The following is a 144,179-nucleotide window of genomic DNA, read 5'->3' on the forward strand; positions in this document are numbered from 1 at the left end:
TATATAAATACACAGAATATGGAAATTACAAATGTATGTAATTAAAAAAACAGTAGTAGTAGTAGTGGTAATAATAATAATAATAATAATAATAATAATAATAAATGTTTAAATAACTGCCCCCCCTGAGAAAAATCCTGAGTGCGCCCTTGCATGAAACCGTAAGTATTTGACCGTAATAAACTCACTGGAGTAATGGCCAAATTATATAATTAAATATGAACGAAATGAAAGTAAAAGGCATACGCATTGTAGCAGGGGGTATACAGAAGGTATATGGTGTATATCCCCGTATGCCCTCGTCTACATCCATGTATATTGCCACATTGTGTCCTTCCCACATGTAGCACCATATCACTGCTGTCCAGCCTCGTTTCGTGCGTGCTGCTCTGTTTTGGTTATTTTATCTCATTTTTCACTAAATAAATGATAGCGATAATTGTACAATAGTGCGGCAGGTGGCAGTGTGGTCAGAATCAAAATATACAATTCCACTTTAAAAGTATGAAATTCTTCTTTTTCGTTCAAATTTTCCTCTTATTAAAAAAAATTAAGTCGCGATCGAAAAACCTTATCAACTATTATTATTAGCTACAATAGTGGAATAATAACTATTATTACACTGACTCATTTAAATATTAAGATTTATTAATGAAATATTAAAGATCATTGATGGCAAATTGTACGCTATGAAATCAATTTGCGGGTCTTGGTACGTTGTTGTAAGATTAGATTTATTTAGTGAATCATGAGTTCATGACAATAATTAAAAAATATTAATGTGAGAATGGAAATATATTAATATTCCAAAGCCTCAAAATTGAAATATTTAATTCTCAAATTTTGTTCTAGATCCAATTTATGCACGGATTGTCAAAAGGGACTGGGCCTACAGTGTAAAATGGGATCCGAATCACTATGTGTATCCATCGTGAACCGAACCCAGGACTTATTGATTACGATGAGACAGTGTAACCAATACGCTATCGGGAGGGGAAAAAATTTCGTTATAAAATCTCAACAAAAAGAAAGGAATAAGAAAATATGCCGCTCCCAAAGGCTCGCAGCACAGAGTGGCGCCCGACTGTAGTCAACCGGCAACTACACCGGAAGGCGCAGATCTCGCCGGGGACACAATGCACTCCCCGAGCACATTATAGTCCCAGGTTTGATCTTTTGCCTAATCCTAACACTGAGAGTCAAATCCAGTTTTTTAGGCTGGATGTTGCCCCTTTGGGAAGCCCCCCATTCCACGCAGGCATGCACTAGTTGGCTATCTACCTACAAGGACATCGGATATGGTTCTGACCTGATTTAAATCTTACCAAAGGTTTCTACCAGGGATTGAAATTAGATAGAAAATGAAGAAACTACAAGTAAACAAAAAAGAGAAGGGAAGCTTGGCGAGGGTAAAATTCTGCGAGCAGACAAAACCTCGGCTGCGTCTTGAATTAGCTAGCTTTATCTAGGATACCGGTGTGTGTAAAACCTCCACGTTAAGGGGGGAGGATAAACCACACACCATAATGGTGCCTATCCTTACGGGCGCAGATGGATCGGGATTTAAGGTAGGAATAGGAAAAGCCCGAAGGCTATCTGCAATGATATGTATTGTTGGAACCTACTCATTCCGACTGACAACCTTGTTTGAATACAAATCGAAAATAAATTTTTCAAGTCTGGCCGAAAGAAAAGCCGCATCGGAATTACCACCAATAAAATCTAAACAGGGACGTGGAACTCCAGTGTGAAGTTTGGGCTGTGTCCTACGTTTGTGATTGCCTTTCACAAATTTCGTCTTAACACACCTTTCATCCTTATCTATGTGATTACTCAAAAGTGGAAGAAAAGCGAAGTAAAATAAATAAATCAATTGGTCATTGTGTCCCTGTGTTTTTCAATATTTCTTCCTGAACGAAAATTAATGTTTCACCGATGTAATGCATGAATATAGTCATGTGAATTATTATTTTCCGTCATCATAGTGTGTTTAATCATTCCTTACTTTAACGCTGTTGTCCTTAGTGTAAACGATCTTAACTGTGTGGAAGTTTTTATGTAGGCCAAAAAATGGTTAAGAGTAAATCCCAATTGATTGTTAGAAATTTAAAATATTATAACTCTGACGTGACGCATATTAACTGTTCTTAATTCGCTGTCAAGGAACGATTTCTCCTAACTAAAAAGGATTCCGGCCTCCGTGGTAGAGTGGTTAACACAGCTTGCTTAAACACCGCCTTGGCATTGTGTTCGTTCGGTGTTCATTGTGACCAGGGGCGCCGACTTGTCAAAATTATTGGGGGGGAGCCTCTGATCACTGAAATAAATAAATGAATGACTCTCTCCCTCCCTTTTTTAAAAATAAAAATTACGCCTTCGTATAGCAGTTTTAAGCAGCTATTATGTTCCTCATGCAAATGAAATGTAACATGAAAAACGTTTAGAAAACGTTTCAAAGTCTCTTTATGTCTCTTGTGTCTGATCATTTTTTTTAGATAACAATTAACATTTTTATTGAAAAGTATGTATTTACATTAAGAGACCAACCTAACAGTTTTATGCCGGCCTCTGTAGCCGAGCGTGTTGGGTGGTCGACTCAACTCGCTTTGATCCAGGGGTCTCGGGTTCGAGTCCCGGCGAGTGCATGGGTGTGTTTTAATATCCGCAACAGACATGTGATGGGTTGCAAATAACCCATAAAATAACGAATATTTAACAGTTTTATTTAATTATTTACATAAATGCTAACACAAATCGCAGGAAAATAGTTTTACTTTTTTGTTCTTGCTATAATATTTTACTTTTTAAATTTAATTTTGCAATAATAAAAAAAATCATGTACACTAAGATATAAAGTGACATACACAACAAAAACATATGAACATGATTTAAAAATAAAGCAAAATTTGCTCTACGCAGTGGGTTATTTTTTTATGAACTCATTAACGAGCGGTCTCAGGTCCAAATTATCAAGCACAGTTTGATGTATGTGGAGTACCGCTAAGCTGCTTAGTCTCTTCTGCCTCATTGTAGATCTCAAATATGTCTTTAGTCGGCTAATAACACTGAATGACCTTTCGGCTGTGGCTGTCGTCACTGGCACAGTGCGGAGGACCATCATGAATTTGGCTCCTTGAGGGTGCTGTCTTCCAAGAGAAACTTCCTTATGTCACGCATGGTAGTTAGAACCACTTTCTTCTGTTTGGCTATATCACCAAGCATGGACATGTGTAAGGAGAGCCTATCGGCATCCAAATCTTGGCGAAAGAATTCCCGCGTTTGCTGAAAGTTTGTTGTGCAAATGTTCACAGCTGAGATGCATTCTTTCTCTACGGCTGTTACTTTTTGTAGTCCTGTAGATTCATGTCCTTGTTTAACACATGATTTTGCTGTGTCACACACGTCAGTGTATATTGATCTATGATGCTATTTTGGAGTGTAGAACTTGTGAGTTTTGGCAGCATCAGAATTTTCAAGCCTGTTAGGAACGTGACGTTGCCGGGGCAATTCTGGCTCATCAACAAGGCTCGGTTTGTCCTCTGTACATTTCAGCCAGAACTGTTCAAAACACATTCGCTTTTCTTGAAAGATGCCAGTCAAGTATTTTAGTTTTGATTCCACTTCTGTGGCACCAATGCGTGGAGACAATCCTACAGTTTGCCTCTTGTATTGGACCCATCACATGGCAGTAGAGGGAGAGAAAGAAAAATGTCTTGAAGTGAAGCATTGTCTTCAGGTATCCAGCACATTTTAATGCTGTGTCAGTAGAACCTTCTTCAGAAAATTTCTCAAGAAAATTGAGAAGGTTTTCATAGTTCCTTAAGATCTGTTGCATACTGGAGGCTCTCAACGTCCACCGACGAGGGCAAAGTGGTCCCATTCTAGTATGACCAGCCTTCTCATTCACATCAATAATATTCCTAAATATTTGCATTCTTTTAGTCTTTAACAAGTCGTTGGATAAAATCATTATGTCTCTGATTAATATATGTATAATAGTAAATAATAATTATATACTTAGTATATAGTAATAAGTCATGTGTTTTGCTGTCTCCGATTATAGCCCCCCCCAAAGTTGATGGTTCAGCGGTCTCACCCCCCCCCCCCAAAGTTGTTATCTAAAACATTTCAATGTGTATTTAAAGTTAAGTTCATGTGGCACAGAGTAAACTTTACAAGAGAAGAAAAATAATACATTAGATCCTCTTAAGCAAAATTATTTTGGGGGGCTCTGCCCCCACATCATTAACATTAGGGGGGGCTCGAGCCCCCCTAAGCCCCATGGAGTCGGCGCCTATGATTGTGACTGTCCCTTCATCAATTTCATCATTTCATCGCTCATCCTCACGTCGCGTTTAGCCAAAAGTGGCAGAAAAGCGAAGTAAAATAAACCAAACATAAATAAGAATCTGAAGGGAAAAATATTCCATTACCAAAAGTAAAATATATAAATACACAGTAATTACTTTGTTGACACTGCAGTTTTTTTGGCTCTGTGTAGCTGTCTTAGGGTCGTATGTCCGAATTAGCTGATCTCAAAATATCCGAAGAGTGAACGATTAATGGAAATGGGGATGCACATTTCTATTACTTTAGTAAGCGTTCAGTCGTAAATCATGTGGACACAGTGTGATTTTCATGCAAGGAACATCAACTAGGTCGACGTTTACTTATAACATTACGAGGGTATGGATTTCTATCAACAAGTGCAACAAATGTTTATAGTCATGGAAATTATTTATACAATTTGTTTGAGTAACGTCGTTTTCTACCTCTTGAAATTAATGGTGACTGGAGATGAAAAGACACACGTGGCAGATTGTAACGTGCTTTGAAGACAGAGGTCTTAAGTTGGAACCATGATTAAGGCATGTTTGCCCAATCACATCCATGTTATCAATTGGTCAATCATTCTCATCGCCACGGATTAACCAAGAGACAAAAAGGCAACGTAATATATCCTAAATAGAAAAAAATACAGAAAAGGGGGCAAGGAAATGCACATATCGCGCCGAGTCGAGGTTGTGTGTTGCAAGACGGAAATGTGTAACTATTATCGCAAGAGCACGTTCAGTTATATTAGGGCAGAACCATATATCACACAATAGAGGTGAAATTGTTGTAGGTTGACGTGAATTGTTAATCTGCCTAAACTCTTAAAATACTCTAATATCAGTTTTCTTGTTCCACTTATTATTTCAATTTTGAGGATCTTCATGACAGAGTGCTTTGCATACTGCTCTATGAAACCAGAGACCCTATGTTCGATTGATTGATTTGCTTTATTTTATTTCGCTTCTTGTGCCACTTTTGGCTAAGTTGCAAATATGGGGGAGGCCTCCTCGATGGCGCAGTGGTAGTATCGTCGCCTTGTGAACAAGGGTTCCCGGGTTTGATACCCCGTGGAGGCACATAATGGTTCGGATCCCACTCTAAACTGTAGGTCCAGTCCCGATTAGCCTTACTGTGCATAAAGTGGACTTCAAACACAAATTCAATCAAATATGGGGATTAGTGACGATATGATGAAATTGATGAATGGACACTCACAATCCATGCCCAGGCTAGGATTCGAATGCGGGACGCCTGGCGTCGTAGCGTGATGTGGTTACCACTCTGCCACTGGGGCCGGAATCTATTTTCGAAGCGTGGGTAATATTTAAGAGCTTATTGTGTTCGTTCATTTTTTCTGGTCACTCCAACATTCGTCCTTAGCGTTGAAAGTAAACAAGAGGGATATAATATCATAGATAATATGGTCGTAAAAATAGCGAAGTTATCAGATGCCTGTTACGTGCCGAAAGAAACGACCTTCTTTGCTCGTTTTCTTTTTATATTTGTTTAAGAGCTAATGACAGAAGAGAGAAAAGAAACGAAAAAATAAACAACCTATTTTCATTCATGAAGGAAATAAATCACCAGCTCAGAACCTGATTTCTTGAAAGCTCAAAATGGACAAGCAATATTTCTTCCGAGGCCGAATGACCACAGAAAGAAACGCTGTGCTAATTCCTTGATGACTCATGGTTAACATTGCTCTTCTGTGTGGTGTTCACGACTGACAACTGTGCAGCCCTTCGTTATCATGCGTAGAGTTTCGGCATTGACGCTGTAGTGTTTCCAATTCAATATCGGTTTTTGTTTGTTGCTTCCAATCTAACTGAGAGGAGGGAGACCTGTTTTTAAAGTTCGCCAGTGTACACACTGATTCATGTAATAGATAATATACTGTATACAACCTTCAAATATCTGTTTGTACGTGCCATAAGTTGATCTTTTCTTGAAAAGCTACGTGCAATGTATTTTTGTGGTTTGGATTTTAAGGTTTTTTAACTTTTTATTTCAGTATTGGATTCAGAAAGAATTGCATTTGAACCACACCATACTCCAGGTACATCTAGTTGGGCTACAACTCTACAAAGAAGTCTTTGGAAGATAATTTCTTTATCATGTTTTATGATTGGTTGTAGGAATTTTTTTGAATTGTAATAAATGTTAATGTTTCTTGAATGATGGGATGCATTTGATTATTCTTCAGAGGAGAATGACATGGATGAGTGTAGACCTGGAATCCCTAAGGAAATATATGCATGAGTTAAGAGAGACCTTTTGTGTTCCATATAAAGTGGTCCTGGCCGCCGTGCCATGGCTCTACCCTCAGAAAAAGAAATAGCACTTGCTTTGCCAAAATATAGTTAAATTAATACATTTACGAACGAGGAGATTCGAATCTCGAAAGCGTTCCAGCTTACGGCCGCCTCAATTCCTTCGCCGTATCCCCAGCTGTTCTCTCTGCAGTGGCGTGCGGTGACATTTAGACCAGGGTACGCAACATGGTCGCACTGAAGGGAGGGGTTAGAGGGGTCAGACCCCCCCAGTCCATCGTGTTATACAGAAAATTACTTTTTTCGAAATTTTGTAATGGAAAATTTATCATCCTTGCATAATTTTCAAATAACAGGAATAACTTTTTGGAACGGCATAGCAGCATTTATCACTCCTTGCACCCTTTTGTAAGACCTTGATTCATCCCGCACAAAAGTTGTTGCTTGAGAATAAAGAATCACACCATATTTTAATTATTTTTTTTACGAGGAACATGTCCTGAAGATTAAGGGGAGCAGAAGCTAGTTTAATAAAATAGGATGTCAATTATTGAAGCATTAACGAGAAAACTAAGGAATCTCTGATATAATCTTAAACGCTACCAGAGAGATCCAAATGTAACGAGGTAAGATATATGTATGATCTTTTATATTTATATTCGCAAATACGTATATTCTCATGTAGCTACGTACAGTCCACCAATTGACTTCGATTAATTCCTACATGCAGCGCAATTAACATTGAACGCGAACGAACTGACATAATGATTTTTCGTGCTTTCGTATAGCATGTGATAAATTTGATAAATGTCAGTATCCTCCGTATCCTCTACTATTTGACACACCTTTCTCAGAGGAAACCAACGAACAAGGCCAACAAATAAAGTTTCCGCTTTTTCTACTGCCAGTCAATTGTATAGTTCTATTTTTTTAAATTCATTTTTCTGAAAATGCGTAACATACTGCTTACCATCATTCATAACTCCTGCTTGAAACAAGTCCTGAAAATCAGGAACACACACACACCTACCATTTCGGATCGTTTGCACTTTTATTATTATTATGCCGAAAATCCCATCTCCAGAATGTCATCAATAACTCTCGAATCCCCCCCCCCCTCCCCATTCACTAAACCGAAAAACAAGCAAATAATATAAACGAAACACTTGCTGCAAATTTCACACCACAGAAGAAAGTAAAAGTCAACCTCCCACGGTAACAAACAAGTGTCTGTCGCCCCGAAAACAGCGCGTTCTTGTGGATGAATGGCTCGGAGTTGCCGGTCTATGAAATATTTTGTAGAAAAATGATAATAACGCTCACGAGAAAAATGCGTCAGCATACAAAGGTATTCATCCCAGCACAGTTCAAGAGCTAAAAGAGAAATGTTGGGCACAATATACCATCCATATACATTACATTTTTAAATGTCTTGGAGGGGGGAGGGGAGTGGCTCATTATCGAATCCCATAGTAGCATTGTGTTTACTTATGTTTTTCGTTTTTCTATTCATTCATATTGTCGGGTCAACAGTCAACTCAACACCCATCCTCATCAACTTATAGGCTGAAATGCAAATGAACTTAAATAAAATGTTGATCTCTGGAATGGGATAAACAGATACTCTCATACTCTGAGTAATGTGTAAATTTGCAAATTGTTCACATAATTTCCCCCTGAGACAATGACGCCGCCAAAAAGGGGTTCACGCGCAAAAGTTAATACTCAGTCGGTCAGTCCATTCTGCTATCCTCGTTTCCCTAACGCAAAAACCTTGCTAGTGTAATTTTAACCTCGCATAAATATTTTACATCTTATAGTTTACGCGAATATTCTACCACAAAATATCCTTGCCCTCCTCTTAGCAATCTTTTTTTTTTATTGCAATCGAGCACAGTGATCTATCTATCTACGCGTGACTGCTAAATGTGAGTAAGCTAAACATTCCAGAAAGAAATATATGTTGACTACTGCCAACACTGCAAACGCTGCCCAAATCCTTGGTACCCTGGCTTCCCAGACCTCTGTGCTTTGAACAGGGAAACGCAGGATGAGGCGAGAGCGGGCAGACCCAAACATATGGTCGGGGCTGATCTGAGCCAATGGGGCTGCCTTCCGAATTTCTAGGGTACTCAAGAGGAGCGGCTGCGTTTGCTCGTGGAAATCGGCAGAAACGCGGATCGGGTGGTTCGCGGAAGGCACATCGGGATCGTTCGGGACTGCGTCCAGGAAGGCCAGATGGTGCAGACGACACAAGGCAGTCCGTAGCGTGTTCCTGCGGAAATCTGAATTTCTTGCAGTGGAAGTTCGGAACGATAATTTTCATGTTCAGGGAAGGCGAATAAAATATTTATTATTTTCTTATTGTGTTGTGGGTACGCATTGCGTACTTTGCGTATCCAGAATGCACGCCGCTGCTCTCTGGCATAGTCTGGCCTGCACACAGAGGTATGCCACCTGACGACAAAATTTGTATATCATGCTCATGAGATTCAGGTGTTTGGTTGGGGTGAGCAGAGAAGAGTAGGGGACGTGGTCCACGTTTGCATACTCTCTTTCGATCGACAACATGCTTTTTTTGGCGAGAGTGTCCGAGAAGGACGCTTTGAGGCACGCGTAATTGACAGAATTGAGCCATTTTTGCTTCTGGACCAGGTTCACAAACTTTTGCACCTCCAGCACCGGCTCGCCGCCCAAGAAGGTGATTTTGTCCGACAGAAAGTGTGGAGTCTCTGTGCGCTCCAGCTTATCGTCAAACGTGAACTTGGTGGGGCTGTCGGTTCGAAAGTCGGCCGTGTTAAAGTAGGGGAGCAAATTTCGAACATTGTTGTTGTTTGAACAACAACCTCGTTACCAGAAGGTGTAGGTGGGTACGAGCTGGGCACTATTTTTTTTTCTACATCTCCGTATGAGGGGGGCTGAGTGGTGCTGGCAGTAACGGGTGGACCAACTGTGGTGGTATTTTGGTTATTTGGCAGAGTGCTGGTAGCTGGAGGAGGTAGCGTGGGAACGTGAGGCGGTGGCGTGTGATTCTCTCCCGCGTTATTGTTCCCGTCCGAAGGTCTTCCCGGCGCAGTTCCGGTGGGTCTTTGTGCGGGTGGCCTTGTTGGTATTGCGTCCATCCCGCCGCCCGGCACGCCAGGTGCGCTCGGGTATTGATTGACATCCGGCGAGGCGGGGACGTAATGCACGCCAGGGCTTTTGTCCGCTTTTGCGCTATTCTTCTCGTTAGATTTTTTGTAATACGCCAGAGAGACCCATATTATGACGACGACAATGCAGAAAATTCCAAAGGCAGCGATCCAAATCATCACGAAGAGGGCTGTGTTGTTCTCTGTTATTATTTATCGTTAAAGGCTACACACGTGTGGCTCAACACCAACCTTGAAACTTTAGCTACAAATAAGTCGAGTTTCTAACAGAAACCACACTTGATTCGATTGTATTAGTCGCAACCAAGCGTACGTACCTGCATCCACGTCTTATTGCCAGTAAGCACTACGCAGTGTGTGTTGGTTTAGTTACAGCGTGCAAGGTGAGTACCACAGTATGTTTGTCTATTGCATAAATTGTGTGAGTCAAACCTCTGCGGGTTATTGCGTCGCATATGTGACTAACTAGATACACAAATTGCCGCGTGAGCAGCTATCAAAACACTCTGACGAGCTACACACCAGCTTGCTCTAATTTGCACACAATCAAGTTAATGCGCACCTCCGCACTTGTTGAGAAATAATTACGTGTGTGCGCGATTTGGAGTAAAATCATAGTATGCACAACACTGTCGTATAGATACTAACAAATTTTTGCCCATTTTTCGTTTCAGGTTAGTTAAGCTAGCGCAAGTAAGTACAGTTGAAACTTTTTATGCTGTTGAATGTATGCGTATGCATGCAGGTGCTTAATAAAAAATTTATATGCTGAAATTCATTATTTTTTATTGCGAACAAGTATGTGTGTAATAGTTAACAAAGTAGGTGGGTAAATAGTTTGTGTGTGTGTGTTTGGTTTGTCGGCCCAGCTTTGCTGGTAGCGAAACTGTACAGGTTTGTCGGCCCAGCTTTGCTGGTAGCGAAACTGTACTAATTTGTCGGCCCAGCTTTGCTGGTAGCGAAACTGTACTAATTTGTCGGCTCAGCTTTGCTGGTAGCGAAACTGTACTAATTTGTCGGCCCAGCTCTGCTGGTAGCGAAACTGTACAAGTTTGTCGGCCCAGCTCTGCTGGTAGCGAGACGTCCTACCGGTGAGGCAGCACAGGTTTGTCGGCCTAAGCTTTGCTGGTAGCGAAACTGTACAGGTTTGTCGGCCCAGCTCTGCTGGTAGCGAAACTGTACAAGTTTGTCGGCCCAGCTCTGCTGGTAGCGAGCCGCCCCACCGGCGAGGCAGCACAGGTTTGTCAGCCCAAGCTTTGCTGGTAGCGAGATGCAAATTCTTGTAAAGTGTGGGTGTAATAAAATTTTCTTTATTTGAAAGTGTAGCTATAGTCAGTAGTCGTTCGCATATCAATATGTTTGCACAAAATTCTAGTAGTAGTCGGAAATGTGGTAGATTTTTACTGCTGTGGGATAACATTTGATTATTTTTATGCAGCTCACCGTCCACGTGAATTCGTCCAGGTTTACGTTGTAGAATGAGACCAATCAAGAGATCTTCTAACCAGAGTACAAGTGCCAGCGCAAAAAACAAGATTCGTAAACGTAAGTAAAATAGGAGTGTCTGTACACACAATTTGCAGCACGAGGCGTCACCTCGGAGCATCTGTACACACAATTTGCACCACGAGGCGTCACCTCGGAGCATCTGTACACACAATTTGCGGCACCTTGCGCCACCCAAAGTATTAGTGTGTGCGTACAAAACTTGCGCTGCGAGGCGTCACCTCGGAGCATCTGTACACACAATTTGCACCACGAGGCGTCACCTCGGAGCATCTGTACACACAATTTGCGGTGCCTTGCGCCACCGTGTGTGTACAACTTGCACGCGTCTTGCTATGCTAAAAAAAGTTGTGTTATCGTTTGCAGAAACATCCGAATCCGAGATGGAACCTATCCCCATGATTTGCGAGGCGGGTGGTTCAAATTCTGACGCGCCGGAATTGCCTGAACCGGAGAAGAACAGAGATGATAGTAGTGACGACGAGGGAGACGATGAAGCCGTCCCCAGGAACACACCGGTCAAAATAATCAATTACAGAGCTGCGTCCAACACGTCCAAGACGAGCAAGCTGCTGCACAAGGATGGAATACAAATTGGTGGGTTGGTGTATTCGTAATAGTTTACTCGGTGTCAATTATTATGAGTACCGTCCAGCACAGCACCAACTTTTTTCTGTTGAAACTTTTTTCGTACTTTCAGTGGAGACCAACGATCCATACACCATTCGTCGAAACGAGAAAGAGGAGGAGAAGCTGATCCCAGAAATACAAAATTTGATTTTGCACGGCACCACGAGAGAATTTTCCAGCGAGGAAACCGACAGCGAGGGCGAGCTAACCGACGAGACGACCAAAGGTGAGAGCACTTGACTAATTTGTTTCGAGTACAAACTCTGCATGTCGAGTTGCATGCTTTAACTGCATGTCTAGTTGCACGCTGCGGCTGCTTGCCGAAAAATTTACAACAACACATGTGTTTAGTGCAGTGGTCTAACTTGTGGTGTGTTTTTCAGCGGACGAAAAATCCCCCCAGTATAGTGGTCTCACCGCCGACGAGGAGTTGCTGGTGGAGCGGGAGAAGACTCCCCGCATAGTGGTCGCTGCGCATAAAAAGTTGAACAAAATGTCTGGAGGAGACAATGTGCAACCCAGCCCGAGCGGAGCATCGTCGTCGTCGTCGTTGGGTGGCCACAAACCGGTGGCTCGAGCCTACGATTACATGTTGCTTTTTTACTTTCCCAACGGGTTCAATTTCGTTTGTCCCGTGCTGAGATTGCAGCTTAAACTTTGCCTCTTTTTATCCGCAAACAAAGTCAACATGTATGAGTTGGTTTACGGTCACCTGGGAACCATCACGAAAATTCTTCTCCACTGCCAGCATCACAATTTGAATTCTGCCGGGGGCGAACTCTCAGAGTTGCAAGATTTGAACGAGAAGAAAATGCTGGCGCATGTACGGCACGTGTGCCAGCAAACTAAAAATTTGAAGGCCCCCTTCATGTTTTTTCCAAGTTCCGTAATAAAAAAAATAGAGGTGCCGGTTCACGGCGAGTCTATTAAAGTGGACTTGGAAAGGTGGTACGAGTACGAGGCGAGGGACGTGCTGGGTAAACTCAATTACTTGTGGTTCACTCACACTCGCAAAAATTTGTTCCCCATGATGTTCTGGTGGGTGATGGATCGTGTCAAAAAAGTTTTGATGTGGGAGACGCACAGCATCCAATGCCGCAAGTTTGAATATCGTGTGGTGTCTAGGAGAAAATTTGAAGCGAACCTTGCCACCCCCAAAAAACTGTTGAGAAAATTTATGGTTGTAGATGATTTGGAGTGCCGTCGGCAGACTCCGGAGGAGGAGGCCGAGGCACAGAGAGAAGCGTGTGGGTCCGATTAGGCATGTTGGATGTAGGGGTTGCACACACGTTCAACACAAGTGGTGAGCAGGTGGCGACGCCGCGTGGTGCATTGGTGGTGGTGAGGCGATCGACATATTGTATCGTTCAATTTCCATTTTCAGATTTAATTTCGTGGGAGGTGTTTGTCGTTGGTTTGTTCGAGAGGCTTCCCCAAAGTCACGGAAGCATGAAAAAGTCTCCGTAGTCAACAAGCGAGGAGGTGGGGTGGTAGCCCAGTGGTAGCCATGAGACAATCAACTGAGCCAGGTCGCGTCGTGGCACGACGCGAGAGCTTTCGCATTGTGTTGACATAGTTGCAAACTTCACAGAGAAGTGACTAATCCTGACTGATTTGTAATACTCGTTGGAGAAGTAATTCGCGAGAAAGATACTTTCCTGCATACTTGGCAAGAACGAATGTAATATCTTCCCCAAATTTATATAACCATTTAGATAGATGCGTCTAAAGAGCCATCCATACTTTTTTGTTATCAATTTCTTCCTTAAGAAAAGATATATCCCTTGCTCTCACACATACAGACACTCATGTGTTGCAACTGACGTTGACAACATTGAAGACATTTACTGTAAGTACAAAAGAATTGCCTAAATATCAAAGGGAATTCGCATCACCAGGGGATTTTTTATTTTTATATTTGTAAAAAATCACACGGAAAATCTATCAGTATAAGAATTTCACTTTGAGATATAATTCAATTTCTTGCATTGAATTCTAAAAATTGTAGATCTACAGTTCATTTAGCAGATAATCATATTTCAGTGTACCGTCTGCCGTGCTGGGGTTGCAAATTATAAACAAAGCAAGGCGAGAATACCGATCGACTCAGTGTCTCTAATTGTCCAGTGTTTTTCTTTTTAGTGAAGTGAAAGTGTCCGATGGTGTGTGAAAAGAAGGGTAGTTAGTAAAGATGAGTCAGATTAGAGCACTATTACATACACAGTTTTTCAAGGAACTATACGATATTAAATTAAAAGTTAAAAAACTTGGCTGTCCCACGCTAGATTTAAACACAATTCTATTTAAAAATATCAAAAAAATGGTAAAGGTGTCAGGTGTCGAAATTTTAATAGTCGCATTTATTGCTTAGAAACTCTGGCCGACCTCCGCACAGCATGCTTCGACGCCAGGGATTGCGGGTTCGAATCTCGGCCTGGCCATCGGTGTTCTTTGTAAGTGTTCACTCATCCTTACCTTCGCGATTAGCCAAAAGTAGTACAAATGCGAAGTAAAATAAACCAATCTTAGGAACTCTGAATTTTTGTCTGCAATTTTATATATTTACATATATACAATAACAAATATGTAACCAATAACTGACGACATCTATTGCATTGTACAATGTCTAACGATGAATAAATATATTGTATTGTATTGTATTGTTAACAAAGTTCCATTAAAATTACCTCTTTCATTATATTTCTGACATATGCTAGCGAAAATTTTTCGATATCTTGATCACGTTGGCACTACCCATCATACTAGCTGCCAGCCGCCAATGGGTCCTTGTGTTAATATTACTATTTCATCTACAGGTGGCTGGCTATCAGAGCCCAAGGAAACATTTTCTGGATAAGAAATAATTGATTACAGTGTGTTGCAATGTACCTGTTTCTGGAATATTCAAATTCCTGAATACATCGTTACATACAAGGGCTGCATATTACAAAATTCACGACTATTCCAGAATGAATTGGAGCAATTTTTCATGTGTATGGCATGAAACTGACCAGTGGCGTGCCCAGGATTTTCAAAAGGGAGGGATTATGTATACTTTTTCTTGGTAGTTAGCCCTCATTTTGTCATATTTTCCTAACTTTGACGTTCTTTTTTAGGAATACTGGGCCAAAGGGGGGGGGGGTTATAACTCCCCCCTTGGTCACGCCACTGAAACTGACATATCTTTTAAAGAGTTGCTAAATGCCCTAACTTTTTCTAACTTTATGTATTATTAATTATGCATAACAAAAAATAATAATAGTTTGATTATGGCTATGAAACATGAAATAAATTTTAAATTAGTCACCAACTGCTGCATCGAATAAATGTCTTCGGGCAATGTCTAATGAATACTTAGTCACAGGAGCAGCTTGATATGAGGTACACTCAAGTCTTACATGTAAGAACTTAATTAATATTTTTTTAATAATGACAAATGCACATAGTTTAAACTAACTTCACAATTACATACTGTTTCATTCACAAGTTCACTACACATTATTAAGAATGAATGACAGCACAGTAGATTATAATTTATGCAAAAGGGAAAAGATGATGTGCACTTATTTTTACAAAATTTCAATTATAAACAACATCATTAAATTTTCTCACATATAAGAATATAATTTCCAAGAATCCTTGGTGAGAGGGGGTTTCACTGTATAGTTTAAAGTAATTTACATTTAGTGTGCTATTTCCTCAAGCAGATCTATGTTTGTGTTTGGCTGCCTTGGTGCCCTAATAGATTGGGTTGTCGACTGATCATCTTGTCACTGAACGTTCGCAACATGGCACCAGAGAATTGAAGCCATGAATTAGTAACACACTGCTACTTTCACCAGCTAGAGGGCTGGAAGGATGAGTTCTCACCCAGGGATTGCGTTAAAACGAATCTCAATCCTCTAGAAGTGAAATAGGGAGGCAGACACCTACTGACAGAATAAAAATTATAGATACTAGAGTTTGGACTCCAATTAGAAATTAACCAGTAGACATTTAGGTTGCAGCAAAATTTAGCTTATTCGATTCTGCGTTATTCTATGCTAACAGGTTGTTGTTTTTTTGGTTTTTTTTGTTGTTTTTTTTTTTTTTGCAGATGATTGCTGTATTGTATGTAGGTCTACTGGATCATTTTTAAATGGAGTACAAACTGGAGTATCTATAATTTTTAGTTCGACAGTAATTGTACACCAATTAAATTAATTTAAAATGTCCAAAAATTTAATATTGGTTCACACACATTACATACGAATTTCACGAAATGAAAATCATATTGTTGGGTCTTGCTCACTCCTGGCAGTGATAAGTAAAACATGTCATGACAATATGTGCACTGCCTTTACTTTAATGAGTCAGATTGGCTTATATGGTGGTTGTAACAGATTCTTGCTTCGAATCTTGGCCAAGGTTTTTTACATGATTAGCCAACAGTGTTGAAAAGCAATACAAAATATGCTACATTTAAGTTGTTTTTTTTATTATTTGGAAGCTGCTCATTTTAATAAATATTATAATGGTTGTTACAAATGTTTGAAGGAAGACGATCTTTAAAAATATTCATTACTCAATAAAATAATGACGGAATTTCTTGTAAAGATGGAAAGTACATTTTAATGAGAAATCTATTTAATTGTGCCATACCAGCAACAGGAATGGTAGGAAAGGGTTATGAACTGAAATTATGTATTATTTTCCCATACAACAACCATGCAGTGCGAAATATAAGCAGCAAATATGTATTGCTGCCACAACAGTTTGTTGCTGAAGTGGTCTGAAGGAAGCCACTCTTTGTAAATATTCGTTATTCTACAAATTGATGACATAATTCCTTGAGAAAATCCATTTAGAAGCAGAAATTATGTTTAAATAAAATATTTTCTTCATGTGGCATGCATTTAGTTTTGAAAGATGTGAAACGGATAGGGTATTGCTGCCACAACACTTCATTGTAGGAGCGGGTTGAAGAAAGACGTTTTAAAAATTAAATTATATCCGACAAAAAAAAAATAAAAGAAATGACGGAAATCATTGAAAAGTGTAGATATGAAATTTAAACCAGATATTTCAAGACATATGGCATGTATGTTGTGGAAAGATAAGAAACGAGTATACATTGCTGCCACAACACTCTGGGTTGAAGGGAGACGCTCTTTAAAAATTAACCATTATTTCACAAAATAATGGCAGAACTACTTGAAAATATGTAGAAATAAAGTTTAAAATGTAATATTTGTCCACATGTGGCAAGCATTTAGTGGGAAAGATACGAAACGGATATGTATTGCTGCCACAACACTTCGTTGCAGGAGAGGCTTGAATGTATTGCTGCCACAACACTTTGTTGCTCAATGTGTTGATTAATCTGTCACCTAAGAATTCTGATACAATTTTAAAATGTACCGAATTTGAGGCAATATTTAGTTTTAAATTAATTATTTCCAATTTTATTGTGCCTATTTTTGAGGGCAGTCTTTCACAATAAATGACTTCTTTCTTCGTTCAAGTTTTTAAGTAATGATGTTGCTACGCCGCCATTTAAAACAAGAGCTCCAGAATCGCAAAGAGAATAAGCAGAATCGTGTTGTTTGACCCTGAAGATTCAAGTTCCACATTTAAGTTCAAGTCTGACGTCATTGTTATGACGTTGCACTAGCACGTGTGCATGCCTACCTTTTACGCTACGTATTAGAAGAAGACGAGGAAAAAGTGTTGTGGTACTAATTCCAACCGTCGAGGAAAGCCAGTAGCAATTAAAACATGTCCTATTCCTCCAAAGCAGTCAAGCAGCCAGCCAGGCAGCCATCACATCCGGACAGGTAGCTAGTTCAGCGCCAACTAACTGGATATCCAGTTCCGTGTGATTCGGCCTTTACTTACTACCAACTAATTTCAAATAACACATTCGAAATTATTCTTCGTTATATACTGCAATGACACATGATCTTACCTCTACATTTCGAGATATAAAATATACAGAAGTAATATCACACTAACTTCTTTCATGGTTACCTACCTCTCTTGTCTTTGTGTTCATCAGACATTTCCTGCTGTATTTATACTTTCCTAAATGTGTGTAATTTCTCCATTTCATAAAGTTGTAAACTAAATGGTATATTTATCTTCATATGTTCTCTCTCCTAGTTATTTTCTGATATTCTTCATAAAAGTTGTGATAACATTTTTCCTTTAAATCTTTACTGCAACTCAATAAAAGAAGACTATAAATATAAACCTGTTTGATCCCAAGGTTTCTTCGGTCATAAATCTGAGATTTTTTTTATTTGTTTTGATATTATTATAAACCATCTAAGTTCTATCACTACAACATAGCCTTGAACCTCGGACTGCCTCGGACATACACATTACAATCTATATTTAGGTTTAGTGCAAAATTACTTAGTTGAATAATATTTCTTAAAAAATGAATGGTTTTTCAATTGTTCCCAAATGGAAACAGTTGCCCCAAAATGGGTCAAAATGGGCCCTAACATCCTCGAGTGACTTATTAAATTTGAACCTCTTTTTTGTAAAATAATTTTAACATTGACTGTTCATTTTCATTGAGCTATATCAGATTGATTCATTGAGTTGGTGTTTTGAGTCCACTTTATGCACAGTAAGGCTATTCGGGACTGGACGTACAGTTTAAAGCGAGATCCGAACCACTATGTGACTCCATCGGGTGAGCATTATCAGAATTTACTTTCCCAAATATGTATACTTTTATGTGACAGGGGGAATTTAATATTACCTAGGTATATTTCGCTTCCAATTACTTTCCTCTTTGTAATTTCCTGATTTTCCATACAAAAAATGTACGTAATATTATATTTTCACTGGAGGCATATGACCTTGTGCTATCTAAAATGAATTTCTGAATATTAGCATTTTTGAAATCGAGTTGAATATAATGATTCAAATTGTTAAATTTGAGAGACGTTCAGACAGCGATAGGTTCCTAGAAATGCGTAAGGTGAAGATAAATAGTTTTCATTTAGGTTATGAAAGGAACTGGTGTATTGTTGCATCTGAGCGAAACTGATGAAAGCATATGAAGATGGCAGAAGAAGAGCACACTATTTCCATGTGTTGTTCTCTTTTCAAACTTTGGAAATTACGTAGGGTGAACTGAAGTTTTGTGAAAGCTATATATTCGAAAATACAGGAAAACATGCATAGGATTAAGCAAGAAAATCCTTCCAAGAATAGCCGTAGCTAGAGATTATTGCACTCTAGGTGAAAGTACTATTGTTTATGTTTAGTAAAGTGGGCCTTCATGACATCATCGTAAGCATATGAAGGGCCAGGGGGAAAAACGATGAATGTTCATTCGAGACAATTTGCCAGGAAGTGAAAAACAAAGTATTTCTTTCCATAAGAACGTTAATATATGCCAAAATAATAATGCGTTTTTCAGGCACTTCTCATCGTTTCCCAACCAAGGCCGTTCTCATTCTTATAGTACAGCTTCTGAACTATCAGATGGCGTTGTGATCTCAAAATGGGCGAAAAATCGACATTCATCGTTTTTCCCCCTGGCCCTTCATATGTGAAACAACTATTCATTGAAAACAAATAATAATGTGACTGAACCCATCAATGAATGATATCATTGTAGGCGAAGGGTTTAAGAACATTTTTACATATTTTTCTTTCCAGTGTCCTGTGGCAACAATAATAATTAATATGACATGTATACTTTCAGAGGGCACCAAATTATTTTTTTCTCCTCTTGGTCCTTCGCATACTTCTTGCACATACTATTTTCTTTTAAATATTGTCTCTTTACAAAGTATTATTTTCTTTCAAGTCGATATCCTTTGCTTATGAAAGTTCCACCACCCAAAGCCATTCGAAATCCAGGCGTGCCTAAGATTTAGTACATTACACAGGAAGATATATGTACGATTGATTGATTGATTGAGTTGGTGCTTTAACCCTTAACCAGGTGCACCTCTTTCATCACCTAAAGTAGGCGTGTGGGGTAAATTTGACCCCCCAATATATGATATTATATGTAATCAAGTAAGATTCACATGCACCAAAGAAAACTTTTATGTGATTAAATTGACTATTTTCAAGAACTTAAAGCAATTTTTAAATATGGAAGGGGTTGCAGTTAATTTTTAAAAAATAATATAGACAGACATTACATTTTCATCATTACAAAATCTTCCCTTGCAATAGTTAAATCAAATGATGATAATAAGAAAAGTATGGAATAAGAAATACAAAAATTATGTTATTGTTGGGTATACACTTCAAATAATTGTGTTAAGTAAGCAATTTCAAGAGAACATCCATGGAGTGAAAGCACAGACAGTCTCCTGTGACGAAGTAGTTCAAGACGGATCGATCAGCTGGGAAGGTCTTGTGACCGTTTTCTGGGAAGCTAAGGGCATTCTGCTTATGGACTTTTTGGAACGAGGAAAAACAATTAATGCTGACCGTTATTGTCAAACACTGGATAAACTGAAAAATGCAATTCGCGTCTCCTGTCAGCTGGTGCCATTCTTCTAGACGATAACGCTCGCTCCCACTCAGCAGTGAAAACACAACACAAAATTGAAGAATTGGGGTGGGAACAGCTGCCCCACCCTCCACACAGCCAGAGTGATTTCCATCTTTTTCCGGTGTTAAAGTCTGAATTGCAAGGTTACCGTTTCGAAACAGATGAAGAAGTGAAGCGGAATGTGAGAATAGTGCTCAATAACCAGAGCCCTGATTTTCTTGCAAAGGGTATGGACAAATTGGTGCAAGGGTGGGATAAATGCCTGAATCTCTATTGGAATTATGTGGAGAAGTGAGGAAGGATCCTCCTACACATGTATGTATAGATTTCTAATGTATCTTAAAAATATTTTTTTACAGCATACGGAAACTTATATATTGAACGACCCACGTAATATAGTTAGGTATGCATTAAATTACATGCATTAGCATTATTAATACTACAATAAAGGATTCTAAATGTGAGCCATGCGGACTATGGTTAACCAAAGAAGAAAGGGAGAGAAATAGTTTTCACCTGGTAGCCAGTAGTGGCGATGGGGTGCCAAAAGTGTGGCGGCCAAAGACAATTTACTTTCTCTTAGCAGACAAATTTGAGTTTTAGTTTTAGGCCCACTTTTATGCAGAGATAGACTAATCGGGTCTGAACCTAGAGTTTAAAGTGGGATCCGAACCACAATCTGCCTCCACTGGGTCTGGGTAGACAAAGCTTAGCACTAATATGCCATAGTGCAGAAGCAAAAGTGGAAATAGTAGGGGGAACTGCCCCTTACGCTCCTCCAATCGCCGCAACTGCTAGTAGCCTTGCATCAGTGGTCATAAAACTAAAAGTGCCCAATATTGCAGGCTTCAGACTTCTGGAGCCTGCCTGTATACACAACAAACACATTCATTTATGCAAGGACAAAATTGAAATATTTAGAAGTTTGAGAAATCATCGATTTTATTTTCGTAGCTTTTTATAGGTTCACATTTAAAAATTTCATGCCTCGAGGGTGGGCATAGCATGCATGGCCCCTCCCCTGGGTACGGGCCTGGCCAGCATATTGGCCGCCCGCTGTAAGAAGAAACAGCAGCATCTTTCATAAAGATGCGTTTCCACAGGCCAAAGGGAAAATGGCCTCCCCCTAGAACCATGAAATGCCATAATGTAAACCAATAAAAACTTACGAAAACGACACTGACATTTTTTTTAGATTTTGCAAGAATTTCTGTTTTCTCATTGCATAAATGATTTTGTTTCTGGAGAGAGGCACGCTCCACAAGTCCGACGCTGCAATATTTAATCATTTTACATTTATAACCATTGATATACTATATTTTTTAGTCCCCTTCCCGATTATTTTCAACTCCATACACATCATACAATTTATAAACATGTTTTTTTCTAAACATAGAAATATCATGGCTGTTCACGAACAGCTGTCTGTCTTACTGTTTTCAGTAGATCAATAGGTGTTTTCAAACATCTACTGTTTTCAGTAGATGAACTATATTGCTAATGTTTTCTACTGTTTTTGGTAGTCCAACTACTTCTCCTATCTTAAGTAGTGGAACTGTACTCTTAATGTTTTCAGTAATATAATTGTAGAACTAACATCCTTTATTGTGCTCAGTATATTGCTGTCTGGAAACGGTACTCTTGTCAGTAATGAAAATTTTCTTATCTATACAACTGAAAATGCAATGGAAAAATCGTATAAACAACTAAAATAAATGTATGGTAAAGCATGTTTCGCCAACCACCGTGATGGAGTGGTTATCACAGCACGCTAAGACATCATGGGTTCCGGTTTTGAATTCCTAGCTGGGCATAGGTGTTCTTTATGAGTGTTCCTTTATCAATTTCATCATATCATCACTCATCCTCATCGTCGCGATTAAGCAAAAATGTCACAAAATCGACGTAAAATAACCTAACTCAATCAATCCAACAGCATTTTGGATCATCCCTTTGTCGGACACCCCCCCCCCCCCCCTTTCAATCCAGGGAATGGGCCTGCTGTAAAAGGAAGGAAACAACACAAGAATTTAAATGCCTCACACTTGCTTCGTGCAGTTGGAGGTGCTGTAGTTAACTTATTAAAATCGGGAGGTCAAGGTCAACAAGAGAAAGAAGAAAATACAAGACAAAGTGCATTTTATTCAAGAAAAGATTAAATCGGTAAAAACGTCCAAGCAGATTATCGTGATTTTTTGCGTAAATTTTTCACATGAGAAATACAGCGATAATTTAAACTTTTCTTGGGCCCCTTAGGTTTAGGGCTCATCTGCGTGAATGTTATGCCCCTGATTTGACGTATTCATTCAAATTCTATGGTTTAACTAGAATTGAAGACTAGATAAAAACAGAATGTTTTACTTTTATTGCCCACAAAAATTAACCTTTTCCATATTTTTTTTCACTTCTTTATTACATTTTTCCTTTCAACCCCATGGGACGGGAAGCTCCTTTAGGCACGAGGTCCTGGGTGGTCGCCCAATTTGCCCACTCCTTGCTCTGCCTCTGGTCACGTTTATTATGCCCTTACATTTACATACAAGTTCTGCTTTTAGATCTCACACAATGCCTTCTTCATAAAAATGGCCAATCCTGCATTTTTTATATGAATGTTGTCTTTTCCTTTCCTTACTTCTTCCTCTTCATAGTAATTCATCTGCCCTTTGTTACTTTTGCTCCACAAACACGTCAGTGCATATAGTGGAAATTTTACAGCTATATTCAAGTGATTACTATAGTACTAGGCATATTGCAGTACATTTATTTCAGAAGGAAAAATATGACTGAAGAAATACAGAGAACTATGCATGAACGCACAATTATACACAGTATTTCTCAATATCTATTTTAATGAACTTTGCATCAACAATGATTATTGTTTGAGTCACTGTAAAAATATAAAACAAAAAAGTTAAGAAGATGCAAACCTCTTTCTTGGAAAATAGCACTCAAAATCACATGCAATTAATTATACAATTGTACGAGTTTTAAAGCACAACCTCAATTTTGACCCTGGTCTCTTCTGGAAAATTTTCTGAATATTTTAATATAATTTAAATGGTAAACTCGTTGCTGTTCTTTCTGTAAAGACACTATTTGAATTCACTGCTATTAGATTAACCATATCATTTTTTTAAAGGACAGGAACTGCATATGTATTGATCCCCTGATATTATTAGAAAACAAAAATCCAGACAACTTCAGTTGGCGAGGCTTGTAACACTCGTGGGAACTATTAGAAAAGTTTACTGGGTTATTATTGGTTAGCCTGATGGCAGGCGCGGCTCGTGCATTATTTACCCGGGGGTTCACTGAAGTCATGTGACATATATTCAGTTTCCGCAAAATAAACTTCCTTCGCCTAACAAAAGGATGGGGGGGGGGGGCGGGCTTAAAAGATTTGTCCAGAATTTTTTTTATATGGGAGTATAAGGTTTTGTATTAGGGGTGTGCGAATAAATTTAGGGCTGAAACTACAATAAATTGTGCCTTTATGAAAAAAGTTGAGTTTTGTTGGAATGGACGTCCTCAAGTAGGGGCAAGTAATATATTTTTTCCTCAGGAGGAGCAAAAAACACTCCTTCAGTCTGAAGTTACTGCAACGCTTTTATAATAATTACCAAAAATTACTGTGACTGAAATTAAATTATATGCGTGTAATATATAATTTTTGGTTTACATTCAATTTCCATGGGGGGCTGCCCCCTTTTCCCCTTCCAGACGTCCATGCCGACTAATCAGAACTGGTCCTACATTTATTAAAGGGAAATGGCAACTAATGGCATGTGCATACTAGAAATCGAACCTGAGACCCTTTCATTGATACAAGATAGAGAAATTGTTCAAATTTGGGGCTGGTCGACCAGCACATGCTTTTTTTCAGTGGACAAGGAAGTTCGTTTACGTTAATTACGTGCATTTCTATCGGTCATTTCTTACCTGCGCGGACTGCAACGCCTACACTGCATCATGTGACATAACCTAGGTAAAGTCCATCTCTCGCTTCACTCGCAGCATCACTTAATACTTTCCAACAAGTATCCAAGCACTTCAAAAACTAACAAACTTGAGACGATTGACACCGGGCGACAGCGAGTCACGTCTTCGCGCCATTCTTTCTCTTTCGCGAACCCGAAGTGTTTCCACCTTTAAGGAAAAACCTGAATGCATGCACGAGCTATTTTGGTAATGTATCTCCTTTATTTTAATTCATCGCATCTAATTCCAGCTTTTATTTGTTTCCACTCATCCATCTCTGCCACAATTTTGCATTTATTCCAAGAAGTTCAGTACAAAAATGATACAAAGAGAATATTGAATATGTAATGTGTGCGCTTCAAACTTCAACCGCACACAGCAACACTGGAAGGGAGGAAGCAACGAGATCGGAGCCTTGTCCCGCGCCTTCTGCGAGAGAACGAACTGCGCATGACCGTTGGGTTGAACATAGGTTCTGCAAATCTCATCTCCCATGTATTTTGTCCTATACCCTCCTCGCGCTTCTGCTCCCGCACGAAGCTTTCACAATGGCACGAGCTGTCCTGTGGGGGTTCAACTGAGGGTCTGTATCAGGGCGGCCGAATCGCGGTTTCTTCTTCTCAGCAAGAGAGTTCGCCGTGTTACGGGCACAAATACATGACTTATTGTGTAGAATTTTTAGCGAAATAATGTGAAAATGTAAAGACATTGTTTATTGTTCATTCTCGAGGTGATTATCGTATATTACTGGGGGTTCACTGATCCTGTGCGCTATAGGGCCAACCGCGCCTGCCTGATGGTAATATACCTGTAAGAAAGCAATGGAGTGACTATTCAGATGAGCCTCAAAGGAATTCCTATGGAATATCAAGAGTGGGTTGATTTTACCGAGGGTAGAGACAGGTTACCGCGGGAGTAAACTTTCAGGTTTTAGAATGCCAGAGAGCTTGTTAGTTGGTTATACAGGGTGGACACAAAAAAAAGTAAACGAAACATGGAAATCAGAGGAAGTTGGTGATTTATGTTATTTATGTTAGAACAGTACATTATTATTTTTATTTGGTAGTGGATGTAATATTTTCAAGCAAGATGGAGCCACCCCACACATAGCCCTGGGGAACAGGGCACTGTTAGAGGAACTGGTTCCAGAATGCCTTGAGTTCAGAGGGACTGCTTCTCTTTTCTTCTCAAGAAAGAGAGCGGAAAATCATTTAGTCAGCAACATGGCTGTCTTCATGGTGAGACATTAATAGAAATAACACCTGAAATTATTGGATATGGTAGAAACACACCACTTGGGCCAAAAAACTAGTTTCGCCAAAAATTTAGGTTGTCATGTTGTTCCACCAAGCCCAACTCCTGATACTGACTCTGAGAAATTCGCACCACAATTATCACCATTAGCATACTCAATACCAACTAAATACCAGGAACTAACGCATTATAGATGCTGTGCGTCACATTATGATAAATTATAAGCAACAAAATCTAAAAGTTCTAAAATTTAATACAGGAAAATTTGCTGATGAAAGAATTAAGAAAGATTACCAAATTAAACTGTCAAATAGATTTGATGTTTTGCAGGATTTAAATGATGATGAAAATATAAATGAAACAGACGTAAATAAGAATTGGGAGCACATACGTAATGCAATAGAATCAGCAGCTAAAGAAAGTATAGGATATCATAAACCAAGAAAAAGTAAGCCATGAATGTCATAATCTAATATAAATAAGAAATCAGGCTAGACTTATGTGGTTAAATAACTCTGATGATACAAATCTAAGCAATTATAATAGAATAAAGCGAGAAGTTAACCGCATGTTTAGAAGTAAAAAAAGAGATTACTTGAAAAGCAAAATTAACGAAATTTAAACAAACAGCAAAAATAAAAATATCAGATATTTATATAAAGGTGTAAATGAATTTAGAAAGGGGTGGCAACCTAAAGTAAACCTGATAAAAGATAAAGACGGTGATTTTCTAGCTGACCCAAGCGATATTCTAAATAGATGGAAGAACTACTTTAATGACCTTCTAAATGTCCATGTAGGAGATAAATCAGAAGTAAATGAAGTACACATAGCAGAACCTTTAGTTCCAGAACCTAACTTGACTGAAGTTAAAGATGCTATTAAAAGGCTAAAGAATAACAAAGCACCTGGCATAGATTTAATACCAGCTGAGTTAATTAAATATGGTGGAAATTCGTTAATATGTCAAATTCATAAATTAATTTGTTTAATATGGAATAAAGAAGAAATCCCTCAACAGTGGAAAGAATCCATAATTGTTCCTGTGTTTAAAAAAGGTGATAAAATGAACTGCAATAATTACAGTGGAATTTCTCTACTCTCAACAACATATAAAATATTATCTAACATTCTTTTAACATGACTAACACCATATGCTAATGAAATTATAGGTGATTATCAATGTGGATTTAAACGTAACAGAACAATTACATTAGACAAACAACAAACACTTGAATAAAAGTGGGAATATAATCAAAATGTCCATCTGCTATTTATTGATTTCAAAAAAGCATATGATTCAGTCAAAAGAGAAAAATTATATAATATATTAGTCGAGTTTGGAATACCTAAGAAGCTTGGTAGTATGATAAAAGTATGCACCAGTGAAACAGAAAGTAAAATTCGTGTGGGTATTAATGTGTCTGACAAATTTACAATTCATGATGGGTTAAAACAAGGAGATTCATTATCTCCATTGCTCTTTAATTTTGGCTTAGAATATGCTGTTAGGAAGGTAAAAGAAACTAAAGGAGGACTAAAATTAAATGGTGTGACACAGTTGTTAGCATATGCAGATGATGTAGACTTATTAGGGGATGATATAAATACAATTAAGAAAAATGCTAAAATATTTTTCAAAACTGCAAGAGATAGGTTTGGAAGTCAACAAAGAGAAAACTAAATATATGCTTACAGGCTGAAACCAAGTGTTAGGTAATAATCAAAATCTAATTATTGATAACAACTCGTTTGAACCAGTTTCCAATTTCAAATACTTAGGAGTAATATTAACAAGTGAAAATGATATTAAAGAGGAAATAAAAAGTAGGCTTAATTCAGGAAATGCATGTTACTTCTCTCTCCATAAACATTGGTCTTCTAGTTTAATATCTAAGAAACTAAAAGTTAAAATATACAAAACAGTAATTTTGCCTGTAGTATTATATGGGTGTGAAACTTTGTCCCTTACATTGAAAGAGGAACATAAATTTAGAGTATTTGAAAATAAGATCCTTAGGAAAATATTTGGACCTAAAAGGGATGAGGAGACAGATGAGTGGAGAAGGTTACATAATTTAGAACTACATAATTTGTATTCATGTCCAGATATTATTAGAATAATTAAATCAAGAAGACTTAGGTGGGCAGGCCATGTGGCACGAATGGGAGAGGAAAGAGGAGTTCACAGGATTCTTGTTGGGAAACCAGATGGTAAGAGACCTGTAGGAAGGCCAAGACGAAGATGGAGGGACAACGTTGAGATGGACCTAAAGGAAATCGGTAGGGATAGAAAAGAGTATATAGATCTTGCTCAAGATAGGGACAGATGGAAGGCCTGTGTTGCTGCAGCCATGAACCTTCAGGTTTAAGAAGGCTAGAAAGTTAGTTAGTTAGTGCGTCACATTGGAAAACAACAATCTACGAGTATATTACACAACATATCAATATGCTGCAAAACATAATGATATGATATATCACCTCTTTCAGTTCTGCTAGTGTATTCTCGAGTAGCATAATCAGATCACACAACTTTATATTTTCATCTGAAATTTATAAGGAATTGCATAGAATGCATTAATGGGAACACACTACGTACAAATATTTTGGATAAGCACGAAAAATACAATACACTCACCTCACAACACCACATTTGTCATGAAGTCTAAACAACTATTCTGGATGGACCCCAGAATATTTATCAAAAAAATGGATAACCAAGAACTAAAATATCAGTAAATCAAAATAGATGTGTAATTACAAAACAATCTATAGACACTCATCTTTATTATACTCTCGATATAAGTTATTCAACTTGCGCACAAGACCTGTTCTGGGCACCAGAATAGGTCTACACTTTGTACTGCTTCTATCATCTTCATTTTTATGTATTATTGTTTTGTTTGTATATTGTAAATAATAAATAAATATGAAAAGAAATAAAAAAGCGGGGGAATCAATTAAATTCAGAGCAACTGATGTCCTGGTTTATTTAAAGATATCAGGACGAAGTGCACACCCGGGAATGTATGCGGGCTGACTTCAAAGTCCCCCCCCGACTCCTTTTTTGTGCAGGCATTTTTGTTCATTTATTTTAAGTTGTGTAATGTGGGTATGCTAACTTTTAAACTAATCATTATCATGAGGCCATGGTCGTGCGGTCTAAGGCGTCAAGTTTTGGACTCCGGCTGAGGGACGTGCGCAGGTTCGAGTCTCCTTGGGGAAGTGTAACAACTTTTCTCTCGAGATTTCAGCCTATGTATGGAACCGGTGGCCACCCACCATCGTGAGGAAATTGAGAAACTATGAATGAGTAGCGCAGCCTGGTCATAAAAACTTACAATAACAACAGGGGGTTCATCGTGCTGACCACACGTCACCCCGTAACTGGTTGAATGATCTCCCACCTCAGGTTAGAGTGAGTAGAATCACGTGGAAGTGAGACTGGCAGATGGTAGGTGGGCTCCGGCCCTCAATGGGCTGTTGCGCCACGGGTTATTATTACTATCATGAGAATGAGTTTTGGTCAGATGAGAGACATGCCTGGTTACGACTCAAACCCAAATTATACAAAGACAAGATCACCAAATTCAGATATTAATATGCCCAGGATTGTTAAATCACATATACCATTCAACAGTGATGAGTGTTTTTCACCCTTCCCCCATAAGAAAGCAAAATGTTTAATAAACGAGAGGGGATGAACAACTCATAGCAGAGATAAAGTTTCAAAAAATCCTAAAAAAGAGGCGAGAAAGATTTATTCGATATTAGTTTAAGGTTTTTGTAGAAAAGATTTGACTAAATTTTCATTCGTTGCAAATCTGTTTCAAAGGTAAAAACCTAAACTGATATATCATACAATAGTACACAGATACTGCAAAAATAGTGACAGTTCATCAAAAGTAAACAGGCTCCTTCCATTCACTTGTATAGATACATAATTTAATTATACAGGATTGCATACTATCTAAAAATATAACTTGTCAATGAGCAAACTTAAAGAATTCTTAAGTCCCACAATATGCTGGAATTGAAATTGTTTTATTTAATCTGATTTTACAACAATGTGTCGATAAATACAGAAATAATTGTTAAATCTGAAGAGCAGAATTTAACGTTACAATCACAGAAACATCACAAACAGATATGACAAAACATCAAAGAAAAGTCTTGAGAACAATTACCAAAGAACAATATAGACGAATCTAACATGAAAACAATTTCCATCTACAGAAAATTCAGAAGACACTGAAGGTGGGGTTTTAAAGAAGACTGCTACTGCTTGTGAAGAGTTTCCTCTTCTTGATGACAGGGAACATCACCCTGGGGGGCAGAAGGGGGCGCTGTTGGCCCTCGGAACCTTCACCGGAGCTCAAAGTTTGCAGGTTGGTGGTGGAGGAGCTGGAAGTGGCCTTGAGCTGGTGCTCGCTGTCGGAGTTGGTGGATGCTCTGTCCCCAGCTTCATCTTGAGCAGAAGAGCTCTCTTGTTCTTGGGTGATGCTAGTAAGGGAACGGCTGGCTGCGGTGGCGGTGGTTGTAGTGGAGGAGGATTTGCTAGTGTAGTCCCCTTCGTACTTCTCGCGGTGGAATGGAGGGGAGGTGTGAAGCAAGGGGAAAGAGTGGCGGCTGCTGTAGACACTGTTCTTCAGCTTCTCAAGCTCTGACGTGTACTGCCTCTCGATGTCAACCAGCTTCTGTTGAAAGATCAAAAGTACACTGTAATTACAGATTGAATTTTTTGGTATTATTTTTCAATAACTGCTATTATTTCTATTTCTTTTCAAGAATTAAACCGAACAATGTTATAGCCAACAGTTTCACCGACAGACATATTAAAGTGGAGAAAAGTTTGCTTTTGGCTTCTAGAATATAGAGGTGACACCGTTTATGAACATACGGAAGAGTTTTCTGCTCCTTGGAACTTCCTGTTTGAGGAAAAATGTGAGAAAGAAACATGGCTGATTGTTTTGATTGTTTTGCTGTTTCTGCAGCATTTGTTTTTTATTGGATACAACGTTGTTTGTGTGACCAATTCAGTTTTGTTCCTCTATCTTTCAAAAAATTATCTTTTCTTCCATTTTTTTCAAAAATCTATATTCATTTTTTACAAAATCAGTGTTCTTTTCTCGTAATAAGCAAATTAACATTGTTAGTTGTTGATTTATTTTACTCCGGTTCTCTGCCACATTTGTCGAATCACAAAGATCACGATGATTAGTGATACAATGAAATTGATGAAAGGACAATCACAAATGCAAATGGACAGCACACAACATAGGCAATGATTATACTAACCGTCTGTCAAGTCACCAGAGCCTCATTAGTCTGCAAAATGCAGACCAGGGGACTTTGCTACTAATGACGAATTAGAAACTTTACATTTTATAAGTGGAACAAATTCAAGAGTTCACAAAAATGTGGTCAATAATAGCTGTTTACTATATCCACGTCTGCTTCAGTAATCTGCACAAAGAAAAGTAAACAAAAAGCAAACAAAATTAAAGCAAGAAGTGCAGAAAATCTGTGCAAAAAGATAAGGTTTTAAACACATCTGATGTATCGTGAATGTCACCAATTAGCTTAGCGACTCTGAAAACTATGGATTTGAAGCTAATATAGGTCATTTTTGAAATTTTATTTTTCACCCCCTCTCATTCCCCATGCCAATAGGTGATGAACTAGGAGTTGAACGGCATTCATAGTATCACTATTCACCTTAGCGAACCCAAAAACTATGGATTTCAAATTAATATCTGTTGTTTTCGATTATTTTTACATGTCACCCCGTTCCCACCCCTAGGGGTGCCAGGAATTTGAAAGGCATTCACAGTGTCACTATTCATCTTAGCCACCCCGAAAATTATGTATTCCACACTAACATCGCTCGTTTTCGATATTTTTGCATGTCACCCCCTTCCCACCCCTGCCCCTACGGGTACCAGGGGTGTATTACCCCCACAGTATTTCTTTCCAGATTGCAAGTGATATGTGTACCAAGTTTGGTTGAAATTGCTCCAGGCATTCGAGAGTTATGCCGGAACAAACATACACATACAGTTGGGAGCTGAGAAGACTGCGAGGCTGAGGAATGCGAAACTGACCTGCCTGTTGTCGCCATGTGCAGCCAGCTCGTCTTCCTTTCAGGGTGGCAGCGGCATAAATAAAAAAGGCATGGTACGAAAACGCATTGCAAATGAATGGAACATATTACATAGTAACAAGTGAAAGCAATACTAAGAATGGAGTAAAACTTCACAAATCACAAATCAACGTGACTAAGAAAGTAAGGGTGTGTGCACCCTTTTTGTGTATTTCCTAGCATCTTGTTAATGCTTCTTTCCTGGACATGGATCAATTAATTTTAACTTATGCAGAGTAGTACATTTTCTCTCTTGTTTGTATTTACATTTTGGTATGTAGCATCGTATTTTTGCAACTTTCGGATTATGGAACATGAAGTTGTATTGTCTCAGCCCCAGTGATTTATCCACCAACTACGCCCTAACACCCCACACAATTTTTATAAAAGGACAAATTTATGGTCATTTTGACTCTAAGTCTAAGCATACCTTTTCACACCCATAAACACAAACTTACGCCCCTCAAATAAAAAATTCTGAATAAACCTTTGCTCAACCCCCCCGCCGGCTTTCTCGCTTTTCGTTGCATGTTAATTCTATTGATAGTTAACCTTCACCGAAACAGTTTACTATAGTCTGCTCTATACATATACATTTACTTATACACACACGCCAGAACATTCATTTTTAAAACAAATTTATTTCCGAAAACACGGAAGAAGTGTGAATTCCTATGCCGTTGCTGGTCTTTGGGATGTCCCATGGCTGGAGGTTCACGAATGGTCCCGAACTTTTCCGAACGCCAGACTGCACCTCACACTGTAAGTCCCGATTCCATTATCAGATTCTCACCCTTTCCTACAGGGACTTCTGCATGTCTGGCAACACTGAAAAATTGAACACCAAGTCGAAGCTACCCTTCCCACACTTCCTCCCCATTCACCCCAAACCTCACCCCGCACTCGCAGTTTTCTCAGCTCCCAACTGTACATACATCCATTTTTATATATTAGAAGATTACTATGGTATTACTTGACAACAATGCATGAAGTATTTTATAACTTTCTTCCAAGCAAAATTAACCATTTTGATATTTAAAGAAAAGAAAACCAGTACATCATTAAAGAAAAATGCAGGGAATAATGTTATATTTTGTATAGTGTATTAAATATCAGTCATTTACATCTTTCTACGCATTCTACAAGAATGATATTACGAAGAATAGGAGAAAATGCCAGTAGTACCATTTAATGATGCAACAGGGTATTTACAATTTCGTAAAAATAAAATTCCTTGACTTTTGCAGGTTTTGCAGGCCATTTACAAAAATTTTCCAGACCAAGTAATTGAGACAACAATTCATGTATTTAAACATGTGTGTACGGTGTCATTGAAGACTAAAATCACACTTAACCAAGATTTTAGAATATTCACTTCAAGTCTTAAAAGTAATTACCAGAAGGGAAAGTGGACAGACATTGGCTGTTGGATATTACTTGCCACATATTGACTGAAGGTTATAAATTTTTTTTCTTTTGTAAAAAATCGTAACAAATATAGTATAAATTATAGTAAAATTTAGTAGCATATGTACATATTAATTCTAATATCAACCAAACACAACCAGAATATTGCGACAAGATAGTGGTAAATGCTACTAGCCACTTCCTATAGTAAATTTCTACTTGAAAATAGTTCAAAATATGACACATTTTTCTTGAGTAATATGCAATTTCTGCTGTAACTACCAGTAATATTCAGCATACAAAAACTGAAGTTTATCTACAACAAATTAAACATTTCTAGCTTCTCTCTTCTTTCTTTATTCAAAAACCAACTTTTACTACACTACTACAAAAATGTTGGGTTTTTCCAGAAACACAAAAAATTTCCCTAAGATTTCCACGACATATGCAGAAAAAAATATTTTTTTGACTTTTTCAGGTATTCCAGGCTGGTAGACAGCCCCATACAACAAAATGGAAAAATGCAAGAAAATATATTAAAGTTTGATTCATATACAAAAAGAAACATTGAATTGTGTCCCTTGACATCTCTCAACGCAATAGGAATGCATCGTATCAGAAGTTTCGACCATGCACAACTGCATCAATTGATATAATTGTTACTAAAGTTCAAATCACAAACCCTGAGACCTTCTGTAAACAAAACCACCTGCATGCAGAAAGCATTGCAAACTCATAGAAGTAAAATAATCCACACGAAAATCCAGCCTTGTTACAGGATTCATTACGTAAGGTAAAACAATGGCCAATTTGTAGTATGGGATACGCTGCCGCTAGTGAAGTCTCACTTTAAACCCAATGCTCTTTCTTTTTTAACTTATTGCTTCACCTTTATGGTTAACTCTTTGCACCAGTAATCATTTCCCATAAATTTGGCTTCTTTCTTGCATGTGAATTGAATATATTTTACTTGCATTTTTTTAGACAAAATGATATAACATGGTAATGTATATTTCTAAGGATGATATAGATAGGAGTGTATTTGAAATTTGTTTGTAGATTTTATGTAAATTGTATCTTATGTAAATATAATATATAATGGGCATAACAGCCATATGCAATGCTGCAAGTCCAATAAATATATTGATGATGATGATCAAAACAAGACAAAAAGTTCGTAAATTTATTGCGGTTGGGAACTTTGACAAGCATCCTAATAACGATTTTGTTCCACCAAATATAGTGCACTTCGTAAAATAACTTGGTGACATGGCAAGGCAAGATAAGTGTGAACATTTTGCACTAATATGCATTGTAACTTTCAATGAGCTTAGAGATTTGTGTACATAATGATATTTTATACGTATATTATTTTCTAAAAATAATCATGTGAACAGCAAGGAAGTAGTGCAACTTAGTAATATTGCCTGACTTATCCTTAGACAAATAACATGCCGAGTTCTATGCGTGCGGGAAGGTCTCCGTGTTCTCCGAGCTTGTTTTCAAAACACCAGCAAGGACAGCCTTTGAAAAGAGGTGAGAAACAGATTCTACTCAATATTTATGTAACGTTCTGTCAGTGGTATCCTGAGAAACCAGTAAATGAAGTGGTTAAGTTCGTATCCCAGTGCAGTGGTGTGTCAGTGTCTGCAGTTTTAAGGGTTATGAAAGAGAGAATGACCGGGAAAGTAACAATGTATGCGGCTGCATATTCGTCTGATGTTTTGAGAGCGGGTTCTCACATTCAGAGGCTCTTATATAAAATGGATAGGTGCGGCGAACTATGAGTGTAACAGCAGATGATTGCGGTCATGAATCAGCTGACGCGGAGTTATACATCGAATCGGTGAGACCGTTTGTTTACAGAAGGTCTCAGGGTTTGTGATTTAGACTTTAGTAATTATGTTCACTTTACCTGTAATAGTGATGGATGGAACACTTATGTTGCTATGGCAATAAACCTTCGGGTTCAAGACTATCAGAGCTTTTTGCCCAACTTAATTCCATCCAAAATACAAGTGAATACAAAGGAAAGCATATGACTCAAGGCTGGCCTTAGTGGCAGAGTGGTTACTACTCACTATGACACCAGAATTCCCGGGTTTAAATCCAGGCCTGAGCATGGGTGTTATTTGTGAGTGTTCCTTCATCAACTTCATCACATAATTACATCAGTCATAAATCAAATCACACAGATTGACTCAAAGATAGTAATCAAAGCAGGCCAAGAATCGTCTTCGGTTTGAAACACCATGTCAGGAGCACCATAAAATTAACTTAGTTTCATGAAATGCTGTGTGAAATTAAATGCATTAAAATAAGAATGGATAAGTGGCCAGACAAACGACATACCTTCCTGTAGATGGCCATGTTAGCATCCGCTCTCTTCCGGATGTGCTGGTTCTCCATCCTCGTGGAAGACAACTCGTCCTGGCACTTCTGGAGCTTTGACTCATACTGGAGAGAAATGATTGCAAACAGGAGAATTACTTTTTGGCAGACCACGAAGGAGATAATTAAATAAATGGAATAATGCCTGAACTTAAATGCATTCTAAATAAATATAAATTTATCTGTAACATATTGTCGTTATAATTCTATATAAAAATAATGCTACACTATGTATTATTATTATTAAATACGTATGTGATCGAATGCATTCAATTGTTGACTTACGATCTTTCCACTGAAGGTTCCAGGTTCAAATCCCCGGATGGGATGAGTGTCCTTTCACCATGTTTCTCCAATGGCATAGTGGTAACACTACTGGTGTTTATAATCAACGAAACCTGGGTTCAATCCCTGTTGGAGGCACATTGCAGAATGGTTCGGTTCCCACTTTAAGCTGTGTGTCCAATAACCGATTAGTGAGCCTATATGGGCATAGAGTGGACTTTAAAAAAAAAAACTTTGACTCTGGTTGTCCTTTCATGAGTTCAACTTACTCATTATTCATTGTGATCATTTTGTCTAGTCATAATTGACAGAAAAACAATGTAAAATAGGAGAAATTATTAAATGGTCTTAAATATAATTCTGTAATTTGTTCAGAAAATAATTGGATTAACATAAATATAGTGATGTAAGTAATAAGCCACAAAGTGTTACATATTTGACCTCTGTGGTGGAGTAGTTAGATTGAAGATTTGTCTTATTTTACTTTGTTTTTGAGGCCACTTTTGGCTAATTTGCAAAGATGGGGATGAGTGATGACATGATGAAATTGATGAATGGACCCTCACAAACATCCATGCCTAGGCCGGGATTCGAACCCAGGAGTGTAGTTAGAGCTATGCGCTATGGCACCAGGTGTTCCAGGTTCAAATGTTATGGATGTTATTTGTGAGTGTCTCTTCAATTACATCAGATCATCACCAACAGTCATCTTTACGATTAGTTAAATCTCGGTAGAACCAAAGTGGTACAATTAAGAACATCATCTTTATATTTAACCTAACAAATTTCTAATTGTGTCTCAATATTCACATTTGAAATAGAAAGCATCTATTCGGCAGTAGTCAAAAATTAATTTAAATTTGTATAATGGAAATTGACATTGAAAGAGCTACACAAAGGAGGGTATCGATATAAAATGTGTACTTTGCAGAGGCATTGTTATCGGGTGACTCAAGGTTGGTGGACTGTAGCCCCTACGAGTTAAAGAGTCAGCCCATAGGTACAATAACTGGCAATGAAAATGAAACACAATTATCCTGAAATACTTCACTTCCGTGTAATGCATTATTTGGGTTGCGTAACACTGCAGCGATGAGTGAACTTTCCATTGAAGATTTACTATTAAGGTTCGCTCATCGCCATACAGTTAGGTAACACTCATAACGCCATAGGAAAGTAATTCAGGATCCAAGAGTCCCATTTTTTTTTGCCGGTGACTGTACTATAAATGATAGTGGAAAAGAGAAAGAGACGGAGTAAGAAACAAGGGACTATGAAAAGATGAAACCAGAGAACAGGAAGAAGAAATGATTGCCAAATACAAAGAATTTTATTTCCTAAACAGTATACAATATATGGTTACATAGAACAATTATTTTTTTTTTTTTATGTATACGGATAAAAGTAGTCAAGCTACTTTCGGAGGTATGTGCTTATGCCCTGGTACCTGAAAATTAACCCAGGGCGTCAGTTCCGTGAATTTTTTACGGATTCCCCCGCTTTTCTTTGATTCATCCTTGATTTCCATTATTTTTTTAATTACAATAATTCACTGTGACATTGGCAAGAACGTCCCAGTGTGAAGAACCAAATTTGTTCGGTTTTCCTGAACAAAGTTGGTTTCACATCATTCTACAAGGTAAGAAGATTAAGATAAAGGTTAGAAATAGTAGGAAGTAAATAAGTGTTAGTGTTTAACATTAATATTATTTATGATCACAGATACGAAATTACATAAGTGTGTAATTGGGTGGGTAATGTTTTCTTAGGATAAGTTTTATTGTGTGTCGTGTGCATTAGTGTTGATGGATGAGATGAGGAATGGACATTAACACGATTCTATGAATGTTAAGCAGGGTCTATGTTCTAGTATGTTATGTTTGAGATAGTGAGAGTATTATTGGCTTTGAGATGTACGTATTAATAGTAGGAAGAGATATGAAAGAACGAGTGGTACCTGATGCAAGGAGACTTGCGGGAGACCAGCAAGAGTTGGTTGGACTGGGATGAACATCGGTACGACGGTTGGTACCCGGGACATCATCAGGAAGGGAAGAAGTAGGGAGGGATTTCCTGGGAAGTATCGGGTACATTAGTACGTTCGGTAGTGGAAATATAGAGAATTGTCAAGAATCAGTGAGAGAAGTTTGCAGTGTGTTTAGTAACGAGAATAAAGAAGGGGGTGTAAGATTACAATTTAAGAAAGAAACGAAAAAGAAGAATCTTGGTTAAATTCGGTTGGTTCCTAGGTCGAGTCCTTGCAGTGTTATCCTTTGCCTTTCTCCGGGGAGACGTAACCTTTTTTCGTTTTGGCGTATCACTGTCTTCTGTATTAGTGTCTCCTTCTTGATGTTCCTGTGGGAAGTTCTGCTTCATTATCCTCTTGGTGATCTTAGTCCTAAGGAGGGATGTCCTGTTGTTGAGTTTGTCGAAGGTGGATTCTTTGTGATCTTCTGGGGGGTATATTACATTCCGGAGGTAGGGGTTGAATGGGGAGGTGAGTGATGCCGGATTTGAAGAGGGAATGTTCCTCTTTCGACACCAGGTTTGTTAAGTTGTTTAGTGACGTAAAGTGCTCGGGATTTCTTATTAACTGGTACGTGTTGAAGTTTGGTAGCTTTTGTCTTAAATCTTCGATTTGTTTGTTTGATGTCTGGCAAAAGAAGGCTTTATGTTCCGGTGTGTCCGTCTCGGTTTTACATTTCAGGCATTTATCAGTCTGTCTGAGGTTGTGCTTATTTAGGTGTTGACCGTAGGGACCGTGTCCCGTTAGGAAATGTATGAGACCTCTCGTGGGATGGAAATGGTCCATCGAAAGTCGTTCTTTTATGTTTGGAAGGAAGCTGTGAAGTCTCCTTCCTTGCGTGGCTTGTGTCCATTCCTGTTGCCAGACGCTAAACAAGTGGTTGTAAATTTCTGGTACCGTGGCAGGGCGTATTCCAATTAGTTTATAGATTTCGTCCTCTTGTCCATTTCTAAAGTAATACTTTGATGCTCTAGTTTTAATAACGATTTCAATAGGCTGTAGGCCCGCAATCATGAGAAGAGCCAGGGTTGAGGTTGTTCTGAATGCACCCGTTAGGCGAAGTATCACTTTGCGTTGTGAAGATCTCAATCTGTTTTTAATGTACTGTTTACTGGTTTCCATGGCCCACAGGGGCGAGCCATAGGAAATAATAGAATTATATATGGTAATGAGATATGTTTTTATGTGTGATAGTGGAAGGTTGTAGTTTGCTGAACTCAATGTGGCTAGACTGTTTATAGTTGTTTCGGCCTGGGTTGTTGCCAGGGCTATGTGTCTGTTAAAAAACATCTTCTCTTGAAGAGTAATGCCAAGGTATTTAGCTTCTCTTACTCTTTTTAAATTTCTTTCTCTGAGTTTGATTTGAGGGTTTCTTTGTAACTTCCCCTTAAGGATAATATAATGAGTCTTTTCCGAAGCTATTTTGAGTTTAGCATGATCACACCAATTGGATAACATATTGATTGCAGTGGATGCTTTATCTTCGATTTCCCTTCTTGAGTTACCGGAAGTGAGCATGATAATGTCATCCGCATAAGCTATGATCTGGTCTATGTCTGGATGGTCTTGTAGTTTCATAAGCGCAGGCTCCAAGTTAGTATTCCAAAGCTCGGGTCCCAGAATGGAACCCTGAGGACAACCTTTTGACGTGATCTTACTCATTTGTAGATCCGGATATTTGATGCTAATTTTTCTGTTAGAGAAATAACTTTTCAGAAGTAGGAAGAGTGTACCTGGGCAGTTCATATTTTTAAGTGTTTGAAAAAGGCTGGGCCACCACAAGTTGTCAAATGCCCCGGCGATGTCCACCATGATTCCAACCATGTACTTGTTTGGAGTGTTTTGTGTTGTAGACGATAGAAGGCGTAATGCATCGTCAGTGCATTTACCTTTCGTGAACCCAAATTGTATCCCTGATATGGGTTTGAGCAGGCGAAATTCTTTGAGTCTTTTTAGGATAAGTTTCTCGAAGAGTTTTCCCAAAACGTTGAGAAGGCATATTGGTCTGTATGAATTGACCCTGGTTTCATCTTTATTTGGATGTTTCTTGATGATTATTAAGTTTGCTTCCTTCCAGGTTTCTGGGAATATCTTCTGAACAAGGCACTCATTAAATAGTTGAGTAATGTAAGGCGTAAGTACTGGGGTGATTTCTTGTATTATTTCCACAGGAATTCCGTCTGGTCCCGGGGACTTCTTCATTTTCATGCTGCTTATTTCGTTTTCTACTTCCTGGGTAGTGAAAGGTAATATTGGTGATTCTGGATATGGCTGGTGATAGATTTTTCTTGTATCCTTATTTTCCTCGCTGTCGTTTTCAGGTTTGTCGTCTGGTATGAGATTCTTCATTAAGAAGTTGATGGTTTCTTCCAAGTCCTTTGTCATATTCGTGTTGTTCTCGTCATTAATTAAGGTGGAAATGGTTTGCGGTTTTTTTATTTTGCCGGTAGCGATTTTATACGGGGTGCCCCATTTATTTAATTCCAGACGTTTTTCGATGAAGATATTCCATTGTTGTGTCTTATAATTTAGTAGCTCGGTTTCGTATTGCTTTTTTTTGGCACGGTAAATCTGGAGGTTGGCATTTCTGTATTGTGCGATGATGGATTTTTGATATAGTTTCCTGGCTTTTTGCATTTGTTTCTTAAGGTTGGTTAATTTCTTTGGCCATGGCTTCCTCTTCATTTTCCTTTGGTTATTTCTGGGTGATGAATTTTCAATTGCTTGTCTGATGTTTGCAGAGAGTTCCTCTGCGAGCGTGTTGAGTGATTTTTGTTGGTCCAATTGTTCAGGGATAATGAGCTTTTCTAGGAATTTTTGATGATCGATTTTTCTCCAGTTCAATATGTTCTCCTGGTTTGTCTGTTCAAGCTGATGTTGCCTGTAGATTAAGTCGAATAGTATTAAGTTGTGGTCGCTTGTTGTGGCGAGATCTATAACTTTCCAGTTTTGGACATCGCCCAAGGCCCTTGCATTCGTGAGTGTTAGATCAATGTTGCTTGAGGCGCCCGCCCTTCCCCTGTAGGTGGGGGGATTATCTGGCTGATTTTCGACTTGTAGGTTGTGCTCAGAAATGAATTCCTCCATGGCTACCCACTTGGTGTCGGTTTCTTGGCTGTACCACCACGGAGAGGAGGAGTTCGTGTCAGCTGTGATTATGATCTTGTAGTTTTTGTACGCATTGCAGATCAGATCGATTTTTTCCAAATATGGGTCTATGTCATGGCTGAATTGAAAATAACTATTTATTAGGATCCAAGAACCATGCTCGGAAGATATTTGAGCGCAGTTTATGTGTGTGTCACAAAATTGTGCTATTTTGGTGATTGTTAGATTTCTGTTTAGGTTAATTATTGCTGCCATGGTTTGATTGCGGTCCTGAATTGTGTGAACGTTGAGTGGAATGTAGGGAATTTTGTTTTTGGATGTGTATGGTTCTTGCATGAGAATTATGTCAATGTATTGCTCTTTGCAGTAATTGATTGTTTCAAGTGTTGCAAGCTTGCTTCTTCTGGTGTTGATCTGTGCAACGCGTATCTTGTCGTTATCTATGAGTGCCGTACTAATTGGTGGCATCGGGGCCATTCGTTTGTAGCTATGAACTCCATTCTCCCGTGTGCCCTTACAAAGTCCGCGTAAACATCGTCAAGTACCAGGGACTCTCCGCGACGTCCGAAAGCTGTCTCGGTTAGCCAGAGCAGCTCCTCTGTGTCGGTAGGAAGGTTGTAAGTTTTTAACGTTATCCTGTCCACTGCTTCTGGTATGGGGAAGGTAATAGTGTTGCCCTTGCTATGCTTCTTCCTGACTAGTAGTCTCAGTGCAGTAATGAGAATATCTCTCTCTTCTAGGCGTGAAAGTTTCAAGTTGTGTTCGAAGTTTCTATATATTAGGTACGGATCCGAGGGATGGGATGAGTGTTCTGGCGAGGGTGATGGAGGTTCCGAGTCAGTATCGAGATCGGTGTCCTATAAGTCAAGTGTGTCTTCTGCAGTGAGTTCAATTTTCTTGAATGTGAGAGGGGTGTGAGATGATGTGTCAGATGTAGGTGTTCGTGTCAGAGTGGGTTTTATTACCTCAATTGGGGCAGAAGGTGTTGGAAAAGGGTCGTTGAGGATGGAATGGGTGTTTGTAGTGAATTTTATATTCTCCGATAGGTTGGACGGTTCAGTAGAGAGGTCGAGAAGGGTTGGGGGATTGAAGTATGTGCTATATGGGTACATGAAGGGGGGAGCTTCTGGGTTTAGCGTGGAAGAGTTTACTAAATCGATTGCTTTTTTTAGTCGGTATGCTGCCGCTCTTTTAGCGTTTCTTTTTCTTCTACTTGGTGGATTTCTTTTCCGTTTTGTTTTAGGGGTGTTCTCCATAGTCTGTCTTGTCCACTAGTCTTTGCCACATGAGGGTGTATGTTGGGCAGTCTTTGTTGTCTTTACTATTGCATGTTTTGTTCCTGTTTTTACATGGAATGCATGTTTTCGGTTGGTTTTTTTTATCACAGTGTTGGCGTTCATGATTCTCATTTCCACAATGGGTGCACAAGGGTTTGTTTTTGCAGTATTTTACTACGTGGCCCAGATCTCCACATTTCAGGCAACGTGCAACCACGATATAATCTTTGATGAAAAGAGATAGGAACGGTAAATATACGTTTTCTGTGCGAAGAAGGATTTTTCTAATTTTACTTGTGGTTTGTACAACTAGATGTACTGTGTTGCTGTTACGGGGTCCTGTTTTAAATCTCACATTGAAATCATTTGTGTATTCTTCATATGGAATTGATTCTTGGAGATTAAGGCTGTAAAATTCTGTGTAAAATTCCTCTGGGTCTTTATTGGCCGGAACGTCATATATGATCAGAAGTGGATCCTTTTTTCGAGGGTTTTCTACTTTGATGTTGTGTTTAGGAAGATCTTTATTATTAATTAATTTCTCGGCTCCTTCTCTGGAAGCTGTTTCCACTATCACCATTTGATTTGTGGTTCTTATGCTTTTGATTTTGATATTTTCCCTCACTGGATTTACTGTGGTGGTCAAGATTTCCTGTATCTTCTTAGCATTCATTTTCCTGTCTTTGTCGGACATAAAGACAGTGTGCTTTACGGTAGATGTGGCTTTCTGTATTTGTTGTTGTTTGTCAGTTTTTTTTGTTGATACAACCTGGGAGTATAATACGTCTTCTCTAGGGGTTGCAGATTGGACATGGTGATTTCTATCTTGAAGGATTTTATTTACGGCGTTGAGTGATTTGTTCTCCGACACTGTTTCTTCATGTAGTTGTTCTAATTTGCTCATCAGTTCTAAGAGGATGGATTTTCTTTCTTCTGATATGTTTTTATCTTTAGCGACGAGGGTAGTAATTTCTAATACCAGTTTTCTGTGCATCTCTAGCTTGATAGTCTGAGAAACGGGAACACTGTCTATTGAAGATACGCCAGTCGCATTGGAGTTTGATGTCTGAACGTTGGTGCCTGGTGTCTGGGAGGAAGGGGTGGCTGAGGGGCTGAAGGGGTTTGCAGGTGACGGGTTGAATGACTTTTTCCAGTGGTCCTGGGGCTGTTGTAGGGGCGAATCAGGCTTCCTTTTTGTCAGAGGTGAAGGTGGGGGGGAATGACGGACAGGGCCACCCTGTTCGAAACCAAAGTGAGTGTTTTGCTTGGGGGTAGAATTTTTGTTTTTGGGTGTGGCGCCACCGGTAGGAGCCATGAGGAACACCAACAGTAGTCCAAGTTGTGCGCACTGATGAAATCTGGATTAAAGAAGCCAATAGACGGAGAGCGGCCGTTAACTGCAATCGCACGGTCGCAAACACAGGTTGCCCGGTGCTACGAGAACTCACGCGTATTGTATAGTATTGGAATGGACTTCATACTCTCGAGTGACGTCACGCTATGTGAATGTCCTTTGTAACAGCTGAGTGAGTGAGAATGACGTCGTGAGTGAGAATCTCGGTAGAACCAAAGTGGTACAATTAAGAACATCATCTTTATATTTAACCTAACAAATTTCTAATTGTGTCTCAATATTCACATTTGAAATAGAAAGCATCTATTCGGCAGTAGTCAAAAATTAATTTAAATTTGTATAATGGAAATTGACATTGAAAGAGCTACACAAAGGAGGGTATCGATATAAAATGTGTACTTTGCAGAGGCATTGTTATCGGGTGACTCAAGGTTGGTGGACTGTAGCCTCTACGAGTTAAAGAGTCAGCCCATAGGTACAATAACTGGCAATGAAAATGAAACACAATTATCCTGAAATACTTCACTTCCGTGTAATGCATTATTTGGGTTGCGTAACACTGCAGCGATGAGTGAACTTTCCATTGAAGATTTACTATTAAGGTTCGCTCATCGCCATACAGTTAGGTAACACTCATAACGCCATAGGAAAGTAATTCAGGATCCAAGAGTCCCATTTTTTTTTGCCGGTGACTGTACTATAAATGATAGTGGAAAAGAGAAAGAGACGGAGTAAGAAACAAGGGACTATGAAAAGATGAAACCAGAGAACAGGAAGAAGAAATGATTGCCAAATGTCCTTTCATTGAGTAACGTGTGTCAGCACATTGTATTGTTCTCACGATGCTTGGCCAACGCCTAAACTTTTTGCCGGGGATCAAGCCACGCACCACTTACATTAGGAGCGAGAGCAGTAACTGTTGGACCACGTTCGAGCTCCATGTGTGTGAGCGTGAGTGTGTGTGTTGTGCCAAAGTACTGAAATAATAGTATTAATATTGTGTTTATATATTATATAAGGAATCAAGGGGTCCCTATATTAAAATATTTTTATATATTAATAAAAATATAAAAATGTACAAAAACCTGAATTACTTATGACAAGTGAGTACCATCCGTCGATAAATGCAACGTTTCGGGGGTCTTACCGCCCCCTTCTTCAGGCTTTCCTTAGGCACGTATCACCACATTGCCACGTCAAGTTGTATCAGACAAGGAAAAGGGTGTGGGTTGAAGTGGTAAAACATACTTGGATAAAACATGTCCTCGCCAAATACAAATTGATCGTATCCCTTACCATCTTACTATAAAGAACCCCCACAAAAATGAATATAAACGGTTATAACTATAAAATTCCAATCCTTCACATGGCCGTGTAGGCTACCAGCTGTTACTTCCTTATAGAATGCAGGAACCTGCCACAGACTATTTCCCTCCCAGTTAGCTCACACTCTCCACTCCATTATGTCATTTCCGAGTTAAAATCACTTATGTCCTGGTCCACGCGAATCACCACCGGCGTAACTTGTAAACCTATTTTGTTTTCTTTTTACCAATTTCCCATCCATTAAACATACTAATCCAAATGTCATCTAGATTTCAGTCTTCCCTGTTAAGTTTCTTATTTCTTTCCTTACAAATGTTGGCAGACTCGTATACCTTTCTATTAATAAGGAAATAAGGGATTTTGACCCAGAAATGATGTAATGGAGTGGAGAGTATAAGCTAACTGGGAGGGAAATAGTCTGTGGCAGGTTCCTGCATTCTATAAGGAAGTAACTGCTGGTGACCACACGGCCGTGTGAGGGATTGGAATTTTATAGTTGTAACCGTTTTTATTTGTTTGTGTGGGGGTTCTGTATCGTAACATGGTAAGGGATACGATCAATTTATTTTTGACGAGGACAAGTTTAATCCAATTATGTTTTACCACTTCAACCCACACCCTTTTCCTTGTTTGATACAACTTGACGTGGCAATGTGGTGATACGTGCCTAAGGAAAGCCTGAAGAAGGGGGCGGTAAGACCCCCGAAACGTTGCATTTATCGACGGATGGTACTCACTTGTCATAAGTAATTCAGGTTTTTGTACATTTTTATATTTTTATTAATACATAAAAATATTTTAATATTTGCTAAAAGTGAGTAATTTGCACAACACAAAATATGAATATCAAGGGGTCCCAGGTTCGATACCCAGTGGAAGCACATGGCACGGTGATTCTGATCACACTTTAAATCGAACAAGGACACACATCGTTTATGATGATTATGATCCTAACAAACTCCCATGGCAGAGTAGTTAGCACGATGCCAGGGGTCCCTGGTTCGAATCCTAGCCAGGGCATGGGTGTTCCTTGTGAGTGTCTTTTCACCAACATTATCATATCATCACTCATTCTCATTTTCATGATTAGCTAGAAGTGGCAGAAGAGCGAAGTATAATAAACAAAATCAATCAATCAAATCGAACCTAAGGAACTCCCCTTCCCAAAATATTTCGCTCGGCAAGGCCCCAATATAGCATAACTAAACATTGAAATGCAATTGAAACATCACAACTGTTTGAAAAGAAATGAAACCCGACCACGTGGTGTGGTGGTTAGGGAAACACGATGCGACAGCAGGGCTCTTGGTATCTAATTCCAGATAAGACAAGAATAATTTCATTGGGTTCGTTTTAGCATGCACACTGTCTGACTAGTCTAGAGAAACAGACAAGAGGCATAGAATAATTCTAAATAACACTACCGTGGCTACCAGTTCGTCAATGTTGTCCCTTTTCTCTTGTTCCAAATTATGCAGCTTCTGGTTGATCTCGTTCAGCCTCTTCTCGGCATCTGCTTTCAGAGTTGCAAGCTCAGCCTTAGTTTCAGTAACTGAAATGATATTCATGCATCAGAAATTGACATTACAAAAAAATATGGAGCTACACAATACTAGAAATATCTAGAAGCAAATTAAACTTAAGGAAATTTGCAATCCACAAATTATACATAGTTCAGGACAAATTTTAAGAAATTGAACCTTATCATCTTCACAATTTTCAAAAGGCATGAAGAGCAGTGTGGTCACCATATAATCACTTGGGTGTCCTTACAAGAAGTGATTGAAGTGACATGTGGTGGTCATCCGTCCCTTTCTGTATCATCATCACTGTGAGGGAGATAAGGTCCAAGTATCTTTAAGTTTGTTCGGAAGAGTATAATTGTAGTGTTAGGCTGGACAAAGCACCTTCTGCTCTGTGCTCAGCAGCTCGAGGGCAACATATTAAACACATAAAATATATACACATCTCATGGTTTTTGGAGGTAGTTGTTGAAACATCTTGTATTGATAGCTTTTGCACCACACCACAGCAAATCTGACTGCAGAAAACATTTTCTGAGAAAAGCCTAGCCTGATTTGAAATATCATTATGACCTCCCCTCCCCCTTTGAAAAACCTGAATCCAAGATGGCAAAGTTCAATATCGTGGCCATGTTGCAGTTATCAAGGTAGGCCCCCACTCCTTGTTTGCTGAAGTACCCAGACATTTGATTTTCAATTCCATTTCTGAAATAAAATGGTGTCCAGTAATTTTTTACTCACCCTGTGTGTGTACTGTTGTCACTTTTTAAAACAATTTAACTGTGCACTAGTGCCTTGCAATAACAAATTGGTATTTGACTGAATTATGTATTGTGTGCAACTTGGGTTGGATATCACCTGTCCCTATTGTGCTACAACACCATTTTCTGATTTTTGAATTTCTTTGTATTTTCAGTGACATGCAACATGAATTGGGTGATAGATTAGGAAGCAACATCATGTGTGTTTCCTGAGCCCACATCAGGATTACTACAACAATTAATGCCACATTCGTGGGCAGATTACAGTTACATTATCAGCCACACAAAATATGCATATTTTGACATGTAAGGCGTATTTTGGATTTATTACTTGCTAATGTAAACAATCTGTGGGTATTTTGTAGCTTGTGTTCCTTGCGTGCAGTCTTGTTTGGTGTTTAAACACCATCAGACTGTGATCAATAGTTTCAAAGTTATGGTGTCCTGAAGTTGGCTCCAATGCTCATTTCTCAGATTTGGGCCACATTTTCTCCCACAGGCTATATATAACTCCAGAACTATTTCTCAGGGGAAGCTAAATTTTGGAATACGAACCTTCCAGACATGGCTGAACCATTATGCCTAATTTCATCCATGACCATGGCCATGAAGATCGTAACCTGGTGCGTCTGGTTGAACTGATAGGAACATGGCCTTATAAAAATGTTGAGGTGGAATTTACATGAATTTATACTAGACCATTCGTGGGGGAATATACCACTAATTTTTCTTGCTACGGAAGAGAGACTCATTTGAGAGTTTCATTTGATTGCGATATCAACGAGGTCTCAAGCAAACCTTTATAGAAGGGATTCTATATGCTGAATACACTGGCGTACACAGAGGGGCGGTGGCTGATGGGGATACAGCCCCTCTGAAAGTTTGAGAGAATCAACATTTTCAAATAAGAGTATAGAAGAACTCTCGAAAAAGCAGTGATAAATGCAACCCCTCTTAAAATGACCCCCCGACTGCTATTTTTTGAGAGTGGAAAGTTCTAAAAATACGAAATACCTTATTATGTATGCAGAACCCAAGATAATAGCTATGTACTATACACCTTTACAATTCCACCCTTCCCTCCCAAAGAAAAATCCGTTGTATGCCCGTCGTTGAATATGATTTATTTATGGAAAATTCGTCACACTTTTGAAAACCAACATTTAAAAATTCATGTATCTTAAATAAAAAATTCAGGGCCAGCTATAGGTGGGTGCAGGGCCTGGGGCCTACAATGTACGCGGAGCATATAATGAAAATTTGAGATATTTTTGTTCTGAAGACCATGTATCTTACATCACAAAAGAAACATTGTTACAAATAATAACTTTTAGTATTATTACCTAAGAGTAAATAAACATAACATGTTGACTGTTAAAAATATGAATTATGGGAGGTAAACAAAAGTTCCAAAGTTAGTGTTCATTTTCATTCCGATATGTGTCGGGGTGTGACATTCATTATATTTAATTACAAAACTGGTCATGTTCAATATCAAACTATTATTTTACCTATCAAAGTGGAAATTTTTAATCATTTCCAATAATTCAGTAATTTTTGATATTTTAAGTATGTCAAAACAATCCATGAAGTCAGGAAATAGATTAGTTTCTTAATTGGAATGACCAGCAAGCTCGTAATAAACTGCACAAAAATAATTATTTTTACCTGGCACAGGGCCCTAGGGGCAGCTCTGGTAACTGTGTTACGAAACTATTCGTTTGAGGGGGGCCTACCCTATGCCTTTATTGCCGCCTCTGCATCATATGCAGACAAAGGTGAACGAGCATTCCATATACCGAGCAGTAGCATGAGCTACCCTTGCCTAGGGAGTGGGTGGTCAGCTGGTATTGAATATTTTAAACAAAACACCGTGTGTGAAAAGACAGATAAAATTCATATATGTCATTTAGATTCTGCGTGTTTGTTTCATCATCAGGAAGAAACGTTTTAAGTGAGAGAAACAAAAAAAAAAGGTAAAGCGTTCCCCTGTGCTTAGCACCATGCCATGAAGGCGTATAGGGGGTGTGGGGGTAACGCCCCACACTTTCTTGATCCGGTCGAGAGTGGGGGTGATGTGATCAGCATCATGCCCCTGACCACCTTTACCCCCCAGGGTTTCCCCCAGGTACCCATGTTACTCGACGCTGGGTGGGCGCCGGGGCTGCTTCCATCGTTAGATAAGTTCCCGGATTTGAACCGGTCGGGGATCGAACCCGGGACCTTTAGCATGGTAGTCAGACGCGTTACCGACTGAGCCACCGAATAGAAATGAGAAAGAAATAAACAAAAAGGAAAAAAAAACGACCAGATACTGAGACAGAGAGAAAAAGAAGAGCAAGAAAAAAAAAGAATTGTGCTAGAGAAAGCGAGAGAACAGAAAGAGGGGGAGAAATAGATAAAGAATGAATTAAGAAAAAATTAATTGATTGATTGATTTTAAGTCACTTTATGCACAGTAAGGCTAATTGGGACTGGACCTACAGTTTAAAGTGGGATCCGAACCACTATGTGCCTCCACCAGGTATCGAACCCGGGACCCCTTGATTACAGGGTGACGACGCTAACACTGCGCCATTGGGGAGGCCTAAATAAAAAAAAGACAGAAAAACAAAGAATACAGAAAAAGGTAGGAGATGGGCACAAAGAAAGAGGCTCTAAAAAGCAGATACAAGAAAAACATAAAAGAGTTACATAAGAATGTTACGTAACATTTCGTTGTTCTTGGAGGCTCTGCGAGTTCCCATGATGGCAACATACCCGAACGCAATAAAAATATACACATAGCAGATTTATCTACTTTCTTTTTGTTTGTTAGTTCTGAACACTGAGACTTTGCACCCCACCAAACCGGATATTCTCAGATCTTACCGGTTAATATAGCACGTTCAAAGCACATGTTAAATTAAAGAAAATGATTATCGGAAGTGACGTATACCATACAAACCTTCGTGCTCCGAATCCTTCCTCAGCTGGGTGACCACCTTGTTGTGTAGCTCATTGCTCATCTTTATCTGCTTCTGCCAGTTCTCCTTCTCCTTCACAAAGCTCTGCAACAATGGAATGCGATTGTTGAAACTCTATGAGCAAACATGTTAACGAACAGTCACCATTCCTTCGAAGTAACAAGTTACTTGCAACTCACAGTGACACTTACCGTTTTAAGTTAACAGTAGCTAATATCTTTTTTCAAATTAGTAGCAGTGTCTCAGTTACTTTCGAGCAGGGTGGATAAAAAATCATGATTTGAAGACTAAAATTGATAAATGCTGTAAGTGCCACAATAATTCAAACACCGTTTTCCAAGTTAAACTGTGAAATGTGCCATGCTTTATAATGTGGTAAACCTGAAAGTGGCTGGTAGCCCTCTAAGTAGCTCTAAGGGTGTGTAAAGAGGTCACTGGTGTGCACGTTTTTACACGCTGATGTGGGGAACGATGCGATTTCCCAACATTTTTGCTTTTGGCACTTAGAACATTTACCACTTTTAGTCCTCATTTTTATTTAAATCGAATTTCTTGATTTTTTAAAAAAAACTTGCTTAAAATTGATTGTATTGGTTTTGGTACCATACATATAGATTATGTTTTTTTATAGAAAGCCTTTTTCTAGTAAACGGCTCTATAAAATATTTGAACAGCTTGATTAAAGCAAATAAAAAAAATATATGTAAATATACATTGTTTACATCTGTTACTGATACTGTATATATGAACCTACTATGGAAATGTTTGTTGAGTGTGTTAATGAAACCATAATAATTTCAGTAACTTTTCTTCCTGTGAAAATAAAACATTCTGCATGTGCTCCATAATTGTACCTTGAAATATTTTTTTAGTCTTTGTAGCTGAATTTTGGCAACTTTTTAAATGACAGTTTACAAAATATCAGCTGCAATGTTTATTTGCAGTTTAATGGTAATGACACTATCTACAGTTTAACGTGATTGGCATTTTGTATATTTTTCTACACAATATATTTGAGTTTTGCCCATACAAATTATTGAATTTTAAATCAGGAGAAATGTAAGTGTGTTTATAGTTTACATATTACATTTCGTTCACACCATCAGTACATATATTTTGTTTCCTTCCTTTTTCTTTCTTAGAACCTAATAAACAACACTAAATGAATTCAAGATTAATGTACTTTCACAAAGTATTTACAACATCCATATGTACATTATTCTATAAATTATTTATCTAAATTGTGATAAATAAACCTGATTTGAAACAATCCACCTTGCTTTCAAGTAACAAAATTAAGAGTTAATTTTCAGTCACTTTACCAACCATGGTGAATAGCTTCATTGTTCTTTCACTTCACCCTTTGTAAAAAGCTTATCATCAAAAAGGTATTAGAGCCAAATATTCTCATTAACACCATGAGAAGATTGTCTCCTCATTCTCTCAACCGAGAGATAACAATTCATATTATCTATACTGAAATAAAGCCTACGCATCAGACTTCCTACTGAACCTACACCTTATCATTCTACCTACTTGCAAATTGTAGTTGTACTTGTCAATTTTTTTAATATAACTTCGTTTGTAATCACTCTCAAATGAAAGAAAATCTTTTTCATCAATAGTTTTGCATTACCTTAACCAAGTACTCACCTCAAAGAATGAACAAGTTGAATATTATCACATTTGTCAGCACAAAATAATTATTTTATCACTCAAGTTACCATTACGTGTAACAACCTACAACATTCCCGGAAATTCCATATGTAGCTACTTGGTTCAAGATTAATAAACAAAATTACGTTTCCAAAAATAATTTATGTTTTAAGTCCACTTTATGCACAGATAGGCTAATCAGGACTGGATTCGAACCACAGTGCAATGTGCCTCCACCAGGTATCGAACCTGGGAAATTTGCTTGTAAAAAGAAGTTGACAATTTACAAGTAGGTATATGAGTTATCGATCGATTGATTGAATTAAAAATTGTGGCTGCGTCATCGCTTAGGCTATTTTGCACCCATCACATTATACAGGCCCCAGCTCCTTATCATAACTAAAATAAAAACCATGGCTGAGGACTAAAATATTTCAACCTGGGTAAAAAGCTGAGGCTGTAAAGGAGCACTCAGCACATCTAAGGACAAAAACAGGACAACCCACACATAGTCCTACAGAGGTTATAATGGTCGTAGGTCCAGATGCCAGAGCCTTGTTGGCCTGCAGAAATCAGTTACTGGGGAGTACTGTGTGGAAGTGAGGTTGACATTTGGATGTTTTGCAAGATGGTTACAACCTAAATGAGTTATCTTTGATTTTCTATTACATACGTAGTTTTATAGTTACAAATATTTATTATAAATTAATGTACTTTTTATGTCATCACTGAAAATAAGTTAAACCCAACGTAGAGTAAGTCTAAAAGTTACTGATTTACTACATTAAAAACTAACGGCAACACACATCTACTTCTCAAAACCAAATGTCTATGTTAGCCTTAAATATGAACTTTAACTCACTCTTATGTTGCAAATGTATGCGCTTATGCTCCCTCTTTCTCTCTCTCTGTGTGTGTGTTTACTGGAAGGATTTCTTTTCTCTCTCTTTCTGTATTAATATATGTGTATGTGCACCCTCCTCGCTCTCTCTCACTAACACCCACACTCCATATCTCCCCCCCTTTTCCTCTCTCAGTATTCAGAATATTGTACAGTGGAACCTTGATAACTCGAACTTGAGGGGAAAAAGAAAAAAATCGAGGTATCAAGGATTTCGACTTACCAAGGTTCGAGTTATTGAGGGCCAAAATTGCCGACTTCGTGTTATAGAGGCCTAAACACATTAACAATGATGGTTACATACAAGGCAGGGTGGGGGAGTTTAAGTCCAACGACATGATTGTTGATCACCTGACATTGTACGTACGCACCCTACACTTTGACTTATTGAGGTCCATGCGACTAAAACTTCGACTTATAGAGGTGATTAGAATTTAACTTCGACTCATAGAGGTTTTCCATAGTCTACCCTCGAGTTATTGAGGTGGAACGGCATCCCATAAACTGTACAAAAATTCGTCTTATCAAGGTTTTATTCGAGTTGTTGTGGTAAAATTAGTATTGAGTGTTATGGACAATTCAAGGGGATTACAAAAAGTTCGACTTATCAAGAAATTTGAGATGTTGAGGTTCGAGATATCGAAGTTCCACTGTATTTTAAAGCGAAGCCTTGATTTTGACCCTCATCTCCCCCCGGAAAATTTTCTGTAGATTTTAACAAATGTAACTTAAATAGTATACTCGTTGCTGTTGTTCTTGTAAAGACACTATTTGATTTCACTGCTATGAGATTAACCATATCATTTTTCAAAAGGATCAAAACAAGAGTTAAATTCCATAACCTCTATTGATCACCTGATATGTATTAGAATATCTAAATCAAGACAACTTCAGTTGGCAGGGCATGTAGCATTCATGGGAAACATTACAAAAGTCTACTGGGTTATTATTGGGCAACCTGATGGTAAGAGACCTGTGGGAAGGGCAGGGAATGATAATATTAAGACGAATCTGAAAGAATTGATGTGGAATGTCGAGAGTGGATCTATCTTACCAAAGATAGAGAGATGGGAGATACACGTTACCACGGTAGTAAACTTTAAGGTTTTGGAATGCCAGAGAGCTGGTTACTTGGTTACGTAAAGTTTTAACATGGTAATTTCTTAATTTTGCATACATCAAGATTGTCTTCATTGCAAGCTTTTGAGGAGTTTCAACATTGCCAAAACCAAACAGCAGGAAACCGTAGTGGTAGTTGAACAATTTAAAGGGCTTCGTGCAACAATGTAACAAGCCACATCTGGCACATTTTTTTAGTAGAATATTTACCTTTGAAAATTATCATACTTTTTATTATCCCTTTAATATTCATCAAGCCTCACTATAGCTCAAAGCAGAAGTATATTTTAAGTGTTACTTTACTCAAATTTCATTATTTTCTAAAATAATACATGGTTTTGTCATGTTGTATATCTCATACTATAAACCAACTTAAAGTCTCACAACACCAATATGATGTACCTTCTATAAATCATCTTAATAAATATCACATTAAGGTTTTTAGGTGTATGACAAGGGTCGGGTATCCTATTCTACACCCTCGAATTTTGAATATTTTTTTTTCATTATGAAGATTATGTGATCCTATTTGTGAATTAAAAAAAAATTGGAGCACGGAAAGAAGTATTTACGACTGTACAGCCGTTTAAAGTTGCGATTTTGTCGTTTGAAATTGTTGAGTCCAAATTTCCCACCAGTTCCGGGCTCCGCCCCTGGGGCAATTGACTTACCGCCCCCTACTGCTACTGCGGCCCTGCCTTTATCTATAGAGTCCCTTTTAAAGGCACGTTAGAAATTGGCCAAAGTCACCTGCCCCCAACACTATTTCTCACTGTTTTCCGCATTGACACATGAAGATACAAAAAATGAAGGCTAAAATTAAACCAAAGAAGGTAACTTACCTCTTTTTACCAATGCCAGGTATTGAATTGTGGGTCGAAATTCAATTTGTAATTCCAAAAATGAAGTAACTTCTACATTGAAAGTCCTTGTTGTCCTTTTCCACAGAATACCAACCTCCACTCCCATCCCACAAGTCATTTAGAAAAAACAACCCTCCCCTTTACGGCATGCAGTTGCAGAAAAAAAATATTATTTCCAATTTCTGAAGTCGCATAAATGAAATCCAATGTCTGAAATGTCCAATCCGCCAATATATCACACAAATATCATATTGCAATCGCAAATGTTCCTATTGCACAAGTCAATCATTAGAAGAAAAAGAAGAAAATTAGACGTGCACCTGTGACATAAATACATCATTCGCCATCATAAAGTTCTGAAAAACCTTTTTGACGTAAAAAAAAGGTAAAGTGCTCCCCTGTGCTTAGCACCACGCCATGAAGGTGTATAGGTGGTGTGGGGGTAACACCCCACCCTTTCTTGATCCGGTCATGAGTGGGGGTGATGTGATCAGCATCACGCCCCTGACCACCTTTACCCCCCACGGTTTCCCCCAGGTACTCATGTCATTCGACGCTGGGTGGGCGCCGGGACCGCTTCCATCGTTAGAAAAGTTCCCGGATTTGAACCGGCCGGGGATCGAACCCGGGACCTTGAGCATGGTAGTCAGACGCATTACAGACTGAGCCACATTATGCAAGGAATTTTAATTTCACAAAAAACGTAAGTTTCGTAGCACGTAGATCTAAAAAATTACTTTCCGCGCTATTTAGAAACATCGTTTATTATGAAGAACTAATTTTTGTAACGAGAATATTTGAAATGTGCGAAAAATCGAGGGTGTATAGAAGGGTACCGGAGTCTATGACAAATTAGATTTGTTAATCTACAAAGACGCCGGATGAAGTTCAGATTAAAAAGACATATATTTGATGCCGTAAATATATATTTTTTATTAAATATTTGCACAAATTATTTTATTGCTTGGTTACTTGATTTGAGGGTTATGAATTATCACCTGATGGTTGATACTCAATATCCTTATCACTATCGTCTACAAGGTAACAGGAGTCATCACGAAATTAGCAACAAAGTATCAGCCTTAAACAAGAAGAGGGATAACCATTTGGGCTAAAACATGACAGTCTTCATGGTGCAGCTATCTCTTTGAAATTTATAGAAGCCCTTCAATTATGTTTGTTGATATTGACATCTAAGAAATTTGCATCATTGTTATCAGTGTTAGCGTACTGAATACCAACTAAATGCCATGCGCTTGCTGTGTCACATGCTGGAAAACAACAATCTATAATACACAACATATCGATATATTATAATACTCACCTCTTTCAATTCTGCTAGTGTATTCTCCAGTAGCTTAATGCGATCACACAACTTTATATTTTCATCTGAAATTAATAAAGAATTGCATAGAATACATTAATGGTAACACAGTACATATAAATATTTTGAATAATTGCAAAAATGTAGCTTAAAGATGTACATATTGTTGTCATACTGTACACTACGCAATGCACTGAAAACAATATGAGGGGAAGTGGAGGTAGGACTCCAAACATTCTCAACCTCAACCTCTACCTACACTTAATCCAGCACCACTTTATGCTGAAATATGGCAGAAATTTTTCAGCTGAAATCACCCACCATGATAATGAAATGCGGGTATACCGTGCTGCAGCCAGACAATCAACGGACTGGTCCACAATACATAAGCACAAATGGTTATTAACTGAAAAGCTTGGCTAGAGCATGAACCCTAAGTAGTGGGATTGTGAGTGGAACACTCAAAGTCCGTGCCTGCCCATATTATCACCCAGGCAATCAATAACATCTCCACTTAACCATACTTCTTTGTATGAGGCACAATCGCTTACCAGGGGTTGTATTGGTCGATGCCTCTGCTAGAGATTTAACCTTGTCGCTGCTAGTAGCTTCGTCCCCCATATTCATCGGAATTACAAAATACTCCCAAGCCACGATTTTATCACAGAGTTTCAACAAGATGGCCTTAATAATAATTAACCAGCAACCATGTATATTGTTAAGTATCTCTGTTGAAAAACTGCAACAATGACCTAATTTTGGCAATAGATAACTCCCGATTTTATATTTTAGTCAAACTAATACTGAACCAACACCAATAGACATTTGAAACCTGTGCACCCAATCACAACACCACCATAATCAGGTTTTCTACACAGTAGCGAACGACTTCTTTTTAATAACTTGTCTTTCCTATGTTGGCTCAAGTCAAATTTGAAATTTCCTCGAAGGACTGAACCATTCAGGGATGTGGAAGCACAGTATTAACAACTATATTATTATCAGTATAGGTTGTGGCATAATTTATACTTTACAGTCTCGTATCTTCTCGTGTAGAACATTTAAACACCAAAGCTAACAACTTAGTCAATAAAATATGATTGTACATCAAAAAGAGCTAGGCTAAATATTAAATGCACAGTAAAAGAGAAATGCACTTCTAGTAACGGAATTTATTGAAGATAAACTTTTAACTTCGAGTTCCTACTTAAAAATTAAAGATTTATTTCAAAATAATGTTTAAAAAAACTGCAGATATATCACACTTCATTGTCTGATAGCAGAAGAACAGCCTTTATAGATTCTACCAAGTCAGTAACTCTGGTTGCAATTAAGAATATAGCATATTTTGTGCTTGTTCTGCAGGCATTTCATCAATCAGTAGTTAACGCGGTGTCAACTGAGATAGAAACATACAAAAACAGGGTGGCCACTCTAGGACCATTATAAAATTAAAGTATAATTCCAGGTTTTCAATCTGAACTTTCTAAAAATTCAAGGATGCAAACAAATGTTTTTTTTTTCAATTTCAACCTCTCACCACACACACACAAATATATTAACAATAATAAGCGTCTGTGTGATTGCAATGTATCCAAAAAAATTAATTCAATTCAATGAAATGGTATATACATTTTAAATATTTAATTTAAGGCACAGAGTTCACATACGCCATTTCACACACTCTGACTTGAAGTGCATCTACAAGCAAAAGTCACAAATGTTACGCAATATACTACCAAAACAATTGGTTATCATATATGAATTTCTAACTCAAATTTACCTAATCAACTTCAAGATATCTTATCTTGTAATCATCTTTCACTGTCTGTTCTGCAAAAGACACTATAGGTCTCGCGTGACAACTTGAATTCTGGGGAAAGTAGAAATCCGAGAAGGCCATATGGGTTTCATCAAAACAAAAAAAAAAAAAAAAAGGCAGGCTGGTGGAGCAAAAGTCCAATGTTGCCATCTACAGATGTAAACAATTAACTTGTCACTCAGTTTAGATGTAGATTTGCATAATTCGGAAAAAGAGGGTCTACATTGCGAAGCCAGGCAAGAAATGTGGGAGAAGCCTGGTTTCCCAAGATACTCGCCGATATCCATGGCGGAGTTGTTAGCACAGCGTGCTACGAAGCAAGAAGCCCCAGGTTTGAATTCCGGCCTGTAGATGGTAGTGTTTTTGTGAGTGTCCATACATCAATATCGTCATTCCTTGTCATCTTCACGATTAGCCAAAAGTGGCAGGAAAGCCAAGTAAAATAAACCAAATCAATTAATCCAATTTGGATAAAGGGGGTTATTAATTCATCGATGGATTTTATTTATTTTATTTCACTTTCCTGTCACTTTTGGCTAATCGCGAAGATCAGGATGACTTATGATAAGACAAAACTGATCAAGGGACAATTACAAAAAACACCCAAGCTGGTACCTACACCTATCAAAGCGAGGAAAAATCAATTTTCGAATTGGAGTCGCATTATGGAAATGTTTACTTGATCTTTGTTTTCCTTATTAAAGAACTGACTCCAAAGGAGGTTTTGATGGAAAAACCAGATATTATTATTATTATATATATATATATATAACCAATTTCCTTAGAGATATTCATGACTGCCCAAACACTGGAAGAGCCGTGTACTATTTAGACGAAACATACATAAATGAACATCATACTGTGCCTAAACGTGGCAGTGTGACAAAGACGTTGTACGCAGGGACCTGTAACGTACCCCAACTTGTAACGCTGTCAAGTTACGAACGGAACTATCGATATGCGTTACAATAGCATTGGCGTTCCAGACAGTACAGGACAGATTGGACCTACCAACAACCTGGGGAAATTAGGCATAACGTTACTCAACGACCCATTCGCTTCAGGTACTGAGTGGAACGGGTCTTGGATGGAATGGGTACGATCGTACCCATACATACTGTACCGGAATGGTGGCTACCGGGTACGAAATGGAACCACAGGTTTGTAACCAGTACTAAATAACTATGATCAGCGCTTGTTCTTAAAATACCGGAACATGGATAGAAATGGATGAAGCGGGTAATATTTGTAACAGGAAGTTACGGTACGTATCAAAACACATACTGAGCGTATCCAAATTAATTTACTGTCAATCAAAATTCCATAGCAGCAAATGGAATACCGATAAAATTACACTTCTTTGTTTAAAAACTACTTATAATAACTTTAGAAAAAAGTAATTCGTGTTTTTTCTGAATAATTATTTATCAGAAAAATATGTATAAATACTATCTAGTTTATCTTCTATTAATTTGTTAATAATGGTCAGCTAAGCAAAAATAGAAACAATTAGATTTAACAAGACCATGTATAATATACTAATTACAATGACCTGCGCAGAAAGTCGATATTCGTCCTTCAGGCAACCAGCATGTGCAGTACGCACCATTAGGTTTAAAATAGATAGAGAAGTGAAATTCAGTTTGATGGTAGATTATGCTATTAAGAGCATGGGAAATCAACATGATTGAGGCAAACCGGAAGTTGCTAGACGCCATATTGCAAAAATGTTACTTCTTAACATAGAGAAGTAAAATTCGGTTTCGAGGTAGCTTATGCTAATTAGAGCATGGCAAATCAACATGATTGTGGAAAACCGGAAGCTGATGGACGCCATATTGGAAAATACTACTTTTTAAGATAGAGAAGTGAAATTTGGTTTGATGGTAGCTTATGTCAATTAGAGAATGCCAAATGAACACAATTGTGGAAAACCGGAAGTTGATGGACGCCATATTGAAAATTGCTACTTCTTAAGATGGAGAAGTGAAATTGGGTTTCAAGGTAGCTTATGCTAATTAGAGCGTGGCAAATCAACATGATTGTGGAAAACCAGAAGCTGATGGACGCCATATTGAAAAATACTACTTCTTAAGATAGAGAAGTGAAATTCGGTTTGAAGGTAGCTTATGCCTATTAGAGCATGGAAAAATCAACATGATTTTGGGAAACCGGAAGCTGATGGACGCCATATGGAAAAATACCACTTTTTAAGATAGAGAAGTAAAATTCGGTATCATGGAAGCTTATGTCAATTAGAGCAAGGCAAAATCAACATGATTGTGGAAAACTGGACGTTGATGGACGCCATACTGAAAATTGTTACTTCTTAAGATAGAGAAGTGAAATTCGGTTTGATGGTAGCTTATCCTAATTAGAGCATGAGAAATCAACATGATTGTGAAAAACCTAAAGTTGATGGATGCAATATTGAAAAATGTTATTTCTTAAGATAGAGAAGTCGAATTTGGTATAATGGTAGCCAACGCTAATTAGAGCATGGCAAATCAACATGATTGTGGAAAACCGAAAGCTGATGGACGCCATACTGGAAACTACTACTTTTTAAGATAGAGAAATTAAATTCGGTTTAATGGTAGCTTATGCTAATTAGAGCATGACAAATCAATGAAGTTGTGGAAATCCGGAAGTAGATGGACGCTATATTGAAGAATATTGGTTCTTAAGATAGAGAGGTGAAATTTGGTTTGGTGGTAGCTTCCGATAATTACGTAGAGACCTGTAAACTAGATCCATTGCGCCCTGCGACCCGCCCGGCATAATGGTAAGCCATACCCGCCCACTCCCGCCCTGAGTAGCTGTTGTCTTGAATCAGTCCGACCGAACTGCATAGAAGAGAGAGTTTACGCGCCCATCAGTACCTGGCCTTGTTCAAGAATGGGTGGGCTGCCGATGACACAATACAATTCTTTACGAGAGGTGCGATTAGAGGAAATAAAGTTTTTATGATGACGCTATTGATTATTTTGTTCAGTCTTATCGCCTGTGAATGATCCGAGCCGTAGCTGCCGCGAAAGGGAATGCAGAGGTGTTGGGAAGGGTCCGTAAGATTGACTATGGGTTCTTGAAATATAGAACTTACGAAATTCAACAGGTAGTTGTATGAATGATTGAAACACCCTCCCTTGCCCGGGAAAAACAAATGCTACCACTACCTAAATAGAGGCGGCAAAATCTCCCTCGGACAAGCGAAATACCGTTACGGTCCAGGTTAAGTTCGTGTGTAGGAACCGGTGACCAACAGTGCATAGTGATACGCCATATCGAATAAAAACAAAGACATATGTACTTTCAAATTACCACCTCTTTACCTGTAGCCGGGAAGCGGCTAGCTGCATACATGAAAATCACGGGTAGCGACATGCATACGAAAATGATATAGCCCAAAATTAACATGAAAATAACAAGTATATTCTATTCATAACCAACAAAAATGGAATCATTACAGGTCCCCACACTTGCACTCTCACATTCTCTCTCAGATTCAATCCTGATGGGGTCATCGACACAAGAAATTATACATGACATGCACAGGTTTTATGACGACAAGCCCTAATTATTGCATTCTCAAATTAATTTTATCTTACTTTTTGCCTAATCAGGTCATTTGTGATTTTGCTCCAGTGCTACTTAAATCCTAGCCAGCCCTTACTTAAGTTCACCTCTTGTTTTTTAAAAAAGAAACTAGTCGGCGCGGTGACAATACATTACTTGACCAGTATAAACAAAGGCGTCTCAACGGCAATTACATTCACGTGGGCGGACGTTTTCCTTTTACAAGACCTCACGTGGTTCCAAACATAACAAATAACCTCCGTTGAGCGGCTCAAACAATATACTCTCTAGCAGGCGGGACTTAAACACTTCGCCGCGACGAGCAATCCACATTACCAGGCAAATACTTTAACAAATAATCACATATGCGACCGGACATAGCCAGCAGCGACACAGCGCTGACACATAAAAATGAACAAACCTCAAGTAGAATATGCAATTAAGCGGGCGGCGCTTTACTATAATAGTACGCACTTTAAACAAATACAAAGGAGCACAAAAACAATGAATTTAAGATAATAAAAAATATCACAAGGAATAAGAAAAATTGACCTGAGACGAATAGATTACAAATGACAAGCGCGACGGGAGTTCGATATAAAATTTCGAGTTGAGTGGGCGTTTTCAAAATGTCGACGAATTTCAAGGGCGTTCTCTAAATCAATCGGGCCGTCACGTGTTAAGGTTCACACAGAAGAATACTTTACCATCTCTCAGCTTCCGGGGTGCATCCAGGCGTCTTTATGGGCGATTGAAAACACATAGTATCCACGCGAAAGGTTCCTTTGGTCGCGACGATGAAGATGCGAAAAGGATTCAAACACCTAGTTCCCCGGCTCCTCTTCCTCTCGGGATCGGTGTATCTCCGTGGTATGGCGCGGTTCGGACGTCGCATCTGAGCGGTCGTTGTAGGCGTCGTCGGCGTCGTCGGGGCGTCAACATCTCTCTCTACGTCTCTCTGTCGCGGCTGGTGGGCGTCGTCGAGGCGTCAACGTGGCGGATGGTAGGCGTCGTCGGCGTCGTCGGGGCATCAACATCTCTCTCTACGTCTCTCTGTCGCGGCTGGTAGGCGTCGTCGGCGTATCAATAGGGCGGCGTTCGACGTTCTCTCTCTCTCCATGGCGGCGGATAGGCATCGTCGGCGTAACTTCTTCTGACATCAGGCGAATCGACGTAATGCCCTCATCTCTCTTCTCCCTCTAGCCCGCCATAGTTTCCGGTGTTCCTCGTTTCTCAAAAATTATAAATGGCGTAAGGTAATCACGGAAACAGTTTCGCTTCAACTTCCCCCAGCGGTTGAGGTAGGCGCACTCGTGTAGACTTACTGCCTATCACACACACTGGTGTTCGCACAACACAACAAAGTCCACTGTACACGAAAGGTAGCACGAAGGTGCTCTCGTTCCAAGAATCGCGGCAAAACTGTATATGGAGAGGTAGCACGGAGCTGCTCTCACTACAAGGATCGCGGTAAGACTGTGTATGGAGAGAGTTAGCACGGAGCTGCTCTCACTACAAGGATCGCGGTAAGACTGTGTATGGAGAGGTAGCACGGAGCTGCTCTCCCTACAAGGATCGCGGTAAGACTGTGTATGGAGAGGTAGCACGGAGCTGCTCTCCCTACAAGGATCGCGGTAAGACTGTGTATCGAAAAACCATGTCCTTAGTTTTATTTACATTTTGAAAAACGACGCTAGGCGATCGTTGAAGCGACGCTTCCGAAGGGTCAGTCCACTTTGCTCTATTGTCTCCAAACTAGGACGTACCGTGTCCGAAGTTGACTTGTGCGGATTAAGCTTCCGCCTGGCTGTCGCCCATAGCTCAATTGCAATCGCTGTCCACAAACTGATCAATTAGAACCGATTTGATCTGGCGTCCGTAATTGTCGCTTGATCGTGACGAAACTCCACACATCCGTCCTTGCACACATGCCGCTGCGCTGGTATAAGTTTCACATGAATCGGACCGTTGGAAACCGAGATATTTAAATGTTTGTCATTACGGTCGAATTTCCTAAGCTTTAGACGCATAGCGTGACCCTTCAGGTGCTCACCCTTAACACAAGCGAATGTCTCGTTCCTCCCGTCGGCTTGGCAAAAATCAAATATGTAATCTTACAAATTAAAACACTCAACACTTTGAATCAACACGTCTTTTTACCGCTACATACATGAATAATAATGATAATAATAAAAAAAGTAAAAAAAAAAGTAAAGTGTTCCCCTGTGCATAGCACCACGCCATGAAGGCGTATAGGGGGTGTGGGGGTAACGCCAAATAATAATGACGGTAAATCTGACTGTCACATAGTGTTGGATATATAAACATTTAGAATTGAGATGTGTTATTATTTATAGTAAGGTTACACGTAAGGAGTACGTTAAAAAACAATTATTAGTGTAAAAGTCCGTTACTACGTTTAATTTGTCTATGTTCTGGGGAGAAGAAGCTGACTACCATGTGTGTACACCCCTTCCTCATATAGTGACGTTGCAGCTTATTTACGTTACTGTAATCCAGTGTTTGGAAAGTTAGTTTTATTCTTAAAGTATTGACTTACACATATTGCGCTAAACAATAATTGAATTATATTTACAGTTACTCATATGAGAAATTTGTCATGCTTAAATTAGCACAAGCTACCATCAAACCGAATGTCATTTCTCTATCTTAAAAATAAACATTTTTCACTATCGCGCTCATTAACTTCCGGGTTAAACAATCAAGTTGATTTGCCATGCTTTAATTACCATAAGTTACCATCAAACCAAATTTTACTTCTCTATATTAGAAACTAGTATTTTTCAATATTCGTCCATCAGCTTCCGGATTTCCACAATCATGTTGATTTGCCATCCTTTAATTACCATAAGTTACTTTGAAACCGAATTTCACTTCTCTATCTTAGAAATAAACATTCTTCAATATGGTGTCCATCAACTTCCGGTTTTCCACAATCATGTTGATTTGCAATGCTCTAATTGGCCTAAGCTACCTACAAACCGAATTTCACTTCTCTATCTAAAAATGTAGTATTTTTCAATATGGCGTCCATCAGCTTCCGGTTTTCCACAATCATGTTGATTTGCCATGCTCTAATAAGCATAAGCTACCTTGAAACCGAATTTCACTTCTCTATCTTACGAAGTAACATCTTTCAATATGGCGTCCATCAACTTCCGGTTTTCCACAATCGTGTTGACTTGCCATGCTGTAATTGACATAAGCTACCATCAAACCAAATTTCACTTCCCTATCTTAAAATGTAGTATTTTTCAATATGGCGTCAATCACCTTCCGGTTTTCCACAATCATGTTGATTTGCCATGCTCTAATAAGCATCAGATACCTTGAAACCGAATTTCACTTCTCTATCTTACGAAGTAACATCTTTCAATATGGCGTCCATCAACTTCCGGTTTTCCACAATCATGTTGACTTGCTATCTTGTAATTGACATAAGCTACCATCAAACCAAATTTCACTTCTCTATCTTAAAAAGTAGTATTTTTCAATATGGCGTCCATCAGCTTCTGGTTTTCCACAATCATGTTGATTTGCCACGCTCTAATTAGCATAAGCTACCTTGAAACCCAATTTCACTTCTCTATCTTAAGAAGTAACAATTTTCAGTATGGCGTCTAATTTCCAGTTTTACCAAAATCATGTTGATTGGCAATGCCCTAATTAGTATAAGTCAAATCGAATTTAATATCTGTTATTTAGTAGGTAACATTTCTCAATATGACGTACATTAACTTCCCCTTTTTCCAGATGTATTAATTGGTAATATTCTAATTACTATAAACTATCATCATGTCGAACTTTCAATATCTTGCTTGAAAAGAATTATTTTTCAATATGTTGGCATCACCTTGCACCCTATAATTACATGTAGGCTATTGGTTATATAAAAGTAACATTATTAATAACAAATCTCAGGATTCCATATTTTTATATATATATTGCCTACAACCTCCAATAATAGCCGATTGTTCAAGAATTTGACAATTAAAGTTTTAAAATGAAGAGTTACATGACTCATATATTTTCTGATCCATTCAATACCCATTTGATTAGTTGAAAATAAGTTTTGTTACAATTGTACCCGATCCCAAAGTTTCAGGTATACCCATCATGATTTTGTACCGGTATGATTCTAAGGAGAGTACGTACCATAACGGAACCGGCATTCAGAGAAGAAATGAGTTCCACGCTTTCTGGTACGGGTATAATAACGTTCCACTCTGTGTACCCGAAGCTCTATCGGGTACGAACGGAACGGTACAGCAGAAGCGTTACTGTTCGCCTTACCAAGTGGTTCTGGTATTTTCTTTGGAACGGTCCACGACATTTGGGCCGGTACCCGGTATGGAAATAACGCGGAACGATGACAAATACCAATGAATTGCATTACGATACAAGTCCCTGGTTGTAAGGCCTTTACCACCAAGTGGAAAAGGAAGGAGAGGCTTCTAATGGTAAGCATCGGCGCAGCACAGTTTGCAAGTAAAATATTTGGGGCCCTTAGTGAATACATATATCGAGAAGAGACGTATATACACACTGATGATGTGAGAGTGGTGGACACACGTCTTAACCCAAGAACTTCCATTATGAAAAGGAGAGAAAAGGGGGGAAGAAGAACTTGCAGCATTGTGTACAAAGCAAATATGGCTGTAATAGGTTAGAAGGTCGATATACTTCTTTTTTCTTTTTCAATTAAAAGAACATTGGGTACATACAGCCTTGATAAGAGATCTTCTTGGTTATCACAGGCATTCTGGTAACATATATTGAGTTAGTGTGGTTGTAAACACTGCTTTTGAAGGGTGGAGAACTCATTATGAGGGTTATCACAGCCTGCGCGGTCAACTGGAATACTTTCTCCCCAGAGCTCAAGTTATGGCACGAGACCTATAACAAAGTAAACGGATTGAGAGAATTCTGTTTTACAATCCAAGAAGCTTTCCTTTCCTTCCTTGATAAAAATCAAACTGTGAAAAACTTGCCTCAAGGAATTTATAAATATGTATAAATTCAATGTGATTTGGAATAATAAAAGTTGCAATTTTTCTCATCTACAGAGAGAAATGCACGCAGAAATCACACATAATTCCTGGAATTCAAGCAATCCCTGGTGAGTAGCCACCATGAAAAACGACGCTAAGTAATCAAAATAACAAAAAAAGTGTCATAAACTATATCTAAAAAAAAATGTAAAAAATAATAATTGTACAACTGTCTAAAATCACTATACATTTGACATTCCTGAATCAAAAAAAAATGTATCACTACAAGAACTGTGTAGTTGAAACCTAATAGATTGAGAGATATGCCATTTTGTGACTTGCTACAGGAAATTCCATCAACGGGAAAGCAACTTCTTATATATATTTGCAGGTTAGGTTTGGTAGCCTTAGCTTAGGTTACGTTAGGTGGTTTCCTTTGGTGCCGGAATATACCTTTGACACCCAGGAGCTTCGAGATGACATCCTGCTGATGCAGCAGAACCCCTCGACTGTTGGTGAGCTTGTAGCGCTCGGTCTTCTCCGCATCCTGGGCGATCCTCAGCTCTTCCCTCAGAACCTGTGTCACATGGTGCAGCTCGTCATTCTCCTTCTGGGTGTTCGTGTACAACTAGGAATTAGAAGACATGCTCTCATGAAATAGGCCTGAATGGAAACAATATTTACTAATATCTCAAATTAAACTTGACTACTACACTGTTAAAAATATTCCAGCTCTCCAACACCAAAAGGTGAGTAAAGTTACAGAACTCCTTACCTGGTGCTTTATAACACCCATATTTATTTTCCACAACACCAAGATCGGTGTTATATAACACCAATTCCTGAATTTCAACACCAGTCTAGGTGTTTTAACACTTTAGCTGCCATGGGCATTTTAGCAAATTGTCTATAGCACACACAATTGTACCACCGGCTGTTCAAGTGTGTGTATTCCCAAGAGGCCAATTGACCAGCTGGCAGTCAAGTGGCCGCTAAATTTTAATTTGTCATGTTCTGTAAGGCTCTGTGGGCAGATAATTATAATTGTAGATTCAATGTGGTCTGCTGGGAGTAATATTTTCGTTCTACAAGCACAATATTTATATCATTACTTCTATTTATTTAGTTTTCATGATTATTGATTGTTTCCTCTAGTACTAGATAAAATATTTTTGCATAAAAAAAAAATAGTTCTGTCTATTCTTTTCTTACAGGAGAGCCGGTGTTGTCTAGTCGATCCGTGGTGGAGTGGTTAGCATAGCATGCTACAATGCCAGGGGTCTAGGTTCGAATTACTGTTCAGACATGGATATTTGTGCTTGTCCCAATGAGAATCAGAGAATTTAGAGAAAATTGATATGTGTGAAACTTTGAGAAAAACGTGGAAAGAGGAGATACTAGCACTTAGGAGTAATCCTTTTACCCAAAAAAAGTCAGTAAGGCATCTGACAGCCATGCAAGAGACCCGGGTTCAATTCCAGAGGTGGTTGATCTATGCTTGGAATTTTTCAGACCTTGTCCCCGCATAAAGCAGTTCCTAGGCTCAACAAGCCTCAAATCAATGGGTAACTAGGGGCAGTAAAGACAGCTACACGTTTAGGCTAATAACATCACCTCCAAAATGGCAGATTGAGAATATATGGGGGCCTAACCTCATATGCTCTAAATGTGCTCTCATGGCATTTTGATATATTCATTGGGAGCTTTACCCTTTTAACGTACCTATTTTTTTCTTATATTAGTTTGCATATTTACATACCTATTATTTATCACATGTTTATGAAACATTATTCTCATTTATTTAGAATACATTACAAAGTAGTACATTACAGCATAAACGTATTACACACTAAATACTTTTCATTGGGCTCTCTTCCACATTTTATCGCAATTAATATGAATTGTGCAATGAAATGCTTCTAATAATAATACAATACTATATGCTAATACATTTTTATGTATATACTTCTATTTATCGATACAATGTTGTAAATAAAATGACAGAAAAAAATAGCACAATATTTTGATAGGCTTCATTCAGTTTTTGAATCAAACTCTGCACCTTGAACAAACGAGCACCATCATTGTGTTCTTCATTTGCAAACTGCCAAAAGCGGAGTAACAAAAATATACAGGAAAATAATTAAAGGAGCAAGTGATAACAACAATGACACTTATCAAATCAAAGCAATTGTAATAATACTAACTAACTAACTAACTAACTCTCTAGCCTTCTTAAACCCGAAGGTTCATGGCTGCAGCAACACAGGCCTTCCATCTGTCCCTATCTTGAGCAAGATCTATATACTCTTTTCCATCCCTACCGATTTCCCTTAGGTCCATCTCCACGTTGTCCCTCCATCTTCGTCTTGGCCTTCCTACTGGTCTCTTACCATCAGGTTTCCCAACAAGAATCCTGAAAACTCCTCTTTCCTCTCCCATTCGTGCCACATGGCCTGCCCACCTAAGTCTTCTTGATTTAATTATTCTAATAATGTCTGGACATGAATACAAATTATGTAGTTCTAAATTATGTAACCTTCTCCACTCACCTGTCTCCTCATCCCTTTTAGGTCCAAATATTTTCCTAAGGATCCTATTTTCAAATACTCTCAATTTATGTTCCTCTTTCAATGTAAGGGACCAAGTTTCACACCCATATAATACTACAGGCAAAATTACGGTTTTGTATATTTTAACTTTTAGATTCTTAGATATTAAACGAGAAGACAAAAGTTTATGAACAGAGAAGTAACATGCATTTCCTGAATTAAGCCTACTTTTTATTTCCTCTTTAATATCATTTTCATTTGTCAATATTACTCCTAAGTATTTGAATTTGGAAACTGTTTCAAACGAGTTGTTATCAATAATTAGATTTTGATTATTACCTAACACTTGGTTTCGGCCTGTAAGCATATATTTAGTTTTCTCTTTGTTAACTTCCAAACCTATCTCTTTAGCAGTTTTGAAAAATATTTTAGCATTATTCTTAATTGTATTCACATCATCCCCCAGTAAGTCTACATCATCTGCATATGCTAACAACTGAGTCACACCATTTAATTTTAGTCCTTCTTTAGTTTCGTTTACCTTCCTAACAGCATATTCTAAGGCAAAATTAAAGAGCAATGGAGATAATGCATCTCCTTGTTTTAACCCATCATGAATTGTAAATTTTTCAGACATATTAATACCCACACGAATTTTACTTTCTGTTTCATTGGTGCATATTTTTATCATACTAACAAGCTTCTTAAGTATTCCAAACTCTACTAATATATTATATAATTTATCTCTTTTGACCGCATCATATGCTTTTTTGAAATCAATGAATAGCTGATGGACATTTTGATTATATTCCCACTTTTTTTCAAGTGTCTGTCTGATGTGAAAAATTTGATCTGTAGTTGATCTGTTGCGTTTAAAACCACATTGATAATCACCTATAATTTCATTAGCATATGGAGTTAGTCTTGTTAAAAGAATGTTAGATAATATTTTATATGTTGTTGAGAGTAGAGAAATTCCACGGTAATTATTGCAGTTCATTTTATCACCTTTTTTAAACACAGGAACAATTATGGATTCTTTCCACTGTTGAGGGATTTCTTCTTTATTCCATATTAAACAAATTAATTTATGAATTTGACAAATTAATGAATTTCCACCATATTTAATTAACTCAGCTGGTATTAAATCAATGCCAGGTGCTTTGTTATTCTTTAGCCTTTTAATAGCATCTTTAACTTCAGTGAAGTTAGGTTCTGGGACTAAAGGTTCTGCTGTGTGTACTTCATTCACTTCTGATTTATCTCCTACATGGACATTTAAAAGGTCATTAAAGTAGTTCTTCCATCTATTTAGAATATCGCTTGGGTCAGCTAGAAAATCACCCTCTTTATCTTTCATCAAGTTTACTTTAGGTTGCCATCCCTTTCTAAACTCATTTACACCTTTATATAAATCTCTGATATTTTTATTTTTGATGTTTGTTTCAATTTCGTTAATTTTGCTTTTCAAGTAATCTCTTTTTTTAGTTCTAAACGTGCGGTTAACTTCTCACTTTATTCTATTATAATTGTTTAGATTTGTATCATCAGAGTTATTTAACCACCTAAGTCTAGCCTGATTTCTTATTTCTATTAGATTATGACATTCATTATCAAACCATGGCTTACTTTTTCTCGGTTTATGGTATCCTATACTTTCTTTAGCTGCTGATTCTATTGCATTACGTATGTGCTCCCAATTCTTATTTACGTCTGTTTCATTTATATTTTCATCATCATTTAAATCCTGCAAAACATCAAATCTATTTGACAGTTTAATTTGGTAATCTTTCTTAATTCTTTCATCAGTAAACTTTCCTGAATCAAATTTTATAACTTTTAGATTTTGTTGCTTATGATTTATCACTGAGAGTCTTTCTCTTAATTTAGCAATTACTAAATAATGGTCACTGGCACAGTCAGCACCTCTATGTGTACGAACGTCAATTATACTAGTATGCCTTCTCTTATCAATGAGAATATGATCTATCTGATTATGAGTTTTACCATCTGGAGAAGACCAGGTATATTTATGGATATCTTTATGTTTAAAAGTGGTACTTTTCACAATTAAATTCTTTGAGGTTGCAAAAGTAATCAATCTTATACAATTATCATTACTTAATTCATGAAGACTTTCTTTACCAATCGTGGGTTTAAATGTCTCTTCTTTCCCAATCTGTGCATTACAGTCACCTAACAGAATTTTCATATCATACTGAGAAAATTTATCAAAGACCTGTTCTAACTCTGTATAAAAATCATCTTTAGTATTATCATCTTTATCTTCCGTTGGTGCATGTATGTTTATTAAAATAATTTTACACCACCTACCCTGTAAAACTGCATATGATATCCTATCATTAATAAATTCTATTGTTTTAAGAGCCGAGATAATTCTATTATTTATGAAAAAGCCTGTTCCAAAATTATGATTTTCAGCACCACCATAGAAAAAAGTATAATTTTTAGTTTTACAATTCCCTTCTCCTGGCCACCTAACTTCCTGGACAGCTACTACATCTAATTTATACTTGACTATCTCATTAACTGTACACTGAAATGCCCCAGGCCGGTAAAGGCTCAGAACATTCCAGGTGCCTAATTTAATATTTTTCTTATTCCTAACGTAGATCTTATCCTTAGTCCAGGGACCTCCCAAAGTAGTCCCCACCCGGAGATCCGAACGGGGGACTATTTTACCTCCGGAATATTTTACCTTGGGAACATCCATGGCCTTATATTGCTGATTCTTGACATGGCTTTTTACAGTGCAGAGTTGTCAGCTCTACGCCTAACCCCCAATATGAATGGAGGAACTACTACACAAGACAAACATTGTAATAATACTAATGTAGATAAATCTACTCTGTGAATGTTCGAGCACATGAAACATTTCAACAATGATAAGCAGGTTTCAATCCCTTGAACTGCCGATTGTCATGTTGGCCTCACATGCATCAATTAATGGTAAATCACAAAGATTCCAACAACGGAAAAATACAATTATCCGACATATTATTGTTCCGGAAAGACTTAAGATGACCGGAAACCTCTTCGATTTTCTTCATATTTGGCACACTCACTAACTGAGGCCTCCTAATCACGAATCTGAAGTTAAAAGGGTAAAAATTTACTATAATTCGAACACCTCTAATTTTTTCGTTTCTTCAATTTTTGACATTCGTACTTACGTATCTGCTTCGCGGAACATTCCTGAAGGTGTATTAACAATGTTTTGATGAAATTAATTGCAATTTTTCACATTACCAGTACGTCTTTCTGGTAGGTCTTTTCGCTTGCCTGAGACACAATATGGCGAGTACACCTTCCTACATAATTGCCCGTCGTGCTTGTCTTTTGTCAAATTTTTGACATTCGTACTTATGTATCTGCTTCGTGGATCATTCCTGAAGGTGTATTGACGTTGTTTTGATGAAAGTAAGAGTAATTTTTCACATTACCAGTACTTCTTTCTCCTAGCCTTTCCACTTGCCTCACACACAATATGGCACGTACACCTTCCTACATAATGACGCGTCAGGCTAGTCTTTTCTCGATTTTCATTTGTTATGCAGTGTTTCAACCTTCAGAACCCAAGAAATGCCCGTGAACAAACTTCATCAAATCTACTTCTTTTTCAATTTTTTTTTCGCGTTGTTTTATGAAGAAAATTGTAATCTTTCGTGGCGCTATCCGTGAATGGTTTTTGGGGCTATCCGTCCTGGAATAAGTGGGAAACATCTAGAAATTGCAAAATAAGCTAAAATAAGGTGTTAGTTTTCGGAATGGAAACTGTCGATTTTCGCGAATTTTTTTGTTTCACAACCAAATATATATATTCCTGATACTACCACGACACCAAATTTTAACTATGTTTGCCTAACCTAACCAACCTACTAACCACATGCCAATGGTTCGTGGGGCTAGCGCCAATGGTTCGTAGGGCTAGCGTCAATGGTTAGCAATTATTTCCAATTTCTAGATCCTGATACTAACACGACACCAAATTTTAACTATGTTTGCCTAACCTAACCACATGCCAATGGTTCGTGGGGCTAGCGTCAATGGTTCGCAATTATTTCCAATTTCTAGATCCTGATACTAACACGACACCAAATTTTAACTATGTTTGCCTAACCTAACCACGTGCCAATGGTTCGTGGGGCTAGCGACAATGGTTCGCAATTATTTCCAATTTCTAGATCCTGATACTAACACGACACCAAATTTTAACTATGTTTGCCTAACCTAACCACGTGCCAATGGTTCGTTGGGTTAGCGTCAATGGTTCGCAATTATTTCCAATTTCTAGATCCTGATACTAACACGACACCAAATTTTAACTATGTTTGCCTAACCTAACCACGTGCCAATGGTTCGTTGGGCTAGCGTCAATGGTTCGCAATTACAGTAGAGCGTCGATTATCCGAACGTCGGTCAACCGAACGACCGCTTAACCGAACTGTGTACTCGCTCACTTTCAGATATCTGTAATGAAAAAAGTACGTGACTTAGCTGCTCGTAAGCGTGTAGGCTTGCTTAGACAGACCAAAATAAAGGATTTTTTTAAACGTTAATTTTGTGTACTGTGTGTATTGTTCATGCAAAATGCGTATGTAATATGTACATATTTTTGTTTAATAAACTGTACCACACACTATATATTCCTACTAAAGTTGCCTTTGTACGTTACTTTGTAATACATACTTAAAGAGATGCCTGTTTTTATGAATAAATTTACTGTACAGTACTTCTTTTTGGCAAATAAACATGTACAGTTCGATTATCCGAACAAACCAGTTTTCCGAACACCCATGTCCCCCAATTACTTCGGATAATCGACGCTCTACTGTATTTCCAATTTCTAGATCCTGATACTAACACAACACCAAATTTTAACTGTTTGCCTAACCTAACCGAACTAACCTAACCACGCGCCAATGGTTCGTGTGGCTAGCAACACACCATCCTTCTTAACTCTCGTTGCAAACGCAGACAGTTCGAAACACTGGATACCCAATGAACATGAACAAAACACAATCACGACGCGTCATGACACAGTCACGACGCGTGATGTTGTATGAAGGTGTACGCGCCAAACGCTATTCTCCGTCGGAGAATTAATTTTCAACGAACAACATGAATTTCAGCTATAAAACATTCCCACATAACACAAAACACCTTCGGGTCATTCCACGTCCAATCATCCAGGCCATGTCACCCACCATCTCCGATTTTGACGAAATTCGGTATACTTATAGAACTTTTGATGCTAATTACAAAAATGACAATTTTTTTAGATTGGTCTAGGGGTTCAGAAATTACGCGATTTTAAAAATCTCCCTGTACGCCACATGCGGGTCCACTTTGAATGACACGCATTAGGTTATAAATTATAGTATCTTCTCTCAGGTTTGCCGTAGAAACTTCAAGTTTGATTTCTTTTGCTCAGGATAGTGTAAGCTTTCATTTAAGTAAGGTTTCTGATCAGTGTATCAATAATCATGTATTTTATGTATAGTTTCATGTATTTTTTTAGAAAAATAAATGACTAACTTCAAGAGCGAATTTCGTGCAATGCCCCCCCTTCAATTTCACCCAAATTTTATATACAGGTAGCTGAGAGTGGGTACTAATGCTTGATGGAAAAATTGGGATGGGCGGTTCAGAGACAGGGTGATAAAAAAATCATTTGCATTAAAAGTTAATCTTATTAAAAATACTTATGTATTTAGCACAAAGTCTGAAGTACAATATGTTTTGAGGTATAATATTCAAAATTTCTGTTCACCATGTGTGAAGGTAAGCATAGGCGTAACCTGGTGGGGGCAAAGGGAATCATTTTCCCTATCCAAAATTTATAGATTAATTAAAACCTACAAGTTAAATATATTTTGTGAAGCTCCTGGCACTTGAGGAACAAACAAAAAAAGAATAATTATTGTGATTTTTCAAATGTATTTAGCAAATAATCTTTGACACTATTTTTATGGGACTGAAAACTTTGATTCTCTCAACCAAAGATAGTTCCCAAGTTCCCAAGTTACGCCCATGAAGATACTACCGAAAAATACTTACTAGATTGTATTCTATGCATTGCCAAAATTGCATGCACTATAAATTGTGCCGTTCACATTTTCTTTTCCCAACTGTAAAAAAAATATATCTGTACCTTCTCTGGATGCTACGTAAAAGGATTTTCTTGGAATTGCTGGCCTGGAAAGGAAGCTATGCTTTGTTGCATGCTAACTTCAATTCATATCTACTTGTATGTGAAAACTTAAGTGTTTTAGGTGGACTGTCGAGCTAGGAAACAGTCATCGTTGGAGGAGTGGATCTTTGGATTTTGTTGAACTTGGAATGGAGGAGAAAGAAATAGGTGCAAGTGGAATAAATGACACAATATTCAAAATATCGTGGTCAGCATTCAAATGATTTCTTAATTAAAATCGTTCAAGCATTTATTTGCAGTAGTAATGTAGATTTATGAAGACATACGGATTATGTACTAGAAACACAATTTGTAATTTTTACACAAATCAATGATCATTAACTGTAAGTTTCTTTCACAGTAACTGTAAAGTAACTCAGTTACTTTCAAAGTACCAGTAACTGTAACAGAGTTACTTTTTAAATGAGTAACTGAAACTCTGTTACTTTTAAAAATAACTTACCGAACACTGTAAATAACCTGTAGCCTAAGTTCAAAGCAGTGCATTCTTAATCTTCCTGGTGCTGTTGTATAGTACCTTGCAATCACTGACACATTGTACTGCGGGTTGTTATCATTTCACCTTACGTGATTAATAAGAAATTTATGCCTCTAATACTATTTGTATGGAATTGGTACTTCATTGCTGAACTTGTTACTTGATACCGTTGACTTCTATACAAGTCTTCTAAGTGTTCCAACCACCCCATCACAAGGAGATTTTCTCAGGTATGTGGCAAGAAAAGCTCCATTTGGAAAAACTTCAATCAGCACAAATGTGTATTATTAATTCTTACTTTATATTACGTATCTCCGTGAAGAGTATAAAAAAAATTCCATATTGAGATAAAATGCACAAAAAGAAGAATGTTCTCGAAGAAAATTTGCTAAGTTTGGGAATGCTAATGACTATGATTATAATATTTTTTTAAAAAAATTGAAGACAGTTGAAACTAACTTAGATAGAGTGGAACTTCGATTTTACGTTGTTCAGGGGACCAAGCTGAAAGAACTTAGAATGAGAGAAAATATAAAACCGAGGAAAATTTGCTATGTTGGGACCACCAATATTGAATGTAAAATGCAGGGAAATGTAAAATCGAGGAACTTGAAATCGGGGTTCCACTGCAATTATTATTTGTAGGTTTGAATTAATGTATAAATTTTGGATAGGGAAAATGATTCCCTTTGCCCCACCAGGTTACGCCTATGCTTACCTTCACACATAGTGAACAGAAATTTTGAATATTATACCTCAAAACATATTGTACTTCAGACTTTGTGCTAAATACATAAGTATTTTTAAGAAGATTAACTTTTAATGCAAATGATTTTTTTTATCACCCTGTCTCTGAACCGCCCATCCCATTTTTTCCATCAAGCATTAGTACCCAATCTCAGCTACCTGTATATAAAATTTGGGTGAAATTGAAGGGGGGGCATTGCACGAAATTCGCTCTTGAAGTTAGTCATTTATTTTTCTAAAAAAATACATGAAACTATACATAAAATACATGATTATTGATACACTGATCAGAAACCTTATTTAAATGAAAGCTTACACTATCCTGAGCAAAAGAAATCAAACTTGAAGTTTCTACGGCAAACCTGAGAGAAGATACTATAATTTATAGCCTAATGCGTGTCATTCAAAGTGGACCCGCATGTGGCGTACAGGGAGATTTTTAAAATCGCGTAATTTCTGAACCACTTGACCAATCTCAAAAAAGTTTTCATTTTTGTAATCAGCATGAAAAGTTCTATAAGTATACTGAATTTCATCAAAATCGGAGATGGTGGGTGAGATTTTCACAAAATTCTGGATGATTTGACATGGAATGACCCCTTCCCGATGTTAGACAACACTACAGGAACTTATTACGGCAAGTAGTTCTTCTGTAGAAATGACGAAATTTGTCCGAAGGATAGTAAACTAGTACCTAGCCATTAGTAACATCACTGTCGCCGATGAGTGTATTGAACAGTGCATTAAAACAGTAAATATTACAAAAATAAATACATACAATTAATAGTTAATGACAGAACTTACATTGAAAATTATTCGCTACGTTTGGTTCGGTATTCATATTTTTTCTTTCACTTCACATCAGCGTTGCCAGGTCAGATTTTCAAAAATCGGGAGATCGTGCCCTGAAAAATCAGGAGATCTGCTTAAAAAATCAGAAGAACTAATAATAGCGGGTTATCAACGTTCTGGGGGGGGTACAATGGGAAAAGCTTTCCACTATCATTATTGAACGTTAATTATTAATTTTAGATGTCAAAAGATAAATTTATTACTGTTATCTCTATGCTGTTATGTCAATAAAAATTTTATTATGAATTTGCACTTCAAAGGGTACGATCTGTGGGTATGATAACCCCACCCACTTAATTGACCTAAGGTAAAGGTACAGTTTCCCCCAACCAGTGGCGACGATCGGGTGCCAAAACTGAGGTGTGGTGCAAGGATTGCCCCCCCCCCCCCCCTAATCGCCGGCATTGCCCCAACACTTTGCAAAAAGCTGTTTCATTACTGGAAAAAATCCGACCTCCATTTTCTGTTCATTTCTCAGAAATATTCGAAAATAAATGGTTTTGACTCTGCGTGGATTTATGTACTTGACGTTTAAAACTTTATGGAAACATTTCGTGATTTTTGTGTTAACTAAGATTTAGAGCTTCAGCCACTACGCATTCGGGGATACATATTTTCAAATACTCTACCTGATAACTCCTTAGATTGCTTATATTTAAAACTAGCCAAAGTTACAAGATGTAATTTTTTTAACAACACATTCAAAGCATACTCACATTAATGGTAATGGAGGAGGGCTATCATGCCTGAACCCCCGAAATATCCTCGAATTAAAACTTTTATTTCAATCACGGAAGGTAACCAACCAGTATTGGACAGATTGGTTAATTGATTTGGTTCTATTTTACTTCGAATCTGCCACTTTCGTCTAATCGTAAAGATGTGAAATCGATGAAGGGACACTTGCAAAGAGCTCCCATGCCCAGTCCGGGATTCGAACCCGTGTCCCAGTATTAGACAAGTCGCAGGTTTTTCTTCAACTTTTTCCCCAGTTACTCCAGACAATGTAAATTTTAATTAAATCAGCTTTTTGCATTCGAGGATTAGGCTAGTATAAAATCGGGAAAGAGAATTTCTACCGTCACAATATTGATTGTGTATAAAGGGACATAAGAGCAATTGTAGTGGTAGTTACGCTCAGAAATAGCTTAAAAAAACAACGCTCTAAAAACATGAACTATTATTTCTAAGTTAAGAGATTAAGAAGAAATAAAACTGCGACGTATAAGTTTGCAACAGCAGTTTACTAAGCCGACCTCCGTGGCTGAGTGGTTAGCACAATGCTATGACATCAGGGATCCCGTCTCGGGATCGAATCTCGGCCTGGGCATGGTTGTCCCTTCATTAATTTCATCTTATCATCAGTCATCCTTGTCTTCGCGATTAGCCAAAAGTGGAAGAAATGCGCAGAAAAATAAACCAAATCAATCAATCGACAGTTTACTAAGAGCTCTTATAACCATAAACTTTGGCTGCATTTGTAATGTGGACTTCCTTTTTTATCAGAGTTAAAAACCTGAACCTGTATCTAGCATTTGCTTCAATAAACACTACTATAAAACTGAATACTTGTTCGTATGTGTGGGTGGCAACATTGGCATTTAGTTGTAACCAGTTTTCAGTTGCCTCCCCTTTGACAAAAACCGCACCAGGGAGAAAGTTTGGACACCGTCTTCTTGGACTCCCAATGCACGAAGCCGTGCGTCTTTCCCAATATCATCAAGCCTGGTATGACCCTCCTGCCCAACCTCTCTTCCTCTCTCTCTCTCTCTCTCTCTCTCTCTCTCTCTCTCTCTCTCTCTGCGGAATATTCATGGGTCTTTGCATTCCACCAGCTGAATATGTAAATTTTTAATCAACTTTCGATTTTTTTAAATAATTGTTCATTATAAATATTTAAGAAAGCAAAAAATCAGGAGATTTCCACATTTTCTTGAAACTTGTCAGGAGATCAGTAGATCCTGCTGAAAATCAGGAATTCTCCTGCGAAATCAGTAGACCTGGCAACACTGCTTCACATGTCACTCTGACGTTATCACGGCTGTTCGTAAACTCCAGCCAACTCAGCGCAGATCTTAAGAGTGGATTACGCAGACGTCACACGAAACGTCATGTCGACGTCATTAGCCAAGCTGTTCCACGCTGCAGTTTACGAACAGCATGGATATGGCGTGGTGGATCGTCTCGTCTGCTTGACTCTTGAGCATGTTTAAAAGCAGTTGACTTTCTTTGAAGTAGTATTGGGTGTAAATGGCACTAAAACTCACTTCTATATAAAGCTCGGCTACATTAATATAAATTAATAGAATATTTTGACAAGATTTAGCAATTGACACAAAAAATAACCGAAAAAAATGATCATACGTATGCCTACACATCAAAAATAATTATTTTGTAGTATTTTATTGGTTGGTGAATTTAGTTTAGGATACCGTGTGTTAACACCAACTAATAACGCTGAATTATGGTAAATGAAATGGTTTCAAAAATATTTATTTCATTACAGTTCAGTTCAAAAACAACTATTCATTGTTTTATACTTTTTTCTCTTCGGATACCAGTTTTTGCATATTTTCCCCATATATATACATCTACGGAAAGAATGATAAGATAATATTAACTACATCTTTTCCTTCAGCTGCCTTTCTGACTTACGAAGGCATCAAATAAATGATTGCCGGCCATTGAAAGCTGTCGCGTTGTGCTTTCTGCTAGTTTTCGTCTGCAGTCAGCCAACTCAGTCGCATCGAGAACGGCTTACAAATCTTACGAGCCAAGTAAGCCGGATACGTCACCGTGACGTCACGGAACCGGAAGTGGGCGGAGCTAGCCGTACTTGGATTGAGTTTAAGAACAGATGTAGCCAGCTTCGGCTGACTTGGCTGGAGTTTACGAACAGCCGTGTTGTAAACACAAAACAAAAGAAACACGCACACCGAAAATAGAGAACGCTGAATGTAGTAGTCTGTGTGTCCGTACGATGTCATAGGTCATAAGGGTGTAAGGGATCCCGAAAAGTCGGGACCAGGATCGGGAAAAAGAAATTTTGTCGGGAAATTGCGAATTTTTCCCGTCCCGACCAAAAATATTCTGTCCCGCACACCCCTACCGTGACCAAAAACTTACCGTGTAAATTGAGAAATGTTATGGCATATTTCATGACATTTCTCAAGGATAGAACCATAGAATAGTTAGGGTATAGAAGCTTACCCTACATTTAAAGCTCGCTGCGCTTGGAAATTGCATTTCCGTCGGTGGCCAATAGATGGCGCGGCCGTCTTCTTTTGCTGTTTCCAGCACAAATTGGGGGAAGAGCTCTTTCGGTGACAGTCACGTGGGTTTCAAACGTCCTTATTGGTCAGATCTCTTGTATCCCAGCAAGGCTGTTACCAATGGCTGTTTCCCTGGTTCCCTTCCAAGCACCGCTGTTAGGGGTGGGGTGAATAGATGGGATGGGTGATGCCTGCGTTTCCGCCACCGCAAAGTTATTCTATGATAGAACCAGCTCTATCATAACCAATTAGAAGCGACCTCATGGTCACGAGTTGAAATGTAATGGCGGTCGTGTGAGATGTAAACAACGTATCACTCACACTTTTAAACAATAACTATTCGGCCGAGAGGAATATCGCTTCGCATTACATGGTTTTAGGTAGAGAAGAATGGCGCTGATTAAATAGTACATACTTTACAACGTTTAATGTACACTTATGGAAGAATATTTTAACTTTTTCATGTAAACGCCGTGCACACAGCATTGACAATGTAACTCAACATTCCTTTCGTGCTGTATGTATTGTACATTGTAATTGAAACAGCTAACCGAAATGCTCCATAAATTAATTTCATGTAAAGTACTCGTAGTGGGATCCATGAGTATTACCGTGCAAATTGTCCATGACCATTTTCATTAATTTTTCTCTTACACCCTATGTGTTTTTAAGCGATGGATTTTTGTGTGTCCTGGTGCAGAACTTGTCAACAGCTTGTTTTGAGTTTTCTTTTAATTCTTGAAGCTCTTATTGGGTCAAATAAAGTGCACGAACATGGTGATGGACAATTTGCAAGGTAATACTCATGGATCCCACTGTACAGTACTATCTGTTATAAGATTTTTGGAAGCATTAATGCTAGCAAAAATGATAAAGGAAATGCTTTCGTCTAAAGCCGGCTTAATATTCAGTGTTATTACACTACACTTTTTACAGTGTACGTAATTCACTACAGAGGATCTCTATTAATCTTCACTCTTCATTGCATAGAATCAATGGCGGCGATTAGGAGGTGGGGGCAGTTCCCCTACTTTTTCCCACATTTGCCACCGGACTGTGATAAACCTTATGTATCAAGGGAAAATAAACTGTCCTTACCCCCTTCTCCCCGCTTTGGAACCCAAATCCTCATTTTCATATTACTTCGCTTTTCTTCCACTTGTGGTTAATAGTAACGATGAGTATGAACGGTTGGGGTGTAAAGGGTGATCACTTAGTACACCCAATTGTCAATCTCACTTCCACGTAGTACACCCTAGAATGTATTTTGCAGATGAGACGAACGAGGCTCTGGCGACCACGATGGCCAGTATAATTTTGTGTATGTTGTCCTGTTTTCTGTGCGTGCTGAGTGCCCCTTTACAGCCTCAGCTTTTAACCAATGTCAGAATGTTTTAGTAACACGACATTGCAATTATGTTATTTTAGTTCTGGTAAGTGGCTGGACATCGTATAAAGTGACGGGTGCAAAATAATCTAAGTGCTGACGCACCCAAAATTTCTAAATTGAAATTCAATTGAAATTGAATATGAACGGTGTTCAGGTGAAAGTGGTAAGTAACACCACAGACAAAGAACACTATTTAGCCTTGTTTCCATGTTTAACAAAACACTGAAAATACTGACAAAGGCAGTATTTATCATATAATAACTCACTATAAACGTAACGATCCCACCCTTTAACATGGTTTTCTTTAGACGAAGATTCAAACTAAAATACTTGTCCCCCCCCCCTCGGTACGAAACGTGTAGCATGTTGGATTATTGCAAGTTCAGAAACCAAAATCGCCATATCAAAACAACGACCACTTGCTTTGTAAGGACATGACCATTCCATCCACAGACTGTTCCGTCATACAGGGTGGAACAGAACTCTACCGACAAACTTTCACAAGTTTTGTCAGGGTGTTATGATATGAGAAACTCAATGTCCCCGGTACTAGAGAGTAATCGCATTTTTTCGTTTGTTCAAACTCTACTTTCTACCTTTCTGTATGTTTACACGGAATTTGTCTCGTTTCTCGAGCTAAACTACCTTTGCGTATGTCCTCTTCTGGGGTCATGTGAAGAACTTAGTGTACGGCACTCCAATGGACCTGGTTGCTAGGATTATCGCAGCCGATGAAGATGTGTGTCAATCTCCTGGGCTTCTAGAACGTGTAAGACATTGTGCAGTTTGCTGCGACGCTGTACAGTTTGTCGTGATCATGCTGGTCGACATTTTAAAGAATACGCAGTTTACTGTACTGTACATAGGGGAAGGAAGGGTAAAGTGGCCACTCTAAGGTTTCATGAATTCTTATCATACCTTTTTAATCAGCAAAGTTATAGAAACATAGACCAATAGTAAGTATAATAACTTTACTTCCAATTTCTATTTTACTATTTTTAATTCTTGTTGTTTAGAAATGTACTCGTTACTTTTTTTAAAAAAAGTACGAAGTGGCCGCTTTGCCCGCCTAGGTTGGGTAAAGTGGCCAGCCCCTTCCCATTATACCTGCATAAGTAAATGAACAAATCACATTGATTCAGAGTGGGTATTTAATCAACACAAGCTGAAGTAATACACATTAAGAATAAGTATTACGTTTTTTAAGTATTATCTTAAGTATGAAATCTTTACAAGATAAAGTAAATAGTAATTCGTAATCAATAGTCTATCAATAAAGGATTAGGCGTAGGCCTATTTACAAAATTCGCACTTAATCTCGTCACAACCGGCGCACTCTTCATGTGCCCACTTCTTACATTTTAAACATCTAATCATCCTTCATTGCCTTTCGAGTCTGTCTGTTTTGTGGCCACTTTGCCCGGAATGACGCCATTACAAAAAGTGGGGTCTAACGTCTAACCTACATGACTTAGCGTTTTCAAGCACACATCATTTAAAAGGTTATTTCACGCTGATCAAACAGCACAAGAGCATATAATAATAACACTTGCTATTATTTAGCTATAATCAACAATTTGTACCACTTAGCTAAAATCAGACTTGCGAAAAAACAATAAAATGAGTTCACATCTACAAAAGTGCAGCCTCCCGTTTCAAAGTCACAGACAACACTGACAGCATCCGTGGCGACTGTTTCGCCTGGCTCCCGCGTGGCGGAAGCGCTATACAGCGAAGAAAACACACATGGCCACTTTTGCCCGCACTGGCCACTTTACCCTTCCTTTAAGAAACAAGCACGCGTTTTGTCCTAGCAGGGGTGCCCATCCCCCCAAGGCGAATGGCGCAATCCCCCCCCAATCATGTCATGCGTCCCCCCAAATTATATTCTTCGCGCACTCAAACCATATAGAATCTCCACAAAGTAAAGCTTAGGGCGATAATATGATACTGTTCCTCTTTTAAAGAACTCACCCCCACCCGTTTTCTTGGGGTAAATTTGTAATTATATTAGTAACCCATAACAATAATTATGTGGATTTTTTCTTCACTGCAAATTTAACTTGTTAAAGTAAAATTTTCCTGTGACAAGAAGTTAGAAATACGGATTCGATATATTTTTGTTCCAAATTATGCACCTGCTTTAAATTGAGCAGTATACCAACACTAAGCATTAAGTGATGTTATGAATGAATATCGAGAATATCGCTTAATATGTCTTGTAATGCACCTATTGTATAAAACGTCACATTCACCTCAGTAATGCGCCATACAAACACGCATTCTTACAACACATAAATGCGAACGAAGCGAGCAAGAAAATTTTTATATCCATCTCTTTGCAGACTTTCAAGAATATTAATTTAATTGGGTGTCAAGACTTTCTTTGGATCCCGAGATAATTAGTCTTTTCCAGCTTCTCTTTTGGCACGTTCGGAGTCTAAACATCGCTAAATACAGTCTCCAAAATGTAATCCTCGAACTCCCTCTCCACTACAGAAATCCCTACCGAACCTAAGATTTAACACTTTTTCAAAAGCTTCCTATCTCCCCCTTTAAATTTAATACTCAATCCTACGACCATAATTTCCAAGCCAATTTTAGACTTACTGTTGATATTGAAAAGTGGATATTGCCTCCTCCAAAAAAATAATTCTCAGTCTCCATACAAGAATTTGGTAATAGTCTAAGATAATAGTAATACACAAGAATTGGATACCCCCTCAATTTAATGCTCAGTCCCCTTCTAACTAAAATACCCGCCATAATCTAAGACCTAGAGTTGGATACTCTCCCCCCAACGTTTGATTCAGACCCCCCCCCAGAACCCACGTGTAAAATATGGCCTAATATTATGGAGGTGGATATTTCTCCCACCTCTCTCCCTTCGATAATACCTTCAAACACTTTCTTTTCTTCATCTAATGGATTAAATATAGTGCATTTAAGGTGTAAACGTTTTACATATACCCTATGTGATCAAAAGTATCCGGACACACCGAAAAACGTGTGTTTATCATAGAGGGCGACACAGTACTGCCATCTAGCGCGTGCAACACATAGTCAGCGAACTCAGTAGTCTGCAGACAGTGTGAGATAGCAGTATGAGATGGTCTGAGGAACTCACAGACTTTCAACGTCGTCAGCTGGTTGGGTGCCACTTGTGTAGGAAGTCTGTGTGTGAGATTTCCGCCCTCCTAAACATCCCTCTGTCCACTGTTTCCAATGTTATAGTGAAGGGATGTGTACAACCCAAAAGCGTGCAGGCCAACCTCCCATGTTGACCTCCAGAGATCATCGAGTGTTGAAGAGGGGCGTACAGCATTATCAATCATCCATCGCCACCATCACACAGGAATTCCAAACTGCATCAGGATCTACTCCAAGCAAGGTGTGGTGCAAGGTGCGGCAACTTGGTTTCCATGGCCGAGCAGCTGCCCATAAGTCAAACATCACACAGACAAATGCCAAACGCCGCCTCGTGTGGTGCAAGGAGCGTCGAAACTAGACCGTAGAGCAGTGGAAAACCTTTGTGTGGAGTGAAGAATCACAGTACACAATGTGGCGATCCGATGGTAGGGTGTGGGTGTGGCGAATGCCTGGTGAACGACATCTAACAACCTGTATAGTGCCGACAGTGAAATTCGGAGGTGGCGGGGTTACAGTGTGGTCATGTTTCTCCTGGAGAGGGCTTGGCCCCCTTGTTGCTTTACATGGCAATGTCACGGCACAAGTTTACGTTGACATTTTAACAGCTTTCATACTGCCTACCGTCGAAGACCAGATCAGGGATGACCATTGTGTCTTTCAACACGACCGAGCACCCGTTCATACTGCAGGGCTTGTGGGGGAGTGGTTTGAGGACAACAACGTCCCACTAATGGACTGGCCTGCGCAGAGTCCTGATTTGAAACCCATAGAACATCTCTGGGATGTTTTGGAATGCCGACTTCGTGCTAGACCACACCGATCCCCATCAATACCTCTTCTCATTTTGGCGCTCTGCGAGGAATGGGCTGCCATTCCTCAGGAAACCTTCCGGCACCTGATTGAAAGTATGCCTGTGAGAGTGAACGCTGTTATCAAGGCTAAGGGTGGGCCAACACTGTATTGACTGCCAGTGTTCCCGATGGAGGGTTGCCCAAACTTGTACTTTATTTTCAGGTTGGTGTCCGGATACTTCTGATCACATAGAGTATTTTGGAATAATATATAAATGTTGAATTTTATGTTATTTGAAGGGAAAAAATCCCCCCAAAAAATCTCGATGGCTCAGCCTGCGCCATAATCCCCCCTGTGGGCACCCCTGTGTCCTAGGTTTCTTTCTTTACTCATGTATTTTTTTTAAAAAAAATGTATTGCTATTTATGATATTACAGAAGGCGATGAGTAGTTGATTAATTTTGCTTTGCAATCCAGCAGAACTCACTTATCACAGTCCAAATAACATAATACAAGTATAACACATCAACATCACATTACTCTGTAATAAATTTGGCAGTAGTTCCGATCCACTCTGTACAAAAATTCTACTACATGGTTCGTAGAAAAACAATATATCGGCAGTTTCGGCATACTGAGTGGTGGTGCGTCTAGAAGAGAGAGGGATACGTAACAATGGTTACTTGCTGATTCTTAGATACTGTAAGAGAGATTTTCCGGCATTCATCTATTAAAGAGTGACGAATCTTAAAACACAGAGAATGTAAGGGAAAATGAACAAGAAAAGGACTATTTACCTTGTAATGTAGCTATATCGACCGGACAGACACTAGCTAAAGTGCTTCGTTATTAGTCACTGAAGATGTGTCTCTTCTCCAACTTATTTTCCTGTTCGTGTGTGTGTGTGTGTATATATATATATATATTGTATACGTGTGTGTGTCGGGGGGGGGGGGCTGTCTGTATGTATATGTATGTATATTCTCAAGACAGTGGCAGATCAACGTGTATTTTGTTTTCCATTCTGTTCGATAAAACAACTGAAATGTACTCTGGAAACTCCTTGTATATACGAGCCAGGATGGTATCCCTCATGTGATTTTTGCAAACCCCGCAGGCATCGCAATTTTTGGCTCCTTGAGATGAACTGCATGTAATTTACATACTATCCCGATGTTTTAAAGGTAATTCTCCACGGAAAAGTTTCCAAACACTACACGGTTTGTTTAAAACACACTTTTGCTCCCGACTGTACGTACATAAAAAAAACAACGAAAATTTGCTTACCTCTCTCCATTTCACGAAATCACCAACAATATTTCGCAGATCTTCATCCATGTCCATCCTCTTCTCCATCTCTTATAAATTATGTTCTCTGATTCTTATGAAATGCCTGAAAAATAATCATAATCAGTCAGTTAGAAACAGGGGTTACAGAAGTACATTATACCTCCAAATTTTGTGGAAGAGGTAAAGTGCCGCCCTTTTAAATAATTTAATCCGGACTGTACTCTTGTACACTACCCTCACTTAGTAATACCGCAATTCGCTTCTTTACACATAATTTTTGTTCAAGGTGCAACTCGACGACACTGAACAATAATAGAAGCGAACTGCAGCATTACTAAGTGAGGCAAGTGTACCTCCCCCTCTCCCTCTGAAACAACTGACAGACGCAAGATGCTGCAGTTAATAAAATAATGCCGCTTTTATAATAATAAAGGCTCAATATGTGTAAATATGTTTACATATTGCAATAGTCAAACTGAATATCCATATACACGATTGCCTGAAACACGATTTTACTACTGAAAGTTATGTGTTTTAGTCCATCGGTGTTTCTTTGTGTATGTATGTATTTCATATAATTATCATCTATCCGAATCGTTGCTATTAGTTTACAGATGCAGTAAAGCAACGTAAAATTATATATGCATGCATAATGGGATAATTAAGAAAAGACGGTACAGAGTGGTATCGGTTTGTTGAAAACATTACCGACTCATATGTTATTCTTGTGTAGACGTAGAATCACACACATACCTAATACTCATCATCAAGAATACATGTAATTCGTTTATAACGTTATTATTTGAAAATATTTTAGCAAGTAATGGCTTGATTTCGTGCATTCAATCGTGACATTTTTTATTCTGCAGCACTGCCACACAGAATCCCGATTTCCATATAAGTATATACCTCTGTTCGTAATTACGTCATCAGAACAAATGAGGCTGGATTGTCCCAATCTTCGTAGTTCTAATCTTGGTTTTACCTAGTTCTCTTGTCAAATCTTAGAGCCAACTTACGTAATGTGAAAAATGAAAGCACCACAAAAAGCCGACCTTCGTGGCGGAGGGGTTATCACATCGCGCTACTACGTCAGGGCTCCCGGGTTCAAATCTAGCCTGGTCATTCATGTTCTTTGTGAGTGTCCCTTCATCAACTTCATAACATTATCATTCATCCTCATCTTCGCGATTAGCCAAAAGTGGCAAAAAAGAGAAGTAAAAATAATTATAAGGCAAGTCAAATGCTATACTAACAATAGCTGAAATAATCCAACAATTTTTCTCCAAATAATGTAAAATATTTGCTTATTTTACAATGAACAGTTTTCATCTTGGATATTAGTTCCGAAATTGTGTGGAATATCACATAATTCAAAACTAATGTAACATTTTACAAACTATAAATGCGATTCATCTGTATAACGATATTTTTATCTCAGATTTTGAGCATTTTATGTTCATAATTCGATCAACAGTGGGGGGCGATTAGATGGGCGTGGGAGAACAGTTGCTCACTCCCACCTTTTGCTTCTGCACTATGGCCTCTAAATGCTAAGCCTTGTCTACCAAGAAAAAGTAAAGTGTCCTTGCTCCTCCCCCCCCAGTTTTTTTGGCACCCAATCCCCGATACTGATTACGAACTTTTCGCAGTAAGGAAGTAATAATACGTACATGTTATTTCATTGCATGTATTGTGAAAGGTGATACCCTCTTTTCCCGGTAAGTTTACAGATATTGTAGTCCCCTTACATTGTGTACAAGGAAAAATGTTTCATTAGGTTTGAGCATCAGTAAATGCATTGTTTTGCACTCTAAAAGAGTTCTCATCGTATATTACTACCCAATTATAACTTTAAGTTTAAGATTACGATTTACAGCAAGAATTTATGTTAGTTATTGCTTTCGAGACATGTAATTAAGATAACTGGTGAAGGCACAGAAATGTGAAATAGGCTAATCATGATTATTTGAGAGCATAATAACTAATTGAACATTTGACAAGATGTCAACAAAACATGTTTCCATAACAATATATTGAATGTTCATTATGAGATACAAGCAATACAAGTATTTCATTCACATTGTATATACGATCGGATTTATTTTGCTTAGACTGCATATTTTACGTGGAAAATTCCATTTCATTGATCATTGTACATTGAGCATTGTAGCTCATTCGTTTTTGTGTTGTTTAGTAAAGGAAAAGTACTGAATTATCTTTTATTTACATGTAATATCCGAAGCTTGGTTGAATAAACATAAGTAAAATATTATAAATACATAGGAGATGCAATATAGATAAAAACTTACAAGTGTTCTGTAAGCAAATTGTATTTTTATGTGGGAGAAAATTGTTAGAAGCTGACCTATACCTAAAACTATTACTACAAGACATTCAGTGATAGAAATCATCAAGATTCTCAAATAGTATTTGCGATTGCCGCAATGGCGCTAGCTATGGTCTCAAATCTGCAGCGCGTTTAGTAAGTACAGTGGCACATGTGCCTACGTTGCGAGAAATTTGATTACGAAGCAAAAGTTTAAAATATTAAGCTACAAGTGGAAAAATGAAGAAACAAAAGATCACATTAAAACAACATTTCTGTACAGAAAATAAGAAAAATTTCAACTCTATAAGAGTAACTGAAAATATGCCGTAGCTATAACGAAACGAAAACCGTTAACGAAACGCTAGGGTTTACACTACATAAATATTTCATGTTTTGTGTGCAATGTTTTCTTATAATAAACACTAAAATAATATTTTCTAACACATGGATATAATTTATCTAGTTGCATCTAAATACATGTTTGTAAAATGATTGTATTTCTTTTCCTTCACAAAAATAAATTTTGACTTTTATTGAGAAAAAAAATCTTGCAAGTTCCAACAAAGTTGCTAATCCATCTTGAAGAAAATAATAAAGTTCTTAATTGGCAATTGAATTTTACTTTCAAAGAATTCTAGATTAATTCTGATATTATGATACATTATACCATAATTATAAAGCAATAAATATTCTGAATATTATTGCTATGTACGAGGGGCGCACATTAGGTTCGTTCCCTGGCCTAATTTCGGTAGTGGTATCGTGAAATTTCTTCCATCACTTTTCGACAGTGCCAGACACTTACGCCATCGTTTTTCTAACTCTGTAATTGTAGTAGAATAAAATGTTGTCTTGCTCCTGTAACCAGCCCTCCACAGCCTCTATGACAAGAATCATTGTGAAATTTCTTATCACACAACTCTTTTTTTTAGTTTAGTAAACAAGTAGGTAGTCCCACGGGGTTAGATCTGGGAAATAACGTGGACGTCGCAATCATTGGAAGTCACTGGATTGGATACCTGCTGTGGTTACACCTGTCATGGTTTTGAACATCTGTCAACATTCGAGACGCCCAAAGACAACTTACTCTTTTTAATCCAAAATGATAGGTTAAAATGGTATGAATGCTACCGTTTGATATTCCAACAATGTCAGCAAGTGTCCTAGTGCTGAATTTCCTATCAGTATTGATTAATTGTTGCCATTCCTGGGTAATGGCTGTTGATTGTCTTCCTGTACGTTGTTCATCTTCACATGACTCACGACCACAGCTGAATTCCCCATACAACTTCTTTACCATGGAATATGAAGGTGCTTTATCCCCCAATGTCTGCACCACATCATTGTGGATTTCTTGAGGTGATAGACCTTTCAACCGAAGATACTTCATCACAGCTCGCAGCTCTGAAGGCTCCATTTTCCATAATAGCCTCACCTTCTATTATGTTTACACCTCTAACACAAAAGGTTTATTAGATACATGCTTGAGCTGGGCCCCGTGGCGGAGTGGTTAGCACATGGCGCTGCGACGCCAGGGTCCCGGGTTCAAATCCTGGCTTGGGCATGGACGTTTGTGATGTCTATTCATCAATTTAATCATATCATCACTCATCCCCATCTTCGTAAATTAGCCAAAAGTGACACAAGAAGCGAAGCAAAATAAATCAAATCAAATCAAAATTAAAAGATACATGCTCGAAACTTTCAACACATACAACGAAAGGATACATGAGTATAATGCTACATAATTTGGTTCATGAAATACAACCGAAAGTAAGTTAGGGCCATAGGTGTGCCCTCGGGGGGGAGGAGGGGACAGGCTATTCATGGACGTCCGTAGATTTTTTCAACGGAGGGACAAGCAAGGTATTTTTCCATGGGGTATATTACCCCGATAATAGCGTTACCCCCTCAAAAAACAACAATCGAATTTGAAATTATTGCATTAATGTAAATTACTATGACTGAAATCAAATTATACGTGTGAAATATATACTTTTAGCTTGACATTCGATTTCTAAGGGGGAGATGTGGCCATCTTGCTCCCCCTTCCAGACGTCCATGTCCCTACATTATTATGCTTTCACCTAGAAATTTAGTGTAGACGAATCTTATCACTGTTTTTCAGTTTGGATCTAACAATTTTGTTGCTCGCTTCGCTCGCAATTTTCTTCTTTACTGTGATGCATTGTAAATTATCAGGGAGAGACGTTATAACTACTAAGTACTTCAAACTCTTGCTGCTAAACAGTTTTGTCTTAAATGCATGAACGTAATTATTTCGAGGAAAAGAAGGGCGGCATATTTCAATGCAATGAAACTAAAACTGTGAGATAAAATGGGGTGTTTCTTTCCCGACTGAAATTTAATCAAGGATTTTGCACCCCTAATCAGAGGGTCTGCCCACGCCTATAGTCAGAGCACGAACTTATTGTAAATGCCAACACACATCTCTCTGCCGCTGCGCAGATCCCATTTTTCGTTTCGTCTTCCTCTCTCTCTGAGCATCACGTGTTCTACCATCAATGTATACATTGGTCTATGGTTCTACCCTGCTCGCCAACCTTCATCATTGTTGCCAATTGTCATTCCATTCCTGGACACACTCGCGCAAACATCATTGAAAACAATTGAATAGCGCTCCAGCTCGCGGTTCACACCGTTCGACAGGGACGGTAATGTGGCAATATAGCATGACGTAGTGGTTGCTTCTTTTATGCAGTACATGTTCATTGGCTAGCTAGTATTGCCAACTGTAAATATGAAGAACTCTTTCTGTCACGGAAGGAGTTTTGTTAGATTGGAAGCTCCATATTTTTATTTTGATTATGTGACCTGTTTGACGTTTCGTGTGCGTATGTGAAAGTGCATGTGTTTCGTTAGTGAAGTTTAATTCCATAATGGCTCCGTACTATTGTTCATATTTCATCACTTAAGAATTGCTCAAAAGAAATAAATTATGTGGATGCATGAGCATTTCAACTCTCGGTTCCGGTACGTGTTCTTGTAGGAATTGTATAAAGGGAGCTGTTATTTTTACTGCTTAATGCGATGTATGTTTTCTTTTTTGTTAAAATTGGCATGCTTTGATGGGTGACAAGTTCATAACAAAAGAAAAAGCCGCGCGGCTTATAGTCTGGTGGCAATATATGTACTTCTCATTCTTGTTATTGTTGAGGAAGCCGGCATCGTTTGTAAATGTACAACAAAGGCAGCCGACTGTCTGCCTTCACAGAGAGGCAATAATACTGCTTAAGGAGGAGTGTTCGTGGACCAACTGTCGAGGTTTAACACGTTCGCAAGTTACACTGTTCTATAATACAAATTGCCTCGAAGTACACAATGCAAATTATTTCTATTCTTTGGAGAGAGAAATGGGAAATTGTGAACACGTGGTTGGAACTTGCAAGAAAGAAAGAAATAGCAGAGGAATATTCCTGTTTTTATTACTTTAATCGCATCCGCCTGCATGTGGAAATGCTATTTTGTGAGATTTGTAAGGGTAATTTGATCAAAGATCTGGTGTCTGAGGTAAAATGTATAATATACTTCTATCGAGTTTCTGTTCTACACTATCATTGGGAAAAAATATTATCTTTGCCACGGAAAATCTACTGTATGTCTTCTTCTTGCCGTACATCCTGCCACCCTTCGATAAAATGTGGAATTCATGTCAACATTTTATTTGATCATGTACGACTGCAATTTCAGACTTTTCAACATTTCCAATAAGAACATTGTTCAACGAATTTAAAATGCTGAATTTGTTGGATCATAAATACTGTGTTTCAATGACAGACTTTATCGTGTTCGGACAGCTTTACTTTTTAATTTATTCCCTACGCTCGAGGAAAGTGCAGTGATGTCGTCAGACTCTCTCTCCCTCTCCCTCTCTCTCTCTGTGTTTGTTGTGTGTGTGTGTGTGTGTGATATGGTGAGTGGGGGGTGTAAGGGGTGTCCCTTACTGAAGACACCTGAAAGTCAACCTCCCTTCGTCGTAGTACACCCTGGTCTGCATTTTGCAGACTAGCGAGGCTCTGGCGACTGGACCCATGGCCACTATAATCCTCTGTGGGACTTTGTTGTTTATTGTCTATACCAGCCCTGGTCCAAAACCATGGTAACGGTTGAAGTTTTTGCATGCGATGACGTGTGACCGGCCAAGTGAATGCATCACTTCAATGTGAAGTCACGTGAAATGACAAAACGACAGTGTTGCAGTATGCAGATATTAAACACCAGAACAAGACCAATGTCTAGATGAGGATATGGAAAAGGAGATGCGATAACCACTAACGCCGTCAAACGGTTGGGCGGGAACTTTACGTCACATACCATGAAGAAATAATAGGATCTGAGCTGATTATGTCCTTTGCAATAAGTTCACTCAGAATTAGTTAACTTCATCAAATGATTTACTAAATCTCATCAATTTACATTGTCGAATTCATTATTTGAGTTTTTTTTTTGGTTTAGGTTCAACATCTTCACCGAAAAGAAATTATTCTCATTTCTTTGTTTTCTTTGACCCTGTACATCCAGGTGTGTTATATACAGTGTACGTACAACTATACATTGAATTGTATATGATTGTATCTTCTCCAAATATGATGTATAAAGAAACAAACTGCCGGAGAACTAACTGAGGTGAGTGTACAATTTTATATTACTATTATAGTGGAACCACAAGCAAAGAAACCTGCGCAGACTCGCGACTCCTGTGCACCGTACTCCAGTGTGGAGGGGAGGGGGAGAGTGGAGCATGCTGACTTATAGTCCGAGTTGAACAGAAGATGAGGAAGGTTCTTTTTCTTGTGGTCGCTCTTGTAAGTAAGGGGAACTGTGATTTTCCATTCATCTATTTTATCACTTCTTCATCATCTCAATTGACTTAAAGGCCGGAAGAGCAAAGTAAATTTATCAAATATAAATACAAACACGTACCGTTTAATAAATAACCAAAATGGAATGAAAAGTTAGCAGTTTGTATTTTTATTGCTTTTTGTGAATATGTAGGGAAAAAGCGAGAGAGAATTGTACACCAATGGCAAAGAAATGGTAGGCGAAGTATTTACCAGGATTATACTCCCTACATTCCTACTCATAATAAGGAGTCGAAGGCATCTTGCTTAAGGATCTTTCTTCGATGTAAACCTAAAAGTTGACTTTTCAGATTACGTACATAATCTTCTGGGCAGAAATGCGCACTGCAGATTCTAGCATTAGCATGATTCACCTTAGCGTTCCCACACGAATCCAAAGCTCGGTGACCGAAGAATCCTTTTGGAAAACATATATAACGTATATATTATGTTCAACGTACTTGGAAGATGTATCTTGTGCTGAACTAAAATAAATAATAACAACAAGTGGTGTGCGGTATCTAGAAAAGTCGGGACGGGTTCGGAAAGAAAAATTCCGTCCCGATCCCGACTTCAGCAAATGACTTCCCTACTTTTCTGGATCCCGAGCAGTCGGGAAATACCGAATGGTAATTTTAAAACGGTATTAATTCTTGACGTTTTCTGCATTACAAGTGTCTGGAACTTATCGGAAATTGTTAGTTTTCATTCCAGAAATGCAAAGAAAATCACTTAAGGTGAAAATGAGAATTTGAGATTTCCCGACTAGTCGAGAAATTGCGAATATTTCCCGTCCCGAATGTCGGGATTTTAAAAAAATTCCCGTTCCGATCAATAATATTCTGTCCCGCATAACAATAAATAACTATCTATATTTATTTTCAATTTGTCTGAAGCTACAAAATGTAAATGGGTGGAAATGCTCATTTGTGTACTCGATTTCGTGTGTTCAGTTTCTGGCATGGTTTCCTATCTGCATAGTGCAACACTAACGCATGAATTTGGAATTCATTTCATGGATAAATTCACCTCTTACCGTCGTTTCGTCATCACGAGTAAACAACGGATTGGCCCAACCTATACTTCTAATAACCTTGGTCTATACCTATGTGTTCGTTGTAGTGCTGCCTCCTAGAGGAAGAAGAAACAAGCTACTGTTGCTAGACAAGAGTCTGTGCAAACAGGACCTGGAATGGTGAACGTAGTTTCGTTATAATGTAAAGTGTTACGTTGTTTGTGAGTTTGTGTAATAAATGCAGTTAATCTTGTTAACATATGTGTTTCCATCGCACAACATTATGGCGCAGTCGGTATAAAAGAACTTTACTCTTCATGGATTGCAGGATTTGCAAGAACCTTACATTTCCGTAAGTTTATTCTGTTCGGACTGACTGTCCTCATTCGTAGAACAAACTGTTGGAACAATCATATATGTGTCGGTTTGACGCAATTTGTCATAACACGGTAAGGATTACCGTCCACATTGTTTAAGTCTTACAAAAATAGTGTGATGTAAATATATATATCAAGATTCCTTCTAACGTAGAACCAAGTTATAATCATGAAACGTACAAAGGCTTTGTCACGTTCATAGATACATTCTGATCCGATGCAGATCAAGTATAATTATAAGTGAAAACTCACTTTTCATAGTTGTTAGGTTAAACGTTTGGATTTACAGTCATAAATATGTACACAAACATGACATTTAACGCTTTCGACGAAGATTCAGAGGACATTGAAGATTATCTCTTACGTTTCGAACAGTTGTGTATCATTCAAAAGTTCAGTGATGATCAGAGAGTTCCTATACTCATCGCCTTTATAGGTGCAAAGGCATTTAAAGTCTTGAAAAATGTAGTCGCACCAGACCTTGTACAGAATCTGTCGTATTCTCGTCTAAAGGATAGTCTTTTGTCACACTACAAACCTGTAACTAATAAGTTTGTTGAACGATATAAGTTTCGACGTTGTGTGCAAGAGGCAGGTGAAACCGTTTCTGCTTATTTCATAAGGCTGAAGCAACAAGCCATTAAATGTAACTACGGCAATTATCTGGACGAAGCTATAGTTGAACAGATAGTATTGGGCATACGATCTGAAGTTACTAGAAGAAAGTTACTTTCAGTACAGTCACTAACCTTTCAGCGATGTCAGGAACTGACATTACAAAATGAAATGTTAGAGAAAGAAACCCGATTGTTAATACGATCAGAAAGTGTAAAGCAAGAGTCAGCAGTTTCACGCACCTCAACCCAATTTGCAAAAAGAACAGTGCAAGGGGACAAACATACAAAAGAACATACTTATAGTTCATCTAATCCAACGATTCACGGAATGAAATATACTGATTACAGCTGTCCTAACTGTACATACAAACATGATTCTAAAGACAACTGTCCAGCCAAGGATTCTGTTTGTTCATTCTGTAGGAAACGTGGTCACTGGCAAAAGCGGTGTAGGAAGAGAGAGAAGCTTAAACAGAAGCCCAATAGTAATAATAACGTAGGACAAACTATTGAAATCGAAAATTTGAAGATGTCAACTTCTCATACTTCACCTGGCGAGCAAACAACATGGTTACCTAGTGTCATCTCATACAGTTGTGACTCATACATCATCGGGTCACCTACGTCCAATTATTCTTTATCAAAGAATCCAATGTTAAAAGATTTACTTATTAACGGCAAGTTTATTCAATGTGAGCTCGATACAGGCTCTGCCGTAACTCTGTTCCAAGCGGATTCATTCAGGAAATGGTTTCCAATGACTGATATTAACCATTCCTCTATGAAAATATATGGCGTAGGGAAACATGCTCTTTCAGTGCAAGGACAGGTTGAACTGGAACTTACCCACTCAGGATCGACTTACTCACTTCCTGTTATTTTGTGCAAGGAACATCTAAATTATCCACTCATAGGTCGTACCTGGTTAGATATCGTTACTCCGGATTGGAGAACGCTACTGTTACGCTCAGAGTCGGCAAGTTCTATGTTAGGGATATCTACAGAGATTGAGCAATTTCAACACTCGCAGTCGAATTCAGATCCAGTCATTTCTTGTAACACTGGTGTAGTCGTAATGAAGCCGATATCGAACACCATACACGTGCCGTTAAGTGAAGATGCTGCACATTCATCGAATAGCGGATTGTCTTCTATCAAGAAAAGATCAGTTGAAGAGGAAACTTGTCAATCCTCAAGTCCGAAAGTCAAGAAAGATTCAGGTAATAGGTGGCCAGAAGCTAGATCCGTAGGACAAAGACTCCACGTAGACTATTTCTTCTTGGCTGGGAGGAAGTTTCTGTTGCTTGTGGATGCTTACAGTCACTGGATAGATGTCTGGCCAGTATCGTCGTTAGATACACCAGAGACCATACGCTGGATTCTTCAGTCATGCTCGACTCTCGGAATTCCACAGACAATAGTTTCCGACAATGGTCCAACTTTCAGCAACATCACGTTCCGTTCTTTTTGCCAGCAGTTCGGGATCGAACACATCACAATACCGCCGTACCACAGTCCTGGCAACGAGCTTGCAGAGAGGTACGTACGCACGGTGAAGACTGGCATGTTTAAGGTGTTGCATGAACACCCACATCTGACTTCTTTACAGTTCGATGCAAAGTTAGCAGAGTACCTGCTGTTTTTGAGGAATTCCCGGTTGGGAGAGGAACGTAGTCTTCCTGCAGCCTCAGTCCTCACCTTCATTCCAAGAACATGGTGGAACTGTATACGTGGTGATCATAATAGAGATGCCGAGAGGAAAGAAGCTCCTCCTTTCTTGAAACCTAGAATCAACCACAACAAACCATACAGGACATTTTCACCTACTGAAACTGTATGGATTCAATCACCGAAGCACTTGTCACCTAACTTCAAGGAGGGAGATATTGTAGAAAGGTTGGGTGGAACTCACCTATACAAAGTGCGCTTTGCCGATGGAACTCAAAGAGTGGTACATTCACGTTGGATTCGTCACAGGACACACAGTCAACAGAACCATCCAGAAACCTGTGATGATGATAGTCACCCGGACCAGAAGGCGCGCCGGAGAATCGAAATTCAGATTCCAAAATTACCCCACCTCAACCCCACGTTGATGACCATCAACCCCAAGACGCTGACGCTGCTCCACGACCAATATCCACTCCTCATGTGCCTAGAAGATCGACCAGGATTAAGGTACCCCCTGACAGATACGGGTACCCTTGTTAATTTTTCTTTTTTGTAACTCTGGGAGGAATGTAGTGCTGCCTCCTAGAGGAAGAAGAAACAAGCTACTGTTGCTAGACAAGAGTCTGTGCAAACAGGACCTGGAATGGTGAACGTAGTTTCGTTATAATGTAAAGTGTTACGTTGTTTGTGAGTTTGTGTAATAAATGCAGTTAATCTTGTTAACATATGTGTTTCCATCGCACAACATTCGTGATTGACCCTACATCTGTTTCACCATTCATCCTCATCTTCGCAATTAGCCCGAAGTGTCAGAAACGCTTAGTGAAATAAATCAAATCATTCATTCATGTTATGGTGAGTGTGTATGGTGTGTGTGTGTGATTCTTGGGTTACTATAAATATGATCCTGAAATTGTCTTATATAGGTATTTGGGTGAGCTTAGAATAGTTTAAGGTGGACTAGAAGCAGTGACGACACAAGAAAAGTGAAGAGGAAGTATAGATGACGTACTATTTTATAAAGTACAGTCACTTTTAACATACCCTAAATACAATGTCAAAAATGCATATTTGGGCTACAAGATGATTTGTTTTTCTATGTATACTTTTATACTTTATTATACGTTATTATACTTTGCTGGAGGCCAGCTGTTATCGATGAAAAGGCGATTCCCCTCTTACCCTCCTCTGGCACCGTCACTGGCTAGAGATGGCGGGGACGCCTCTAGGATGGCCCTATCATCACTTATGATAATCTGGCAACACTAGTTTCATTTAAAAATTCACAATTACAATCATAACATTACGTTAAAACGCAAATAAGATCAAAACGCTTATCTATGGTTAAAGTAACAACACAAGCATATAAGTAGTGAAATGTGATTATTTTTATTTGGCGTGCCATTATGCTAACAAGTATAAATAGTTGCGTCGTAGTTGTGGTTTGTTTGTAGCAACGTAAGGCCTCGTCTGTAACTAGGTGTCGAAGCTATAAATAGAACGGCGTGGAGTTAAGGCAATAGCAGAGTGACGACCCGTAGTAATCTTAATGAATGCAGTTGTGATTATCTGAGATACGAGCTCCAGTAGACGGCGCTGAAGATGATGAAGCAGATGGGGAAGATGATGAGGGATGAGAGGTCGATGCAGCCAGGGGCGTCCTTCGCGTGCAGCAACCTCAGGAAGCGTCCCAGGCGACCCCCACACTTCCTGGACAGGAGCTTCAGTCTCGACTGCAAGAGAGTCAAACGAAAAATAATTTTCCACGATTTAAGCTAGTGATTCATACACGGTTTGAAATTAACAAAATACAGAGGACAGTGTTGCCATAAGAAGGGAAATTTCCATGGGCGCTGGCAACATTTAGGTGAAACGGGAAATGAGGAACCAATTCAAAAATATATTTCTGTAATATCTAATTAAAATTGTATTTAAGTTATATTTATAAAAAACTGAAGACCACTTAGTATCTCTGACCCTACAAGATCACATTTTCATCATTCTTGTAGCCGATTCCCTGCTTCGTGTCCTTCAACAATTTCATCTAATCATGACTCATTCTCGTCGTTATGATTAGCCTAAAGTAGCAGAAAAGCGAAACAAAATACATTAAACATAAACCTCATGACTGATATTTCCCCTAACTTTCAAAGTTTTAGTACACTGATGCACGCCCGTACTCAGGATTTTTTTGAGGAAGGGGTAGAAATATTTCGTTTCGAACATTTTGATGCTATATAATCGTCTGTATTTATGGACAATATTAATATACTCTTATCACAATTTTCTCATTTTGATGCTACGAATCATCGAAGAAAGGAAATTTCTAACCTCTATGTATGATCATATGCCAGAAGTTCAAGGTTAACATTGGCATTTTTAGTTATTGTTAGTCAGAGAGCCAAAATAACTGTTGCATGATACGGATAAACTATAGCAATCTGTGCAGTGTAGACATCTCTTACAAAACTTACCAGAGTAAAAATAAATACCAGTGGCAATCAAGAAGATATCGAATGGGGGTGCATATATATACGATGAAAAATGTCATCTTCAACTTCTCGTTGCATCGAAACGAGGTCTTAGCAACGAGCAAAATATTAAAAAGAAATTTTCTTTGCCTTGATGTCGTCTACACACTGTGGAAGCTGTCGACGTTATACGGTTACGCCCCTATGTCCATGACAGAAACAAATAGAAAAGAAGAAAAGTTGCTGTAAAAAATTCTGATTAACAGAATCTCTCAAATAATATTGTACGGGTACTTAATTTTCTGAATGTTTAAAAGTTTAGAAATTTAGGAAATTCAGGCAACTCTTCTGCTGTAAAGTCGATTCTCATATTTACATTGTATTCATTAATCGTAAGCCATTCTTCGGTTGGCAGAATGGACGTCTATTGCACAAAAAACCTGATGTTGAAGATTGTCTACTAAGTTCTTATCCTCCTGGTCAGTGGTGGCAAAAAGGGGCCACAGACTTTGCGGTGCGATACAGAGCTAAATTGTTGCACAATGTAAAGGGTAGCTATACAAAATTCCTCTCTATGAAAATTAATTTGAAACATTGACACTGTAAGCGAAGAAACCACTCAATAGTTAAGGGGTTCCAAATGGTTTGTTCAATGCCAAACAACTGTTTTTAACTCATAAAAAAATTCAAAACAAATTTAACATTATACACAGTAGTGTACATAAACAGTATAATGTCTAGAGTGGTGGAAAAGTTTCCCTTTATAGCAAGTACTGTACAAGACGAAATACGTTGGGACGTGGATTGAAAGTAATGGGCTGTCTTGACTAAACCGGGATGCCTTGTAACGTCGAAAATATTACACATTGCAGACTTCTGGAACCTGTCTCCCTCCATAACAAACTCATTCGTTTATCCAATGACGAAATAGGAATTCTTGCAATTTCTTTTTAAAATGTGGGTGTTATTTGCATATGTATTTATGGCTTCACATTAAAATACTTCACAGCTCGAGGGAGGGACATGGCCCCCATGGCTCCTCCCCTGGGTACGGGCCTACATTGATGTGGTTATACCTATACATATGAGTGAATACATTGTTTGAAATAAGAAATAATTTAAAAAGAAGAACTATTATATAAATAAATATATATATATATACACAGGGTGATTCAGAATTCCTATTACACACTTCTAGGAGTTGTAGAGGGGACTTAGTAGATCAAGTTTTGAAAAAGAGCCCATGTCCGGAAACGTACCGTTTTGGTACTACACAGATGACATAATTTCACATCTCCCGCTTCACGGTAGGCAACCCCATTGACGGAGGGCGAAGTCTTCAATCACCTGATGTCATGTGTGCTGCTTCCAACGTCCTCTGTTTCAATCCGGTGTGCTTCGACCTCCACGTCAGTTGCTATTCAGTCGTTGCGGAAGACAGTACAGTATGGTTGAATACACGTTTGCCGAGAACACCGACATGTTAATTTACGGCGAAGCTGGGCGTAATGATAGAGCTGCGCAACGTCTGTACGCAGAGCGTTTTCCGCATCGTGTCACTCCATCACATACCATTTTTGCCCGATTAGATGATGATGGAGATGTGAAATTATGTGATCTTGTCATCTGTGTAGTACCAAAACTATACGTTTCCGGACATACATAGGTTCCTTATCAATTGATGAACGGGCGGGCACTCGGATAGATCACATATGTCCAGCCTCTAACTCGAACCAGGGATTTTTTGTTCGGATATATAAATTCGACCATGTACAGTCACCAGCAATAAAAATGAGACACCTAGATCCTAAAATACTCGCTTCCCTGCCAGGTGTCATGTGTGTTTCCTAACTCTATGATGGTGGTAGAAGTTGATATTGAAAATTTGCTATAAAATCGACTCGTCGCAGTAGAGTTAGATAAGACAACACGTTACAGGAAAACGACCATTTCAGCATTTAGGTGTTCCATTTTATTGCCGGTGACTGTACATCAAGAAGTAAAATCCTGCACTGATATCATAATTTATTAGTTCATAATAATATTTATGTTAATTATTATTATTATATTGTTATGTATAATAACAACAATATATTATTTATATATGCATACCTCTTTAAAAATTTCCGGCTTCGGCAGAGCACACTAGTTCCAAGCAGCAGATCCCAGTGGCTGAATGGTTAGGTTTATTCTTATAAACGTTAATATTAAAAAAAAAAATTATTAAAAACATAAATCCATACGCAGAGGCGGTTACATCACATTGGGGGGTGGGTAAGATTGACAACAATATTTGTTTGCGTATAATGTACGTATATATATCTTGAGGATTTGGGGGGGGGCAGAAGGTGACTTGCCCCACCCAAGCCGGCATCTATGACCACAAGTATAAAAACAACTAGATATAATACCTTCTGTAGTAGTTGTGCAATTCCATGGATCCAGGATTCGAATCCTGACCTGGGCATTGATTTCATCACACACCATCATTGATTCTCATCGTTGCGAACAAGTAAAAGTGGCAGAAAAGCGACGCTATTAACGATTTTTTAGAAAATCAACTGCTCTCAAATCATGAGCAATGACTGAAGAGTGGATACCTATGGAAGTGAACTCACCTTCCTCCTGTTGCGAAGGTCCGAGGACTCTGTGTCCGCCGCGTCGTCTCCGTGTTTGTCCGGCAGAGGTCTCCACAGGCTCTCCTGCCACGCCTTCTCGAAGCGCGTGTAGAGCAGCAGAACGGCGTACTCCACCATGGCCAGCGACACGAAGAAGATGCACGCCACCAGCCACACTTCCACGGGCTTTATGCGGGTCGAACCAGGGGAAGTATTCCTGAAAGGGTACAGGAAAACTTTGCTTTAAAAGTGCAGTCGTAATTGCTGTTTTATTCTCTTGCTCTATCTGTCTATTCATCATTTCCTCTTCTCTTTTGGAACTTTCACAAGCGACAAGAGACACGGAGGTTTCACACGATATGTAAAATTATTACATGATATCACCGAGTCATAACTTGAAGTTTTGTGACCGTCATGTTCATCTGTGATTTAAGCTACGGGCAAGACTTAATGGATTCAGGAATAGTGATTTCATCTGAAAAGTGAAAAAATTATATATTAATGGTTAGCAACACTAGCAGCCGAGACGTAGGCAACATATACTCAAGTGCTAACTACACAATTACAAGAAATATCGTGAATTATAATTTTGCCCTAATCCGATATGTTTTAAAGGATTCGTACTTGCACGTGGTTACTCTGTTTGAACTATCAGCAGAGAAATATAATATAAGCAGTGTTGCTAGGAACAAAGGACAAGAGAACGAAACATAACCATCGAAGGAAGCAGCGCTCACCTTGGGCGGTGGTTCTGGGGTAAAGGCGGCCGGAGCATGGTGCTGATCACGTCACTTCCACAATAGCCTAGGTCTTGAATGTGTGGAGCCACATCCCCTATGTGCCTTCATGACATGTTGCAATGTGCAAGGGAAGGCATTTAACATTTTTGTTATTTACCTTTACCTTAAACCAAACGAATGGAATTTCCCGATGATTAGGCTTACCATACGTCCGGGATTAGCCCGGACAGTCCTAGTTTTTTAGTGCTGTCCGGGGTGATGCCCGGGATTGAAAAATGTCCGGAGTTTTGAGAATCTGAACATGAAAATAGCTACCGGTATTGAATATTCACGACCAGAATTTAAAACAAACAAGCCATTTCTGAAAAAAAAGTCATGTCTAGTGAAAAATGCAACTGAGTCAACTAACAGATAATGCTACCTAGAACAGAGAGGCTTCCTAAACATCAGAAAATGTATTATTCAATTAAACATTTGCAAATTAATTGATTGATTTTAGAAAATAATGTTAATATTTTTCTTGTACAATTTATAGTTTAATGTTCCAATAAAATATTAAGGCTTTTAAGTAATTTCAATTTATTTTTGTAAAAAAATGAAATTCAGCAGTAACGAGTTGATCGCCAATATGTCCTGGGTTGGACCCAAAAAAATTTGGTAAGCCTACGATGACATCACTGGTTCTGGAGCCTTTACCAGGATAATCCAATGAAGACTTAGGCGTGCCGAGTGTCCATGTACGTACACCATAAGTCAATAACAAAGGCATCCGATTTTAAGTCTCTGTGGATAAGTTTTCCTTTGTTCTTCATGGAATTATTCATTCAGCTCTTTTGACTTTGATGAACAAAGGGGCATCATCATTAGTAACTCCACTATCATAAATTTCCGAGACAAAAAAAGTAATTAGAAATATAAAGTCCACATTAAAACTGCCTATAATGATTGATTTTTTGTTTAACTCCAACAATGAGCATTCGGAGAAAATATTTCATTGGGAAGTGAAGAATTGTGTCCTTAAGTGGGATATATTGACTTCATGTTTTCGTGGCGTCATAAGAAGAGAACGTGGAGAGGAAAAAGAAAGGATGTGAAGCATACACACATGCGATAGAGAATGGGAGAAAGAAAAGGAAAGAGAATACAGAAGCGAGAGTCAGAGAAAGAAAGAAACGAGTCAGAGAGAGATAGAAAGATATTGTGAAAGGGAATATATAAGAGAGAAAGTGAAGAGAAATATACGAATTCATGTGTGTGTGTGTGAGAGAGAGAGAGAGAGAGAGAGAGAGAGAGGAAGGAAGAAAGGAAGGACCAGAGAGAGAAAGGAATATAAATAAAGAAACGAGAGAGAGATTAAGAGGGAAAGGGAAGAAGCGAGAGTCAGAGAAACAGAAGGAAAAATAAAGAGTAAGATAAGAAAATAGGATAAAGACACGACAACAAGAGAGTAAGAGACAGAGAGAGATAGAGAGAAATATACATAACTGAAGATCGGGAGAGAGTTGGAGAGAGAGAGAGAAAATATAGAAGAAAATGAGACAGAAAACGAAAAGAAACTTAGAAAAATCTATACATGAAGAATACTAAAACTTAGTAAAGAAGATCAGAAACCATAAAGAGTAAAGCGAAGGCATCCCCCCCCCCAAAAGAACTCAATGGATTCCTTGACAATCATTACCTGACTGGGGATGTAAGGGGCGGCCTTCTTCTAAGGCGCCCAAAAGTCAACCTCACTTCCACGTAGTGCACCCTGGACTAAAGACTAACGAGGCTCTGGCGACTGGCATTATGACCAGTATAATTTTGTGTGTGTTGTCCTGTTTTTTGTCCTTGTGTGTGCTGAGTGCCCGTTTACAGCCTCAGCTTTTAACAGAAGTCAGAAGATTTTAAGATTTTTAGTGATACAACGCTAGAGTTGTTATTTGTAATGATATGGGGCTGGCCCCCATATAATGTGACGGGAGCAAAATAGCCTAAGTGCTGATGCTCCCAAAATTTTAAATTCAAATTCAAATTCAAAAATTCAAAATTACCTGACTGAGCTGAACATGGTGAGCAGCGACAGGAGGTTGGTCACCAGCAGCACCATCCTCCCTGGAACCACTTCCGGCTTCACGAGGAAGCTGCCCCACGAAATTATGACCAGCAGATGTCCCGGCATGTAGGTGACCAGCAGGTGCCTCGTGAACTCTCGTCTTAAGTGGGCGGTGAGGGTGAGTGTCCGGAAGCTAACTAAGGAATGAAAAGAAGCATTGAAGGTTGCAGGAAACAGGGAAATTTAGTTTGATTTTCTAGAATTTTAGGGATGATCGGAGAAAAACAATATAAAGCCTGTAAATTCCAGTAGCTATTTATTAGACGAATAAACACGGACTCACGTGAAAGGACACTTCATACACCACTACTCAATATAGTCCCTCCCCGGTTCAGGCATTTCTCCCATAGCTACACGAGGTTCATGATGCCTGCCTCATAGAACTCGGGATCCTGTTGTAGGAGCCAAGCCCTTACTTCGTGCTTGACAACATCATCCAAGAGAAACCGGCGTCCTCTGAGATGCTTCTTCAAAGGAGCGAAGATATGGTAATCGCTCGGAGCAAGCTCCGGAAAGTATGCTAGATTATGGAGCGCATGCCACCCGAAACCCGCCCGGCCAGAACGAATGGGTTTTCCTCCGACAACAGGACCCAGAGTCACGTGAGTCCGTTTGTATTATTCTAATAAAGAGCTACTGGAATTTACAGGCTTTGTATTATTTTTCTCCGATCATCCCTCGTACAGTCACCGGCAATAAAAATGGGACAACCTATAACCTGAAGCTTTCCTGCAAGGCGTTATGTGTGTTGCATAATTCGACGGCGGAGGTAGAAGTTTCCATTGAGAACGTGCTATTAAAATCCACTTATCGCCGTAGAGTTAGGCAACACACATAACGCCTTCCAGAGAAAGAGTATTTCAGGATCTGTGTACCATTTTTTGCCGGTGATTGTACAACAAATATGTGTTAGCGTTCGCGAGCATATTAAGAGCAATAGAAATTCAAGAAGTCCCTAAAATAGAGAAGAGGGTAAGCGTGAAAAGGGTGTTTTGTCACATACTAACGGTTCATATCGAGGGGGGGGGGCTAATAACCGACCTTAGGTGACTCTGGGTCATAAAACCAAATTTTTTCAGAGGTCTAAAAGATTAAGAGGTTATTATTCTTCAGTCTGAAGTAGTGAGAGTGACCAATTTACATATTATTACAGTAAGAACATGTTGAAGATTAAAACCAAGAATTATGGGAGGCCAAGAAGAGCTTCTAACTTAGTGTTTATTTTCATTACCAATGTGCCACTGGTGTACGTTCATTATATTTAATTACAAAACAACTGGGTATGTTCAATATCAACCTATTATTTCATCTATCAAACCTGCAATTTTTAATCATATCCAATGACATTATCATAATTCTCTTTGGTTTACCTTTCAATGAATTTTAACGTTGAATTGGCATTGTTTCATATGAAATTACATTCCCATTTCATGATTCCATTCTATAAAAGTATAGTGTATGTCAATTATAGTGCAAATTAACGTTGTCGTGGTCAAGGACTCGAATTGAAAGCGTTATTAAAACACAAGACTAATCCCTTGAAACCTCTTTAATAGATAAATCGAATTTATATTGCTGAGTGTATTGTTCTTGACGTTTGAGAACATACATGTAAACCTGTTACTGTGGCTTTGATGATCCTTGTACTTCCATACACTCACATACCTCACGTGCCAACTGTACCTGTCTCTATCCATCTCTGCAAATCTTTTTATACAAGTACTATCGAACAGGAAACTTTTCCTAGCCAGAGCTAGAATATGGATTTCCTGGCTAGCAGTCAGTGGCGGACCTGATTCGTTTATGACTATGCACAACTATCTTAGTCAATTTCATAGGCCAGTAACGGCCACCTACCGCGTGCCGTTGCAAGCGTCCACTTGGCCAGTCCAAAAGACACAGTCAATTCAGAAAATCGCTAGCAAGAAAAAACAAGTTGATACTTTCCAAACAAGTTATCTCAGTAATTTTATTTTGTCCAGGATATTTTCGAGGAAGGGGATAGAACTCAACATTCCTCCTTTAAAAATGTCACAGAAAGTAGTGAAATCGCGTATTTCTATGAATGCAAACCTCGAGCAAAAACAGTGCCAAAATCCTCTCATTTGGAATATTACACTAGGTAACAGTTAATTCTAATGCTGAATATTAAAATTACACGGAATTAATGTTAGTTTTTACATGGAATTAAATATGCTGCTAAGAATAATCGAATAACATGGGTACCTGGGGGAAACCCTGGGGGGTAAAGGCGGTCAGGGGCGTGATGCTGATCACATCACCCCCACTCACGACCGGATCAAGAAAGTGTGGGGCGTTACCCCCACACCCCCTATACGCCTTCATGGCGTGGTGCTAAGCACAGGGGAACACTTTACCTTTTTTTTTTTACCTTTACCTGCTAAGAATAATCCTGTTAAAATCTGAACAGATAAACATATTCATTACTATTAGGAATAAGATATGTAGATTTTGTTTACACTACATAACATTTAAACATAAAAATATTGCATTTTTCTTAGCGAGGCTTCATGTGATTGCGTGGGTGGTTTCAATAAAATGTCTGCATACCTGGAGACTAATTTCCGGTAGATTGCTCGAGCAGAAAATCGCACACGCAGAACTAACATGCATTAGACAGGGAGTTTTACATCAATATTTAATCAATGATATAATCAGTGTTGTAGACCAAAAAATGTCAGAGGGTATGCTGATATTTGTGAATTGTTAAGTGCAGACCATGTTTCCATTTACTTTGGATTATATTTCCCTGAAATATACGAATGAAATCATTTAACTTCTACAAAAATATGTCATTGGTGGTAGAATTGGCAGAATTTATAGAATGCCTATGATATTAAATCCATAATTGGCATTAAAGAGGCATATTGCGATAGATAATAAAGTTTTAAAGTTAAAATAAATATGGAACGCGTATTTTAATTGCAGTATTTAAACGTAAAGGCTACAGTAGTAATTTATAGAATACAGGACAGAATATTATTGCATTTAAGTTTCTTGTTCATACTGCATTTGTGAATTCTCAAACTTTAATAATACTGCTAAAAACACTAAAAATGAAAAACTTGCAAAAAAAATACTTTGAAGACCACACTACTTTCATTAAGCTATAAAGTTGTTTTTCTGCAGCTGTTTCTGCCTGTCTGCTCGAAGACACTCCAGAGTGCCTCTTTTGATACGTCACCAGATTTGTCAGTAGCACATTTTTCACAAACTCTTGAATTAGTGTAATTTGCAGCACGTTAGTTTTCCAGCCATATCTTCACATATATCTGAGGCTGAAACTCATCAACTGGTGGTCCTTTGCAACATTATGTTCCTGATCATGTGAAATCTTATGTATGTGTCCAAATTGCATAATTACATTAATATATAAATATAAAGAAACGAAAGTATGTACAAGGTATACGCATTGTAGCAGAAAGCATACTATAATGAGTAACGTTAACCAGAGAGTATACGATGTATATCGCAGTATACACCAGACTACAACCCTGGGTGTAATGTTTACCAATTATAAAATACGCATACCTCCTTGTTCTAGCATGTCAGTGTAGCTTGTATTCAGCTGAACTCGAAAAGGGTAAAGCGACTTCAGTGTGCTCTCCTCACCAGCAATTCCATCGTCATTCCAAATCAAGTTCATTTCTTTGGACGAGACAAAATCTGAAAGAACACACAAATCGGAACAGATTGTAAATTTCATATTTTCAAATTGTAAATTTCAATTTCCGGCCATATTCAACACAATCACAGTATTCCATGCTCGTTGAAAAACATGATACGTGCAATATTTTCCAATTGCGCACACACAAAAAAATTTTGAAATTAAATTAATTGATGCTTCTAATGCTAGGATAGTAGTGCTAGTGTTACAACATTATAAAATAAGCATCAGATTTAAATAAATCTAAAGAAAGACCCACGCCTCCTAGGGCTGAAGTGGGGCGAAATTCTTCGTCTAAAAAAGGCGAGCGTTCATTGAAAATACAGTAGACTCGCGATTATCCGAGCTAATTGGAACACAGACTACCTCGGATACAGAAACACTCCGATAATACGGATATAATGTGCTAATAGGTCTTAAATGACGAAACAACACTTAAAACTGCATAGTAATTACTTATTACTAGTACAACATAAATGAGAAGATTTTTTTTAAAAAAAGTCTTTCATAGTTTTTTTGGATTGCTCATATTCACTTTCTTCATCGTTTTCCGCTCTACACCACTGCCCCCGCTCACAATTTGACTCACCCACTTTTCAATGTCCTTCCGCTTACGTCTCCAATCTCCAACAGTCACTTCCCTGACTCCATAATCAGCAGCAACCTTTCTAATAGACTCACCTTTATCCAACCTTTTTATTGCGTTGAATTTTGTTTCCAGAGAAACCACACACCTTTTCCGTTTGCCACACATACTACATTACTCGCTTATATGGCGTACGCTTTTAGAAGGAACATGAGTTCAGCCAATACGCAGCCACTGCTGTCGCGCTGTTGTCAAACCAACTGCTAGCTGAAGGGAACACAGAGAATTCGTTGTGTCCAATGTTCAACTTTTTATATATATAATGCATGCACGTGATATTTGAGTACAATGAAATATATAGTGAAGAATTCTACACAGGATTATATCATATCACTGCAGCATAAGAGAAACTCGTACCTGAAAGCAGTTTGAAGGTATTTATTATAGAGGAACTGCAAGGTCATCATCATCATTGCTCGTTTCTGTTTTCTGGCATGTTTCCCAGGAGATTTGAATAGGGGATCCCCGATTTCTGTGGTAGATACTTTACCCTGTTTTATATTACGCAACACAGTAAAAACAAATACACCACACGCTTCAGCCGTAAATTCTCGACTCTGAGAAAACACTGTTTCAGCACGCACTTCTTCCGACGCCAATACATTGAAGTAAGAATATACTTTAAAAGTAAGATTTCTGTCTTGTGAACTTAATATTTTACCCTCGGTGCCTGTACTACTGGTACTACGTTTCGAGAGCAACGTTATTAATTTGATTTGATTTGTTTTTACTTTGCTTTTCTGTCACTTTTGGCTAATTGCGAAGATGGGAATGAGTGATGATATAATGAAATTGATGAATGGACATTCATAAACATCCATGTCCAGGCCGGGAATCTAACCCGGGACCCCTGGCGTCGTATCGCGATATGCTAACCACTGCACCATAGGAGCCGGCGCGACATTATTTAATAACACTCACGGAACACAAACTATTGCACAACTATCGAACATAATGGCTGTATTATACAGAGCGCTACGACGCCATGGTTCTCGGGTTCGAATCCCGGCCCGGGCATAGGTGTTTGTAAGTTCCGCTTCATCAATTTCATCATATCACCACCCATCCTCATCTTCGCGATTAGCCAAAAGCGGCAGAAAAGCGAAGTAAAATAAATCGAATCAATCAATCAATAAGGGATGTATTGAATCCTTTCACAACTGTTCTTCGTGGCGTACAAGTATAATTATCTTACACCGCCCTTGTTACGAAAACGCTGAACTCAAACTGACTTAACTGACTCGCAATGTTCGTGCACGCCCACAACAATAAAGGGTTATTGTGTATATTCAGCCAAATTTGACACCCATAGCTTTACAAAGACACAACAGCAACTCAGCGGGGTCAACACGGTGGCAATGGGAAAAAAACAAAAAAACAGACTGAACACGGATGGAAAACGAAAGGGTCAAACGTGTGTGTGTGTGTGTGTGCGTGTGTAGAGACGTGTTGTTTCCCGTGTTTCTTCGAGAAGCGATAACTCCGGCTGTAGGCAACGGAAATTCATGGGACTTGGACGGTCATGTTCAAAATGTCGTGCCCCATCTTATGATTAACCTTAAAGTGGCGAGTTTTATGAAAACTTCTTGCGCGCAAGAAAAAATACAGAACACGGCATTTAACTTGCGCGCCGCAGTCTCCTAACTGTACAACGTTGCACTCCTGCCATTGGTTGCACTCCTGCCATAGTCACGCTCTCAGTAGCTCCGCCCGATATCGCTTCTAAAAACGTGCGTCGTATAGAATACGCCTACACAGATTTAAATACCACCAGAACAATCGGATACACCGACAATGTAACGAACACGTGCAGCGCGGACGGTAACTTGACTCCAACTTACTAGTAGTAAACAAACAGGGATTCCGTTATGAAGCGCAATGTTTTCCAACCACTCCCTCGGTTAACCCGGAGCCTCGGTTAATCGCGAGTCTACTGTAATCATTTTCCGAAGTGTTACCTTTTATGCGTTAAATTAGAACTTATATTTTTATCATAAATAAATAGGACACTTTTAGAATGTCAAACGATATCTGCATAGTACAATATATTCTTAGAGAGCCACTTCCACTGAAAAAATATACGTTTTCGTAATTAATGGATGGTCTGCAAAGAGAACACGCACTATAGTCAAGTGATAAAAAAATAGGTCGCGTTTGATCAGACTGCTTTCTTGAGCTCGTTATTTGACTGAATTAAGTTATTTTACTTATATTTTCTGCCACTTTTGGCTAACCGCCACGATGAGGATGAAAGATGATATTGGAGGGCACTCACAAAGAACACCCATGCCTAGGCCGGGATTCGAACCCTGGACCTCGGCGGCTCATAGTTAAATAACAGACGGGGTAAGTTGTTGCTTTCAAATCAACAATACACATTGTCGTACTGGCAACACTCCCGATAAACACTGACAGCGATGAGCGTGCCGAGGTTCAAATATTATCCCGCTTCCATCTGCAACCGTACGCCACTTGGAGCGGAACTGAAACAACTTTTTGCCTCCACACTCAGAACTAAATGCATCATATCGATTGATGCGCCAGAATGCATCGATTGATGCATCAGGGTGTGTTTTATGGTTTCTTCAAAGAATCAGATTCACATTTGATGCATTTGGGTGCATTTTTGTATGTCGTGAAAGAAACACCAAAGTGCATCATTTGATTCAAGTGAGGATTTATTTCAGTCGAGATGCACTTCAATGCACCAGTTGATGTGTTTTGATGCACCTTGATGCATTTTGATGCACCAGAATGCATATTTTTTGATGATGCAGAAAGGTGCATCAAGGAACATCAACTGATGCATTGAAGTGCATCTCGACTGAAATAAATCCTCACTTGAATCAAATGATGCACTTTGGTGTTTCTTTCACGACATACAAAAATGTACCCAAATACATGAAATGTGAATCTGATTCTTTGAAGAAACCATAAAACACACTTTAGTGCATTAATCGATGCATTCTAGTGCATCAATCGATATGAAGCATTTAGTTTTCTGTGTGCAGAAGTCACATGACATCTCCTGAGGAAGAATTTCGCCCGCAATGGACTAGCTTCCATTTGATTACATGTATTTTTTTTATTTGCGCCGCCCTGCCACCAGTAAGCGTCCAGCTTAAATATACCCCACATTATGCTTAAATTTCCTACATTGCGAATATTTACACTGCTTCCGTAGTTATTTATAAAATTGTAGTACTGTTTATTATCTATGCAATAGAACATAATTAGTAAGTAAACTGTCTGTTCAAGCATTTGAGTATTTACTTATCAATTTTGTACCTTGAGAAAAATTACTTTCATAAAAGAACGTATTCTTCACTTACACTTCAACAGCTCCCATCATGAAATTAAGTTTATGTTACAATAATGGATATTAATCTTAAAAAGTTAAACTTGTAATGAAATAACTGAACATGTTTACAGGAAAAAAATCTTTGAATTATTTTTACAATCTTTAGTCTGAACGTGACTTATGTTGAGATTTTCAGGCAATAAAATTTACAAAACGTGGTTAATATAGGGCATGAAATACTAGTATTGATATTAATAATAATTATAAATATGTATGAAATTTCATAGAGACGTCTCGGTGGCCAAGTGTGTTGGTATGTAACTAATTATCATTCATCCTCATCATCGCGATTAGACCAAGGTGTCACAAAAGGGGCGCTAAATAAGAAATAAAAATTGTAAAGCATATGATAGGCCTCTCAGCAAAACATTTTGTCTATTTGATATGCATTCCTAATTGGTAAGATTCATAAAATGGAAGATGATAGCTCAATATTAGAATGGAATTGAATGAAGTACATTAAAAAGCTTTCGTTTCCATTATTCAATCATCTAGTCATCGAGATTAACCATACAAATGTAGAAGACAACGTAAATTAACAGATTGATTGATTTAGTTAATTTTACTTAGCCTGTTTGTGCCGCTTTTGGCAAATTTCCTAAGATTGGGATGAGTGATAGTATGATGAAATTGATGAATGGACACTCACAAATACCAATGCCAAGGCCGGGATTCGAACCCGGAACCCCTGGCGTAGCAGCGCGATGTGCCAACCACTCAGATTCGGGAGCCGGATGTAAATTAACGGAAGTACACATATATGTATAATTTTAATAACCTTGAGTACACATAAGTTTTATAAATGTGTAACCACTATGCAGGTAAGAAGAAATATAGGTGTGCATAATAACTAGTAAGTAAACGGAGATTAGTTTGAAATAGTCTTACGTAACAGTAAACTCCATGTGCAATTGTGCACGTCCATTGGATACATACTGAAGTCCATGGCGCAAAACAGATGAAGTTTCATGCTTGAAAGAAAACAAAACATAGTTAAGAATCATGGGAAACTGAGTAACTAGACATGAAATATAATATGCAAATAGCTATACATATTGCTAAATCCCTTTCAAAATCAGAAATGTAAATAAAGTTGAAACGTTTAAAATGTTAAACAATTATATTCCTTATTATGTACAATGTATGTATTTGCTGTGTACTTCTATTTAATCTTTAATACAGTTTAATACTAATTGTATGTAATAATTAGTATGTTTAAAGCACTAGACGTTCTCCTAGAACACAGCATTCAATTAAAAGTTGAATAGACCACGCCCTTTCCGTGCCCCCGACCGGTGTTGTCACTGGCATTATCTACAATTTATTTTCTTAATATTGAGCTAAATTATTTTTCTGGATTTGTATCAAATGACATCTCTTACCGAAACATAATGGCTTAACCGTAAATTATGATTTACATACATCCCCCGTTTTTGTACTCTATTTCATTAGTTAATATTTTAACATTTCGCATTGTATTATTTTGTATTTATGAATTTCACGGATTTTAGATTCACTAGGTAACAAAAAATTGTTTATGTTCCTTTCAAAGTATTTATTGAATGAAATCAACATGCTGAACACGAATATACCATTTAGTTTTTCACTAGAAGACCTCAATACATCGAAATATTTAAGAAGCCATGGATATATATTGATATTTATTGATATTTCCTCACAAAATTGCTTCCTGTTTGTGAATGTACCTGGAGTTCTGTGGTTTTAAATACAGTTGATTTTTGTCTGTTCAGTGAAAAATGGCAGTATCCAGAGGTTGTAAATTGGCAGCAGACACGTTTTGTTATGTTTGTGGACATTATATCGGATCCAAACAAGTAAAACATAACATTGTGCTTGAGATAAAGTTCTGTGATGCTTACCAAGCTTACTTCGGAGTACCGGTTGGAGATCAAAGTGTTGCATGTGCTCCTCATGTGTCTCTGTCGGTCTACTTTAGAGGGTTGGCTACGTGTAACAAGAAAGTGTATGCCATTTGCAATTCCCCGAATATGGAGAGAGCCTACAAACCATCACGATAATTGCTACTTTTGTATGATGGACATTACATATTATAAAAGTACAAAGAACAGAAAAAATATTCCATATTCTACCATACCATCATCCATTTCTCCATTACCGCAGAGCGAGGACCTGCCAATTCCATCGCCACCTAAATGTGCTACTTCTGTAGAGGAAGTAAAAAAAATCAAGCGACGACAGTGATGTCAGCATTAATGATGAGAGAATTTCAAAGGAACTACATTTATTCAATGAACAGGAATTGGATGACCTTATAAGAGATTTGCAACTAACCAAATCAAAGGCTGAACTACTGGCATCCCGTCTTAAGGAATATAATTTGCTTGATAAATCCTGCAAAATAACAAAATACAGGGGAAGGCATAAGGATATTGCATGCTTCTATCAAATGGAAAAAAAAAAATTTGTTATTGTAGTGATATTAATGGTCTCTTTGAGGACATAAAGATTCCTCATAAACCAGGCCAGTGGCATCTCTTTATAGATAGCTTAAGTAAATTTATCAAAGCTGTCCTTCTGCACAATGGGAACAAGTTTCCTTCAATTTCGGTAGCTCATTCTGTTCATCTCAAAGAAACTTATGAAAATGTCAAGTTGTTCTTGGAAAAACTGAATTATGAGTGCTACAAGTGGGACGTTTGTGGTGATTTTAACATGTTGGGATTTCTTCTGGGACTTCAAGGTGTCCACACGAAGTATTTATGCTTCCTCTGTCTATGGGACAGCAGGGCAGATGAACAGCATTACACCAGGAAAGAATGGCAAACAAGGAATGAATTGGTTCCAGGCGCACATAATTTAAGAATTGAACCCCTTGTTTCCAGAGAGAAGATTCTTTTACCCCCACTCCATATCAAACTTGGACTTGTTAAACAGTTCATCAAAGGTTTGGATAGTACCTCGGAAGCTTTAAATCTCATATGTCAAATGTTTCCCAAGTTATCTGAAGCAAAAGTAAAAGGTGGAATTTTTACCCGGCCTCAGATTAGAGTGATGTTATAATCTAAAGAACTTGTAGATGTAATGACACTTGATGAACGAAATGCGTGGGAAGCTTTTAGAATAGTGGTGCAATGGTTTTTGAGCAACAAAAGAAGTGATAACTATACAGAACTGGTTGAGAATTTGATACGGAGTTACAATGTGCTTGGGTGTAGAATGTCAGTCAAAATGTACTATTTATTCTCTCATATTTATTTCTTTAGACAAAATTTAGGAGATGTAAGAGGGACGTTGGGATTGTGCTATGATTGGGGACAATCTATGGGGTATAGTGCGTGAAGAGGGGTGTGAAGCTCATAAAAGGAAAAGCCGTTCTCATGTACATTTTTGAAAAATGACATTGTTGTATTGAACATGTATGTCTGTAATTGAACATTTAATAATATTCAGTATGTTTGTAATTGACTACATAATTAACCACTAACTTGACGGAAGTTAAAGATGATATTAAAAGGCTAAAGAATTACAAAGCACCTGACATTGATTTAATACCAGCTGAGTTAATTAAATTTGGTGGAAATTCGTTAATATGTCAAATTTATCAATTATTTATTTATTTATTATGGAATAAAGAAGAAATCCCTCAACAGTGGAAAGAATCCATAATTGTTCCTGTGTTTAAAAAAGGTGATAAAATGAACTGCAATAATTACCCTGGAATTTCTCTACTCTCAACAAAATATAAAATATTATCTAACATTCTTTTAACAAGACTAACCCCATATGCTAATGAAATTATAGGTAATTATCAATGTGGATTTAAACGTAACAGATCAACTACAGATCAAATTTTTCACATCAGACAGACACTTGAGAAAAAGTGGGAATATAATCAAAATGTCCATCAGCTATTCATTGATTTCAAAAAAGCATATGATTCGGTCAAAAGAGATAAATTATGTAATATATTAGTCGAGTTTGGAATACCTAAGAAGCTTGTTAGTATGATAAAAGTATGCACCAGTGAAACAGAAAGTAAAATTCGTGTGGGTATTAATTTGTCTGACAAATTTACAATTCATGATGGGTTAAAACAAGGAGATGGATTATCTACATTGCTCTTTAATTATGCCTTAGAATATGCTGTTAGGAAGGTAAAAGAAACTAAAGAAGGACTAAAATTAAATGGTGTGACTCAGTTGTTAGCATATACAGATGATGTAGACTTACTGGGGGATGATGTGAATACAATTAAGAATAATGCTAAAATATTTTTCAAAACTGCTAAAGAGATAGGTTTGGAAGTTAACAAAGAGAAAACTAAATATATGCTTACAGGCCGAAACCAAGTGTTAGGTAATAATCAAAATCTAATTATTGATAACTACTCGTTTGAACCAGTTTCCAAATTCAAATACTTAGGAGTAATATTAACAAATGAAAATTTTATTAAAGAGGAAATAAAAAGTAGGCTTAATTCAGGAAATGCATGTTACTTCTCTCTTCATAAGCGTTTGTCTTCTTGTTTAATATCTAAGAAACTAAAAGTTAAAATATACAAAACAGTAATTTTGCCTGTAGTGTTATATGGATGTGAAACTTGGTCCTTTCCATTGAAAGAGGAACATAAATTGAGAGTATTTGAAAATAACATACATAGGAAAATATTTGGACCTAATAGGGATGAGGAGACAGGTGAGTGGAGAAGGTCACATAATTTAGAACTACATATTATGTATTAATGTCCAGATATTACTAGAATAATTAAATCAAGAAGACTTAGGTGGACAGGCCATGTGGCACGAATGAGGGAGGAAAGAAGAGTTTACAGGATTCTTGTTGGGAATCCTGATGGTAAGAGACCTGTAGGAAGGCCAAGACGAAGATGGAGGGATAACGTTGAAATGGACCTAAAGGAAATCAGTAGGGATGGAAAAGTATATATACATCTTTCTGAAGATAGGGACAGATAGAAGGCCTGTGTTGCTGGAGCCATGAACCTTCGGGTTTAAGAAGGCTAGAAGGTTTGTAATTGAACAGTCAATATTATTCAGTATGTTTGTAATTATTAGAACATTAAAGAGTGTATTGTATTTTAGGTTTCTCTGTATGTCTCTAGTTACGTCCAATTAAACTCGTTGTTTTGCTTATTCTTAAGATAAAATTGATAATTCATTATTACATCTAAAATATCGACATTGGAGAAGAACCACTTTTGTAATCATAATCAGGATCATATAATTAAGCAATAAACACTAAAAGAATAAGATAAACAAAAACTTGGTGAAATATTGTTACCTAGTGTTCCAGAACAAAAACAAGGTTTATATGTTATAGTTTGTTAGCGATAAGTGTTAGTAAATGTTAATAAAATAAGTATATAGCAAGCTTCTTATGCTAACCAATAGCTAATTGATTCGTTTAACCAGATCAAAGATTTAGTTTTCAAGTGTAAATATTGAATTGGAATTAAAATTGAAAATTTTTGGGTGCGTCAACACTTGGGTTACTGTCACATTGTCTCTGTGGTGTAATATCTCCTTGCGTATTTAAAACCTGAGGCTACAGAGGAGTGCTCAGTACATATAAGGACAACACACAGGACAACAGCCCTACAAAGGATTATACTGGCCGTAGGGCCAGACGCCAGAGCCTCGTTGGCTTGCAAGAAGCAGTTACCGAGCTGTACTACATTGAAGTGAGGTTGACATTTGGGTGGCTACGTGGAAGTCCCTTACAAGCCCTGTAATCACTTGCTTGTTAGAGGAATTGGCCTAAAGCACATACTTTCCTTTGTAGTAGAGTGTTCCGTTCTCGTACAGGACAACGAGCGCGAGGTAGGACTGGTCGTAGACTTCGGGCTCCCTGCTGGGGTAGATGGCGATGTGAGGCTTCCATATCTGCTGGATCTGGTTGCCGTCCAAGATGGCCTCCCCTATGGTGGTGTTCAGCCGCGTCTCCTGCCACTGCATCACCACGAAGCCATGCAGGGTGATCTCCTAAGGAAAGAGGAGTCTAATTAGCTAATTAATTGCGTAGGCGGTGGAGTCATGGGGTTCCTACTCTTGGTAAAACATTGATTCATGCCACCAAAGGCCTTTCCGAAGATATTACTCATTCTAAGTTCTGAAAAGTGCTACTAGACTACTCGTATGGTTTTCAATGGCTGTTGTACAGACAGTGTGTGCCGGTATGCCAGGTAAGGTAAAGATAAAGTTCTCCGTTCATAGAGCACCGTGTTATGAAGGCACATTTAGGGGATGTGGGGGTACGGGTCAACATATTTTCGATCTCCATTTGGACGCGATGTGATCAGCACCAAGCTCCGGCCGCCTGTCCCAGGGTTGCCATCAGGTACCCATTGATTTTTGGCTGGCTGAGCCCCGGAGCCGCTTTATGCGGGGACAAGGCCAGAAAAATTCCGACCTTAGATCACCCACCTGGGTAATCTAACCCAGGTGTTCCAGCCAGACGCCCTACCGACAAGACCGCCTCGGCTCCACCACACTGTATGCCAGGCATTTTAAAAATATTATCATATCTGCACACACACTAAACATACAAAATACTCAAACCTAATTTATCATGTATTCTAAGACATTACATAGAATTGAAGAGTGATACCGAGCAAAATTTGTAAAAGCCCTACTTATTCACCTCTGCACACTAATCAACGACCCGATCATTCAACGACAAAGCTACATACCGCTGAGTATGTAATCTGGACCTCACATCCTCTGTGGACTTTCCGTGGAGGATAGAGGCTTTAACCTCTCGATGAGGGGTCAGAGACACGGGAACCTAAGTAAAGTATAAAACGTCCCGAACAGAAAACAAGGAGGGGTTTCTAATAAGAATTCATCGAGTGTAGTGGGTACTTTGGCGTGGCAGTTCGAGGCGGCGCATAACTTATGGCGCGAGACGCCTCAGCAAGTTGCACCTCGAACCCAGGACTTTACATCGAACATCAACACGATCGGCTCACGGTAAGTGTGGAGAGAGCTTTGCTCTGGTATTCCTCTTCTTCCCTCTTTGTGACCAGAGTCGGCCAATTAAGGTATAGAATGAAAACCTCTCGCTTTTTGTAACTTGCTGCAATATCTTGTGACTCAAACAATCCCCAATCTGATCACCAAGTCACACTTCACAATATTATTTGTTATATTTATATTGTTAGAGAATGATTTGTTTTAGTTTTAAGTCCACTTTATGCAGAGATTGGCTAATCGGGACTGGACGTATAATTTAAGGTAGAATCTGCGCCATTGTGTGCTTCCACAGGATAATGAACTCAGGACCTCAGGACCTCAGGACCTCTTGATTACAAGGCGACGATCTTATTTGGAGGCATATATTGGTTCGCATCTCACTTTAAATTGTACGTTCAGTCTCGATTTGATTTGATTTGATTTGGTGTTTTAAGTCCAATTTGTGCACAGTAAGGCTAATTGGGACTGGACCTACAGTTTAAAGTGGAATCTGAACCACTATATGCCTCCATCGATTAACATATGCGAGCATAAAGTAAATTGTATTTAAAATACTCTTGTTTGGTTCTAGAGTTTAGCAAATTAAGAGTTTGAGGTAGGTGAAAGTTTCGCAGGGCCTCCCCGATGGCGTAGTGGTAACGTCGTCGTCTTGTAATCAAGGGATCCCGGGTTCGATAGGTTTGAAGTTAAGGTACCGGTGGAGGCACATAGCACAGTGGTTAGGATCCCACGTTAAACTGTAGATACAATCTCTATTAGTATTTCCATGCATGAAGTTGACTAAAAACAACAATGCAAAGCTTCACATGAATCGATTGATTGATTGATTGATTTAGTTTATTTTACATCGCGTTTTGTGCCTCTTGGCTAATTTGCGAAGATGGGGATGAGTGATGAAATGATGAAATTGATGAATGGACATTCACAAACAATCAAGCCCGAGTGGGATTCGAACCCGGGGCCCTTGGCATCGCAGCGCGATGTGCTAACCACTTTTTTTATTATTACCTTACAGATACAACTATACACGTACAAAGACTTGTATGCTACTGTTCATTTGACTAATGTGAACTACCTCCACATTTTACAGGTCAACGAAACAGTACCAACCTTTTACACTTGTTGGCTAACAAGTATTCTTTGTACTTTAACATTCAATCAGCAACTTTAAAAAAATTGCAAATAATATCTTTCTTTGATTTTGAGACAATTTATGATATTCCTGTTTAACATGTATTAAGAATTGATCATGAAAATCTATACCCTTATATATACAGACAAACAATATATAATGTCCAACCAGCCATTGCACACTACGCAATGTGGTGCATGGAAAATACGAAAATGTAGGTAACATTATGTTATGAACAGTAAACACATTGGGATGGGTGCGACAAATTTTTCCTAATAACACACAAATTTCCATGTTTCACGTGTCGGTATGCATTCACTTATCCAATGTGCAATCGAACCATTTTGTTTACACCTACAACATAGGGGGTCTTGCAAAAGTTTTAATTTGTGTAATTTCTCTTCCGTCACTACTATATCCTGTACCACACAGTGCCACGCAGATTTTACCAAAGGTGATAAATGTGGTGCTTGAACATTGTTCCATATTTTGTGGCAGGGATGGATAGGTTGTTTAATCATTATCTTGCAGCTAGGCAGTGTTGCCAGACAACGTGACTTGTATAATTGAGATACTTTTGGTATTTCAAAGGATTTCACTGAAAGTAGTATATAACAAATTTCTAGCACAAATTCTTGTAAATATTTATAATGCGGTGGCACCGTGGCTATAGTGATCGGAGACTGCAGTGGTATGGTGTCCAAACTCTGCCTAAGTATCACACCCGTTATACTGTCTGGGAAGTTTACTAACATTGACACATCTGCTTGTACGCAGAGAGCTTGGCTCTTTAACTCCACGTGAGACAGGTTAAGTCCCCTGTACAGTACCGGTAGACATACATTCTCGTGAAAGTTTACACTATTTGGAACATTTCTGAGAAAACCGGACGTTGATAGGAGACGCCGTTCCTGAGATATATATCAAATCAAAAAATATCAAATATGGCGGATTATTTTTAAGATGGCGGACGTCGGGGCGCAGATATTGATCGGCTACTCGACTGAAAATATATTTAATGATAGAACAATTAATCCTACCAAGTCTTTTGCTTTTATCAACAAGTCATTGATTCAGGACTTAGCCTCTGGCCTGTGATAAAGATGTAATTTTTTGTGCTTTTGTTATGAGGTCCGAAGTCATTTTGCGGCGGGTGTATAAAACACACACACAGACACATACACACGCAGAATAGCAATTTAATTCAAGAGAAATTTTTAACTCTATATATTATTTCATGAGCATAAACATGTATCTAAATGTTGCTTTAATAAATATTTCTGGGCCTCCCCGATGGTGCAGTGGTAACGTTGTTGTCTTGTAATCAAGGGGTCCCGGGTTCGATACCCGGTGGAGGCACAAGTGGTTCGGATCCCACTTTAAACTGTAGGTCCAGTCCCGATTAGCCTTACTGTGCACAAAGTGGACTTAAAACAACTAATCAATCAATCAATAAATAAATATTTCTTTATTTATTTTTGTATTTATTATGATTTTGAAATTCAAAACGAGGGCGAGACTTTTCTCTCTAGCTGGAAACGAGAACGAGACATGCATTTTCAACGTCAAACAAGTCGGCTAAGAACATCAACTTCATAATTCACAAGTCGAGCCGAGATTGTGCCTAGTGTCGTGTCTCCATAACAGCAGTTGCTACTTCTTAACTCTACAACCCCTTTCACTGCACCATCAACTTTAATTTATGGGAGAGTCGTTCTGACGCCCGCTTTGTTTGGGTGTGGCTGGACGTGTAAACAAATTACCTTAATTTCTGCAGCAGGATAAAATGCTGTTGCAATTGTTTGCACTCGCCTTCCTTGCCCATGCGTTTTCCTACAGATAAGGGTTGTCTGTATCCCCACGCAATCAGAGAAAGATACTAATATTTGGCAAATATCATTTTTTCACCCACAAATAATATTCAGAGTTGTAAAAAATATTTTTATTAGATTTTGAAACTTAACTTTCTTCATGAAGAGAATCACTTATAGAGCGTCTCAACCTACAAAGTCAATATGGGTTAAATGCGGCGTTGCCACATCAACAAACGGAGTCGCTGTTAATCGCTAATTATTGCGACAAATTTACTTCCTTAATATCGCATAGGAAATCATCCAAATCTATGTATTTGATGCATTTTTAAAAATAACGATAGTTACCTCAAGATTTGCATGTAAATGTTTATATTTCGACGTAACTATTTACTATTTTACATTTGCATTATATGTGTAATACACGCAACTATTGTTACTTCTTTCGTTGAATGTTGTATCCTTTACATAAACAGAAAAAAAAAGTCCGCGCGTTCATTATATCCCCAGCGGTTAACAAAGGGAGCGGTACTCTTTGTTAAAAGAAACACCCAAGCTGGTGGTTTTCTTTTGAAGTAGAAGCAACAAACTGGAGTAGGAAAGCGATGTTGCCAAATTGAAGAGATAAAGAGAAAAAGCAGAAGGAAATGGTAAGGAAAAAAGAAAAAGAAAGAGAAACAAAATTAAATAATATGGAAAAAGAAAATAAATACAGATAAAGATTAAAAAGGAAGTGTTTAAGGGTATTATCGAAGGGGGGGGGGATATCCAACTCTTACATATTAGGCCTTAATTGACACGGGGGTTCTGGGGGAAGGGATTCTGAATTAAACGTGGGGGGAGACAGTAGGTGTTAAATTATGGCTGGTATTTTAGTTAGAGAGGGATTGACCATTACATTGAGGGGGGTATCCAATTCTTGTGTATTACTATTGTCTTAGACTGTTGCGGAAATTCTGGTGTGGAGACTGAGAATTATTTTTTTGGAGGAGGCAATGCTGTCTAAAATTAGCATGGAAATTTTGGTGGTAGGATTAAGTATTAAATTTAAAGGAGGAAATAGGAAGCTCTTGATAAAGTGTTAAACCTTAGATTGTCAAGAGATTTCTGTCGTTTAGAGAGAGTTCGAACATTAAATTTTGGAGACTGTATTTAGCCATATTGTATGTAGTACACGTTTCCGACCCCAAACGTGCCAAAAGAGAAGGTGAAAAAGACAAAATATCTCGGGATCTTAAGGAAGTATTGACACCCCATTAAATTAATATTCTTGAAAGCCTGCAAAGAAATGGGCGTAAACATGTTCTTGCTCACTTCACCCGCAATCACGTGTTGCGAGAATGCGTGTTTGGCGCTTTACTGAGGTGAATGTGAAGTTTCATACTATAGCTGCATTACAAGACATAAACGAAATTCTCGATATTCATTAATAACATCACTCCTTAAAATATAATGCTTAGTGTTGGTATACTGCTTAATTTAAAGCAGGTGCATGATTTGGAAATATATCGAATCCGTATTTTTAAGTTGTCACAGGAAAATTTTAAATTTGCACTGAAGATAAAATCCAAGTAATTATTGTTATGGATTATGGTTTGTTACTAAAATAATTATATTTACCCTAGGAAAACGGGGGGGTGAGGGTGAGTTCTTTGAAAGAGGAACCCTGTTATATTATCGCCCTGAGGTTAAGAATTTCTAGCTAGGGTTCTGTAATGTCTCGTGAAACAAACTAAATCTGCTATACGGCTGGAGCATATTATTTGGTTTGCCAAGGTTGAATTATTCTATCTTTATCTTAAGTTGTGTAACAATTTGTGTTAAATACTCAAATTGAGTTTTATAAACCCACTCAAAATTACTATTTATATGCATATTTACATATTCTAATTTACTACATTTAACCAATCAATGTGCTAGCTTTAAGTTTTTTCGAAAATCGAACAATCAAAAAATATGGACAATGTAACATGGTATTTCATTCAAATAGACATCAACTATTACACATTCATCCAAACTATTTTCGGGGGTTTATGAACGATTTTAGGGGTGGTATTGAGTGATGGGCACCCCTGTTTAGGGAATAAGGGCAGATCAAGTATAGTGTTCTGTAAAGCTAAGAAAAAGTTACTTTCGGTAGACACACTGTCGTAATTAAATACTTTGTGGGGATTACGATATGGTTTGAGGGCGCGAATGATGTTTTTGTGGGGGGCACATGATATAATCTGGGGGGACGCATGACATGATTTTTGGGGGGAATGTGCCATTGGCTTTGAGGGGGTGGGCACCTCTGCTCTCCATGAAGGAAATAATATCCTGCAATTTTGTCTTCATACTTAGGATTTTCACTAGCAGCCGTGAGTGATAACTTGCATTATGCAAAGTCTAAGGAAAAAACTAAAAGCACAACACTATAACAAAGCAACAAAACAGCACCATAACACAACACAACTAGTTAAAAATAATTAACCCCGCACGTGGTTATGGAGCAAAAATAGTGAGAGGCGCCTTGCAACTACAAGAAATGTAAAGAAAATGTGGCAACAACGTCTGAGTGCACGCGCTTATCAGGAGCGGCTTGGCTATTGTTTGCTATTATTATCAGTGTTAAGTTTTATAAAATGGTTGCCGATGGGGACATAATAAACGCGCGGACTTTACGAACCGGGGCACCTGCCTGCAACTGAATTGTAACCTTGGTGGCGCGCAATGAATTTGATACGCGAGACAGCCGCCATAAACAAACTAAGATTGTGGAATAAATAACGGTGCTGTGGAGTAACAATGCATTCTAAAAATAACTTGAAACAATGGTCAACACTTTTCTCGCTTGGTCTGCACGTGTATCGCGACAAACCGAAAAGTTTCTCGCTAACCAACTTTTTCGTGTTACGGTCTGATGATTTATACAAAATATCCAATGTATATTTATATATAACTCTCCTCGTAAGCAAATTAATTCACTCAGGCGAAGAATATCATATCTACAAACATCATAGATCCCGTAGAAAAAAAACTGGGGAAGTTGTTCAAGCGGTTTGATATTTATGGCTTTTGACGTATTTACTAGAAAAAAATTAAGCGTTTGCAAAATTGCATAATTATGAAAAATTCATATCACATGAATTTATGACAGGTTATATAATGCCGTCAGTAAATAGAGCATAAAAAACTCCACAGGATAATGATTTCACTGTTTGAAATTTATGACTTTTACATTTTGTAAATTTTGTAACATCTCGCAACGCAGCGGTGGAAGAGAAGGACAGAGCTATTGGCAAAACTCATGTATTAGAGAGAGAGAGAAGTACTCCATTTACTTACATACTGACTTTTAAGGTTGAGACACACTATAGACCACAAATATCTATGAAACTCACCGCATGTACCTAGATTATTAGGATATATATTTTTTAGATATTTCTCATTGTTGACTTAAAAACACTAATGTATGGATGCATTAATTGCAACAAGTTTAGAAGACAGGAAAATGTACAATGTCTCTCAAACGTTTTAGGAAAACGACATTTTAAACTAGGCAACCCAATTTACACAAGTCGTTGGTGGGCTGCGTGTAGAGTTAGGCTCAATTTCAGGGTTGCCACATGCAGAATAGATATTTATGAAATACGCGAAAGATATAGAAAAAGCATTATTGTATAAAATTATAAAAATATCACTACTATATCGCAAATGAAAAAAATCTTTCTGAAGGAAAAAAAAAATGTTTTCTAGTATTTCATCCTTGATGACTCTGCAGAAAGAAAAAGAGGTGAGAAAAAACGAAAGGTGGCAAAAGAAGAGGGGAAGAGAGAAAGGGGAAGAGGAAAAGTAGAGGAGAAGAAAGAGAGGATAGACGAGGAGAGAAGTATTGAGAAGAAAGGAGAAATATTCGAGGAGAGATGAGGAAAATGGAGCAAAGAAGATAAGATAGGAGGAAAACGAGAGAAATGGAGGGGAGGCGAGGCGACGAGAAGAGGGGAGTGGAGAGTAGAGTAAAATAGAGAAAGGAAGAAGAACGAAAAGAAGAGGAGAAGAGTGCAGTGGAGTCTGAAATCGAAGACAGGAGAGGAGATAAGAGGTGTGGAGAAGAGTGCGATGGAGACAAGATGCGAGAAAAGTAGGGAAGGCAATATGAGATAAACGCTAGAGGTGAAGGAGAGGAAAGAAGAAGGAGAACGAGAAGATAAGAACAGAAGAGACTGTAGACGATAGGAGAGAAGAGGTAGTTGCAGAAAATATCGTCTCTGGGTCAAGAATTGATGCATTAATCAAATTATCGCCATAAAACATTCAATAACGTTTTGAAATGTATTGGAGAATGTATTAGATCGGTGCAAAATGCCTTTTGGCTGAGTACAGAGCAAGAAAAAATCTTCCACGTAAGATCTTCGATTTTACCTGCGATTATATCACTAAAAGCATCAATGCAATTTTAATATTTATAAGAATTATCCAATTCTTCTCGGTTCGTTGAAATGCAGATTTTGAAATTTAATATTTCTCTCCCCCATCGTTAATTCCAAAACTGAATCATTCTGATTCACACGGTGTGGACAATGAACACAGTGGGATATGTCTAAAACTTACGAAAATTTTCTGCCACGGGAGGGGTTTGAACCTACAATCATCAGCTTGTAAACCCTTAACGGTAACCACTATTCTACAAACTTTCGCTCCTGAAAGCAGGTAGGAGCTACCCAATGTTAAATGTATATGAAAAACTCTACTCCTACATGTAATGTGCAAAGAATACTTGTTTGTAACAATGAAAACGAAAGTACGCGTAGTACGAATGGGCGAAAACATTTAATGAAGAATTGCACATGATAAAAACTTTTCAGTCGATATTTGTGGATATTTGTGGATATTTCGGTGTGAAATCTCCCTTAGAGAAAAGTACGCAAATATAAGAGAGTGTCTGAAACGTGGAATATCAGTTAGTTAATCTGCTTTTGCGGGAGGAGGTGCTAAAATGTATCTGGAAACACTGGAAATAATCATGCATTGCTATTCAATCTGGAGTGAAAAATGTGTTGAATGACGCACGCTATGAAGTGATTGGTGGATATCTGGACTTGTTTACCGAAAAAGAGTGTTTTGGAGTTCACTTCCATATTCAAAACTTGATTTTAAGAACAGAAATGGAGCAAAACTAAAATATTTAGAACAGAATTAATACGACCTGCTGTTTAGAATGCTTTTATTTTCTTGGAATGCATCAAATGAACTTACAAACATTTCTATTCAATTTGTTGTTTTATGGAACTTTCATCAGATCTTTAACAACGAATTTAAAAGAATCACATTAATAAGAATAACAGCAAAGAGCATTTAAAGTAAACTTATCTATATAAGTTAATGATGCATTGAAACATGTAAATGAAAGAAAATAGGTAGGTAATATTTTCATTCCAAGAATACATGAAAGAAATCAGATGTTTCGACCAAAAACCAACAACTACTTGCAAGGTTGTATCAGTTGAAATATTTAAAGTATCATAAATTTGATGCATTTTCTTTCCTTTGAAAAAATCTGTTTGCAGACAAATCTCCTGGCTTTGATTCAGCCCAGAAATCAATACAATGTTTTGCAACAGTGCAAAACCGCTTTTATGATCACATTTTCTACAAGCATGGAAGTTCACACGCACATCTCAACAAAATCCAAATATTTTATTAAAAGTTCGTATCGTGCTTGGACTTTTACAACATGAACCCTCCTCGAAGCAAAAATTAAAATTTTAAGAAAGAGAACTTTAAAAAATGTGAGACTCTCATTAAATAGGTTAACATTTCTTCAATTTATTCCTCCTGCACGTTTAGAGCAGTCTCTGCACGAAGTGAAATCAAACACCGAGGCCTCTCATCAATTATTCCAGACGTGCTTAATCGATGAAAACCACGCCAATGCCGCACCGAACGAAAATATTTCTAAAATTGTTTAAAAATAATTGTCTAGCTGCGCCGAGAAGTGAGACTCGATGAAAAACTTAGAAACCAAAGCGAATTTTCTAAACTAATCTCTTTTTCTGATTCAAAGGCGTCCGGAAAGATATTCTCCCTCGTAGAATAAGAAAAAAATATCTGTATCCCGGCCACAAGACAGAAATGTTGTTTTGACAAAATCCTGTTTTCTTGCTGGCCACAAACAGAGAGGGCCGCAGTTTCTTCGTGGGTAAACGTGGCAACAGATGGTCACTGCCATAAAGGCGGTCCCCGCACGGTTCTTAGCTTGGCTGGATTATACTTGTTTCACTTCTCCCTGTCATTTGTATTCCACATATCGCACAGGAGAGCCCTGTATCTACATATTTTCAACTCCCTTTTTTCCAGTATTTTTCTACTTACACATTTCTTACCTTGTTAATTGCGTGTTTTCGAATTTTTCTGCGTTTTCTCAGTTTCTCCTCTCGTTCTCTCTCTCTCCCTTCTAGCATTTCTTTCTCTCTAATCTCCTTTCTCTCCTCGAACCCTGTCGCACTCACCAGCTGTCTTTCTCTTCCACTCTTCTGCGCTCTCTCTTTTTCTCTAATCTCTCGCTCTCTCCCCTTCCTATCCTCTACCCTTTCTCATTTTTATATTCTATCTTCTCTCTCTCTTACCATCTTCCGTTTCCCTTTCTCTCTCGTGTTCCCTCTCCCTCATTCTCTGAGTCCCTCTCTTCGTTTGTCTCTCTTTTTCTCTTTTTCATCTCTCCCTCTGCCTGACTTTTTTTCTATCTCGCGCTCATCTTTTATACATTCATTATGAATAACTAACAAAGAAATATACTCTAATATCTGAGCACATCATCTACACTTATGATCTGTGGCAAACAGGAATCAACATTGAACGGGTTATGGAATGATCGTGCATTACACCTAGCTTGTTTATTCTTCTGAAGTATAATGTATTATATTTCAGTGTTTCAGAGTATTAACAGTTTTGACAACCGTATATACCTGGTATTTTTGTGGCATTAAATAGTTTACATATTTGAAAATGGAAATGTTAGTTATTGAACTTTGTCTTTCTCATTATGATTCGTAAATATCAATATGTCACTTCAAGTGACAATCAGTGGCGGCGATTGGGAGGGGGGAAGGAGGGGACCCTGTGACCTATAGCTAAGTATTGTTTACCTAGACAAGGCAAAGTATCCTTGCCCCCCAGTTTTTGCACCCAATTGCCGCCACTGGTGACAATTATTCAATTTTAAATTCTCCTTATAAATAATTCTGCCGTGCACTTGTTGAAGTTAAAGAACAACAATTCCTATTATTGTTCCTGCTCATTCTACATAAGGAAATTCTTCACTTGTTAACAATTGACTGCTCTTGCCACCAAATTATGGCCAGGTTGTTTCTATTGAATTCAGTCCTAAATAATCCTGTAGTATAAGGAAACAAAAATCATTGTCATTGGTTAATCTCTCTTTCTGTGAGGCAAACAATGAAGAATCAACAATCCATAATTTTTAGCCTTTAATCCCCAGGAGATAAATAAAGGTACAAATGGATAATTTCATTAACCGAACGACGCACTGCGATAACTCAGTAATGGACAATCATAGGGAGGTGCTGTTTTGAACCAAAATGCATGGTTTGTGTAGCATAATCTATTAAAACATCTTTTCTAAAAAAAAGTCCAGTTTACGGTAAAAATTTAATGAAATCAATAAGAATTTTGACAAAAAAAGAAAACAACTGAATGTTCAGAAAAAAACGGCATTACCATTATTAACAGTTTTTTCTTTTCAGGCCTTAGTGATCGTATGCGGTTGTTGGAAAGCTAAATAAAAGATGGAGGAGAAGTGCATTTTCTGCGGTGAAGGCGGGATGGTGGACATTGACACTGAAAAGAGGGTTAGAGACTTTGAGGAAAAGAGAAAATATGGGATTGGGGGGAAAATTGAGGACGTTAGTCATGTGCGAATGCATGTACAGTGCAGAAAACGTTATACCAGACATGGAAATTACGTTCCAGTGTCTCTACCTGTAGGAACAAATGCAACAAAACCCCTCCTCAGAAGTGACCTACATCCCTTCGAGTTTAAAACGTGCTGTCTTTATTGCGGGGAGACGGTTGATAAGGAAGCTTGCAACAAGCACACACATCAACACACAAAAATATGCCAAATGAAAACTTTACAAAAAAGTTCAAGTATTCGGAATATGTGCGCAAATAGGTGCAACAAGTGGGGGAAAATAGTTCTAAATCGCATGAATAGCGAATATGACCTGATTGCGACCGAAGCGCAATATCATAAAAACTATGATGCACGATTTTCAATCGTTGGTTCAAGTATGCCAGACGAGCCATCTGAAAATGTGGTCGGAAGACCTGTTGACGAGTCCAAGTTAGAGGCTTTCAATAAATTATGCAACTTCCTGGATTACAACGATGACTGCCAGTACCTGCTGTCTGACCTTATGGAGATGCTCTTAAAGTTCAGTACCGACAGTGACAAGTTATACAGTGAAAAGCGTCTGCGGGAGCTTTTATCAGCACGCTACGGCAATACTGTTCTTATGTCATCCAGCAAGAAATGTTTCGGGACTGTTGTTTCTTTTAGGCCCGTTGCATCGACGATTTTAACGGACAAGTGGTACAGCGACAAAAGAAAAACGCTGTCGAAGAAAAGAAGAAGATTATAGACGCGGCTATTACCATCCTCCAAGAAGAGATAGGCTCTAAAGTTTATGATTGCTCGACATATCCAATCTACGAAGAAATATCGAGAGGTGGAGAAAATCAAGTAGGTGAGATGCTCACTCATCTGATTTCTGTTCTAATGAAACCAGTAAAAGGTCCACCTTGCAATCAGAAGGTGTTGAGTGTTGATCACTCTATCATTTCTTCGGTGCATCCATGTTCATTTGTGTCAGCTGTGCAGGTTGAAATTGGAGTGTTTCTTCATAGGCTTTTCCGATCAAAACATCTAATTAACCTTCTGCATAATTTAGGCTGCACTGTTTCCTACAGTGAACTCTGTAAGTATGAAACTTCCGTGACAATGAACACTTCAAGTGAAGTTCAGAAACATGGATTTGTGCAGTTTGTCTTCGATAATCATAACACTCGCACTGTGAATGGACATGGAACCTTTCATGTGATGGAAGGTTCTCGTGTTCCACGACCGAAGATTATACCAACGGCAACTGTTGTTGGAAAGTTTGGCTTCATCCCAATCGTCACTCACGACCGGCCCAAGAACCATGGATTGAATCGCCTGGTAATGGAGGACGTCCTCTCCCTGGAATTGCGGCCGATGGATGCAGAAATCGAACCGCATACCAATGGATTTGGATGGCGGGTCCCAAGTCAGCTGAAGAACCTCATAGGGGATGGAGTGGTTTCATGGAGATTGCCACAGGAAAAAGATCCTACGAAAAGTCAGCAGTGATACCCTCGCCCTTCGTCAATCTTCAACCTTCTAACCCTACCTCAATTAACACCTGTCTTCGTTTTGCGGTAGAAGAATGCAGGAAGCGGCAAAAAAGGTGTATTGTGACATTTGATCAGCCACTTTTCATAAAAGCCATGGATATAGTCTATCAGGCAGACGAAACTGACGAGCTGTCCAAGGTAATCGTGAAATTAGGTGGATTTAATCCGCTTATGAGTTACATGGGTGCGGTGGGTAAGATCATGGGTGGCAGTGGTATGGAAGAAATGTGGGGTGAGGTATTTTCCAAGAACGCTATTGTCCACATGGCTAATGAGCATGCTTATCCAAGAGCATTACGAGCTCATTCGCTGGCTCAGGCAGCTATCGCTCATTTCATTTTGGAGTGTCGTGAGGAAGACGGACTTTTGATCAGCTCTGACGTCCAAACTCTCAGGGGAATTCACAGTGAGGTGTTAAACTTATCCTCCTCCGGAGAATCTTTCCTATCCAAAGTCAAACCTTTACTGAGTGATGTATCCAGTGCGATGAAGACACTTGAAGAAAGAAGTCGTACTGCCAAATTATGGCTGCAGTATTTCAAGCAAGTTTCTATAATGCATGACTTCGTGAGAGCGGAAAGAACAGGCGACTGGAACCTTCATCTCTTCTCCGTTCAACGCATGTTAGTTCTCCTCCATGCAGCTGGCCATATTCATTACGCTAAATCAGCCCACCTCTACCTCCAGAATATGTCTAAACTTAAGAGTACGTTGTCGGATCAAGAGTTTGAACGTTTTGTCAGTCAGGGTTATTTTGCAGTTCGGCGATCGGATAAGTTTTGGTGCGGCGTTTGGACGGACATGACCGTAGAGCAGGTCTTAATGCCATCTATGAAGGTTAGCGGTGGCTGACACAAGGCCGAAATATGTCTGACAGCGTTGTAGCGCATTGGATTTGCACCATGCCAGGAATTCTCCAGGTGATGGAAGCAGTGGAAGCTTTTGCAGGAGTGACAGGTGAATTCTCCGACCAGCACATTTCTTTATCAAGATCGTGGCAGACTCGAGATACCAGTGATTTGCGGAAATTTTTAGTTTGGCTGCCGAAGAGCTCATTTCCCTGTCTTCAGAAATTGTTGCCGATGATAGAGTTAATCGTGACTCAGCCGAGGAGCTAGGCGAAAATGCTGTCAAAGGAATCGTGAGAAATATATTTGCATTATACACTTTTTTTTCAGTAATAAGTTCCTTCTTCCAAAACTGAAACGTTTGGCACCAACAGCACCTCCCTATCATTGTCCATTACTGAGTTATCGCATTTATTCAAAATTTAAGGGTGTTCCCCATGCAGGATTTTTTGGGATTTTTTCGGGGAAGTACAGGGTGATCTAAAGAACGTATTTCAGAAGGAATCAGCTTTCTAATAATTATTTCCGTCTCCAATCTTATTTTACCCATACTAGTATGTAATATTATGTTTCTACAAGTGCAAAGGTAGGAATTGTAGCTTTCCTGGGGACGTGATTTGAAAAGGTGTTCTCGGGTTGCCAGCCAGGTTAAATTGGAGTTAGCTTCTAAGGTTTGAAGCTAACTCTTCATGAAGATAAGAGCAATGTATGCCCTCGAAACGTTGGAAGCTAAAAGACCTTCTGTAAACAAACGGTCTCACCAATTCGATGTATCACTCCGCGTCAGCTGATTCATGACCGCAATCATCTGCTGTTACTCTCATAGTTCGCTGCACCTATTCATTTTATATAAGAGCCTCTGAATGTGAGAACCCGCTCTCAAAACATCAGACGAATATGCAGCCGCATACATTGTTACTCTCCCGGTCATTCTCTCTTTCATAACCCTTAAAACTGCAGACACTGACACACCACTGCACTGGGATACGAACTTAACCACTTCATTTACTGGTTTCTCAGGATACCACTGACAGAACGTTACATAAATATTGAGTAGAATCTGTTTCTCACCCCTTTTCAAAGGCTGTCCTTGCTGGTGTTTTGAAAACAAGCTCGGAGAACACGGAGACTTTCCTGCACGCATAGAACTCGGCATGTTATTTTTCTAAGGATAAGTCAGGCAATATTACTAAGTTGCACTACTTCCTTGCTGTTCACATGATTATTTTTAGAAAATAACCAATGTTATAAAATATCATTATGTACACAAATCTCTAGGCTCGGGTACAATGCATATTACTACAAAATGTTCACACTTACCTTGCCTTTCCATGTCACCAAGTAATTTTACGAAGTGCAATATATTTGGCGGAACAAAAATCGTTATTAGGATGCTTGTCAAAGTTTCCAACCGCAATAAATGTACGAACTTTTTGTCTTGTTTTGATCATCATCATCAATATATTTATTGGACTTACAGCAATGCATATGGCTGTTTATGCCCATTATATATTTTATTTACATAAGTTACAATTTACATAAAATCTACAAACAAATTTCAAATACACTCCTATCTATATCATCCTTAGAAATATACATTACCATGTTATATCATTTTGTCTAAAAAAATGCAATTAAAATATATTCAATTCACATGCAAGAAAGAAGCCAAATTTATGGGAAATGATTACTGGTGCAAAGAGTTAACCATAAAGGTGAAGCAATAAGTAAAAAAAGAAAAAGCATTGGGTTTAAAGTGAGACGTCATTTGCGGCAGCGTATCCCATACTACAAATTGGCTGTTGTTTTATCTTAAGTAATGAATCCTTTAACAAAGCTGGATTTTCGTGTGGATTATTTTACTTCTATGAGTTTGTAATGCTTTCTGCATACAGGTGGTTTTGTTTACAGAAGGTGTCAGGGTTTGTGATTTGAACTTTAACTCCAATTTAACCTGGCTGGTAAGCCGAGAACAGCTGTTCGAAGTGCAAAGGTGCTTGTTTTTAAGTAATCAATTTTTGTTTTATCTCTCTCTTATTTCTTCATAACTTTTACCATGTCTGAAAAGGGAAAGTGTAATGTCTAATTATTACTGTCATGGAGAAATATGATTAAAATTGCATTTAGCAACTATTCCTAGGAAATTCAAGGGATTATCTTTCTATATTTTAGCAAAGCCATTGTGTATATTCAAATTGAAAACTAGTATTTAAAAATTTACAGTTGTTAAATATAACTTGGTTTAAATATTAATTTAACCTAATAAAAAAGAAGCATATGAAATAAGTATTAAAAGATTACCTTTCTTACCTCGTTCTCTTCAGATATGGAAGCTTTTGTAACATTTAGAAGTATTGTCACGTTTGAAGGCACGTCTGAAAATAGATTGATAACAATATACCTTACAATATACACCAAGTCGTTATTTCGGTAAGTTGTATACATTGATATATTTGTGTGAATCCAAACTTAGCGATTAAACCGTTTCTATCGTCAATATCTGAATTGTAACTAATATTTTATTTTAATACAAAAAAATGAAAGGTTGCATCTTGCCTACGAACCTTCAATCGGCCTAAATGATTCTCTAACCATGTGTTTCCTACAGAGGTTGACAATGTGTAAGATGTCAAATACAAATTAAATAACAACAAAACGTTATTTTTATTATCTTTGTTAGCTTCCCACCTTCTGTTTTTTCTTCCTTTATTTTTTCGTTCATATCCGGCCGTTAGTGAGAAAAAATTGTATTTCTGGAAACGAGCCGAAAATTTCATATTTTATCTACACACGGCTAGAAATTTTTTTTTACGTTGGGTCTAAATATCGGTATAAAAATACGAGGCCAAATTAAATGTTTCACACAGTTTTCTTTCAAGTGAGTTTTTTTAAAAAGTAGCACACAATAGTGTATTGCATTTTTTAAAACGCTATTAAAATTCAATTTTGCAATCTCATATTGAAATATAGTGCGTACATTTGCACGTAAATAACAGGAATTATAAAGAAATAGCTTTTGTTTCATGTGGAATTGTACATAAATGACTAACGTTAGTGGAGCTTTAATTTCGTAGAGTGTATGTTACGATTAGTTCGAAATGGTGGATCAGGATATTCATTCCTTTAACATTTCGCGCACATCTTCCCTTCCTTACTTGCATGCGTCTGCTGCAATTTCATGCCATACACGCAAGCCTACATTACGCACGGAAAGTTTCACGGGCAGTTGTGAATGTGCGTGCATGTTCTGATGTAACAACTACCTGCGGGGGAATGGTACCGAGAGGAGACATGTTATCTGTCTTGTGTGGACGCGGTATTAGAATACGAGAACGAGACACACCCTTAGAGATTTAGCGAGACGAGAAAGATAGGCCTTCCGGCTGCCGTAGTGGGCGCTGTCGCCTTGTAATCCAGATACCGGGTTCGATACTCAGTGAAGGCACATAATTGTTCGAATTTCACTTTAAACTGAAAGTCCAGTTTCGTATAGCCTCTGTGTGCATAAAATGGACGTAAAGATAAACTTTAAGACGACACAGAGAACTTTAACTCCTGGTTAAGTCCGGGTTTATAATATTACACGTATATTTGAAAATTTTACCTCAGTCAAATTTACTTTACTAGATGGCTTCTTCAGCCATACCAAGCTGATATCTACTCAATTATTTACAGGTAAGTCATGCTTCTTGTTTGTTTGTTTGTGTGCGTGTGTGTGTGTGTGTGTGTGTGATGCAAATATTGAGAATAACATTCATTTTTGGAGGGTAGACAAACAGGAAAATGTTATAAAGAAAACGTCCTTGGTCTTAATGACCTGTATCCGCCGTGAAACTTTGTGCTGTGACATTCTGAATATGTTGCTGTACTACACATTTCGAGATTCGAGAGGGGATGAGACGGATGTTTATACATTTGGACGAGACCGAGAACAAGACAAACATTAACAAATCGAGACGAGACAGAGAGTCTGTCACGTCTCGTTTGGATACTATCCATAATAGAAAAAAGAACATGTTACAGAACTCGAAATGGATCAAATCAAGGTTGATGCAATTAAATGTATAATTTTGGTTTCTTTGAAATGATAATGTCTACGTGTTAATTGCATTTTAGTATGTATCATGGAGTCAAACAAAAATTGATATTTTGCGTCAATTGACACGTTTTGGGTGCTGTGTGTTTGCTTCTGTTTATAATTTCTTAAACTCTGTTTGAAGAATCATAGAAGCAAAGTAAGGAAACATTCCTCAATATTAGGAAGAGCAAAGCTAACATAATTTCTACAATCTGACTTACCTTTGGACAAGGGCGCTTGGGATCCGTTATAATCCGCACCGAATTTAACATTTTGTTTCTCTTCTGTACACACGGGAGCCATAGACACGATGATCAGGTACCTGGAAAGAAGTGGGCATAAACATGAGGAACAAATTCACAGTTACAGTTAGATATGACCAGTGATATGCGTCTGCATGTAAACAACAATATACGCACAGACAATGTAGACCAGATTTGAAAAACTCGTTGTGGAGGCCAGCGAAGCGTTCCGTGCGGTGCGAGCTTCCTGCCTGATTCCTCAAGGCCAGTATAAAGGAGTCTACAGAACAGGTCCGTAGCTAGAATTGATCTCCAGGGGGGGCTCACGGGTTATCAGGAGGGCTTTGTAAACGAAGTCCATTTTTCAAAAGTTTAACAGTGTTAAATGAAGGTAAATTATTTGTGTCTGTGTGTATGTGGGGAGGGGTCATTAAGTTAATATAAAATTTAGAATTATCAACAAATAGTACATTTTTCTATAGGTATCCTCTAAAACAACTCTTGAAGTGTTAATTTCTATTGACATCATCCCTTATTACATACTACACACTACTTTTGACGATACAGATATTTATATCATACAAAAAATGCAAAATATTCAATAATAGTGCGTACTGTACATTCCACCCCCAGCTGAAAGAATAAAACTTCCCTTCATTCATAAAACTTAGGAACTGGTGACCTTTGATGCAGATATGGAAGGAATGTGGATGATGACGTCAAAGTCACAGATTTCTGTCTAAACGGGAGACCGCAACAGGGGCAGCAAAGATAGAGATAAAGAAGCTCCTCTGTGAAAGGACATTCTATAGTCTATAGAATCTTCTAAATACTTGCCGCTACTTCGACTTCAGCTCATAAACAAGATGAAGTTTATGTTCTGTGAATTTATCCTTCACAAAACTGTGAGCAAAATAATATCTGCTGTCTACATTTTCACTCTTCACTGCAAACAAATTATACAAAATACTTTTACCTAATGTCAAGGGGGAACTCAGCCTGGCTACGGCCCTGCTATGCAAGAACTTTCTAAACTCTATACAACCTACTAAATAGAGGGTGTCTACAAATGATTGAAGCAGTTTCACAATGTTACTGTACGTGAATTATTGAACATATTGTGAAGTAACTTTATAGTTTTGTAGAGAAACTCAACAATTTTTGTGACACATTACAAGTTTTCGATATGCCCCCTCTTCTTTATTCTGCATACATAAACTTTATAATCAAGTTCTTCACAAACGCGATGAAGCATTTCTAGATCAGTCGGTAATGGAGGCACAAACACTAGATCCTTCACATAACCCCACACACAAAAACAGTCACCGTGAGACAATGACAGCAGTTGTTGATCATCATTTCCACAACGACCGATCCATTGGTTTGATACTCTGGTGGTTAAGATTTTGTGGACAGGGGCAGGGCACCATCCAACTGGAGGATAAAGTTCTCACTGTCTGTCTCCAACTGTGGCATGAGCCAATTTTCTAACATGTCAAGATACCCGTATTATGCAATGGTTGTTCGCTGAAGAAGGGGCCGTCTCTAAATTTTGAGATTGCACAAAAAGCATTGACAATTCCTATTAAAAAGCAATGAGTTTCGGAAAGTTGCGAAATTGCTCAACAGCGCCACGGGGAACAGAAGACCCCCATAACTTGTAATGTGTCACAAAACTTGTTGAGTTTCTCTACAAAACTGCAAAGTTACTTAGTGATACGTTCAATGAATGTACAGTAACATCATGAAACCGCTATTAATCATTTGTAGACACCCTGTACTTTCCACTACTTCAGTTCATAAACAAGATGAAGGAGTGTGATATCTGATCTTCGTTCTGTGACTTTATCCCTTCATCAAGTTATGACCACATAATATCCGCTGTCTACATTTTCACTTGTAACTACAAACAAATTAAACAATAGTTTTACCTAATGGCCGGGTGCTAACGACAATGCAACGGGGGGCCTCTGTAAAGTTAAAGTTGAAGTTCAAGCCCTGATTCGAACGCCACTTTACTTCAAAGAACGTTCCGAAAGATCAGTTTACACCAAAACAACTATATGTCAAGTCCACGTGCTGCCCAGTAAATCCACCAATAGCGTCCGTTTTTGGAACTGGCGGTTTCTGTCAAGTCCACGTGGGGAAAATGATATGTTGCCAATTAAGTTTCTTTAGAGATTTCTTAACTAGAGTTTGCGGTTGAGTGTCGTGGTCTTTCTCTTCTTGGTACGACTGCATTGTACAGCCACACTCAGTTCTGGGTTGTAATGATACCATACAATTCAATAAGGTTATTACAAGCCAGAGGTGTCTGGGATCGTACCTGCTGTTTATGGGTATTTCTTCTAATTTCAAATAGTATCGTGTTCTACACAAACTTGCACGTAAATATCGAAATAATTTAGAAGTTTCCACGATACTAAATCTTGCCTACACCCAATTGCTTGCTGGGCAGCGGCGGCGCAAGGATCAAAAAGTTACGGGTGCTGAGGAGGCTAAAATGAAATTTATGGAATACGATGTTGAAAATAATGGAAAATGAAACATGCATGTATGCTTTAGCCACTTCATCGAACACCAATGAACTATTAGTAGGCTCTATGAAAATATGCTAATGAAACTTAAAATTAATAGTGTCATTTTTCATTTTTCTTGCTTCCTTTGACCACAACAACATGTACAGAGAAGTAAATACGGCTTACCCTTTTAGGTTCGCAACAATGGGTTTCTTGTAGTACAATAATAGTGGTCTTTCTTCAGTACCTAACATACTACGCTCAGAATGACGTTATGATTTTCATAAATCATAGTGTAACATTTCACTGTAAAGGTTACAATAAGTGTTTTTGGTTGAATTAACAAATCAAGTTCTGTTAAGCTTTCTAGTAACGATACGAAACTAAACGAAAAAAATACTAAATTTGATAATTTTGAACAAATCCTTTGGCAACCACAAGCAAATGTGCACGATTACTTAAAGAGAATTTAGTACTGGTGAATAATTTTGTCATTTGTGTATCGCTTGTATAAACAAATGTGCGGTTGCCATAAATTATTTTTTTGGTTATTCCAAACTTTCTCTTTGTGAAGTTAACAGTATTTTCGGCTGAAAATTGGTTATAAAAATGGGGTGCTGAAGGGGGTGCGGAATAAAATTAAGGGGTGTACAAGAACCCATTCGCACACACCCCCTGGCACCGACCCTGTTCCTGGGCTTCCTCGATGGCGTAGTGGTAGCGTCGTCAACTTGTAATCAAGAGGTCCGAAGTTCGATACCCGATGGAGGTACGTTGCACGGAGTTTCGGATTCAATTTTAAGCTGTATGTCCAGTCCCGATTAGCCGATCCGTGCATAAAGTAGACTTAAAACAACAATTCAAACAAACAAATGAAACCAATTGGTTCCTCTCATTTTTTTGGGCCAAAATAATCTGCCCAATACAGACAGGTTGCCCATAGTATATTATCGATATAGTGTTCTACTACAGCTTGTAAGCCCTGTAGTAGGAGGAATCGATAAGAAGGTGTTTCGTAAAGACAGATTGGATTCCGCAATCAGGCCACTGGAGACCTTGCTCCGTACACATTCCACGGGAAATGCATGCGAGCGGGATCAATATTTTCCACCTGAGCCCCTCACGCCACAATTCGCGCTTTTTCTTTGTTCTCTTAGAAGCCTTGTGATTGTCTCACCCCAGCTAACCGCTAATGACAGGGGACACCAACAATGGTAGAAGAGGGTCACCGGAACAGGTGCGCCATTGTTCTTCGACGCCGGTCTTGTAGACACAGAGGCCACATCGAGTCAAATGACATAAATAAGTACGTAAACTGACAAATATGTACTTTTGGTTGAACACAGAAATGCATCAAAACGTACTTTTTATCAACTGTTATTCACTACAGAATGCATCAATTGAGGAAATCGACAGTATTATTTAGTTTCAACTTTTTGCCCTTTGCACTATGGCCTCTTAATGTTAAGCCATGTCTTCCAAGAGAAGGTAAACTTTCCTTTCACCCTCCTCCAGCTTTGGCACTCTATTGCCACCACTGGTATTATTCCAAAACCCAAATTTACCTGTTTAATTGTTTCAATTAATGCATATAAAGTGCATCAACTTTAATTTGATGCATTTCAAGTTCTGTGTATATTAGTATTTGTATTTTCTTTGTTTACGTCGCTTTTCTCCCCTTTAAGCTAATTGGAAAGATAAGGATGGATGACGGCTACATGAAATCGATGAAGGAACACTCAGAAAATTCATGTCCAGGCCAGTACAGACCGGTGGTGCTATTGCAATTTGTGAATTTCGATGTCTTAGGAATTTTATTGTTGCTATTTTATTATATTGTTAAATGACGGGCTTATTATGATGATTGCATTTGTTGTATTGGAGTCCGTTGGAATCTGCTGTGTTGATATTTGTGAGTTGTGTAAATATCTTAATCTATCTATATAAAAATGGATGTATGTGTTTGTTTGTGTGTGTCTGTTCCGGTATAACTTTCGAACGCATCGAGCGATTTCAACCAAGCTTGGTACACGTATCACTTGCAATTTCGAAAGAAATACTGTGGGGGTAAGACACCCCTTGGACCCCTAGGGGTTGGGGTGAGAAGGAAGTGACATGTAAAAATAATATAAAACTACCGATATTAAATTCCTCACAAATCAGCCGTGACTCTATGCATCTCGCACATCGATAGTGTATCTCGGGTTGTCTGACATTCAGGTTGATATGAGTTTGTGCTGTTGTGGCAATAATCTAAAACGACCGATATTAGTGTGGAATCCATAGTTTTCGTGGTCGCTAAGATGAATAATCACACTACCAATGCCGTTCAACTCCAAGTTCCTTTTACACTAGTTAGAATTCATTATTTTCGTGTCTAATAAAAGATTGGGATAAATAAATACCAGGGCAACGTGGGGTAATCAGCTAGTAATATATAAAAAAATCCTTTCGCTCTGAAAATGTAGACCAAACCAAGTTGCCATTAAAATTAGATAGTAATGAGACCCGTATAATGTCGGATCTGTCAATTTCTCTTCCTTTATATATAAACTCGTTGAGTTCATTGAGTTGTTGTAGTTGTTTTTCAGTTCGGTTTGAAATCCAGTTTATGCACAGAAAGGCCAATCGGGACTCGGCCTACAGTTTAAAGTAGGATCGGAACCACTACGTGCCTCCACCGGATATCGAACCTCGGACGAGTTGGTTGCAAGGCGATGACGCTACCACTACGCTACGTGGGAGGCCAAACTCATTGAGCAATTACGCTCGAGTACAAAATGGAACCGGTTCTGTCGAAAAGTCTAGTTCAAAATCTTGAAATTTACTCCAATTGTTGGCGTCACAGAATTGGCGACTGGCCGCGAACCCCTGCTTGATGTACGTACCTGTAACCGTAAATTTCATAAGTTTAGTCACGTTGTTGAAGAAGTGATGGTCTAACGTTACCATGAATTTAATTCCATTCGCTCCAAGAATGCGGTCCACAGAGAATTTTGGAAATGCCAAAAATGGGCATCTAACAGCATTTACACCTCGAGATTGATGCATAAAACACGGTCGGGTGCTCGGGTTTCCCCACGGGAATCTTCGCAATAGGGTATTTTCCCTTTACTAAAGTTCACAACGAAAAGAATGGAAACGAAGAAAGAGAAAAGCAGGGACACGAAATGGGTCGAGTTTTCGTAAATAAATTAAGCCAGTTTCACACGGTGGTTAAGTAGGACCCCACTTCCCTATCCACCTCCGACTCCAAACTACCATAAGATTTTTTACCTCTTCAGTTCGCGAAGGCAGCAAAAGTGGTCTCACACGATCCTTAAAATCGCATCTTTAAAAATGGCGACTGCACAAACACGGTATACCACTTCGCAAGTTTAGATGCTAATAACTGCTGAATATTTGGGAAAATAATG

At 38.3% G+C, this 144,179-nt stretch overlaps 2 protein-coding genes across 7 annotated transcripts in view; both read right to left on the minus strand.

The window, feature by feature from the left end:
- Window positions 1–29,669: 29,669 nt before the first annotated feature.
- LOC145992631 (uncharacterized) lies at window positions 29,670–89,602 on the minus strand. 5 transcript variants are annotated; one of them, XM_083128996.1, is made up of 8 exons: window positions 89,547–89,602; window positions 87,232–87,337; window positions 66,930–67,104; window positions 56,067–56,131; window positions 50,176–50,287; window positions 46,387–46,505; window positions 35,539–35,643; window positions 29,670–30,334 (listed from the first exon to the last, which is right to left on the minus strand). In XM_083128996.1, exons 2-8 carry the CDS (start codon window positions 87,298–87,300, stop codon window positions 29,903–29,905), a joined length of 1,077 nt encoding a protein of 358 aa, XP_082985122.1. In that variant the 5' UTR covers window positions 87,301–87,337; window positions 89,547–89,602; the 3' UTR covers window positions 29,670–29,902. The 5 variants fall into 5 exon arrangements, with proteins under 5 accessions (XP_082985122.1, XP_082985124.1, XP_082985120.1 ...); XM_083128998.1 differs by having other exon boundaries at window positions 50,185–50,287; window positions 89,547–89,594; XM_083128994.1 differs by having other exon boundaries at window positions 46,378–46,505; window positions 89,547–89,593.
- A 9,872-nt stretch (window positions 89,603–99,474) lies between these two features.
- LOC145992632 (glutamate-gated chloride channel alpha-like) overlaps window positions 99,475–144,179 on the minus strand; it is a 52,019-nt gene continuing 7,314 nt past the window's right edge. The window contains exons 2-9 of one of the 2 annotated variants that reach the window (XM_083129001.1): window positions 138,224–138,324; window positions 136,235–136,299; window positions 119,497–119,708; window positions 114,616–114,698; window positions 109,585–109,719; window positions 105,971–106,169; window positions 103,198–103,414; window positions 99,475–99,841 (exon numbers count right to left, since the gene is read on the minus strand). In XM_083129001.1, the coding sequence (XP_082985127.1) occupies window positions 99,674–99,841; window positions 103,198–103,414; window positions 105,971–106,169; window positions 109,585–109,719; window positions 114,616–114,698; window positions 119,497–119,708; window positions 136,235–136,299; window positions 138,224–138,324 (1,180 nt within the window). In that variant the 3' untranslated portion in view covers window positions 99,475–99,673. Of the gene's footprint in view, window positions 99,842–103,197; window positions 103,415–105,970; window positions 106,170–109,584; window positions 109,720–114,615; window positions 114,699–119,496; window positions 119,709–136,225; window positions 136,300–138,223; window positions 138,325–144,179 lie in introns of both variants that reach the window. The other variant, XM_083129000.1, reaches the window with a different exon arrangement.

The sequence above is a fragment of the Lepisma saccharinum genome, chromosome 9 (assembly GCF_977018435.1).
Source record: "Lepisma saccharinum chromosome 9, izLepSacc3.1, whole genome shotgun sequence".
Lineage (NCBI taxonomy): Eukaryota > Metazoa > Arthropoda > Insecta > Zygentoma > Lepismatidae > Lepisma > Lepisma saccharinum.

Excerpts from the sequence above, each read along its gene's own strand:
- LOC145992631 (XM_083128994.1), bottom strand. The coding sequence starts at position 87,300 with ATGGAGAAGAGGATGGACATGGATGAAGATCTGCGAAATATTGTTGGT. Across the intron at positions 56,132-66,929 it reads GAAGCTCCTGGGTGTCAAAG|ATGAAAATATAAAGTTGTGT; the intron begins GTATATTCCGGC and ends TATTAATTTCAG. Across the intron at positions 30,335-35,538 it reads ACATGGCCATCTACAGGAAG|AAGCTGGTTGACATCGAGAG; the intron begins GTATGTCGTTTG and ends ATCTTTCAACAG.